Consider the following 144,179-nt stretch of genomic DNA (forward strand, 5'->3'; position numbering starts at 1 on the left):
TCAGAAAGCTTTTGAGGAGCTGAAGCAGGCCATGTGCTCTGCACCTGTCCTGAAAAGCCCTTGTTACTCTAAAAAATTCTATGTCCAAACTGATGCATCTGAATTAGGAGTAGGGGCAGTCCTATCACAACTTAATTCTGAGGGCCAGGATCAACCTGTTGCTTTTATTAGTAGAAGGTTGACCCCTAGAGAAAAGCGTTGGTCTGCCATTGAGAGGGAGGCCTTTGCTGTGGTCTGGGCTCTGAAGAAGTTGAGGCCATACCTGTTTGGCACTCATTTAATTGTTCAGACAGACCACAAACCTCTACTTTGGCTAAAACAAATGAAAGGTGAAAACCCTAAATTGGTGAGGTGGTCCATATCCCTACAGGGAATGGACTATACAGTGGAACATAGACCTGGGAGTAGCCACTCCAATGCAGATGGACTCTCCAGATATTTCCACTTAGACAATGAAGACTCATCAGGTCATGGCTAGTCTTATTGTCCTTCGTTTGGGGGGGGGGTTGTGTAGGAAAGTACCATCTTGCCTGGCATGTTACCCCCATTTTTCACTGTATATATGTTGTTTTAGTTGTATGTGTCACTGGGACCCTGGTAACCCAGGGCCCCAGTGCTCATAAGTGTGCCTGAATGTGTTACCTGTGTAGTGACTAACTGTCTCACTGAGGCTCTGCTAATCAGAACCTCAGTGGTTATGCTCTCTCATTTCTTTCCAAATTGTCACTAACAGGCTAGTGACCATTTTTACCAATTTACATTGGCTTACTGGAACACCGTTATAATTCCCTAGTATATGGTACTGAGGTACCCAGGGTATTGGGGTTCCAGGAGATCCCTATGGGCTGCAGCATTTCTTTTGCCACCCATAGGGAGCTCTGACAATTCTTACACAGGCCTGCCACTGCAGCCTGAGTGAAATAACGTCCACGTTATTTCACAGCCATTTTACACTGCACTTAAGTAACTTATAAGTCACCTATATGTCTAACCTTTACCTGGTAAAGGTTAGGTGCAAAGTTACTTAGTGTGAGGGCACCCTGGCACTAGCCAAGGTGCCCCCACATTGTTCAGAGCCAATTCCCTGAACTTTGTGAGTGCGGGGACACCATTACACGCGTGCACTACACATAGGTCACTACCTATATGTAGCTTCACAATGGTAACTCCGAATATGGCCATGTAACATGTCTATGATCATGGAATTGCCCCCTCTATGCCATCCTGGCATTGTTGGTACAATTCCATGATCCCAGTGGTCTGTAGCACAGACCCTGGTACTGCCAGACTGCCCTTCCTGGGGTTTCACTGCAGCTGCTGCTGCTGCCAACCCCTCAGACAGGCATCTGCCCTCCTGGGGTCCAGCCAGGCCTGGCCCAGGATGGCAGAACAAAGAACTTCCTCTGAGAGAGGGTGTGACACCCTCTCCCTTTGGAAAATGGTGTGAAGGCAGGGGAGGAGTAGCCTCCCCCAGCCTCTGGAAATGCTTTGTGGGGCACAGATGTGCCCAATTCTGCATAAGCCAGTCTACACCGGTTCAGGGATCCCTTAGCCCCTGCTCTGGCGCGAAACTGGACAAAGGAAAGGGGAGTGACCACTCCCCTGACCTGCACCTCCCCTGGGAGGTGTCCAGAGCTCCTCCAGTGTGCTCCAGACCTCTGCCATCTTGGAAACAGAGGTGCTGCTGGCACACTGGACTGCTCTGAGTGGCCAGTGCCACCAGGTGACGTCAGAGACTCCTGCTGATAGGCTCCTTCAGGTGTTAGTAGCCTTTCCTCTCTCCTAGGTAGCCAAACCCTCTTTTCTGGCTATTTAGGGTCTCTGTCTCTGGGGAAACTTTAGATAACGAATGCACGAGCTCAGCCGAGTTCTTCTGCATCTCCCTCTTCACCTTCTGATAAGGAAACGACCGCTGACCGCGCTGGAAGCCTGCAAACCTGCAACATAGTAGCAAAGACGACTACTGCAACTCTGTAACGCTAATCCTGCCGCCTTCTCGACTGTTTTCCTGCTTGTGCATGCTGTGGGGGTAGCCTGCCTCCTCTCTGCACCAGAAGCTCCGAAGAAATCTCCCGTGGGTCGACGGAATCTTCCCCCTGCAACCGCAGGCACCAAAAAGCTGCATTACTGGTCCCTTGGGTCTCCTCTCAGCACGATGAGCGAGGTCCCTCGAATCCAGCGACGCTGTCCAAGTGACCCCCACAGTCCAGTGACTCTTCAGTCCAAGTTTGGTGGAGGTAAGTCCTTGCCTCACCTCGCTGGGCTGCATTGCTGGGAACCGCGACTTTGCAAGCTACTCCGGCCCCTGTGCACTTCCGGTGGAAATCCTCTGTGCACAGCCAAGCCTGGGTCCACGGCACTCTAACCTGCATTGCACGACTTTCTAAGTTGGTCTCCGGCGACGTGGGAATCCTTTGTGCAACTTCGGCGAGCACCGTTTCACGCATCCTCGTAGTGCCTGTTTCTGGCACTTCTCTGGGTGCTACCTGCTTCAGTGAGGGCTCTTTTTCTTGCTCGACGTCCCCTCTCTCTTCAGGTCCAATTTGCGACCTCCTGGTCCCTCCTGGGCCCCAGCAGCGTCCAAAAACGCCAAACGCACGATTTGCGCCTAGCAAGGCTTGTTGGCGTCCTTCCGGCGGGAAAACACTTCTGCACGACTCTCCAAGGCGAGAGGGATCCGTCCATCAAAGGGGAAGTCTCTAGCCCTTTTCGTTCCTGCAGAAACCTCAGCTTCTTCTGTCCAGTCGAAGCTTCTTTGCACCCGCAGCTGGCATTTCCTGGGCATCTGCCCATCTCCGACTTGCTTGTGACTTTTGGACTTGGTCCCCTTGTTCCACAGGTACCCTAGATTGGAAATCCACAGTTGTTGCATTGCTGGTTTGTGTCTTTCCTGCATTTTTCCTCTAACACGACTACTTTGTCCTTAGGGGAACTTTAGTGCACTTTGCACTCACTTTTCAGGGTCTTGGGGAGGGTTATTTTGCTAACTCTCACTATTTTCTAATAGTCCCAGCGACCCTCTACAAGGTCACATAGGTTTGGGGTCCATTCGTGGTTCGCATTCCACTTTTGGAGTATATGGTTTGTGTTGCCCCTATCCCTATGTTTCCCCATTGCATCCTATTGTAACTATACATTGTTTGCACTGTTTTCTAAGACTATACTGCATATTTTTGCTATTGTGTATATATATCTTGTGTATATTTCCTATCCTCTCACTGAGGGTACACTCTAAGATACTTTGGCATATTGTCATAAAAATAAAGTACCTTTATTTTTAGTATAACTGTGTATTGTGTTTTCTTATGATATTGTGCATATGACACTAAGTGGTACTGTAGTAGCTTCACACGTCTCCTAGTTCAGCCTAAGCTGCTCTGCTAAGCTACCATTATCTATCAGCCTAAGCTGCTAGACACCCTGTACACTAATAAGGGATAACTGGGCCTGGTGCAAGGTGCAAGTACCCCTTGGTACTCACTACAAGCCAGTCCAGCCTCCTACAATACCTTTTTAGGCATCTTCTTGGAAGTGAGGTCATTAAGAGGGGCTGCAATGGAGCCATAGTTCTTAATGAACCTCCTGTAATACCCTGTGAGGCCTAGGAAGGCTCTCACCTGAGTCTGAGTAGTAGGGGGAACCCAATCAATAATTGTTTGGATTTTCCCCTGAAGTGGTGCAATCTGTTCCCCACCTACAAGGTGTCCCAGATAAACCACCTTACCCTGCCCTATCTGGCACTTTGAAGCCTTGATAGTGAGGCCTGCCTTTTGCAGGGCCTCTAAAACTTTCCATAGGTGGACCAGGTGCTCGTCCCAGCTGGAGCTAAAGACAGCTATATCGTCCAGATATGCTGCACTGAAAGCTTCCAGCCCTTGCAGGACTGTGTTCACCAACCTCTGAAAAGTGGCAGGTGCATTTTTCAAACCAAAAGGCATTACAGTGAACTGGTAATGTCCTCCAATGGTTGAAAATGCAGTTTTAGGTTTTGCATCTTCTGACAATTTGATCTGCCAATACCCTGCAGTCAAGTCAAAAGTGCTTAGATACTTGGCAGATGCCAGTGTATCTATGAGCTCATCTGCCCTGGGTATAGGGTGAGCATCAGTTTTGGTTACCAAGTTGAGACCTCTGTAGTCTACACAAAACCGCATTTCCTTCTTTCCATCTTTCCATCTTTGGAATGGGGTTTTGGTACAAGTACCACAGGAGAAGCCCATGGACTTTCAGAGTGCTCAACCACTCCTAGTTCTAACATTTTCTGGACCTCTTGCTTTATGCAGTCCCTGACATGGTCAGGCTGCCTATAGATCTTACTTTTGACAGGCAAGCTGTCTCCAGTATCTATAGTGTGCTCACACCAAGAAGTGGTACCTGGCACAGTAGAGAAGAGTTCAGAGAATTGATCTAGGAGATTTATGCAATTATCTTTCTGCTCAGCAGTAAGACAATCAGCCAAAACTACACCTTCCACAAGAGCATCTTGTTCTGTGGAAGAGAAGAGATCAGGTAGAGGATCACTGTCTTCTTCCTGTCCCTCATCAGTTGCCATGAGCAGGGTGAGATCAGCCCTGTCATAGTAGGGTTTCAGGCGGTTTACAGAGAGTACCCTAAGGGGACTCCTTGCAGTGCCTAAGTCAACCAAATAGGTGACTTCACCCTTTTTCTCAACAATTGTGTGGGGACCACTCCATTTATCTTGGAGTGCTCTTGGGGCCACAGGCTCCAAGACCCACACTTTCTGCCCTGGTTGGTACTGAACCAAAACAGCCTTCTGATCATGCCATTGCTTCTGGAGCTCTTGGCTGGCCTGAAGGTTCTTACTGGCCTTTTTCATATACTCAGCCATCCTTGATCTGAGGCCAAGTACATAATCCACAATATCCTGCTTAGGAGCTTTTAAAGGTTGTTCCCAACCCTCCTTCACAAGTGTTAGTGGACCCCTAACAGGGTGTCCAAAAAGAAGTTCAAAGGGGCTGAAGCCCACTCCTTTCTGGGGTACCTCCCTGTAGGCAAAAAGGAGGCATGGTAGAAGGATATCCCATCTCCTGCGGAGATTTCAGGGAGACCCATAATCATGCCTTTGAGAGTTTTGTTAAATCTCTCCACCATTTGTTTGTGGATGATAGGGTGTTGTGAACTTATAAGTTACACCACACTCCTTCCACATGGCCTTTAAGTATGCAGACATGAAATTGCTTCCCCTGTCTGATACTACTTCCTTTGGGAAGCCCACCCTGGAAAATATTCCCAGGAGGGCCTTTGCCACTGCAGGAGCTGTAGTGGTCCTTAAAGGAATAGCTTCAGGATATCTTGTGGCATGGTCCACTACCACCAAGATAAACCTATTGCCTGAAGCAGTAGGAGGGTCAAGGGGGCCAACTATGTCAACCCCTACCCTTTCAAAGGGAACCCCAACCACAGGCAGTGGAATAAGGGGTGCCTTTGGAGTGCCACCTGTCTTGCCACTGGCTTGACAGGTTTCACAGAACTTACAAAATTCCTTTGTGTCCTCAGACATTCTAGGCCAATGAAACAAGGGAACAAGCCTGTCCCAAGTTTTCATTTGTCCTAGATGCCCAGCTAGGGGAATGTCGTATGCTAGAGTTAGGAGGAACTTTCTGTACTCCTGAGGAATCACTAATCTCCTGGCAGCTCCAGGTTTAGGATCCCTATGCTCAGTGTACAAGAGGTTGTCCTCCTAGTAAACTCTGTGAGAGTCACTGACATCCCCATTAGCCTGTTTGACAGCTTGCTGTCTCAGACCCTCTAATGTGGGACAGGTTTGCTGTGCCACACTCAGCTCCTCTCTGGCAGGCCCCCCTTCACCCAAAAGCTCAGCAGTATCTGCTTCAAGCTCCTCTGGTGTAGGTTCTGCACAGGGAGGGAATTCTTCTTCCTCAGAAGTTGAATCCACTGTAGAGGGAGGGATAGTAGGAAGTTGTTTGCTTCTACTAGCCCTAGCTTTAGGGAGCACTTGGTCCATTGTTCCAGGATCCAAGCTTCCCTGTCCTTTTTGCTTTTTGGCCTGAGCCCTTGTCAAAGCAAAAATATGCCCTGGGATGCCCAGCATTGCTGCATGGGCCTCCAACTCCACATCTGACCAAGCTGATGTCTCCAAATCATTCCCTAATAGACAGTCTACAGGTAAATCTGAAGCTACCACAACTTTCTTTGGACCAGTTACCCCCCCCCAGTTGAGATTTACAACAGCCATGGGGTGGCTTTGTGTTATGTTGTGAGCATCGGTTACTTGGTACTGGTGTCCAAGTATGTGTTGTTCAGGGTGCACCAGTTTCTCAATCACCATTGTGACACTGGCACCTGTGTCCCTGTAGGCCTGGACCTCAACACCATTTATTAGGGTTAGTTGCTTGTACTTCTCCAAGTTATGGGGGCAAGCAACCAAAGTGGCTAAATCAATAGCCCCTTCAGAGACTAAAGTAGCCTCTGTGGTCTCCCTAATCAGACCAACCCCAACTAAATTACCAAAAGTGAGCCCAGCTACTCCCTTGGATTGGCTATTAGTAGGTTTGCTCCCACCACCACTGCTATTAGTAGGGACACTAGGTGTAGCAGTAGGGGTTGTAGTGGTAGGAGGCTTGGTGCTTTTCTTTGGACAACTGGAATCTGTTGCCCAATGGCCTTTTACTTTACAAAAATAGCACCATGGTTTATTTTCCTTGTTCTGATTAAAGGAGGATTTGGACCCACCACCCCCACCAGAGTGTTTTTCTGGGCCTGATGAAGACTCATTCTTAGATTTGTCCCCACCCTTGTCTGAAGACTTACCATCCTTCTTTTTGTTGCCATCTTTGTCACCCCCTGTATGAACTTTTCTGTTCACTCTTGTTCTGACCCATTTGTCTGCCTTCTTTCCCAATTCTTGGGGAGAGGTCAGATCAGAGTCCACCAAGTACTGGTGCAACAAATCAGACACACAATTATTAAGAATATGCTCTCTCAGGATCAAGTTATACAGGCTTTCAAAGTCAGTAACCTTACTGCCATTTAACCACCCCTCCAAGGCCTTCACTGAATGGTCAATGAAATCAACCCAGTCTTGTGAAGACTCCTTTTTGGTCTCTCTGAAATTTATCCTGTATTGTTCAGTGGTTAAGCCATAACCATCCAGGAGTGCATTCTTAAGAACTTGGAAATTATTGGCATCACTTTCTTTCACAGTAAGGAGCCTATCCCTACCTTTTCCACTAAATGATAGCCATAGGATAGCAGCCCACTGCCTTTCAGGGACATCCTGTACAACACAGGCCCTCTCAAGTGCAGCAAACCACTTGTTAATGTCATCCCCCTCCTTATAAGGGGGAACTATCTTGTGCAGATTCCTGGAATCATGCTCTTTTACAGGATGACTATGGGGAATACTGCTGCTGCCACCATGGGTTTCAAAACCCAATTTCTGTCTTTCCTTCTCTACTTCTAAGGATTGTCTATCTAAATCCAGCTGTTGCTGTTTAAGCTTCAGTCTGGATTGCTCCACTCTCAATCTATTGAGCTCCCTTTCTAACATTCTGTCATCAGGGTGGGTGGGAGGGACATTCCTAGACACAGAAGTATGGTGAGAATGGACAGAAGGAGACCTGTCCCTTACAGAGGGCACCCCAACAGCTTGGCTGACAGTGTAATGTGAGAGCACATCATCTGTATGATGTGACTCCACCTCAGTACCAACTATGCTAGACTGTCTTGAAATGGGAAGGCTAAGAAGTTTCTTTCCTGAACCTTTACCTGGGGGTGTCCCTGGATCAGATTGAGAACCATTAGCTACTTTTTCAACAGATGGGGCACTTTTAGCCTTATCCTGTTCTCTAAGCATGTTAAGTAACAGTTCCAAGGAAGGATTCTTCCCTACACTCAAACCTCTCTCTATGCAGAGACTCCTTGCTCCTTTCCAGCTAAGGTGATCATATGCAATCTTAGACAGGTCAACATTTTGGCCTGTGCCAGACATTTTTAGAGAGAGTTAAAGTGATAGAAAAAGAGAAAAAAGTTTTCTGAACTTTTTAGAAAGACAGAAAAAAAACTTTTTAAACTTTTAAGAACTTTTTGTAAGTTTAGAAGTACTTTTCAGCACTTTAGAAAAGAGTGAAAAGAGGAAATGCAAAACTTTTTAGCAATGTGTACACACACTGAACTTGTTTTGTATATTTTTCTCTTATGAAAAGTACAATGACAAGAGTGGTAAGTAGTCTCAAAGCACTTATCCCACCGCTGCACAACCAATGTAGGAGGCTGGACTGGCTTGTAGTGACTACCAAGGGGTACTTGCACCTTGCACCAGGCCCAGTTATCCCTTATTAGTGTATAGGGTGTCTAGCAGCTTAGGCTGATAGATAATGGTAGCTTAGCAGAGCAGCTTAGGCTGAACTAGGAGACGTGTGAAGCTACTACAGTACCACTAGTGTCACTTGCACAATATCATAAGAAAACACAATACACAGTTATACTAAAAATAAAGGTACTTTATTTTTATGACAATATGCCAAAGTATCTTAGAGTGTACCCTCAGTATGAGGATAGCAAATATACACAAGTTATATGTACACAATACCAAAAATATGCAGTACAGTCTTAGAAAACAGTGCAAACAATGTATAGTTACAATAGGATGCAATGGGGACACATAGGGATAGGGGCAACACAAACCATATACTCCAAAAGTGGAATGTGAACCACGAATGGACCCCAAACCTATGTGACCTTGTAGAGGGTCGCTGGGACTATTAGAAAATAGTGAGAGTTAGAAAAATAGCCCTCCCCAAGACCCTGAAAAGTGAGTGCAAAGTGCACTGAAGTTCCCCAAAAGACAAAGAAGTCGTGATAGAGGAATAATGCAGGAAAGACACAAACCAACAATGCAACAACTGTGGATTTCCAATCTAGGGTACCTGTGGAACAAGGGGACCAAGTCCAAAAGTCACAAGCAAGTCGGAGATGGGCAAATGCCCAGGAAATGCCACCTGTGGGTGCAAAGAAGCTTCTACTGGACAGAAGAAGCTGAGGTTTATGCAGGAACGAAAAGGGCTAGAGACTTCCCCTTTGGTGGACGGATTCCTCTCGCCGTGGAGACTCGTGCAGATGGGTTTTCCCGCCAAAAGAATGCCAACAAGCCTTGCTAGCTGCAAATCGTTCTGTTGCCGTTTTTGGACGCTGCTGTGGCCCAGGAGGAACCAGGAGGTCGCAAATTGGACCAGGAGAGAGAAGGGACGTCAAGCACGACAAGAAGCCCTCTCAGCAGCAGGTAGCACCCGGAGAAGTGCCAGAAACAGGCACTACAAGGATGCGTGAAACGGTGCTCGCCGAACTTGCACAAAGGAGACCCACGTCGCCGGAGACCAACTTAGAAAGTCGTGCAATGCAGGTTAGAGTGCTGTGGACCCAGGCTTGGATGTGCACAAAGGGTTTCCGCCGGAAGTGCACGGGAGCCGGAGTAGTTACAAAAGACGCGGTTTCCAACAATGCAGTCTGGCGTGGGGAGGCAAGGACTTACCTCCACCAAACTTGGACTGAAGAGTCACTGGACTGTGGGAGTCACTTGGACAGAGTTGCTGGATTCAAGGGACCTCGCTCGGTGTGCTGAGAGGAGACCCAAGGGACCGGTAATGCAGCTTTTTGGTGCCTGCGGTAGCAGGGGGAAGATTCCGTCGACCCACGGGAGATTTCTTCGGAGCTTCTAGTGCAGAGAGGAGGCAGACTACCCCCACAGCATGCACCACCAGGAAAACAGTCGAGAAGGCGGCAGGATCAGCGTTACAGAGTTGCAGTAGTCGTCTTTGCTACTATGTTGCAGTTTTGCAGGCTTCCAGCGCGGTCAGCAGTCAATTCCTTGGCAGAAGGTGAAGAGAGAGATGCAGAGGAACTCTGATGAGCTCTTGCATTCGTTATCTAAAGTTTCCCCAGAGACAGAGACCCTAAATAGCCATAAAAGAGGGTTTGGCTACCTAGGAGAGAGGATAGGCTAGCAACACCTGAAGGAGCCTATCAGAAGGAGTCTCTGACGTCACCTGGTGGCACTGGCCACTCAGAGCATTCTAGTGTGCCAGCAGCATCTCTGTTTCCAAGATGGCAGAGGTCTGGAGCACACTGGAGGAGCTCTGGACACCTCCCAGGGGAGGTGCAGGTCAGGGGAGTGGTCACTCCCCTTTCCTTTGTCCAGTTTCGCACCAGAGCAGGGCTAAGGGGTCCCCTGAACCGGTGTAGACTGGCTTATGCAGAATTGGGCACATCTGTGCCCATGAAAGCATTTCCAGAGGCTGGGGGAGGCTACTCCTCCCCTGCCTTCACACCATTTTCCAAAGGGAGAGGGTGTAACACCCTCTCTCAGAGGAAGTCCTTTGTTCTGCCATCCTGGGAAAAGCCTGGCTTGACCCCAGGGGGGCAGAAACCTGTCTTAGGGGTTGGCAGCAGCTGCAGTGAAACCCCAGAAAAGGCATTTTGGCAGTACCAGGGTCTGTGCTACAGACCACTGGGATCATGGAATTGTGCCAACAATGCCAGGATGGCATAGAGGGGGCAATTCCATGATCTTAGACATGTTACATGGCCATATTCGGAGTTACCATTGTGAAGCTACATATAGGTAGTGACCTATATGTAGTGCACGCGTGTAATGGTGTCCCCGCACTCACAAAGTTCAGGGAATTGGCCCTGAACAATGTGGGGGCACCTTGGCTAGTGCCAGGGTGCCCTCACACTAAGTAACCTTGCGCCTAACCTTTACCAGGTAAAGGTTAGACATATAGGTGACTTATAAGTTACTTAAGTGCAGTGTAAAATGGCTGTGAAATAACGTGGATGTTATTTCACTCAGGCTGCAGTGGCAGGCCTGTGTAAGAATTGTCAGAGCTCCCTCTGGGTGGCAAAAGAAATGCTGCAGCCCATAGGGATCTCCTGGAACCCCAATACCCTGGGTACCTCAGTACCATATACTAGGGAATTATAAGGGTGTTCCAGTAAGCGAATGTAAATTGGTAAAATTGGTCACTAGCCTGTTAGTGACAATTTGGAAAGAAATGAGAGAGCATAACCACTGAGGTTCTGGTTAGCAGAGCCTCAGTGAGACAGTTAGGCACCACACAGGGAACACATACTTATAGGCCACAAACTTATGAGCACTGGGGTCCTGACTAGCAGGGTCCCAGTGACACATAACAAACATACTGAAAACATAGGGTTTTCACTATGAGCACCGGGCCCTGGCTAGCAGGATCCCAGTGAGACAGTGAAAACACCCTGACATACACTCACAAACAGGCCAAAAGTGGGGGTAACAAGGCTAGAAAGAGGCTACTTTCTCACAGGCAGGACTAAAGCTTGTAATTTAACAAGCACTGGCAAAGCCAACAGCTCTAGATTTTTTCATTTGTAAGCCAGACCTACAAGTTTTGCAAAAAATACAAACTAAATTTAAATTAAGGTGACGTGTTGTAGTCCCCAACCATTTTCCCTTTTACAGTCCATCTGTCCTTCACCACACTTTAAAGTCCACCCTCCTTTACCCCTGAATATATGTTACAGTCTCCCACCCCGCCCTTGTGCGTGGATAGTGAAGACAGTGTCATACTGAGCCTAAAATGTGCACCTCTTGTCATTTCCCAAATGCCTGCGAGGCACAACTAATGGGCTCCTCTTTGCAGGACACAAAAGTATTTGAGACACTTAAGGCCACACTTGCGAGCACAACCACAGGTCAGGGTGACGCGGTGAGTCCTCAAGGAAACTCTAAAATATATTCAGTTCTCCGTTGGGAATGTGGGCAACCACTGAAGAGGAGAGAACACATACACATCACGTAACACATAACATGTAACAGAACAGAATTGAACCCCTTTTATTTGTAAACCATTTAAATTTGGGTCCTGGCCATTTCTGGGCACTGCTGTCTTTGGTTTACCCAGGATCACACATTGAGGTTAAATGGAAATGCTGCAACTGGTCTGTAGATCTAGTGATCCACATAGGAAGAGCTGTCACAGATGGCATTTCCTCACTCTCTGTGTGGTACTTCAGGGGCCTCTTAAACCCTGTTGATGTTTTGTGAAGCTTCACACATGTAGGGGTATTTAATGAACACAAGGAATCTTGGCCACTGGGATCCAATATGGAGTATTTCCAGTTGGCCTCTGTGCCCACTCAGTGCTTTTACTGTTGCGTCTCTGATAGGAGTCCTGCTAATGTTATAGTTTGACACAACTATGGCCAATAATAGGTTTTCTTTCAAATGTGCTAACTTAGCAATGACCTGGAGAGCCCTTCTCATACTCAGTGATGTCCAGTTTATCGAACATAGAGGCCTGATGTGCACATACACACAGTACTCCTCAGCAGATGCAGGGTTAAGAGTTCCCTCGTAGGGTGCAGTAATAACACTCTGGGGTCCAATGGAGATTTCTTCAGCATTTTTTGAGGCAGCTCTGGACCCGCGTCCCTGAGGCAGCCGGGTTTTAACTGACTCCAGGAACCAGAGGAATTCATGCCATGTCTTTCTATCAGCTGACATTCTGGGTCAGACTAAAGATACAACGCAGAGCACTGATAGCCTCCATTTCACCTCTGGTGCTCTTGTCGATTCCAAAAGTATTACAGGGGAACAAATTGATGTGTTACATCTTCGAGAGACTACAGAATGGATTCATACGCGCCTCTACAGACCCGTCTCTGAAGGGACCACTACTCAGACACAAAATGTGGATTAAAGTGCTTAAAATAAACAATTTTGCCAATATCTCTTTATATTCGTGAAACCCTTTATATTTCTAGCTTTAAAAAGTTAGCTTGTCTCTTAGTGACAGCAGTGAGACTACAGCTGTGTTTTTTAATGAAAGTATGCTAGTGCCATGCTGTGCCCTGGGCACTGTGTGTTACTACAGGGCACAAAGGATGGATGCCCCCTGATGGGCATTATCACGCAGCAGGTGATGGGTGTTTACAGGTATAATGATTGCATTCTGCCAGCTGAGTAGTGGATGCCTGAGGTGAAGCCCCAGTGGGGTTGTGCCAGTCCACATGTGCCGTGTGCAGGGACCAAGGTGTTTATAATGATTCCCACCCATTTGTCTGACAATAATAATTTCATCTAGCAACGAAAAGGTAGCAATGGCAAAATGAATGCACCTCCCATAAGTGTCCAGCAGTGCCTAGGTAGATTACACTTATTTCAGAGTGTCTACCAAGGGTGCTATATGGTTGTGTACCCCGCAACCCACAGGTAGAAATATGTATGATTAATACATAATACATTCAAACATTGCAACCAAAGCGCTCTCTTTGTTCAAACGTGTAGCACAGTCCATCGCATAAGTCCGTCCTGTGTTGCAAGATTTTCTTTTATTGTGAAAGTTCAATTCAATTCATATTCCCGTACAGTTCTTCATCACAGTTCTTCATGCTTGACAGCTAACACGTGTTTCATCACAAAGTGACTTTCTCACGGCTGTGGGGTATAGAAATGAACATATGCACCTGAACCAAGTGTCCATGGTGAGCACTGGCTGTTGTGTAAAGTGACTTCCCAACAAAAGGCAGTGACGTGCTGCACCAAGTGTCGTATGGAAATGTGTATAAAGATAGTGCAGCGTGTGCATCCAGTGCGTGTGTAGAAATCCTAATGTGAGATGCAGTTCATACAAAGGCAGATATAGGTAATCAGAGGTCAGGACAGAGAATACCTTAAGTGTCCATAAAAGGGAATGATTGAAAGAGAATAATCAATGAGTCCACCATGAATAGTTTTTAGTGCTATTAGTGCCTGTACTGACCCCCTCCATAGCCCCTCCCCCTGCAGCTCCTACACCAGCCTCAGCTCTGCTCCTGGGGCGGGGGGGGGGCTCCTACACCAGCCTCAGCTCTGCTCCTGGGGCGGGGGGGGGGGGGGACCCCTACACCATCCTCAGCTCTGCTCCTGGGGCGGGGGGGGGGGGGGGGCTCCTACACCATCCTCAGCTCTGCTCCTGGGGCGGGGGGGGGGGGCTCCTACACCATCCTCAGCTCTGCTCCTGGGGCGGGGGGGGGGCTCCTACACCAGCCTCAGCTCTGCTCCTGGGGCGGGGGGGGGGCTCCTACACCAGCCTCAGCTCTGCTCCTGGGGCGGGGGGGGGACCCCTACACCATCCTCAGCTCTGCTCCTGGGGCGGGGGGGGGGGGGCTCCTACACCAGCCTCAGCTCTGCTCCTGGGGCGGGGGGGGGGCTCCTACACCAGCCTCAGCTCTGCTCCGGGGGGGGGGGGGGGGGCTGCAGCTCCTACACCAGCCTCAGCTCTGCTCCTGGGGTGGGGGGGGGGCTCCTACACCATCCTCAGCTCTGCTCCTGGGGCGGGGGGGGGGGACCCCTACACCATCCTCAGCTCTGCTCCTCCCCTCCAAAAACAGAAGAAGGGGAAGAGTCTGCAACTGAAGGGGGTCTGGGGGAAAGCGTAGAGAAGCTCCATGGAGTCCGCATTGTAAAGGGACAACCGCCCCCCCTCGTAGTCCAGATACACCCCCAGGTTCAGGGGCTCGTCACGAGAGGACAGGGGGGTCAGAGGGGAGGTGAGAGCCGTGTATTCACCATAAAACCCACTCACAGCCCAGACCCCCCCCTCAGGTGACCATGTGATCCCTCTCTTCCTTTCCACAGACTCTGCTGCGACACCCACTCCCCATTCTCCCGGCTCCCCCAGCACCTCCACCTCCCAGTAATATCTGCCTGAGGTGAACCCCTCATTCCCCAGCACACAGGGATCACGAAAGGTGAATCTCTTGGGGGTGTCCACCAGGATCTGTTCTGTCCATGTCCCTCTCACACGTCTCCCTCCCTCAGACAGGCGGAGCTCAGGATGTGCTGTGTCTGGATCCAGAGTCACCATCACTGAAGAGAAGAGACTCAAAGTTAGAGATTTAAAGCTATATACATTTTATTTATACCATATATTCAGGTTCACAGGAGGCAAAACTATACAGCACCTCTCTAGAAGGAGCACTCACTGCACAATACACTGCACTACACAGCAACTACCTGGAAGGAGCTCACAATACAATACACTGCACTATACAGCACCTACCTCGAAGAAGCACACAGTACAATATACTGCACTATAGAAGGAGCACACCTCACAATACACTGCACTACACAGCACCTACCTGGGAGGAGCACACAGTGATTTACACTGCACTACACAGCATCTACCTGGAAGGAGCACACTGTACTGTGTAATACACTGCACTAAAGGCACCTACCTGGAAGGAGCCCACTGTACTGAACAATACACTGCACTACACATCACCTACCTGGAAGTAGCACTTAGTACAATAAACTGCACCTACCTTTAAAGAGCACACTCTAATACGCTGCACTACACTGCACCTGCATGGAAGGAGCACACTGCACTACACAGCACCTACCTGCAAGGAGCACACAGTACAATACCCTGCATTGCACAGCGCCTACCTGGAAGGAGCATACTGTACAGTACAATACATTACACTAACAGCACCTACCTGGAAGGAGCACACTGTACTGTATAATACACTGCACTAGCAGAACCTACCTCTAAACAGCAAACTTCCAATACACTGCACACCACAGCACCTACCTGGAAGGAGCACACTATACTGTACAATACACTGCACTACACAACACCTACCTGTAAGGAGCACACTGTAATGTACAAAACACTGCACTACACTGCACCTACCTAAAAGGAGAACACTGTACTGTACAATGCACTGCACTACACCTACCTGGAAGGAGGACACTGTATAATACACTGCACTATAGAAGGAGAACACTGTCCTCTAGAATACACTGCACTACACAGCACCTACCTGGAAGGAGCAGACTGTACTGCACAATACACTGCACTACACAGTACCTACATTGAAGGAGCACACAGTACAATACAGTGCACTACACAGAACCTACCTGTAAGGGGCGCATTGTACTCTACAATATATTGCACTACACAGCACCCACTTGGAAGGAGCACACTGAACTATACAATACACTGCACTACACAGTACCTACTGTAAGGAGCCCACTACTGTACAATACACCGCACTACACAGCATGTACCTGTAAAGAACACACTGTACAATTCACTACACTACACAGCACATACTTGGAAGGAGCCATTGAACTGTACAATACACTGTACTGCGCTACACCTACCTGGAAGGAGCACACCGTACTGCACAATGCACTGGCCTAACCGCACCTATGTGGTTAGGAGCACACTGTACAGTACAATACACTGTACTAAAAAGCACCTACCTGGTAGGAACACACTGTACTGTACAATACACGGCAATACAACACACCTACTGGGAAGGAGCACACAGTGATTTACACTGCACTACACAGCATCTACCTGGAAGGAGCACACTGTACTGTGTAATACAATGCACTACACATCACCTACCTGGAAGTAGCACATAGTACAATAAACTGCACCTACCTTTAAAAAGCACACTCTAATACGCTGCGCTGCACCTGCATGGAATGAGCAGACTGTACTGTAGAATAAAATGCACTACACAGCACCGACCTGGAAGAAGCACAATGCACTGTACAATAGACTGCACTAACATCACCTACCCGGCAGGAGCACACTGTATTGTACAGTACAATGCACAAGCAGCAGCTACTTGCAAAGAGCACCATGTACACTACATTGCACTAGACAGCACTTACCTGGAAGGAGCACACTGTACTGTACAATACACTGCACTACACAGCACATACCTGGAAGGGGCACACAGTACTGTACAATACACTGCACCTACCTGGAAGAGGCACACTGTACTGTGCAATACACTGCACTACACATCATCTACCTGGAAGGAGCACACTGTAAAATACACTGCACTACACCACACCTACCTGGAAGGAGCACAAACAACAACACACTGCACTACACAGCACCTACGTGGAAGGAGCACACTGTACTGTACAATACATTACACAACATACCACCTACCTGGAAAGAGCACACTTTACTGTACAAAACATTGCACTACACAACACCTACCTGGAGGAACCACACTAGAAAACACTGTACTACACACTGAACTTACTGCACAATACACTGCACCACAAAAGACCTACCTGGCAGGAGCACACTGTATTGTACAGTACACTGCACAAGCAGCAGCTACCTGCAAATAGCACCCTGTACAATACACTGCACTACACAGCACATACCTGGAAGGAACACATAGTAGAATACACTGCACTATACTGCATCTACCTGGAACAACCACAATGTGCAATAAACTGCACTGCACAGCACCTACTTGGAAGGAGCACATTGTACTGTACAATACACTGCACTACACAGCACCTACATGGAAGGAGCATACTGTACTGGACAATACACTGCACTACACAGCACCTACCTGGAAGAAGCACACTGACCTGTACAATACACTGCACTAACAGAGCCTACCTGCACTACACAGCACCTACCTGGAAGGAGCACACTGTACAATACACTGCACTACACCGCACATATCTGGAAGTAGAACACAGTACACTATACTGCACGACACAGCATGTGCCTGCAAGGAGCAGACTATACAATACACTGCACTACACATAACTTACCTGGAAGGAGCACAGTGTACTGTACAATACACTGCACTACACAGCAGCTACCTAGAACGGGCACACTGTACTGTACAATACACTACACTACAGAGCACCTACCTGGAAAACCCACACTGTAGAATAAACTGCACTACACAGCACCTACCTGGAAAACCCACACTGTAGAATAAACTGCACTACACAGCACCTACCTGGAAGGAGCACACTGTATTTTACAATACACTGCACTAACCAGCACCAACCTGGAAGGAGCACACTGTACTGTACAATACACTCCACTAACAGCACCTACCTGGAAGGAGCACACTGTACTGTACAATACACCGCACTAGCAGCACCTATCCTGTAAAGAGCACTCTGTAGAATACACTGCAGTACACAGCACATACCTGGAAGGAGCACACTGTACTGTACTATACACTGTACTACACCGCACCTACCTGGAAGGAGCACATTGTACTGTACAATACACTGCACTACATCACACCTTCCCTGAACGGAGTACACTGTACTGTACAATGCACTTCACTACACAGCACCTACCTGGAAGGAGCACACTGTACTGTATACTACACTGGCCTAACAGCACCTACCAGATTAGGAGCACACTGTACCGTACAATACACTGCACTACACAGCACCTACCTGGAAGGAGCACGCTGTACTGAACAATACACTCCACTACACAGCACCTACTGGGAAGGAGCAGTGATTTACACTGCACTACACAGCGTCTACCTGAAAGGAGGAGACAATACAATACACTGCACTACACAGCACCTACCTGGAAGGAGCACACTGTACTGTAGAAAACACTGGACTACACAGCACCTACCTGGAAGGAGCACACTGTACTTACTGCAAAATACACTGCACACCACAGCACCTATCTGGAAGGAGCACACTGTACTGTACAATACATTGCACTACACAGCACCTACCTAAAAGGAGCACACTGTACTGTACAATCCACTGCACTACACCTACCTGGAAGGAGGACACTGTATAATACACTGCACTATAGAAGGAGAACACTGTCCTCTAGAATACACTGCACTACACAGCACCTACCTGGAAGGAGCAGACTGTACTGCACAATACACTGCACTACACAGTACCTACCTTGAAGGAGCACACAGTACAATACAGTGCACTATACAGAACCTACCTGTAAGGGGTGCATTGTACTGTACAATATATTGCACTATATAGCACCTATCTGGATGGAGCACACTGTACTGTACAATATACTGCACTACACAGCACCTACTTGGAAGGAGCACAGTGTACTATACAATACACTGCACTACACAGTACCTACTGTATGGAGCCCACTACTGTACAATGCACCGCACTACACAGCATGTACCTGTAAAGAGCACACTGTACAATTCACTGCACTACACAGCACATACTTGGAAGGAGCCATTGAACTGTACAATGCACTGTACTACACTACACCTACCTGGAAGGAGCACATTGTACTGCACAATACACTGGCCTAACCGCACCTATGTGGTTAGGAGCACACTGTACAGTACAATACACTGTACTAAAAAGAACCTACCTGGAAGGAACACACTGTACTGTACAATACACGGCAATACAACACACCTACTGGGAAGGAGCACACAGTGATTTACACTGCACTTCACAGCATCTACCTGGAAGGAGCACACTGTACTGTGTAATGCACTGCAGTAACAGCACCTACCTGGAAGGAGCACACTGTACTGAACAATACACTGCACTATACAGCACCTACCTGGAAGGAGCACATAGTACAATAAACTGCACCTACCTTTAAAGAGCACACTGCAATACTCTGCACTACACTGCACCTGCATGGAAGGAGCAGACTGTACTACACAGCACCTACCTGGAAGGAGCAGACTGTACTGTAGAACAAAATGCACTACACAGCACGGACCTGGAAGAAGCACACTGCACTGTACAATAGACTGCACTAACATCACCTACCTGGCAGGAGCACACTGTATTGTTCAGTACAATGCACAAGCAGCAGCTACTTACAAAGAGCACCATGTACACTACATTGCACTAGACAGCACTTACCTGGAAGGAGCACACTGTACTGTACAATACACTGCACTACACAGCACATACCTGGAAGGGGCACACAGTACTGTACAATACACTCGACCTACCTGGAAGAAGCACACTATACTGTGCAATACACTGCACTACACATCATCTACCTGGAAGGAGCACACTGTAAAATACACTGCACTACACCACGCCTACCTGGAAGGAGCACACACTACAACACACTGCACTACACAGCACCTACGTGGAAGGAGCACACTGTACTGTACAATACATTACACAACATACCACCTACCTGGAAAGAGCACACTTTACTGTACAAAACATTGCACTACACAACACCTACCTGGAAGAACCACACTAGAAAACACTGTACTACACACTGAACTTACTGCACAATACACTGCACCAGACAAGACCTACCTGGCAGGAGCACACTGTATTGTACAGTACACTGCAAAAGCAGCAGCTACCTGCAAATAGCACCCTGTACAATACACTGCACTACACAGCACATACCTGGAAGGAACACATAGTAGAATACACTGCACTATACTGCATCTACCTGGAACAACCACAATGTGCAATAAATTGCACTCCACAGCACCTACCTGGAAGGAGCACACTGTACTGTACAATACACTGCACTAACAGAACCTACCTGCACTACACAGCACCTACCTGGGAGTCGCACACTGTACAATACACTGCACTACACCGCACATACCTGGAAGTAGAACACAGTACAATATACTGCACTACACAGCATGTACCTGCAAGGAGCAGACTATACAATTCACTGCACTACACAGAACTTACCTGGAAGGAGCACAGTGTACTGTACAATACAATGCACTACACCGCAGCTACCTAGAACAAGCACACTGTACTGTACTGTACAATACACTGCACTACAGAGCACCTACCTGGAAAACATGCACTGTAGAATAAACTGCACTGCACAGCACCTACCTGGAAAACCCACACTGTAGAATAAACTGCACTACACAGCACCTACCTGGAAGGAGCACACTGTATTTTACAATACACTGCACTAACCAGCACCTACCTGGAAGGAGCACACTGTACTGTACAATACACTCCACTAACAGCACCTACCTGGAAGGAGCACACTGTACTGTACAATACACTGCACTAACAGAACCTACCTGCACTACACAGCACCTACCAAGAAGGAGCACACTGTACTGTACAATACACTGCACTACACAGCAGCTACCTAGAACAAGCACACTGTACTGTACAATACACTGCACTACATAGCACCTACCTGGAAAACCCACACTGTAGAATAAACTGCACTACACAGCACCTACCTGGAAGGAGCACACTGTACTTTACAATACACTGCACTAACCAGCACCTACCTGGAAGGAGCACACTGTACAATACACTCCACCAACAGAACATACCTGCACTACACAGCAGCTACCTAGAACAAGCACACTGTACTGTACAATACACTGCACTACACAGCACCTACCTGGAAACCCGCACTGTAGAATAAACTGCACTACACAGCACCTACCTGGAAGGAACACACTGTACTTTACAATACACTGCACTAACCAGCACCTACCTGGAAGGAGCGGACTGTACTGTACAATACACTGCACTAACAGAACCTACCTGCACTACACAGCACCTACCAAGAAGGAGCACACTGTATTGTTCTATACACTGCACTACACAGCACCTACCTGGAAGTAGCACACTGTACAATACACTGCACTACACCACACATACCTGGAAGGAGAACACAGTACAATACACTGCACTACACAGCATGTACCTGGAAGGAGCAGACTATACAATACACTGCACTACACAGAACTTACCTGGAAGCAGCACAGTGTACTGTACAATACACTGCACTACACAGCAGCTACCTAGAAGGAGCACACTGTACTGTACAATACACTGCACTACACAGCACCTACCTGGAAGGGGCACACTGTACTATACAATACACAGCACCTACCTGGAAGGAGCACACTGTACAGTGCAATGCACTGCACTCCACCACACCTACATGGAAGGAGCACACAGTACGACACACTGCACTACACAGCATCTACCTGGAAGGAGCACACTTTACTATACACTGCACTACACTACACCTACCTGGAAGGAGCAAACTGTACTGTACAATACACTACACAACAAACCATCTACCTGGAAGAAGCACACTTTACTGTACAAAACACTGCACTACACAACACCTACCTGGAAGGGCTACACTAGAAAACACTGTACTACACATCACCTACCTGGAAGGGGCACACTGTACTTACTGCACAATACACTGCACTACACAAGACCTACCTGGCAGGAGCACACTGTATTGTACAGTACACTGCACAAGCAGCAGCTACCTGCAAAGAGCCCCCTTTATATCACAACACTTACCTGGATGGAGCACACTGTACTATACAAAACACTGCACTATACAGCACCTACCTGGAAGGACCATACTAGAAAACACTGTACTACATATCACCTACCTGGAAGGAGCACACTGTACTGCACAATACAATGCACTACACAGCACCTACATGGAAGGAGCACACTGTACTGTGCAATACACTGCACCACACAGCACAGTTGGAAGCAGAATACTGTACAATACACTGCACTACACCGCACATACCTGGAAGGAGAACACAGTACAATATACTGCACTACACAGCATGTACCTGGAAGGAGCAGACTATACAATACACTGCACCAAACTTACCTGGAAGGAGCACAGAGTACTGTACAATACACTGCACTACACAGCAGCTACCTAGAACGAGCACACTGTACTGTACAATACACTGCACTACAAAGCACCTACCTGGAAAACCCACACTGTAGAATAAACTGCACTACATAGCACCTACCTGGAAGGAGCACACTGTACTGTACAATACACTGCACTAACCAGAACCTACCTGGAATGAACACACTGTAATGTACAATACACTGCACTACACAACACCTACCTGGAAGGAACACACTGTACTGTACAATAAACCACACTAGCAGCACCTATCCTATAAAGAGCACTCTGTAAAATACACTGCACTACACAGCACATACCTGGAATGAGCACACACTACTGTACTATACACTGTACTACACTGCAGCTACCTGGAAGGAGACCATTGTACTGTACAATACACTGCACTACATAACACCTTCCCTGAATGGAGCACACTGTACTATACAATGCACTGCACTACACAGCTCCTACCCGGAAGGAGCACACTGGACTGTATAATACATAGGCCCAACAGCAGCTACCAGGTTAGGAGCACACTGTCCTGTACAATACAGTGCACCTACCTGGAAGGAGCACAGTGTACTGTACAATACACTGCACTACACAGCACCTACTGGGAAGGAGCACACAGTGACTTACACTGCACTACACAGCATCTACCTAAAAGGAGCAGACTATACATACACTGCACTACACCGCACATATCTGGAAGGAGAACACAGTACAATATACTGCACTACACAGCATGTACCTGGAAGGAGCAGACTATACAATACACTGCACCAAACTTACCTGGAAGGAGCACAGTGTACTGTACAATACACTGCACTACACAGCAGCTACCTAGAACTAACACACTGTACAATACACTGCACTACAAAGCACCTACCTGGAAAACCCACACTGTAGAATAAACTGCACTACATAGCACCTACCTGGAAGGAGCACACTGTACTGTACAATACACTGCACTAACCAGAACCTACCTGGAATGAACACACTGTAATGCACAATACACTGCACTACACAACACCTACCTGGAAGGAACACACTGTACTGTATAATACACCACACTAGCAGCACCTATCCTGTAAAGAGCACTCTGTAAAATACACTGCACTACACAGCACATACCTGGAAGGAGCACACACTACTGTACTATACACTGTACTACACTGCAGCTACCTGGAAGGAGACCATTGTACTGTACAATACACTGCACTACATCACACCTTCCCTGAATGGAGCACACTGTACTATACAATGCACTGCACTACACAGCACCTACCTGGAAGGAGCACACTGGACTGTATAATACACAGGCCCAACAGCAGCTACCAGGTTAGGAGCACACTGTCCTGTACAATACAGTGCACCTACCTGGAAGGAGCAAAGTGTACTGTACAATACACTGCACTACACAGCACCTACTGGGAAGGAGCACACAGTGACTTACACTGCACTACACAGCATCTACCTGAAAGGAGCAGACAATACAGTACACTGCACTACACAGCACCTACCTGGAAGGAGCACACTGTACATACTGCACAATACACTGCACTACACAGCACCTACTTGGCGGGAGCAAACTGTATTGTACAGTACACTGCACAAGCAGCAGCTACCTGCAAAGAGCACCCTGCACATAGCATTGCACTACATAGCACTTACCTGGAAGGAGCTCACTGTACTGTGCAATACACTGCACTACACAGCACCTACCTTGAAGGGGCACACTGTACTGTGCAATACACTGCAATACACAGCACCTACCTGGAAGGTGCACACTGTACTGTGCAATACACTACACTACACAGCACCTAACTGGAAGGAGTACACTGTACAATACACTGCCCTGCACCGCACCTACCTGGAAGGAGCACACAGTACAACACATTGTACTCCATAGCATCTAGCCGGAAGGAGCAGACTACAATACACTGCACTTTACAGCACCTACGTGGAAGGAGCAAACTATACTGTACAATACACTGCACTGCATCACACCTTCCCTGAATGGAGCACACTGTACTATACAATGCACTACACAGCACCTACCTGGAAGGAGCACACTGGCCTGTATAATACACAGGCCCAACAGCAGCTACCAGGTTAGGAGCACACTGTTCTGTACAATACAGTGCACCTACCTGGAAGGAGCACAGTGTACTGTACAATACACTGCACTACACAGCACCTACCTGGCGGGAGCACACTGTATTGTACAGTACACTGCACAAGCAGCAGCTACTTGCAAAGAGCACCCTGCACATAGCATTGCACTACACAGCACTTACCTGGAAGGAGGTCACTGTACTGTGCAATACACTGCACTACACAGCACCTACCTGGAAGGGGCACACTGTACGGTGCAATACACTGCAATACTCAGCACCTACCTGGAAGGAGCACACTGTACTGAGCAGACTATACAATACAATGCACTTTACAGCACCTACGTGGAAGGAGCAAACTATACTGTACAATACATTACACAACACCACCTACCTCGAAGGAGCACACTGTACTGTACAAAACACTGCACTATACAGCACCTACCTGGAAGGACCATACTAGAAAACACTGCACTACATATCACCTACCTGAAAGGAACACACTGTACTGCACAATACAATGCACTACAAAGCACCTACCTGGAAGGAACACATAGTAAAATAAACTGTCCCCATCTACTTGGAAGGACCACAATGTGCAATAAACTACACTCCACAGCACCTACCTGGAAGGAGCACAGTGTAATGTACAATACACTGCACTACACAGCACCTACTGGGAAGGAGCACACAGTGACTTACACTGCACTACACAGCATCTACCTGAAAGAAGCAGACTATACAATACACTGCACAACACATCACCTACCGAGAAGGAGCACACTGTACTTACTGCACAATATACTGCACTACACAGCACCTACCTGGTGGGAGCCCACTGTATTGCACAGTACACTGCACAAGCAGCAGCTACCTGCAAAGAGCACCCTGTACACTGCATTGCACTACACAGCACTTACCTGGAAGGAGCGTACTGTACTGCGCAATACACTGCACTACACAGCACCTACCTGGAAGGGGCACACTGTACTGTGCAATACACTGCAATACACAGCACCTACCTGGAAGGAGCACACTGTACTGTGCAATACACTACACTACACAGCACCTAACTGGAAGGATCACACTGTACAATAGTCTGCACTGCACCGCACCTACCTGGAAGGAGCACACACTACAACACACTGTACTACACTGCATCTACCTGGAAGGAGTAGACTATACAATACACTGCACTTTACAGCACCTACGTGGAAGGAGCAAACTGTACTGTACAATACACTACACAACACCACCTACCTCGAAGGAGCACACTGTACTGTACAAAACACTGCACTATACAGCACCTACCTGGAAGGACCATACTAGAAAACACTAGTATTTTCACTGCACCTGGAAGGAGCACACTGAACTGCACAAAACAATACACTACTGTAGGAAAGTACCATCTTGCCTGGCATGTTACCCCCATTTTTCACTGTATATATGTTGTTTTAGTTGTATGTGTCACTGGGACCCTGCCAGCCAGGGCCCCAGTGCTCATAAGTGTGCCTGACTGTGTTACCTGTGTTATGACTAACTGTCTCACTGAGGCTCTGCTATACAGAACCTCAGTGGTTATGCTCTCTCATTACTTTCCAAATTGTCACTAACAGGCTAGTGACCAATTTTACCAATTCACATTGGCATACTGGAACACCCTTATAATTCCCTAGTATATGGTACTGAGGTACCCAGGGTATAGGGTTCCAGGAGATCCCTATGGGCTGCAGCATTTCTTTTGCCACCCATAGGGAGCTCTGACAATTCTTACACAGGCCTGCCACTGCAGCCTGAGTGAAATAATGCACACATTCTTTCACAGCCATTTTCACTGCACTTAAGTAACTTATAAGTCACCTATATGTCTACCCTTTACTTAGTAAAGGTTGGGTGCTAAGTTACTTAGTGTGTGGGCACCCTGGCACTAGCCAGAGTGCTCCCACATCGTTCAGGGCAAATTCCCCGGACTTTGTGAGTGCGGGGACACCATTACACGCGTGCACTACACATTGGTCACTACCTATGTGTAGCTTCCAAATGGTAACTTCAAATATGGCCATGTACCATGTCTAAGTTCATGGAATTGCCCCCTCTATGCCATCCTGGCATTGTTGGCACAATCCCATGATCCCACGGGTCTGTAGCTCAGACCTGGGTACTGCCAAACTGCCTTTTCAGGGGTTTCACTGCAGCTGCTGCTGCTGCCAACCCCTCAGACAGGTTTCTGCCCTCCTGGGGTCCAGCCAGGCTTGGCCCAGGAAGGCAGAACAAAGGACTTCCTCAGAGAGAGGGTATTACACCCTCTCCCTTTGGAAAAAGGTGTGAAGGCAGGGGAGGAGTAGCCTCACCTAGCCTCTGGAAATGCTTTCATGGGCACAGATGGTGCCCATTTCTGCATAAGCCAGTCTACACCGGTTCAGGGACCCCTCAGCCCTGCTCTGGCGCGAAACTGGACAAAGGAAAGGGGAGTGACTACTCCCCTGACCTGCACCTCCCAGGGGAGGTGCCCAGAGCTCCTCCAGTGTGCTCCAGACCTCTGCCATCTTGGAAACAGAGGTGCTGCTGGCACACTGGAATGCTCTGAGTGGCCAGGGCCAGCAGGTGACGTCAGAGACTCCTTCTGATAGGCTCCTTCAGGTGTTGCTAGCCTATCCTCTCTCCTAAGTAGCCAAACCCTCTTTTCTGGCTGTAGGAGGCTGGACTGGCTTGTAGTGAGTACCAAGGGGTACTTGCACCTTGCACCAGGCCCAGTTATCCCTTATTAGTGTATAGGGTGTCTAGCAGCTTAGGCTGATAGATAATGGTAGCTTAGCAGAGCAGCTTAGGCTGAACTAGGAGACGTGTGAAGCTACTACAGTACCACTTAGTGTCATATGCACAATATCATAAGAAAACACAATACACAGTTATACTAAAAATAAAGGTACTTTATTTTTATGACAATATGCCAAAGTATCTTAGTGTGTACCCTCAGTGAGAGGATAGGAAATATACACAAGATATATATACACAATAGCAAAAATATGCAGTATAGTCTTAGAAAACAGTGCAAACAATGTATAGTTACAATAGGATGCAATGGGGAAACATAGGGATAGGGGCAACACAAACCATATACTCCAGAAGTGGAATGCGAACCACGAATGGACCCCAAACCTATGTGACCTTGTAGAGGGTCGCTGGGACTATTAGAAAATAGTGAGAGTTAGCAAAATAACCCTCCCCAAGACCCTGAAAAGTGAGTGCAAAGTGCACTAAAGTTCCCCTAAGGACAAAATAGTCGTGTTAGAGGGAAAATGCAAGGAAAACACAAATCAGCAATGCAACAACGATGGATTCCTCACTGAGGGTACCTGTGGAACAAGGGGACCAAGTCCAAAAGTCACAAGCAACTCGGAGATGGGCAGATGCCCAAGAAATGCCAGCGGTTGGTGCAAAGAAGCTCTTACTAGGCTGAAGAACTGTGAATACTGCAGGAACGACAAGGGCTAGAGACTTCCCCTTTGGAGGATGGATCCCCCACGCCTTGGAGAGTCGTGCAGAAGTGTTTTCCCGCCGGATGGACGCCAACAAGCCTTGCTACACGCAAATCGTGCGTTTGGCGTTTTTGGACGCTGCTGGGGCCCAGGAGGTCGCAAATTGGACCTGCAGAGAGAGGGGACGTCGAGCAAGACAAAGAGCCCTCACTGAAGCAGGTAGCACCCGGAGAAGTGCCAGAAACAGGCACTACGAGGATGCGTGAAACGGTGCTCGCCGAAGTTGCACAAAGGAGTCCCACGTCGCCGGAGACCAACTTAGAAAGTCGTGCAATGCAGGTTAGAGTGCCGTGGACCCAGGCTTGGCTGTGCACGAAGGATTTCCGCCGGAAGTGCACAGGGGCCGGAGTAGCTTGCAAAGTCGGGGTTCCCAGCAATGCAGCCCAGCGAGGTGAGGCAAGGACTTACCTCCACCAAACTTGGGCTGAAGAGTCACTGGACTGTGGGGGTCACTTGGACGGTGTCGCTGGATTCGAGGGACCTCGCTCGTCGTGCTGAGAGGAGACCCAAGGGACCGGTAATGCAGCTTTTTGGTGCCTGCGGTTGCAGGGGGAAGATTCCGTCGACCCACGGGAGATTTCTTCGGAGCTTCTGGTGCAGAGAGGAGGCAGACTACCCCCACAGCATGCACAAGCAGGAAAACAGTCGAGAAGGCGGCAGGATCAGCGTTACAGAGTTGCAGTAGTCGTCTTTGCTACTATGTTGCAGGTTTGCAGGCTTCCAGCGCGGTCAGCGGTCGATTCCTTATCAGAAGGTGAAGAGAGAGATGCAGAGGAACTCGGCTGAGCTCATGCATTCGTTATCTAAAGTTTCCCCAGAGACAGAGACCCTAAATAGCCAGAAAAGAGGGTTTGGCTACCTAGGAGAGAGGAAAGGCTACTAACACCTGAAGGAGCCTATCACAAGGAGTCTCTGACGTCACCTGGTGGCACTGGCCACTCAGAGCAGTCCAGTGTGCCAGCAGCACCTCTGTTTCCAAGATGGCAGAGGTCTGGAGCACACTGGAGGAGCTCTGGACACCTCCCAGGGGAGGTGCAGGTCAGGGGAGTGGTCACTCCCCTTTCCTTTGTCCAGTTTCGCGCCAGAGAAGGGGCTAAGGGGTCCCTGAACCGGTGTAGACTGGCTTATGCAGAATTGGGCACATCTGTGCCCAACAAAGCATTTCCAGAGGCTGGGGGAGGCTACTCCTCCCCTGCCTTCACACCATTTTCCAAAGGGAGAGGGTGTCACACCCTCTCTCAGAGGAAGTTCTTTGTTCTGCCATCCTGGGCCAGGCCTAGCTGGACCCCAGGAGGGCAGCTGCCTGTCTGAGGGGTTGGCAGCAGCAGCAGCTGCAGAGAAACCCCAGGAAGGGCAGTCTGGCAGTACCAGGGTCTGTGCTACAGACCACTGGGATCATGGAATTGTACCAACAATGCCAGGATGGCATAGAGGGGGCAATTCCATGATCATAGACATGTTACATGGCCATATTCGGAGTTACCATGGTGAAGCTACATATAGGTAGTGACCTATATGTAGTGCACGCGTGTAATGGTGTCCCCGCACTCACAAAGTTCACTGAATTGGCTCTGAACAATGTGGGGGCACCTTGGCTAGTGCCAGGGTGCCCTCACACTAAGTAACTTTGCACCTAACCTTTACCAGGTAAAGGTTAGACATATAGGTGACTTATAAGTTACTTAAGTGCAGTGTAAAATGGCTGTGAAATAACGTGGACGTTATTTCACTCAGGCTGCAGTGGCAGGCCTGTGTAAGATTTGTCAGAGCTCCCTATGGGTGGCAAAAGAAATGCTGCAGCCCATAGGGATCTCCTGGAACCCCAATACCCTGGGTACCTCAGTACCATATACTAGGGAATTATAAGGGTGTTCCAGTAAGCCAATGTAAATTGGTAAAAATGGTCACTAGCCTGTTAGTGACAATTTTGAAAGAAATGAGAGAGCATAACCACTGAGGTTCTGATTAGCAGAGCCTCAGTGAGACAGTTACTCACTACACAGGTAACACATTCAGGCACACTTATGAGCACTGGGGCCCTGGGTTACCAGGGTCCCAGTGACACATACAACTAAAACAACATATATACAGTGAAAAATGGGGGTAACATGCCAGGCAAGATGGTACTTTCCTACACTGGCTATTTAGGGTCTCTGCTTTGGGGAATTCCTTAGATAACGAATGCAAGAGCTCATCAGAGTTCCTCTGCATCTCACTCTTCACCTTCTGCTAAGGAATCGACTGCTGCCCGCGCTGGAAGCCTGCAAAACTGCAACAAAGTAGCAAAGACGACTACTGCAACTCTGTAACGCTGATCCTGCCGCCTTCTCGACTGTTTTCCTGGTGGTGCATGCTGTGGGGGTAGTCTGCCTCCTCTCTGCACTAGAAGCTCCGAAGAAATCTCCCGTGGGTCGACGGAATCTTCCCCCTGCAACCGCAGGCACCAAAGAACTGCATTACCGGTACTCTGGGTCTCCTCTCAGCACGACGAGCGAGGTCCCTTGATTCCAGCAACTCTGTCCAAGTGACTCCCACAGTCCAGTGACTCTTCAGTCCAAGTTTTGTGAAGGTAAGTCCTTGCCTCCCCACGCCAGACTGCATTGCTGGGAACCGCATCTTTTGCAGCTACTCCGGCCTCTGTGCACTTCCAGCGGAAATCCTTTGGGCACAGCCAAGCCTGGGTCCACGGCACTCTAACCTGCATTGCACGACTTTCTAAGTTGTCCTCCGGCGGCGTGGGACTCCTTTGTGCAACTTCGGGTGAGCACCGTTTCACTCCTCTTCGTAGTGCCTGTTCCGGCACTAAGCTGCTCTGCTAAGCTACCATTATCTATCAGCCTAAGCTGCTAGACACTCTATACACTAATAAGGGATACCTGGGCCTGGTGCAAGGTGTAAGTACCCCTTGGTACTCACTACAAGCCAGTCCAGCCTCCTACAACTACATAGCACCTACCTGGAAGGAGCGCATAGTAGAATAAACTGCACTATACTGCATCTACCTGGAAGGACCACAACGTCCAATAAACTGTATTCCACAGCACCTTCCTGGAAGGAGCACAGTGTACTGTACAATACACTACACTACACAGCACCTACCTGGAAAGAGCATACTAAACTGGACAATACACTGCACTACACAGCACCTACCTGGAAGCAGCATACTGTACTGTACAATACACTGCACTAACATAACCTACCTGCACTACACAGCACCTACGAGGAAGGAGAACACTGTACAATACACTGCACTACACAGCACCTTCCTGGAAGGAGCACAGTGTACTGTACAGTACACTGCACTACACAGCAGCTACCAAGAACGAGCACACTGTACTGTACAATACACTGCACTACACAGCACCTATCTGGAAGGAGCACACTGTACTGTACAATACACTGCACTAACCAGCACCTACCTGGAAGGAACGCATAGTACAATAAACTGCACTATACTGCACAAACCTGTAAAGAACACACAGGACAATACACTTCACTACACAGCACCTAACTGGAAGGAGCACACTCTACTGTACAATAGATTGTACTACACAGCACCTATCTGGAAGAAACACAGTGTACTGCACAATGCACTACACTGCACCGCACCTACCTGGAAGAAGAACATTGTACTGTACAATGCCCTGCACTACACGGCAGAAATCTGGAAGGAGCACACTGCACAATACACTGCACTATAGAAGGAGTACACTGTACTGTAGAATGCACTGTCCCACACAGCATCTACCTGGAAGGAGCAGACAGTACTGTACAATACACTGCACTACACAGAACGTACCTGGAAGGAGCACAGTGTACTGTACAATACACTGCACTACACAGCAGCTACCTAAAACGCGCACACTGTACTGTACAATACACTGCACTAACCAGCACCTAGCTGAAAAACCCACACTGTAGAATAAACTGCACTACACAGCACATACCTGGAAGAAGAACACTGTACTTTACAATACACTGCACTAACCAGCACCTACCTGGAAGGAGCACACTGTACTGTACAATACACTCCACTAACAGAACCTACATGGAAGGAGCACACTGTACTGTAAAATACCCTGCACTAGCAGCACCTATCCTGTAAAGAGCACTCTGTAGAATACACTGTAGTACACAGCACATACCTGGAAGGAGCACACTGTAGTGTAGTATACACTGTACTACACCGCATCTACCGGGAAGGAGCCCTACTGTACAATACACTGCACTACATCACACCTTTCCTGAATGGAGCACACTGTACTGTACAATGCACTTCGCTACACAGCACCTACCTGGAAGGAGCACACTGTACTGTATAATACACAGGCCTAACAGCACCTACCAGGTTAGAGGCACACTGTACTGTACAATACAGTGCACCTACCTGGAAGGAGCACGCTGTACTGAACAATACGCTGCACTACACAGCACCTACTGGGAAGGAGCACACAGTGATTTACACTGCACTACACAGCATCTACCTGAATGGAGCAGACTATACAATACACTGCACAACACAGCACCTATCGGGAAGGAGCACACTGTACTGTAGAAAACACTGCACTACACAGCACCTACTTGGAAGGAGCACACTGTACTTACTGCACAATACACTGCACTACACAGCACCTACCTGGCGGGAGCACACTGTATTGCACAGTACACTGCACAAGCAGCAGCTACCTGCAAAGAGCACCCTGTACACTGCATTGCACTACACAGCACTTACCTGGAAGGAGCGTACTGTACTGTGCAATACACTGCACTACATAGCACCTACCTGGAAGGGGCACACTGTATTTTGCAATACACTGCAATACACAGCACCTACCTGGAAGGAGCACACTGTACTGTGCAATACACTACACAGCACCTAACTGGAAGGATCACACTGTACAATAGTCTGCACTGCACCGCACCTACCAGGAAGGAGCACACAGTACAACACACTGTACTACATAGCATCTACCTGGAAGGAGTAGACTATACAATACACTGCACTTTACAGCACCTACGTGGAAGGAGCAAACTGTACTGTACAATACACTACACAACACCACCTACCTCGAAGGAGCACACTGTACTGTACAAAACACTGCACTATACAGCACCTACCTGGAAGGACCATACTAGAAAACACTGCACTACATATCACCTACCTGGAAGGAGCACACTGAACTGCACAATACAATGCACTACACAGCACCTACCTGGAAGGAGCACATAGTAGAATAAACTGCACTATACTGCATCTACCTGGAAGGACCACAACGTCCAATAAACTGTATTCCACAGCACCTTCCTGGAAGGAGCACAGTGTACTGTACAATACACTACACTACACAGCACCTACCTGGAAATAGCATACTAAACAGGACAATACACTGCACTACACAGCACCTACCTGGAAGCAGCATACTGTACTGTACAATACACTGCACTAACATAACCTACCAGCACTACACAGCACCTACGAGGAAGGAGAACACTGTACAATACACTGCACTACACAGCACCTTCCTGGAAGGAGCACAGTGTACTGTACAGTACACTGCACTACACAGCAGCTACCAAGAACGAGCACACTCTACAATACACTGCACTACACAGCACCTATCTGGAAGGAGCACACTGTAGTGTACAATACACTGCACTAACCAGCACCTACCTGGAAGGAACGCATAGTACAATAAACTGCACAAACCTGTAAAGAACACACAGGACAATACACTGCACTACACAGCACCTAACTGGAAGGAGCACACTCTACTGTACAATAGATTGTACTACACAGCACTTACCTGGAAGGAACACAGTGTACTGCACAATGCACTACACTGCACCGCGCCTACCTGGAAGAAGAACATTGTACTGTACAATGCCCTGCACTACACGGCAGAAATCTGGAAGGAGCACACTGCACAATACACTGCACTATAGAAGGAGTACACTGTACTGTAGAATGCACTGTACCACACAGCACCTACCTGGAAGGAGCAGACAGTACTGTACAATACACTGCACTACACAGAACTTACCTGGAAGGAGCACAGTGTACTGTACAATACACTGCACTACACAGCAGCTACCTAAAACACGCACACTGTACTGTTCAATACGCTGCACTAACCAGCTCCTACCTGAAAGGAGCACACTGTACTGTACAATACACTCCACTAACAGCACCTACATGGAAGGAGCACACTGTACTGTAAAATACACTGCACTAGCAGCACCTATCCTGTAAAGAGCACTCTGTAGAATACACTGCAGTACACAGCACATAACTGGAAGGAGCACACTGTAGTGTACTATACACTGTACTACACCGCACCTACCTGGAAGGAGCCCATTGTACTGTACAATACACTACACTACATCACACCTTCCCTGAACGGAGCACACTGTACTGTACAATGCACTTCACTATACAGCACCTACCTGGAAGGAGCACACACTACTGTACCTAACTGGAAGAACCAAACTGTAGAATAGACTGCACTACACGGGACCTACCTGGAAGGAGCACACTCTACTGTACCTAACTGGAAGAAGCAAACTGTAGAATAAACTGCACTACACGGTACCTACCTGGTAGGAGCACACTGTATTGTACAATACACTGCACTAACCAGCACCTACCTGGAAGGAACGCATAGTACAATAAACTGCACTATACTGCACATACGTGTAAAGAACACACAGGACAATGCACTGCACTACACAGTACCTAACTGGAAGGAGAACACTCTACTGTACAATAGATTGTACTACACAACAACTACCTGGAAGGAACACAGTGTACTGTACAATACAATGCACTGCACCTACCTGGAAGAACAGCATTGTACTGTACAATGCCCTGCACTACACAGCAGAAATCTGGAAGGAGCACACTGCACAATACACAGCACTATAGAAAGAGTACACTGTACTGTAGAATACACTGTACCACACAGCACCTACCTGGAAGGAGCACACTGTACTGTACAATACACCGCACTAGCAGATCCTATCCAGTAAAGATCACTCTGTAAAACACACTGCACTACACAGCACATACCTGGAAGGAGCACACTGTACTGTACTATACACTGTACTACACCGCACCTACCTGGAAGGAGCCCATTGTACTGTACAATACACTGCACTACACAGAACTTACCTGGAAGGAGCACAGTGTACTGTACAATACACTGCACTACACAGCAGCTACCTAGAACGAGCACACTGTACTGTACAATACACTGCACTACACAGCACCTACCTGGAAAACCCACACTGAAGAATAAACTGCACTACACAGCACCTGCCTGGAAGGAGCACACTGTACTTTACAATACACTGCACTAACCAGCACCTACCTGGAAGGAGCACACTGTACTGTACAATACACCGCACTAGCAGATCCTATCCAGTAAAGATCACTCTGTAAAACACACTGCACTACACAGCACATACCTGGAAGGAGCACACTGTACTGTACTATACACTGTACTACACCGCACCTACCTGGAAGGAGCACACAGTGATTTACCCTGCACTACACAGCATCTACCTGAAAGGAGGAGACTATACAATACACTGCACTACACAGCACCTACCTGGAAGGAGCCCACTGTACTGTAGAAAACACTGCACTACACAGCACCTCCCTGGAAGGAGCACACCGTACTGTATAATACACTGCACTGCACAGCAGCTACCTGGCAGGAGCACACTGTATTGTACAGTACACTGCACAAGAAGCAGCTACCTGCAAAGATCACCCTTTACACTACATTGCACTACACAGCACTTACCTGGAAGGAGCACAATGTACTGTGCAATACACTGCACTACACAGCATCTACCTGAAGGAGCACACTGTACTGCACAATGCACTGAAACAACAGCACCTACCTGGAAGGAGCACAATGTACTGTGCAATACACTGCACTACACAGCACATACCTGGAAGGAACACATAGTAGAATAAACTGCACTATACTGCATCTACCTGGAAGGACCACAATGTGAAATAAACTGCACTCCACAGTACCTACCTGGAAGGAGCACAGTGTACTGTACAATACACTGCATTACACAGCACCTACCTGGAAGGAGCACACTGTATTGTACTATACACTGTACTACACAGCACCTACCTGGAAGGAGCACACTGTACAATACACTGCACTACACCGCACATACCTGGAAGGAGAACACAGTACAATACACTGCACTACACAGCATGCACCTGGAAGGAGCAGACTATACACTACACAGATTTTACCTGGACGTAGCACAGTGTACTGTACAATACACTGCACGACACAGCAGCTATCTAGAAGGAGCACACTGTACTGTACAATACACTGCACTATACAGCACCTACCTGGAAAACCCACACTGTAGAATAAACTGCACTACACAGCACCTACCTGGAAAACCCACACTGTAGAATAAACTGCACTACATAGCACCTACCTGGAAGGAGCACACTGTACTGTACAATACACTGCACTAACCAGAACCTACCTGGAAGGAACACACTGTAATGTACAATACACTGCACTACACAGCACCTACCTGGAAGGAGCACACTGTACTTACTGCACAATACACTGCACTACACAGCACCTACCTGGCGGGAGCACACTGTATTGTACAGTACACTGCACAAGCAGCAGCTACCTGCAAAGAGCACCCAGTACACTGCATTGCACTACACAGCACTTACCTGGAAGGAGCTCACTGTACTGTGCAATACACTGCACTACACAGCACCTACCTGGAAGGGGCACACTGTACTGTGCAATACACTGCAATACACAACACCTACCTTGAAGGAACACACTGTACTGTGCAATACACTACACTACACAGCACCTAACTGGAAGGAGCACACTGTACAATACACTGCACTGCACCTACCTGGAAGGAGCACACAGTACAACACACTCTACTACACAGCATCTACCTGGAAGGAGCAAACTACACAATACACTGCACTTTACAGCACCTACGTGGAAGGAGCAAAATGTACTGTACAATACACTTGTAAGGAAATGACTCCTTGGCATGGTTACCCCCTGACTTTTTTGCCTTTGCTGATGCCAAGTTATGATTTGAAAGTGTGCTGAGGCCTGCTAACCAGGCCCAAGAACCAGTGTTCCTTCCCTAACCTGTACCATTGTCTCCACAATTGGCACACCCTGGCATCCAGGTAAGTCACTCGTAACTGGTACCAAGGGCCCTGATGCCAGGGAAGGTCTCAAAGGGCTGCAGCATGTCTTATGCCACCCTGGGGACCCCTCACTCAGCACATGCACACTGCTTGCCAGATTGTGTGTGCTGGTGGGGAGAAAATTACTAAGTCGAAAAGGCACTCCCCTCAGGGTGCCATGCCAACCTCACACTGCCTATGGCATAGATAAGTCAACCCTCTAGCAGACCTTGTAGCCCTAGGGCAGGGTGCACTATAACACAGGTGAGGGCATAGGTGCATGAGCACTATGCCCCTACAGTGTCTAAGCAAAACCTTAGACATTGTAAGTGCAGTGTAGTCATAAGAGTATATGGTCTGGGAGTCTGTCATACACGAACTCCACAGTTCCATAATGGCTACACTGAAAACTGGGAAGTTTGGTATCAAACTTCTCAGCACAATAAATGCACACTGATGCCAGTGTACATTTTATTGTGAAATACACCCAGAGGGCATCTTAGAGATGCCCCCTGAAAACATACCCGACTTCCAGTGTAGGCTGACTAGTTTTTGCCAGCCTGCCACACACCAGACATGTTGCTGGCCACATGGGGAAAGTGCCTTTATCACTCTGTGGCCAGTAACAAAGCCTGTACTGGGTGGAGGTGCTTCTCACCTCCCCCTGCAGGAACTGTAACGCCTGGCAGTGAGCCTCAAAGGCTCACCCCTTTTGTTACTGCACCTACCTGTAAAGAGCACACAGTATAATACACTACACAGCACCTAACTGGAAGGAGCACACCTCCTGCATGTCATGAGTGCTGCTTTTTCTTGGTGACACTCCCAGTTAGTGAGCTCTTTCCTTTGGGGTGGGGAGCCTCCGAGCTCACAGAAGGGCAGCGCTCATTAGCGTAGAACCTACAGAAGGGGCACCAGGAACCTGAATAAAATGATATTTTTAAAGCCAGGATTATGCCTGTTAATTAAATTGCTTCTTATGGCAGCTGCTAACTATCTCTGTTTTGGAAAACCTCCCACCATTTTCAGTCGACCCTCTATAAAAACCAGGACATGAGCTAAATTGCCTGAAATGTGCTGGGACAGCTGGTGAAAAACCAGGACTGTCCCGGCAAATCTGCCAGGATGGACAGGGGGCTCCAGCAAGGCATAGCGCCGTGACACAGGTACACTTATGCTTCCTGCACTCGAGGCGCTCCAGGGAAAGGCCTGCCATCTGGGGCATGGTCCTGGCCAGACTGTGCCCAGTCAGAGCGGACTATGTGCCTGGCGTGGTTACTGGTGCCACGCCTCCACTGCGGAATTAAAATCATGACCCACTGCACTGAGGACTCACAAGAGAAGCTTGTTCCAGACCTTTCATCCTGCAGCAAAGAAAGTCCTCAGCTCTCCTTCTGCAGAGTCAACCGTGGTCTGTCTGTGGTGCAGAGGCAGGGCCATCTGAGGACAGCTGGAGATTGGTCTCACTAGACTGGTACTTCAGCCACCATTCTTTATTAGCGCAAAGGGTTAATATCCGTGCTCGATGGCATGCACATTCTGTATGTTGAGGTGTGTTTAGCCAGTGCTAAAGTGCATATGCTCTCTTTGTAAATTGTATTGTTGATTGGCTTATCCATGATTGGTTTATTAGTAAGTCCCTAGTAAAGTGCACTAGAAGTGCCCAGGGCCTGTAAATCAAATGCTACTAGTGGGCCTGCAGCACCGGTTGTGCCACCCACATGAGTAGCCCTGTAAACATGGCTCAGATCTGCCACTACAGCGTCTATGAGTGCAGGTTAAACTGCCAGTTCGACTTGGCAAGTGTACCCATGGGCAGGGTGCAGTGTATGCTAAAGGTGGGACATATACTAGTGTGTTTTATATGTCCTAACCGTGAAATACTGCCAAATTCATTTTTCACTGTTGCAAGGCCTATCTCTTTCATAGGTTAACATGGGGGCTGCCTTTAAATATTATTAAATCGCAGATTTCCTTTGGGAGCAGACAGACATCTGGAGTTTGGGATCTCTGAACTTACAATTTAAAAATACATCTATTAGTGAAGTTGTTTTTTTAGACTGTGTGTTTGAAAATGCCACTTATAGAAAGTAGGCATTTTCTTGCTAAAACCATTCTGTGACTCTGCCTGTTTGTGGGTTCCTTGTCTCGGTCAGACTGACAGTTGGGCTGTTTGTGCATCTCCACTAGACAGTGACACAAATGGTGCTGGGGTGTAACCTGCATATCCTGATGGGCTATCTGTGCTAGAGTGGAGGGAGGAGTGGTCACTCACACCTAAAAGGGCTGTGCCTGCCCTCACACAAAGCAGGCTCCACCCCCCTGGTGTGTGTCTGGAGGCAGGCCTGGGCAAGACAGGATCCTGTAAACAACAGAGACTTTTCTTTGAAGTTGGGAAACTTCAAAGGCAGAAAGGGGTATAAGTATTGGACCCAAAACACCAGACTGTTAGACTTTTCTGCACTAGATGGTCCTCAGTGATGCACGGTACACCGTGGTATACAGCTCTAAGCACACTGCACTAGATGTTCTTCAGTGATACACAGTACACCGTAGTATACAGCTCAAAGCACACTGCACTAGATGGTCCTCAGCGATACACGGTACACCGTGGTACAAAGCTCAAAGCACACTGCACTAGATGGTCCTCAGTGATACAGGGTGCACTGCATGTAGGAGGCTGGACTGGCTTGTAGTGAGTACCAAGGGGTACTTGCACCTTGCACCAGGCCCAGTTATCCCTTATTAGTGTATAGGGTGTCTAGCAGCTTAGGCTGATAGATAATGGTAGCTTAGCAGAGCAGCTTAGGCTGAACTAGGAGACGTGTGAAGCTACTACAGTACCACAAGTGTCACTTGCACAATATCATAAGAAAACACAATACACAGATATACTAAAAATAAAGGTACTTTATTTTTATGACAATATGCCAAAGTATCTCAGTGAGTACCCTCAGTATGAGGATAGCAATTATACACAAGTTATATGTACACAATACCAAAAATATGCAGTATAGTCTTAGAAAACAGTGCAAACAATGTATAGTTACAATAGGATGCAATGGGGACACATAGGGATAGGGACAACACAAACCATATACTCCAAAAGTGGAATGTGAACCACGAATGGACCCCAAACCTATGTGACCTTGTAGAGGGTCGCTGGGACTATTAGAAAATAGTGAGAGTTAGAAAATTAGCCCTCCCCAAGACCCTGAAAAGTGAGTGCAAAGTGCACTAAAGTTCCCCAAAATACAAAGAAGTCGTGATAGAGGAATAATGCAGGAAAGACACAAACCAACAATGCAACAACTGTGGATTTCCAATCTAGGGTACCTGTGGAACAAGGGGACCAAGTCCAAAAGTCACAAGCAAGTCGGAGATGGGCAGATGCCCAGGAAATGCCAGCTGTGGGTGCAAAGAAGCTTCTACTGGACAGAAGAAGCTGCGGTTTCTGCAAGAACGAAAAGGGCTAGAGACTTCCCCTTTGGTGGACGGATCCCTCTCGCCGCGGAGAGTCATGCAGAAGTGTTTTCCCGCCGAAAGAACGCCAACAAGCCTTGCTAGCTGCAAATCGTGCAGTTAGCGTTTTTGGAAGCTGCTGCGGCCCAGGAGGGACCAGGAGATCGCAAATTGGACCAAGAGAGAGAAGGGACGTCGAGCAAGACAAGGAGCCCTCTCAGCAGCAGGTAGCACCCGGAGAAGTGCCAGAAACAGGCACTACGAGGATGCGTGAAACGGTGCTCGCCGAAGTTGCACAAAGGAGTCCCACGTCGCCGGAGACCAACTTAGAAAGTCGTGCAATGCAGGTTAGAGTGCCGTGGACCCAGGCTTGGCTGTGCACGAAGGATTTCCGCCGGAAGTGCACGGAAGCCGGAGTATTTGCAAAAGACGCGGTTTCCAACAATGCAGTCTGGCGTGGGGAGGCAAGGACTTACCTCCTCCAAACTTGGACTGAAGAGTCACTGGACTGTGGGAGTCACTTGGACAGAGTTGCTGGATTCGAGGGACCTCGCTCGTCGTGCTGAGAGGAGACCCAAGGGACCGGTCATGCAGCATTTTGGTGCCTGCGGTAGCAGGGGGAAGATTCCGTCGACCCACGGGAGATTTCTTCGGAGCTTCTAGTGCAGAGAGGAGGCAGACTACCCCCACAGCATGCACCACCAGGAAAACAGTCGAGAAGGCGGCAGGATCAGCGTTACAGAGTTGCAGTAGTCGTCTTAGCTACTATGTTGCAGTTTTGCAGGCTTCCAGCGCGGTCAGCACTCGATTCTTTGGCAGAAGGTGAAGAGAGAGATGCAGAGGAACTCTGATGAGCTCTTGCATTCGTTATCTAAAGTTTCCCCACAGACAGAGACCCTAAATAGCCAGAAAAGAGGGTTTGGCTACCTAGGAGAGAGGATAGGCTAGCAACACCTGAAGGAGCCTATCAGAAGGAGTCTCTGACGTCACCTGGTGGCACTGGCCACTCAGAGCAGTCCAGTGTGCTGGCAGCACCTCTGTTTCCAAGATGGCAGAGGTCTGGAGCACACTGGAGGAGCTCTGGACACCTCCCAGGGGAGGTGCAGGTCAGGGGAGTGGTCACTCCCCTTTCCTTTGTCCAGTTTCGCGCCAGAGCAGGGCTAAGGGGTCCCCTGAACCGGTGTAGACTGGCTTATGCAGAATTGGGCACATCTGTGCCCATGAAAGCATTTCCAGAGGCTGGGGGAGGCTACCCCTCCCCTGCCTTCACACCATTTTCCAAAGGGAGAGGGTGTAACACCCTCTCTCAGAGGAAGTCCTTTGTTCTGCCATCCTGGGACAAGCCTGGCTTGACCCCAGGGGGGCAGAAACCTGTCTGAGGGGTTGGCAGCAGCAGCAGCTGCAGTGAAACCCCAGGAAAGGCAGTTTGGCAGTACCAGTGTCTGTGCTACAGACCACTGGGATCATGGAATTGTGCCAACAATGCCAGGATGGCATAGAGGGGGCAATTCCATGATCTTAGACATGTTACATGGCCATATTCGGAGTTACCATTGTGAAGCTACATATAGGTAGTGACTTATATGTAGTGCACACGTGTAATGGTGTCCCCGCACTCACAAAGTTCAGGGAATTGGCTCTGAACAATGTGGGGGCACCTTGGCTAGTGCCAGGGTGCCCTCACACTAAGTAACTTTGCACCTAACCTTTACCAGGTAAAGGTTAGACATATAGGTGACTTATAAGTTACTTAAGTGCAGTGAAAATGGCTGTGAAATAATGTGTACATTATTTCACTCAGGCTGCAGTGGCAGGCCTGTGTAAGAATTGTCAGAGCTCCCTATGGGTGGCAAAAGAAATGCTGCAGCCCATAGGGATCTCCTGGAACCCCAATACCCTGGGTACCTCAGTACCATATACTAGGGAATTATAAGGGTGTTCCAGTAAGCCAATGTAAATTGGTAAAATTGGTCACTTGCCTGTTAGTGACAATTTGAAAGAAATGAGAGAGCATAACCACTGAGGTTCTGGTTAGCAGAGCCTCAGTGAGACAGTTAGGCATCACACAGGGAACACATACATATAGGCCACAAACTTATGAGCACTGGGGTCCTGACTAGCAGGGTCCCAGTGACACATACCAAACATACTGAAAACATAGGGTTTTCACTATGAGCACTGGGCCCTGGCTAGCAGGATCCCAGTGAGACAGTGAAAACACCCTGACATACACTCACAAACAGGCCAAAAGTGGGGGTAACAAGGCTAGAAAGAGGCTACTTTCTCACACTGCAGTACACAGCTCAAAACACACTGCACTAGACAGCACAACCTATTAGATGGTGCACAGCTCTAGACAGCACATAACAAAAGACCACTGTACTTGATGTTAAGCTGCACAATATATCATAACGATAAAGAAAGCACACTGTACGAAACAACACAGCATTGTATAATTCAGTACAGGGAACACTTTGCACTCTGCTCTAGACAACACACAATGAAAGGCAGCACACTGCACTACATGGGAATCTGAACTTAACATTACAGTGCGGTAGAGAGCACACAGTCCTAGATGCACACTGCACTATTAAGAATACTACACTAGGCCACACTTCATTCAACTGAAGCCTAAAATAGTGCAATGTACCAAACAGTACACTGCCCCAGTTAGCACACTGCATGAGACTGTCCACTGCAATAGGCAGCCCAAAGCGCTACACAATGCACTATGAACGGCACTAGAACTAACACTATATTAGACAGCACTAGTGTAGGAAGCTGGCTCTGTATATACTATATCAAAATGAGATATAGTGTGCACAGAGCCCAGGGGTTCCCCAGATGCTTAACAGAGGCTAAAGTAGATAATACTAATGCTCCCTTTTGTGGTAGTGTGGTCGAGCAGTTACGCTTATCAGAGGGTAGTGCAAAGCATTTGTTGTACACACACAGACAATAAGCTAATGTAGGAAAGTACCATCTTGCCTGGCATGTTACCCCCACTTTTACATATATGTCAGTTTGTTTTTGCCTGTGTCACTGGGATCCTGCTAGCCAGGACCCCAGTGCTCATAATTGTGGCCTGAATGTGTGTTCCCTGTGTGGTGCCTAACTGTATCACTGAGGCTCTGCTAACCAGAACCTCAGTGTTTATGCTCTCTCTGCTTTTAAAATTGTCACTGCAGGCTAGTGACCATTTTCACCAATTCTAATTGGCACACTGGAACACCGTTATAATTCCCTAGTATATGGTACCTAGGTACCCAGGGTATTGGGGTTCCAAGAGATCCCTATGGGCTGCAGCATTTCTTTTGCCACCCATAGGGAGCTCAGACAAACCTTTACAAAGGCTGCCACTGCAGCCTGAGTGAAATAACGCACACGTTATTTCACAGTCATTTTACACTGCACTTAAGTAACTTATAAGTCACCTATATGTCTAGCCTTCACTTAGTAAAGGTTAGGTGCAAAGTTACTAAGTGTGAGGGCGCACTAGCCAAGATGCCTCCACATAGTTCAGGGCAATTTCTCCGGACTTTGTGAGTGCGGGGACACCATTACACGCATTCACTACATATAGGTTAATACCTATATGTAGCTTCACAATGGTAACTCCGAATATGGCCATGTAACATGTCTAGGATCATGGAATTGTCCCCCCATGCCAAATATGGTATTGGGGTGCCAATCCCATGCATCCCCGGGGCTCCAGCATGGACCCCGGGTACTGCCAAACCAGCTCTCTGGGGTTTTCTCTGCAGCTACCGCTGCTGCCAACCCACAGACAGGTTTCTGCCCTCCTGAGGTCTGGGCAGCCCAGTCCCAGGAAGGCAGAACAAATAATTTCCTCTGAGAGGGTGTTACTCCCTCTCCCTTTGGAAATAGGTGTGAAGGGCTGGGGAGCAGCAGCCTCCCCCAGCCTCTTTAAATGCTTTGAAGGCACAGATGGTGCCCTCCTTGCATAAGCCAGTCTACACCGGTTCAGGGATCCCCCAGCCCCTGCTCTGGCACGAAACTGGACAAAGGAAAGGGGAGTGACCACTCCCCTGTCCAGCACCTCCCCAGGGGTGGTGCCCAGAGCTCCTCCAGTGTGTCCCAGACCTCTGCCATCTTGAATGCAGAGGTGTGAGGGCACAATGAAGACCTCTGAGTGGCCAGTGCCAGCAGGTGACGTCAGAGACCCCTCCTAATAGGTGCTTACCTCTCTTGGTAGCCAATCCTCCTCTGAGGGCTACTTAGTGTCTCTCCTGTGGGCTTCTCTTCAGATAACGACCTGCAAGAATTCACCAGAGTTCCTCTGCATCTCCCTCTTCGACTTCAGCCAAGGATCGACCGCTGACTGCTCCAGGACGCCTGCAAAACTGCAATAAAGTAGCAATAAGACTACCAGCGACATTGTAGTGCCTAATCCTGCCGGCTTTCTCAACTGTTTCCTGGTGGTGCATGCTCTGGGGGCTGTCTGCCTTCACCCTGCACTGGAAGCCAAGAAGAAATCTCCCGTGGGTTGACGGAGTCTTCCCCCTGCTAGCGCAGACACCAAACTTCTGCTTCACCGGTCCTCTGGGTCCCCTTTCATCTTGACGAGCGTGGTCCCTGGAACACAGGAGCTGGATCCAAGTGACCCCGACAGTCCAGTGGTCCTTCTGCCCAAATTTGGTGGAGGTAAGTCCTTGCCTCCCCACGCCAGACAGTAATCCTGTGTACTGTGTGAACTGCAGCTGCTAAGGCTTCTGTGCACTCTTGCAAGGATTCTTTCGTGCACAGCACAGCCCAGGTCCCCAGCACTCCGTCCTGTATTGCTCAACTCGCTGAGTTTACTTTCGGCTTCGTGGGACCCTCCTTTGTAGTGCTGAGACGACTGCTGTGCTCAGATTTCTTAAACCCCTGTTCAAGTGCTTCTGCGGGTGCTGCCTGCTTCTGCGTGGGCTGTCTGTTTTGCTGAGCGCCCCTTCTGTCTCCTCATCCAAGTGGTGACCTCCTGGTCCTTTACTGGGCCCGGGCAGCACCCATTTTCTTCAACCGTGACTCTTGCAGCTAGCAAGGCTTGTTTGTGGTCTTTCTGCGTGGAAACAACTCTGCATCCTCGGCACGCCGTGAGACATCTTCTGACCAAAGGAGAAGTTCCTAGCGCTGGTCCTGCAGGATGCGTCACCTTCTTTTAGCAGGGCTTTAGAAGCTGGAGACAGGCCAGTAGGGCTGGGGCCAAGTCAGTTTGCGGCCTCAGTCTTTTCTGCTGGGGGTCAGGTTAGCAGTCCTTCTTATTTCTTCTTGTGAGGTCAGCAGGAATCGGACGAGCTCGGTTCAGGGGAGCACTTCAATCATGGATTGAGGGGCGTTACAGGGGTCAGAGGGCAGAAGCCAGTGGCTACTGTCCCTGAGGATGACTACACCCTTCTGGTGTCCACTCCCTTTGGGGAGGGAGGCACAGACCTAACCCTGTTGGTCCCTTTCCTCCAAACCAAGATGGAGGATTCTGCAGGGAGGGGGTCACTTCAGCTCTGGGCACCTTAGGGGTGGTCCCAGCTGAAGTGGTCACTCCTTGTTTTTCCTAAGTTTCCTGCCTATCTTGCCGCCAAAAGTGGTGCTTTCTCCAGGAGCGGGCATTGTAACTGGATGCCCGAGCCTTTGAGGCTCACTGGAAAGTGTTACAGTTTCTGCAGGGGGTGGGGGGGGGGGGGACTGTGAAGCACCTCCACTCAGTGCAGGCTTTGTTTCTGGCCTCAGAAAGCAGAAAAGGCCCTCACCCCATGGGGTCAGAAACATGTCTCTTAGTGGCAGGCTGGCACAGACCAGTCAGTCCTGTACTAAAGAATTGGGTAAAATACCAGGGGCATCTCTAAGATGCCCACTGGGTGCATTTTTCAATAAATCCAACACTGGCATCAGTATGGATTTATTGTGCTGAGAGGTTTGATACCAAACTTCCCAGTACTCAGTGAAGCCATTATGGAGCTGTGGAGTTTGTAATGACAAACCCCCCGTCCATATACTCAGTATGGCCACACTGCACTTACAATGTCTAAAATGGACTTAGACACTGTAGGGACACATTGCTCCTACACCTATGCCCTCACCTGTGGGATAGTGCACCCTGCCTTTGGGCTGTGAGGTCTGCTAGGGGGGTGACTTACCTATACTACAGGCAGTGGTTTGTGGGCATGGCATCCTGAGGGGGATGTCATGTCAACTTTACCTTTTTCTCCCCACCAGCACACACAAGTTCCATTGGCAGTGCGCATGTGTTTGGTGAGGGGTCCATTAGGGTGGCACAATATATGCTGCAGCCCTTAGGGACCCTCCCTGATCACAGAGCACTTGGTACCACTGATACCTTTTACAAGGGACTTAGCTGTGGGCCAGGGGTGTCTCAATTGTAGAACAATGGTACAGATTAGCAGGATCCCAGCACACACTTAGTCAAGTTGGCATCCGATATCAGGCAAAAAAAGTGTGTGTGGGGGGGGGGGGGGGGTGAGGGGGGGGGGGCAAGTATTGCAAACTAGGGGCCAATTTCCTACAACTGGAGAATACACCACAGCACATGGGTCTAGGCAGGATTACGCACTAGAGAGCACAACAGAATAGACACTTCACTATTTCACAAAATGCTGCACCAGACTGTACACTGTACTACATGCCACAATGTACCAGATGGCTTGTTGCACAAGAGAGCACACTGCATTACACAGTACACTATACTACACTGTCCACAGTGCTGCACTAGACAGTATACTGTAGTAAATGGTACAACTGCAGCATCATCTCTATTCCCAACCAAATCCTTTCATCTTTTAAACACAGCTCAAGACTTTTCTGCTCATGCACAACTTTAATCTTGGCTAGCCTCGACTTTTGTCGCCCCCCCCGCTCCCCCCCCCGGCTTGGTTACCTCACCAGCGCAGACACTTCCTTCTGAAGCAGCTGATTGCACTTTTACAAATGGTCTCAAGCAATGCACCACCCTCTCTAAAGCTGCTCCACCGCTGGTAGTGGTATCAGGGGAGCCTTGGGTTTGCCTCCTCCTTTTCCACTGGCTTGGCAGGTCACACAAGAGCGACAAAACTCCTTGACCTTCTCTGACATCTGGGACCAGTAGAAGTGGTTGACCAGCCTCTCGCAGGTCTCAGTCACCCCCAGATGCCCAGCCAAGGGGACATCATGGACAATGTTAAGGAGGACCCCCCTGTACTGCTGAGGGACCACCAGCACGGCTCAGGAGTTAGCACAGCTGAGGGGGTCAGTGTGTAACCTGCACTCGCCAAATGTTCGACCAGGTCTTCCACAGTAAAAGCTGCAGCTGTAGCTGGTGGAGGCCAAAGGTCTCAGTGTGGGCACCAACAGAAAATTACATTCAGCACAACTCTATTTACCTTTATATTTCTTCATCTCCTCTTCAGGTTTCAGAGTTATCATAACCTCTTTTTCCTTTTTCTTCATCTCACTCTCTGGACCCTGAAACTTCTTACACCTGAAGGACACACAAATCATTTTAGTATTAGAGAAGACTCGGAGGCTACAGGATCTGAAAAGGAACAGCACAAACACCCTGTAATTGGAAATAGAATACTGTAATCAGAGGAGCTCCTGCAGGACACACACACACCCCTCCCTACAGCCCTGAGGGGCATCCACAAGTGTCACACATTATCTCTTCTACTATGCAAACCCCTCTGCTCAGAACCTTGCATGGATTAGCACATGATAATACAAGCTTCAGGATCTCAGGGGAAACAGTGAAAGACTCATCAACTAACAAACATGGCCACTCTCTCTCTCCACCTCCCTGTCTATTTATCTGATTACCTGTATAACTCTTTCTTCTTCTCTCACATCACTTAGTGTTCCTCGCTCTCTCTCTGGTCCTCTCTTTCAGAAAGCTCCAGATATTGCAAAGGTATCTGTGCACATTGATTGTTACTACAAACACAAACACTCACACAGACTCTATGCTGCACTGTCTCGACTTTATTTCATCCTCCCACCTCCTCCCTCTTTCCTTCTCTCTCTGCGACTCTAACAGCACAAACATAATTGTGCACAATTGCTGTTACTACCCTCACATTCTCTATCTCTGTCTCAGCATCTCTCGGCCCCTCTTTGCTTCTCTGTAACTGAATAAAGCTTGTCACACACACTTTGTTTCTTTTTTCTCTCTCTTTCGTATTGACTCTCTTGGTTTGTTTGTCTCGCTGACAGATCTTCAGATCTCAAAAGCAGATGTGAATATTCACACACTATCTCTTTCATTCCCTCCCTCACTCTCTACATATGCCTCTTGATCTTCTACGCACTCTTGTGATCTCCTGTGTCTGTCAGGCTCACTCTCTCTTTTTTTCTCTCGCTCTCTTGCTTTCTTCCTCTTCTCCTGTAAAATCTCAGAAGTGCTGAGTATGACTATCTGTGAGATCCTGCATCCTGCACACTGTCTGTGAAAGCTTTCAACCTGGAATTACTAAATCTCCTGCATCATCGAATCATTGTGCTCCTCCACCTTGGGATCGTTGAAATCCTACACAGTGGAATCTTTGGAGTCATGGTCCTTGGAATCTCTGCATTTCTGTACCTTGGAATCTCTGGATCCCTGTACCTTGGGATCTCTGGATCCCTGTACCTTGGGATCTCTGGATCCATGTTGCTTGGGATCTCTGGATCCCTGTATACAGTGATCACATTGTATGACCCGCCTGGAAGCTGGCTGCATAGTGATAATAATTATATAGCTGTATTAAAAGTAGTAACATAGAACGGGATGAAAGGCAAACAAAGCATCTCCCTTCCTCCCTCCCTCGCACTGGGAGCACATTTACCCATTAATACAGCAACAATGAGAGAAAACACTAGTGGTTAAACCCCTACATGGTCCTGTTCACTGTATCATGGCTGGTGTGTTGTGAAGCCTCAGGAGCCGGATATATCTGGGAAATATCAATTCTGTACACTCTGTAGAAAGGCCCCATAACTCTCGGAAAGAGTGTGCTTGGCTCGTCAATGTCAGAGTAATATTCTCCATGCCTAAGATGTGCCACAGGCGGTGTATCCATCCCAGGTGCATGGGAAGAGTATCAGTACCCCAGTGAGAGAGTATGTTTTGAGTAGCCGAACCCAATGCCAACCCTATTAGACACCCCCTATGGTCGCAGATTCTACGCTTGCCATATTTGTAGCTGTGTGACGTGCCCTGTAGTATATGTCTTCCCATTCCCTATGTGTGAGAGATCTACTGATTTCGACCTCCCATTGTCGTTGTCCTGGGGATTTCTGTGTATCGGGGGCCTTTTGTAGGAAATTGTACAGGTCAGTGATTAATCTTTTATCTGAGGTCTTCTTCAACAGCCATTTCTCAACATCAGTAAGGGATCTCTGTGCCTGGTCTCGTATCCCAGGATGCATGGCCCAATGCCGAATTTGTAAGTAGCGCATCTGCTCTACCTCAGGGAGTGCATGTTCGGATTTCAGAGTGTCAAAAGATGGCCAACAGAGTGACACTCCGGTTGCAACCACTTGCTGTAGGCCAAGGTGTTCATACCAGGAGTAAAGGATGAATTGCCAGCAATTGGTGTCAAGGGCGAGGAAAATGTAGTCAAGTTTTTCCCTGTTGCAACCCGGTGCCACGTTCTCGTAAGTGAGATTGTGATTGGAGAAGAATATAAACCCCAGGGATGTTGTGGGCGGGATAGGAAGGGGATCTTCCACAGGGATGTGCCTGCGAGCACCCTATACATATACAGCCACCTCTTTTCGAACTCGTCTCTCAACCACTCTACTAAATAGTGGAGTTGGGTGGCTTGAAAACAGTGCAGTAGGTTAGGCACCCCTAGCCCCCCTTGTGCTGGCAATTGATAGCATAGGGTGTGGCTCACGTGAGGCCACCTCCCTGCTCAAATGAAATTGTAAAAATCTTTCTGTAAAGATTCAAGCATTCCCGGGAGAGGCTCTACTGGTAGGGCCGCATGAGGGACCATGATATTAAGGCCTTGGGATTTCTGAACATTTACGCGTAAGCCGGAGATCTTCCCAAACTCCTCTATCTCCTGCAGAAGAGCCAGAAGGGCCCCCTTGGGATTATCTAAGAAGACTAAAACGCCATCCACGTATAAAGCCAAGGTGTGCACTTCGCCTCCAAATAACACACCCGTTATATTTGGATTTGATCGTACACTCTGTGCAAACCGCTCCAATAGTAGGAGTGACAAAGGGCAACCCTGTCTGGTGCCTCCGCATTGGGGAATTGATTGGGAGGAATGTCTGTTCACCCACACCGTTGCCAACGGTTTGCTATAGGTGGTATGGATCCATGTGAGAAACGGAGGGCCGAAACCAAAGTGGGTTAATGTTGCGGTCAGGTATCGCCAATGCACTCTGTTGAAGGACTTCTCCACGTCCAGGGTTAAAAGAATAATGTCCCTACGAGCACAACCTGCCTCATCTATTAAGTGAAGAATGCGTTTTGTGTGTCCCCACATTGGGGGTGCATCACAAATCCATTTTGGTCTGGGTCAATCAGACCTGGTAGAAGCGGGTAGCTAGAATACTGGTTAGCAGCTTAGTGTCCGTATTAAGTAGTGAGTTGGTCGGTAGGACCCGCATGATTGAGGGTCCTTCCCAGGCTTAGGAAGAACCACAATGGATGCCATCAGCATTGAGGGTGGAATGGAATCAGGGGCTGTTATGGCCTTAAATAGGCGTGTCAACATGGGCGCCAGTTGGAAGCAGAAAGCTTTATAAAATACAGAAGGGAACCCATCCGAGTCAGGGGATTTATGAAGCTTGGTTTTAGCTATCGTCGCTGTTGAACCTGGCCCTTGTGGCAGGTTCATCCCCTGACTTTTTGCCTCCTTCCTCCTATTTTTTCTGACCTCTCGCTGTTGGCTCTAGGACTCTGAGCACTTTATCACTGCTGATCAGTGCTAAAGTGCAAGTGCTCTCCCTTCTAAAGTTGTTATGATTGGCTTATATCTAATTGGCATATTTAATTTACCTGTAAGTCCCTTGTACAGTGGTATCTCTATACCCAGGGCCTGTAAAATAAATGCTACTAGTGGGCCTGCAGCCCTGACTGTGCCACCCACTGAAGTAGCCTTTCAAACCTGCCTCAGGCCTGCTAGCGCAGGGCCTGTGTGCACAGTTTTCTGCCACAGGGACCTGGCATCTAAATTTACTTGCCAGGCCCAGAACTTTTACTACATGTAAGTCACCCATAAGGTAGGCCCTAACTAGCCCTATGGGTAGGGTACTATGTATGTAGAAGGCAGGACATGTGCCAGGTAGCGTGGCCTGTCCTGGTAGCGACAAACAGCCTATTTGGTTTCTCACTGCTGTGAGTGCTGCCTTCTCATAGGATTGCATTGGAAATGCCCTGCCTCATGTCTAGAGGGTATTGTCTGATTTATGAGGGGTAGCGTAGGCATGTTTGGTATGGTTTTAATGGTGATGAGAAATGCTGCTTACTGGTGTAAGTGGATTTTTTATTACTATTACAGAAATGCCACTTCTAGAAAGTGAGCATTTATCTGTGCTTATGACTCTGGTGTTTTGCAGCTTGACTCCAATCCACGTCTGGGCAGACTGACAGTTGGGGCTTTGTGCATACTTTTCAGACAGCCTGTACAGAGGGAGGGTGGAGGTGTCACCGAGGTGCATCTGCATACTGAATAGTCTTCCTGGGCTGAGAGAAGGGAGAGGTGGAGCACACCTGCATTTGTAAAGGCTGTGCCCTGGCCTCACACAATAGGGTTGTTTACCCCCAATGATGTTTGGAGCCTGTGCTGGAGGAGAGAGGGGGCACTCCCAGAACCAGTTGTAACTGGTTGGAACCTCCTCTCCCCTTTCTTTGTAAACACACTGTAAAACTGAGTATAAGTACAGGGGTGTTTTCCCCACAATGTGGAGACACTGGAGACATCTTGGAACTGGACACAGAGGCAGTCATTATGAACACGGCGGTAAACACCGCGGCGGCGGCGGTGAATGGAAAACCGCCATATAATGAACGAAAATCCCAACCCCGCAAAAAATCACCAGACCAGCACTCCCGCTATGACTGTCAGCGGGAATCCCGGAGCTCCCCACCCCGCCACCGCCAAGCACACTCACATCCCGCCCTCCAAATAATGATGCACAAATTACCTCGGTGGACAGTGGAGGCCGGACGACCATTGGCGGCTGTGACCGCCACGGGCGGCAAGTGGACTCAACAGCAAAAAGTGCACACATTGGATAGGCATCTGACACACATCCAGAACCCCATAAAACACCCCCAGACACACCCCACAATCCCTTGCAATGAAAGCAGGACAAGAAGACGGAGAGCACCAGAGGCAGACAGCGAATGCCAGCATACAGGACACACACACCGACCCACAGAAGAGCACCCTTACCTCGTTCCCAGCCCCGACACCATTCCCCACACTCACCATGTGTCCCCCCAAACGTCCACGCTTCACAGAGAGGGAGTTAAGGACCATGGTAGATGAAATCCTGAAGGTGGAGCCACAAATATTCGGGGCGGAGGTGCAGCACACACCCATCGCAAGGAAAATGGAGCTGTGGCAGACCATTGTGAACAGGGTCAATGCAGTGGGACACCATCCACGCACCAGGGACGACATCCGGAAGAGATGGAACGACCTGTGGGGGAAGGTCTGGGACATGGCATCAAGGCACCACATCGCAGTGCAGAAGACTGGGGGAGGACCGCCACAACACCACCCGACTACACTGACTGGGAGGAAAAGGTACTGGCCATCCTGCAACCAGAGGGACTCACTGGACTCACTGGAGGAATAGACTCGGGTAAGTGATCTACATTTACCCCATATACACCACACCTGTAATGCATGCACCACCCCACCCCACCAGGACCTGCACCCCACACAGGCATCAGCTACTACATCCATCCCCCTGCATGACCACAAACCCACTAACAGGCCCACATCCCTCCCGCTGTGCACAGTCACCCACCCCTGCACGTACCCACAATGGATCGACACCCCCCACCACAATGCAACCCCACACTGGCGCAAAATGCAATGTCAACCTCACAAATGCACCCTGGAAGGCCACTGAAAGTACAACCAGCACTAAATAGCCCACTCCTGTTCACCTCAAACGTTCAAGCAGATGTAACAGACATGTCTATGTCCCCCAACAGGCACCACCACCCATGCTACCCTAATGGAGGGGACAAGGAGTGCCAGTGTCCCCCAGGGAGACAGAGGCACCTCACAGGACACTGGTGAAGGATCCCTGGACACAGATGAGCAGGCAGGCCCGCAATCTGTCCCAGACATTGGGGGTCTACAACCGGCGGAGCACCCACTGTAGAAAGAGGTGGGAGGACCTGCGGTGCTGAGCGCGAAAGATCAGTGAAGCCCAGCTGGGGAAGTCCTCCCAACGTGGAAGGGGTGCCCGTCGGGCACTGACCCCCACTCATGCGACGGATCCTGGCGGTGGCGTACCCAGACCTGGATGGGCGCTTGAAGGCTGCACAGCAGTCACAAGGGGGTGAGTACTCATTTCACATACTTCAGTCTGGAAGGATGTCTGGGTGTGCATTAGGGTTCATGCTGCTTAGAGGCAGGGACTTTGACTGGTGTCCATCTACTTTATGGTCCCCAAAAGGTGTAGGGGTGTCTTTGTCAGGTCTCCCATACGTCGCCTCCTTAGGTAGTCCAGGGGATGGGTGTAGATCAGTATTCTGGTCAGTAGTCAGGGGCATGGCCATGGGCATAGTGAAAGGTGCTGCCTGTTGGGTGTGTCTTCTGGGTGGGTGTAAGTCTGGCCATTATGTATCTGCAGTCAGCTATTTTCAAGTGTCTCTCCTGTTTTGTCTCCCCATCCCTGTTCTCTTGCGTTGGTTTGGTACAGCAGCAACTTCAGACGAGGGAGCTGAGGCACCGGCAAGTGGGGAGGCGGCGGTCCACGGATCCTCCGAGGCAGAGACATCTGACGCCCAGGGGACCAGTGGGTGGGAGGGCAAGGGGAGTTCCACGGGGGAGGCTACTACCATAGGAGGTAGTGACTCAGACTTCCTCCGATGGGGGCTCCCCAGCAGTGGCAGACCCTAGTGCACACACCACTACCGTTATATCTTCCGCCACCCCCATTCCATCACCGCCCTCCCTTCTGCTCCCCAACGAGTTGCCTGTGCCCGACCACCCAGAAAGGTGGGCGTCTCCTTCGCCCCAGGCACCTCCTCCCCTGCCCCAGTCGGCTCTGCTGCCCTCAGAGGAGGCTATTGACCTCCTGAGAACCATCTCTGTAGGGCAGACAACCATCGTCAATGCCATCCAGGGGCTAGCATCAGAGGTGCAGCAGACTAATGCTTATCTGGATGGCTTTCACGGTGCCGTGTCTGCCCTACAGAGATCTTTTCAGGCTCTGACCTCCTCCTGGACGGCAGCCAGTTTCCCTGGCCATTCCGTCCCCCCTCCTATTTCCTCTACCCCTTTCAGCACCCCACTCCCTTCACCCGTCCAAGGCACACATTCAGACACCCAGTCAAGCACATCAACACACAAGAAACACACTTCAAAACACAAGCACCACTCCTCCCACCACAAGCATTCACACAGCCAATAGACACCTGCACACACAACAACATCCACTTCCCCCAGTGTGCCCACCTTTTCCGCCTCCCTGTCTGTCCCCTCTACTTCCAAACCCTCATACACTGCACATTCACTCACTGTTGCTGCTCCTCTTCCTGCACTCACCACAATAGCAGACAGCCATACATGCACCCCATACACCACACCTGCACTCACCACCACTACGGTAGTTGACACATGCAGCACACTCACCAGACTTGCAGACACCCACACAACATACATCCACAATAGCCGTCTGTCTTCTCCCTCTGTGTCCACCCCCCTCCTCCCAAAACACCCAAACGCACCAAGACACCCACCCATCAGACATCCACCATACCACAGCATACTGAGTAGTCACCTGCACCCACTACACGCATCCCTACACCACATACATCCACACCCTCTGCCTCCACTCCCACGCCCTCATCCACGCCCTCTCCAATTGCTCCAAAGAAACTTTTTCTCTCCCGTGCTGACCTCTTTCAACCCACTGGCCCACCCCGTCTTGTCCCCAAAAGTGCTCACCTCCTTGCCATGTCCACTCCTTCACCATCACAGCCCAGCCCGCCCTTCACGTTCCCGTGCCCCTTCCCCAGATAAGAAAAAGGCCCGGACTGAGCCTAGGTCATCTAGCTCCACCCGATCCAAACAGCCCCCACCCCTGTCAAAGGCCCACCCCGTCGTAAATCGACACCCCCCACCACCCCCTGTCCCCCTTCTGTGAGGTGCCTGGATGCCCATATGGTGCCCCATGATGTGGAGTACCATGCACTTGTGGGAGTCAGGTTGGGCCCGTTGTGGCCCATGACAATTGTCGGCATAAGGACTGGCCAATGGCCCTGTTTTTAAGACTGTTTGGCTCAGTGAGCTTCATAATAAAGTTTCTGTGTGGCCTGTGTTTGGGCTGCATGCCGTTGAACCCTGGTCTTTAGTTTCCTTTGTGATGGGTATGGGCATTTGTATGTACTATGGTCATGTTGGATTTGCCTTGTGTCGGTAAAGTACCTCTTGCTGTGAGGGGTATGGGTTATATGCTGCTGTGAAGGGTTGGGGGGCATTGCAGGATGGGTGGAGTGGGTGGGTATGTAACTGTGCCCTTTCTTCCCTTGTTTCATAGGTTGCAGTACTTACCGTCGTCGTCTTCGTCGGCGGTCTCGGTCGTGGGGGTATATGCCAAGGAGCAGGGCTGGCATGATCTGCAGCTCTCTATCCATGTTTGCCGAGGCGCGTTCTGTGGGACTCCAGTGAGTGTTTCCTTATATTTGGTTCCTTTCCACCTGGCTTTGTGTGGTGGTGGGTCCCACCCTGGAACTGGCGGCGGAATGGTGGTTCATAATTTGATGGGCGGGTTGGGCCTTTCTGACGGCCTGTGGACGGACTCTGCCGTCGTCATCGGCACTCCTCTACTGGCGGTGGGTGGTTCGCGGGATGCCTGACTTTCGGTTGGTTCATTATTTGGCGGTCCAGCCCGCTCCTCTGTTGGCGGTTTCTACAGCCACCGGCGGCGCGGAACAGACCGCCATGTTCATAATGAGGGCCAGAATGCTGGAAGGACTCACCAGGAACCGCCAATGGACTGCTGTTGCTGTGCTGACCTGCGACCTGCTGGGTCACTGTAAGGAACTGCCACTTGCTTGCATTCATCTTGTGCTGGCCTTCTGCTGGGTCCTGCCGCCCTGTGCTCCTTGAGTACCTTGTCCCCCAGGGGCAGGGTGCTGTGGCCCCTGAACCCTGTAACAACCAGAAGCGCATGAGGAGCACTTCTTCATCCTGAACCTAGCGCCTGGAGGAGCGCTCATCTATTGGTTTGTAAAGTGCTCTGAAAGCGCATTATGGTGGCTGAGGAAACTGCCCCCAGCGCCTGGAGAGCGCTCTGTTTTCTCTTGCTGAGCGCTCTGGGAGGTGCTTCATCTAATTGCCGCCAAGATCACTGCTGCAGCCCGGGCGGGCTGGTTATGTGAAGCGCAAGTGAATTGCAATGTTTGAGGCCCCCAGGGCACGAGGAGAACACGAAGAAAAGGAAACCGGAGCAAGTGTGCTCCTATCGGTGCCCCAGGGTATGGTCCGCTCCGAGGAGCACCCCCGGGGCATCAGACGGCCCTAACTTAGGGCCGATAACGGTCGCTGCCTCGGCGAGCCCCTTTCTGCGGCTGGAGACGATCAGGCGGCGAAGGAAGCCTCATCGGAGGCTCCCCGCCTGCCGAAGCCCCTGTGTGTGTGGTGCATGGGCAGGGGGGGAAGGAAGCCTAATCAGAGGCTCCCCCTGCCCCTTTGAAGCCCTGACTATTCTTGGCAGAGACTGCGGGTGGGGGGAAGCCTCGCCGCAGGCCCCCGCACTGCAGGTCTCCTTGTGTGGCCCCACTTGTTCTTTTGGGGCATTGTTGTGGAAGGCCAGTGGAGGCCGGGGGGGCCCCCCCAGAGATCGCAGGCCCCAGGAGGGGCCAGTTATAAAACTGGAGGGGGTGCATGTCGCCCCCCACCCCTGGAATTACCGCAAGGCCCCTGCTTAGCATGACGGAGCGCCAGGGGCCCCCTTTGTTTGCTTCTATCAATCAATCAATCAATCAGTGAATTTATAAAGCGCACTACAGGGAGTGCAGAATTATTAGGCAAATTAGTATTTTGACCACATCATCCTCTTTATGCATGTTGTCTTACTCCAAGCTGTATAGGCTCGAAAGCCTACTACCAATTAAGCATATTAGGTGATGTGCATCTCTGTAATGAGAAGGGGTGTGGTCTAATGACATCACCACCCTATATCAGGTGTGCATAATTATTAGGCAACTTCCTTTCCTTTGGCAAAATGGGTCAAAAGAAGGACTTGACAGGCTCAGAAAAGTCAAAAATAGTGAGATATCTTGCAGAGGGATGCAGCACTCTTAAAATTGCAAAGCTTCTGAAGCGTGATCATCGAACAATCAAGCGTTTCATTCAAAATAGTCAACAGGGTCGCAAGAAGCGTGTGGAAAAACCAAGGCGCAAAATAACTGCCCATGAACTGAGAAAAGTCAAGCGTGCAGCTGCCACAATGCCACTTGCCACCAGTTTGGCCATATTTCAGAGCTGCAACATCACTGGAGTGCCCAAAAGCACAAGGTGTGCAATACTCAGAGACATGGCCAAGGTAAGAAAGGGCGAAAGACGACCACCACTGAACAAGACACACAAGCTGAAACGTCAAGACTGGGCCAAGAAATATCTCAAGACTGATTTTCTAAGGTTTTATGGACTGATGAAATGAGAGTGAGTCTTGATGGGCCAGATGGATGGGCCCGTGGCTGGATTGGTAAAGGGCAGAGAGCTCCAGTCCGACTCAGAAGCCAGCAAGGTGGAGGTGGAGTACTGGTTTGGGCTGGTATCATCAAAGATGAGCTTGTGGGGCCTTTTCGGGTTGAGGATGGAGTCAAGCTCAACTCCCAGTCCTACTGCCAGTTCCTGGTAGACACCTTCTTCAAGCAGTGGTACAGGAAGAAGTCTGCATCCTTCAAGAAAAACATGATTTTCATGCAGGACAATGCTCCATCACACGCGTCCAAGTACTCCACAGCGTGGCTGGCAAGAAAGGGTATAAAAGAAGGAAATCTAATGACATGGCCTCCTTGTTCACCTGATCTGAACCCCATTGAGAACCTGTGGTCCATCATCAAATGTGAGATTTACAAGGAGGGAAAACAGTACACCTCTCTGAACAGTGTCTGGGAGGCTGTGGTTGCTGCTGCACGCAATGTTGATGGTGAACAGATCAAAACACTGACAGAATCCATGGATGGCAGGCTTTTGAGTGTCCTTGCAAAGAAAGGTGGCTATATTGTTCACAGATTTGTTTTTGTTTTGTTTTTGAATGTCAGACATGTATATTTGTGAATGTTGAGATGTTATATTGGTTTCACTGGTAATAATAAATAATTGAAATGGGTATATATTTGTTTTTTGTTAAGTTGCCTAATAATTATGCACAGTAATAGTCACCTGCACACACAGATATCCCCCTAACATAGCTAAAACTAAAAACAAACTAAAAACTACTTCCAAAAATATTCAGCTTTGATATTAATGAGTTTTTTGGGTTCATTGAGAACATGGTTGTTGTTCAATAATAAAATTAATCCTCAAAAATACAACTTGCCTAATAATTCTGCACTCCCTGTATGTACCCGTAAGGGTTTCGAGGCGCTGGGGGGGGGGGTCCTGCTAGCTTTCGAAGAGCCATGTCTTGAGGAGTCTCCTGAAGGTGAGGAGGTCCTGGGTCTGGCGTAGTGAGGTGGGGAGAGAGTTCCAGGTCTTGGCGGCGAGGAAGGAGAAGGATCTGCCGCCAGAGGTCTTGCGCTAGATTCGGGGGACGATGGCGAGGGCGAGGTAGGCAGAGCGGAGTTGACGTGTGGGGGCATAGAAGTTGAGTCTGGAGTTGAGGTAGGTGGGTCAGGTGTTGTGTAGAGCCTTGTGAGCGTGGGTGACGAGTTTGAAGGTGATCCTTTTTTCCACGGGAGCCAGTGGAGGTCCTTCAGGTGGGGGGAGATGTGACATCGGCGGGGTATGTCGAGGATCAGGCAGGCGGATGCGTTCTGGATGCGCTGGAGACGTTTGATGTCTTTTGTTGGGATGCCTGTGTAGAGTGCGTTGCCGTAGTCAAGTCTGCTACTGACGAGGGCTTGAGTCACCGTCTTTCTGGTTCCTGTTGGAATCCACTTGAAGATTCTGCGGAGCATGCGGAGGGTGTTGAAACAAGAAGAGGAGACGGCGTTAACCTGTTTGGACATGGTGAGAGCGGAGTCGAGGATGAAGCCGAGGTTTCTTGCGTGGCTGGCAGGGGTGGGTGGGGGTCCGAGGGCTGTGGGCCACCAGTAGTCGTTCCAGGCCGAAGGGGTGCGTCCGAGGATGAGGACTTCGGTCTTGTCGGAGTTGAGCTTCAGGCGGCTGTTGTTCATCCACTCGGCGATGAATTTCAGTCCCTCGTGGAGGTTGGTTTTGGCGGTGAGCGGATCTTTGGTCAGGGAGAGGACGAGCTGGGTGTCGTCGGCGTAGGAGATGATGCTGAGGTTGTGTTGACGGGCCAGTTGTGCGAGGGGGGCCATGTAGACATTGAACAATGTTGGGCTAAGAGAGGAGCCTTGGGGGACGCCTCAGATGAGGTTGGTGGCTTTGGAGCGGAAGGGTGAGAGTCGGACTCTCTGGGTTCTGTCGGAGAGGAAGGATGAGATCCAGTTGAAGGCTTTGTCTTGGATGCCGGCTTCGTGGAGACGGGTTAGCAGGGTGCGGTGGCAGACTGTGTCAAAAGCGGCTGATAGGTCGAGGAGGATGAGGGCTGAGGTTTCACCGTTGTCCATTTGTTGTCTGATGTCATCTGTGGCGGCGAGGAGTGCGGTCTCAGTGCTGTGGTTTCGTCTGAATCCCGATTGAGAGGGGTCTAGGATGGAGTTTTCTTCTAGGAAGTGGGCGGGCTGTGCGTTGACGATCTTCTCAATGACTTTCGCTGGAAAAGGGAGGAGAGAGATCGGTCGGAAGTTTTTGAGATCGTTGGGGTCAGCCTTGGGTTTCTTGAGGAGGGGTTGGATTTCTGCGTGCTTCCAGCTGCCCGGGAAGGTGGCGGTGTTGAAGGAGAGGTTGATGATCTTGCGAAGTTTGGGGGCGATGGTGGCGTCGGCTTTGTTGAATACGTGATGTGGGCAAGGGTCCGTGGGAGAGCCTGAGTGGATGGAATTCATGGTTGTTAGGGTTTCGGCGTCGTCTACTTGGGTCCAGGCGGTGAGGTGGAAGGTGTGGGAGGAGTCGTCGGGGGTAGGGACTGGCGGAGGTGTGGTGTTGAAGCTGTCGTGGATGGCTGTGATTTTCTGGTGGAAGAAGGTGGAGAGGTCGTCGCAGAGTTTCTGGGAGGGAGGGACGTCGTTGATGTTGGCGTTAGGGTTGGAGAGTTCCTTCAAGATGCCGAAGAGTTCTTTGCAGTCGTGGGTGTTGTTGTTGAGGCGTTCTGTGAAGTGGGCGCGCTTGGCGAGTCGGATCCGTTGGTGGTGTTCGCGGTTGGCGTCCTTGAGGGTAGCAAGGTTGTCGGGTGTGCGCTCAAGGATCCATTTCTTCTTGAGTTTTTGGCAGGTGCGTTTGGAGGTGGTCAGTTCGTCTGTGAACCAGGCTGGTTTTTTCTTTTCTTGGTTGGCGGTGGGTTTCTTGAGTGGAGCTACGGTGTTGGCGCAGTCGAGGATCCATTGATGGAGGTTGATGGCGGCGGCGCTCGGGTCGGTGGGGTCGGGTGGTGGGTTTTGATGAGGGTGCTGGTAAGTTGGTCTTCGGTGACTTTTCCCCAGCGGCGGTGAGGCGGTAGCGGGATGCGGTGGTGTTCGGTGTTTTCTTGAAGGTAAAATGGACGCAGTGATGGTCGGTCCAGTGGAGTTCGGAGGTGTGGCTGAAAGAGATGTGGTTGCTTGAGGTGAAGAGGGGGTCAAGTGTGTGTCCGGCGATGTGTGTGGGAGTGTTGACCAGTTGACGGAGTCCGAGGTTGAGGAGGTTGGTGGTCAGTGATGCGGTGTTGGCGTCATGTTGTTTTCCAGGTGGAAGCTTAGATCTCCCAGGAGGATGTAGTCTGGAGAGGCGAGGGCGTGGGTGCTTGCGAGGTCGGAGACGGTGTCGCTGAAGGGGGCTCTTGGTCCTGGAGGGCGGTATAGGAGGGTTCCTCTGAGGGTAGTGTTGGGGTCCGTGTGAATCTGGAAGTGGAGGTGTTCGGCTGTCTTGAGGGTGTCGTCCGTGTGGGTGTGAATCTTGAGGGTAGATTTGTGGGCGATGGCTATCCCTCCACCGATTCCGTTGGTGCGATCTCTTCTGGTGATCTTGTATCCGTCGGGTGTGGCGATGGCGATGTCCGGGGCCGAAGAGTCGTTCCACCAGGTTTCGGTCAGGAAGGCCATGTCTGGGGCGGTGGTGTTGAGCAAGTCCCAGAGCTCGATGGCGTGTTTTCGTGCGGAGCGTGTGTTGAGGAGGATGCAGTGCAGGTGGTTTGTGTTGGTTGTTGCTGGCTTCGTTGTTCTGTTGCAGGAGAAGTTGCAGGTGTGGCAGGAAAAAGGTCCTTTGGTGTGCTTCGGGGTGGCCAGGAAGCACTCTGTTGAGGGGCCAGGGTTGAGTGCGCGGAGTTCGTTGGCTGAGTAGCGGAGGCAGGAGTAGCGGGGGGCGTGAGGACCAGGGGGGGTGGCACTGGGCACGGTCCAGGCGCGGACGGGCACAGACGGGCTTGCCCAGACTAGAGTGGGTAGGTTCTGCATGGCTTAGGTGCATACCCTAGGCAACCAGAAACCCCATTTCTAACAGTCGCAATATCTTCTTTTGTTTTAAATGGGCCCTCCAGCTGTGCCACCTGATCCAGTATCAGCCGAGCAGTGGGAGCATCCCGAGATAGGTCCCCGAACCATCCCCCACCGAGTTGCCAACAGCGTACATGGTTTCATAGAACTGACAGAAGGCCAAAGCTATGGGACTGTTACCTCTAATCATGTGTCCCCTCAGACGATCGGAAAGACTCCACTCCCGTGGACTGTCGAAGGGCGCGGAGGGGGTTACCCAGCAGCCAGCACGTACGGTTGCCTCCCACATAGAAATAATGGTGCATCCGCAGGAGTCCATATTCCACTCTGTCTTGGCCTAGGCCTGCCAATTGTTTACGAGCTGCCTCCAATCGCCTCCAGATCCTTGGCGCCCCAGTACGCTTATGGATCTGTTCTAGATCTAGCACCTGTTTGGTCATCATTTCCCTTTCTCTTTCCTAATCTTGTTATCCGTAGCTGTAATTGCTATGAGCTCTCCTCTAATGACCGCCTTTAGAGCTTCCCACAGAACGGGAAACAGAGCAGCCTGCCTGGAACTTCGTTGAGTGCCAAATATCTGGAAATAGCGTGTTTTATCTGTCTAATGAATGGTGGGCGCTGCAAAACAGCTTTGTTCGGTTCGCCATGGGCAAACCTGTCTTTGGAGAGGAGGAAGCTCCAGAGTCAAAGACACTGTCGAGTGGCCCAAAAAGCAGCTGGGTTGTATAGCAATGGTTGGCAGTAAGGATTTTATACCTGTAGTTCTAAAAAATAGTCTAGTCTTGCATATGTTTTATGGGCATGTGAGTAGAAGGTGTAATCTCTAGACTAAAGATAGGACTCTCGCCATAGATCTCGGAGTCCCAACTCCCCCACCCGCCTAACCCCTTCTGCTGATAACGTTCCCACTCCCCCTGTGCGTGAAGCCGATCTGTCCATCTCATTGTGGAAGACTAGGTTCAGATCTCCTCCCAATAAAAAACAATTTGTCTGGAATGGCTGTCAGCTCCACCACCAGTTTGTTGGATAAATTGTTCTTGACCCTCATTTGGTGCATAAATGGATCCCACCACAATAGTGTAGTTATCAAAGTGTATCCCATAAGCCAGAAACCTCCCCTTGACCTCCAGAACCTTATCTCCCACCTTACCCTGTAAGGAGCGGGAAACTAATATGGCAACCCCGGATGTCTATTTATCTACTGAAGAGAGATACTGGTGAGTAATCTATGGCAGTCCCTGGCTAAGAAACGTGTCTCCTGTATAAGGCATATGTCACCTTTCAAATGCTCTACGTGTGAGAGGACCGCCATACGTTTGACCGGAGTGTTAAGACCCCTAACATTAAGGGTCAATGCAGTTAACTTATCGTGAAGAGCGGTAGATCCTGACGATGTAGTAGTGTAGCCCCTGGAGAGTGATAGGAAGTCCCACCACCTGTTCTCCTATGATCGTGTCCCTCATAGGTTGATGGCTGTTTACCTGTTACTGTGAATGTGCACCCTCCCCTCTCAGAATAAAAAATCCCCAACCCTGAAAGTACAACATAAACATAGTTCAACAACTCTGGACTAACCCAGAATAGTCTCTGTGGGCAGTCCTATAAATGAAGGTCTAATCCCACTGAGTCCACTGTCTGCTTCCATTGGTCCCTCCATCCCCCACCCATTTCCTCTCTGTGTCTGGCCTTCACATAGCCAGAACTGTGTTGTGGTCCAAGGATCTTCACCACTCCGCATCCCCCAATAGGGACTCCAGCACCGCCCTCCTCTTCTAGTCTCTGGATCAGGCATGTTGGGGTCCTCCTTTGTTGTCAACCAAGTCGGCTCATGGGGGGGTACTCCAATCGCAGGGCCTTGCAAGCTGCCTCCAGTGAGTGATGCTGGTGCACGGGTCCATCCAACCAGAAGATAAGCCGAAATGGAGGAGACCGTCGCCCAGCTCTGATACCTTGAGTCGGACCTCTCTTAGATCCTGGCAGAGATCTTGTTTCACCACCTGAAGGTACTTCTTAAGAGACTAGAAAAGGGCCTCCAAGAACGAGCCCGTTACCTGTTCCTCTCATCCATTGCCCTCTGGGGTGCGATCGCGATCCCCCGTGGTCTACATGGTGTGGAGAGCATCTCCCTCAGTGTGCATTCCTTTTTAGAACGGGCTGCTGTCATGCTGATCTAGGTGACAAGGTGTATCCAGACACCGTCGCTATGAATCCCGATGGCGGGGTCACAACGGAATCCATGCTCTATGTTGGGGGGTGTCTCAAAGGCTCTCGTGCTTTCTCATACATCCCACTCCTGTCGATCTAATGGGTGGCGAGTAGTGGGGGCCCACCAGGGGGGTCGCTCACTGGTATATCCTGCCAGGCCCGCTGGTTCCAAGTAGGAGCCCACGCCCCAGAGAAGGCCCTGTGTGCACCACTCCATCGAGGTGATGTCCCGGGGGCAATCTCTTGGACCCCCAAAGTAAGTAGGCACCCCCAATTATGGCCAAAGAAGAGACCCGCAGTGGGCCCCGCTCCCCTGCTGGTGGCGTCTGGGGGGTGGTTCATGCTATAGTGTCGGCCCCACCTTCGACCCGGGCCACGCCATCACCCCCCGGGCCCGCTGATGTCCTGGTGTGGACGAGGCCTCCCCAGCAGAATGCGATGGGAGCTGCCGCGGCCTTTGTGCCAGGCCGGGCCTCCACGCTGGGAGATGATCAGGTTTCACATCCCCTCCACACCCGCCCCATCCCCCCCCGGGTCTGATGTCCCCCATTTCACCGCCGTGGCCACAGGTGTGATTAGGCCTCATTCACCTCTCCCCAGGCCGGCCTGGCCGGAGAAGGTGGCCTGCACTGCGACCGCCACGACGATCAGCGCCCGCCCCACGTGGTATCCGCCAAGTGGTCCAGCTCATGGCTGCATCATGCTGTGCTGGGGGGGTGTACATGGCTGGATTCTCCCCAGCACCGCCTTGGAATGTGTGGCAGGCACGGAGGGACCAAACCATGCATCCTATCTGTCCGCCATCTTGACTCCCAAGTCCTGCATTTTAGAGTCTCTGGAGGCTTTGAACTACAGGACCATGGACTCTCTTAGCTCCTGCACCATGGAGACTCTAATGTCCTGCACCCTGAAGTCCTGCATCCTGAGGCCGTTGAGGTCCTGCACTTTGGAGACTCTGAAGTCCAGCACCTCGGGGACTCTGATGTCCTGCAACTTGGAGTCCCTGAGGTGCTGCGACTTAGAGTATCTAAGGTCCTGACCTGGTTGCAAATTCAGTTTGTGGACATCTCACTTCAAGGCTATGACCTTTGGTTTGACAACTTCTAAACGGCTTCTTCTAACACCTTTCTAGAAGGATCAGTGACTTTTTTTCTATTTCTTGGTGTTGTGAACTGCTCCCAGGTGCCTCTCACTCAAGTGTCAAAGGATTAGCCCCTCTGTTAGGACCCAGACTGCTTTCAGATTACTGTAAACCACATGCACAGGATATTCACTCCAGTGTATCTTAAAAGTGAAATGGTTCCTGCCTGTGTCTCACTCGGCATTCTGCACTTCTCTCTGTATTTCTCCCTCCTCCTCATTCCCTTCCCCTTCAACTGCCTTCTCTCTTCTTCTACATTTCTTGCTCTTTTCACCTTTTTTCTTTCTGAATATTATAGTCTCCATCTCTCCCTCTCTCTGCTCTGATGCCAGGAGTGAGGGTTCTGGACACTTTCAGAGGTTTGATGATTGACTGGATGCTGACCCCTGAAGATGCTGTGGACTGAAGAGAAGTCGTGAGGGATGTAGAAAGCTTTCTTACCACCATAAGCAGATCTGAGGAACAGAGTTGGGTTTAGGAGGACTGGGGGAGCCCTTTGAGGACTGGAGCAATTTCACAAAAGAATGAGTAAAAATAAAAGTAGGCAAAAATTGAAAAAGTATTCAGAAGAATTAATATCCACATTAAAGGAACTAAATCTGACAATCAGTGGAAGAGTGCAGAAACTATAGAGCTGTAGTTTTTTTAGAATGGCCTTTGGACTTATTTATACCTGTATTTTGGACAATTACATGACATTGTGACTCAAGACAGGAACGAGCCCCTCTCACTGCACAGTGTTCCAGTACACGTCGGCCATCTTAATTGAACTGCGATTTTCACTTGAGCAGAGCATTATCTTCAAGTAACATTCCTTCATGTACATCTTTTTGACACTGAATGCACATTTCATGGTGTCTCTTGTTTTTAACAAGCGCTCCACGTCACACATTTCTCATTTTTAAGAACTTTTCTTTTTTAATGCTCTCACTGAGGACTGACGTGCAGTGCATTACCCTTGCTTTAGACAAGGATATCACTACAAAAGTGGGAGTATGCTTTAAATTTTAATAACTGTTCTAAAGCCATTCCCTTGGGAAAGCTATTGTGTTAATCACAAGTGGGTGAAAAGTGTTTCTGCAGAGCCTTCTGAACATGAAGCATCCATGTGGAATGTACTATTCTGCATAAACCTCTGAATGTGGAATACTATGCCGAATAACAAATGTATTGTAATATTGTAACTCAGCAACTGCATAACTTTGTCTCAGTTTGAACAAGTGAAGTACTCGTCTCTCTACTCTACCCATCTTTAGAAGATTGGGATGTTGGGAGCTCCCTTGAAGACAGTAGAATAGCTCCGGACTTATAATGGCTGGAATAAGCCAAAGCTCCAACATTCCAATGCTTGTCTTCATGTTTCTCCTTTTTTACCACTAAGAGCAGAATGTTTTAGGAGACTTATAGCCCTTCTGCCACGGGCTATACCGGTTGTTAAAGGCCCTCCCCTTTCTTCTAGGCCCTCACCTATGGCTCGCTCCTCTCAGAATTATTTGCTTTCATTTAGCTGCTAATTCCCAATTAAAGCTTTGAAAATTGCGCCCACTTTCAGTTTTAGTAGTAACTAAATTGTTAGTAATATGGCCACTCACAGTCAGATAGGCACAAGCAATACCTTAAACTAGGGCATAAAACTAGGTTTGTAGCCCTTTAGCGCCCTACACAGACTCCTTAATAAAAGATGAGGCAGGTTTGTGAGATGATGTGGTTTTTAGACAATTCCAATGATGTTTCAAAGCACTAGAGGGACATTTGAGGATTGGCAGTGGGGTCAGAAGGTATTGAAGGAGGTTTTGAGTATTCTGTGATTGTGGAAAACTTGAGGTAGTTTCTGTGGACAAAAGTGATTTTAGTGGACACGAGCACGTTTCCCTGGGTTTGGGGGTATTTTCATAAGACTCTGAGTTTAAGGAGTCTGAAGGAAGCTTTTAAAGACAGTGGATGTTTTAAGGATAAGCTGAGGGGCCTCAACACTGTTTGGAAGACAGGAGAGTAGCTACGAGGTGGTCTACATATAATAATTGTATGAGGTAGTACCGCTCGGGCAGCAGAGTTGATTTGTGTGAGCTCAGTACTGACATTTCCACACTGCAGCAGATCTGCTCCTTACACACTGAGAGGAGAACAATAAATCAACCTTACCTGTCCAGGGCGCTTCTAACATCCTGCAAAACAGAAGAACAGGCAGAAGGACATCAGTTCCCACAACAGATTTTAAATTCTGGCAGAATTTTAGGTACAATATAAGTTGTGAAATTCAAGTTCAGTTACACACATGGGAGTATGTTCTGAATAGGGTTACATGACACAGCACAACGTGTGATATCACAAATGGTCCCACAAGACAGCAGAACTTTGAAATTCTGAATGAGGGCAGATGACAGTACAATCTGATATATTCTGAATGCATCATGTATTATAGTCTAAGGTTCCTGAGATCAGATGCCAGACCTGTTATAACTCCTGCATCACTTGAGAAACAACTAGTGTCTATACTCAAAGTATACCACGCCACAAATACTTCTAACGCACTTGTATGGCATTAAATGTAAATGAACAAGGACTTTGGATCAAGCACGGGATAAGATCCTTAGGCCTCTTGTTTCTGTTACAAAATGTCTATTTACACAAACTGCAGCATAGAACTGGGTATAACCAGTACTCAGGAAGAAGCCCTTGTGTCTATATACTGTGGTGTTTTCATTTAAAACAGGCAGCTCCAAATGCTCTCTGAGAACTGATCACACTTGAACTGGAACAGTCTCAGTCGACAAATTATGTTCTATGTATAAAACTGGACTTCCCTCTGAATTGTTTTAATTTGAAGAACAAATTATGAAATGAATGGACAGAAGTAATTCTATGTCATGACCGGAGGGGAGAATTATGATTATACTTTTCTTTCTTCGCTTTAATCAATATGATAAACTACAAATCCCAAGAACCTTTGGGAATGGCACAGGCAAAACATCCAATCAAACATAGGCATTAGTCCATGACCAATCAGGCCCCAGCAGAGACCCATACAATCCATTATCCATGTTGTCCCAGCCTCTTTCTTCGCTGCTCACAATTCTTGTTTCCTTTTTGGAGAAATAGGTGTGCATGTCATTTCTTATTAATACTGGCAGTTTGCTTGGCAAGAGTTTTGGGTATTGAAATTGAGCACAGGAACATTCTACGCTCCTATCACGGCAGTCTGCTTGGTTCAGCTCCTCATCGAGGTGCAGGCTTCTGCCCCTAGGTCTTGCCTAGATAAGGCCTGGTTAGTGGCTGTGATGCGTGAGTTTTGACTTCTCCTGCCAGTGAAGTCGGAGTCAGGCCCTGCGTCGCCTGGAGCCTTCGGAACGGGGAGAGAGACACCTCACAGAGCTTGGGGTCTGTAAACTGCTTCTATCTTGCTTGATGCCCTGTTTAATAATGCTCGGTAGTGCAAGGACTTATGCCCCCCCACGAGGTAAATATTGACAGCGGCTGCACCGCAGATTGCTTTCTGTGATATGGACACGTTCCCAGGCTGCCTTTCCCTCGCGATCTTGTCTGCACCTGTGTCCCTGGGCTTAGAGCCCTCACATTGAAACACCTTGGCTGGACCTCCAGCCCCACGATACCATGTTGCAGAACTTATGACTCCTCTGGGGTCATAAATTCAGCTGCGCTTGCCTACGCTCACCTCTAATGCCCAATCAGCACTTTAAAGTACTTTGGCTGTTTTCTGGTGCTCACTTGTAAACTAGCGCAGCGCCGCCTCATTCCCCACTTGCACTTAATTTTAGCATACATGGAGGTTTCCGGGGATCAGCGGTCAAAACGGGACCCCTCAAAATTCCTGCCCTGGGACGATGAATTTTAAGAGGCGGCTTAATTTACCAGGCGGTTGCTGGGGCCATGGGCCCCTTGGAACAGCACCTGGTGGATCAAGTTGCGAGTGCCTGCACCCATATCTCTAATCCCAGGAAGGAGCCCACTGCACCCTCTTGGATCTTAGGCGCTTTCCATTCTGCTCCAAATCCAGACCCTGTCCCTGCCAAGCTTCCTCGCAAGGATGGCGTTGACCATGATGCTTTCGCTCACCTTAAGCAAGTCTTCTTGTCTACCCAGCCGAACCCCAATCCCAGGTCCTACTGAACCAGCCTTGGAATCCCTATGCCCTGTTTCCCCAGACCCTCAAAATGATGTGGCCCCTGTGGACTCAGATGATGAGGCAGGGTCCTCCAGACCTTGGAGCCCATCCATCCCTTACTCTGCAAACCCAGAGGCCCAGGGCTTGGACAAGCTTGACCCCAATGACATCCTCCACCCTTGGTCCTCTGAGTGGGCCCCGGCAGAAAAGGTAGCCAGCTATGTGGCGGGTCAACTTAGGAAGTCCCTGGAGAAAGAAGCCTGCAGCTGCCTTCGGGTCGAATCTCACTGCCCTGGCTTGGAGGGTAAAGTTGTCCTGACCCCGACATTGACTCCAGAATGGCCGCTTCCCTGGCAAAATTCATAAAAGAGCCAAAAAGGGCATATTCCATTCCTGGAGGGCTTGTCAGGATAGGCTTTTGAGTACTACTGGCCCCTTACCAAGATCCCTGATATGGCTGAAGACGCCAAGGCCAGAAGAGCCCTTATTTCACCGAAGGTCCTTTCAGGGTGGGCACAGCACGCTATCATCTTCTTAGGTAACGCCAATTGCATGCCATCCACAAAGTGCTGCTGCTCCCTGTTGATTAAGGTGGACCCTAAGCACCGGGACAATGCAACCTCGGAGGCGGGGCTTATCGCCCAAGGGGACCCTTTATCAAAGAGTTGGGCAAGTTTGTGACCACCTTCATTTACCTAGACTAGGCCAGGTCCTCCATAAAGAAAGTCTTGAGCCCTCAGGTTTTCCAAGGGGCTGGTCATAGCAGAGGCCGCTCGGTCGGCCATGCACTTTCCCAATACCCTTCAAGCGGGCAATGCTCCAGACAAGGCTCCTTTCAGGACAACACCAGATTCACCAACTTCCACCCCACCAGGGGGCAATGCATCCAGGACAGAGGATTCAAAGGGAGCTCCGCTTCCTCCAGTTTTGGTGAGTGCTCATCCTTCCTCTCTTATAAAAGTGGGGTCAGACAGGTGGTTTTCCTCCAGGCCTGGAGATCCATTACAGCAGATGCTTGGGTTTTACCAATGTTCCAAGAGTTCCAAATAGAATTCTATGGTGTCCCTCATCAGGAACCATGGCCTCTTCCCCTTTAATTCCCCCCCCCGAGAGGCAGCCCTCATGGACAAGGATGTCTCTTCCCTACTGGACAAAGGGGCTATTCCCTGGATGGCCCCACATCCCCATGGGTTCATCAGCAACATCTGTCTGGTGGACAAAGGCAATGAAAGACAACACCCAGTCATCAACTAATGAGAATTCAACAAATGGCTTGTCTACTGCAATTTCAAGATGGAGGAGAGCCACCTCCTCAAAGACGTGTTACGTCCCTCCAACTGGATGGTCCACTTCTACCTCAAAAACACGTACCTATTGTTTCCAATTTTTCACTTACATTGAAGGTTCTCCCAGTTTGTTTGGTGTCAACAAATGTTCAAATTTTCCACTCTATCTTCTATGCCCCTAGTGCTTCACGAAGGTTCTCAAACCGGTTGCGAAATACTTAAGGGCACAGGGGACACACCTTATCATCTACCTCAATGACATGCTGATAATGGATCAATGTCCATGTCGTCTCTCTCTCCAAATTCAAACAGTCATTAATCTCCTGGAGGGGCTAGGCTTTGTGATAAACGAGAAAAAGTCACTCATGGTTCTTTCTCAGAGAGCAACTTTCCAGGGCTTGGTCATAGACTCTACTACAACTGTCCACAGCCTTCCATCCCGGAAAGTGGCGAAGATTCGACACACGTTGAGGAAGACCCTAGCCAAACCTTACACCTCCCTGAGGCAGATCACTCACCTCGTGGGCTGCCTGTCATCATCCATCTCGGCCATTTATCCGGGGCCCCTCCATAAGGGAGCCTTGCGGAGGGTAAATGTAGGAAAGTACCATCTTGCCTGGCATGTTACCCCCATTTTTCACTGTATATATGTTGTTTTAGTTATATGTGTCACTGGGACCCTGGTAACCCAGGGCCCCAGTGCTCATAAGTGTGCCTGAATGTGTTACCTGTGTAGTGACTAACTGTCTCACTGAGGCTCTGCTAATCAGAACCTCAGTGGTTATGCTCTCTCATTTCTTTCCAAATTGTCACTAACAGGCTAGTGACCATTTTTACCAATTTACATTGGCTTACTGGAACACCCTTATAATTCCCTAGTATATGGTACTGAGGTACCCAGGGTATTGGGGTTCCAGGAGATCCCTATGGGCTGCAGCATTTCTTTTGCCACCCATAGGGAGCTCTGACAATTCTTACACAGGCCTGCCACTGCAGCCTGAGTGAAATAACGTCCACGTTATTTCACAGCCATTTTACACTGCACTTAAGTAACTTATAAGTCACCTATATGTCTAACCTTTACCTGGTAAAGGTTAGGTGCAAAGTTACTTAGTGTGAGGGCACCCTGGCACTAGCCAAGGTGCCCCCACATTGTTCAGAGCCAATTCCCTGAACTTTGTGAGTGCGGGGACACCATTACACGCGTGCACTACATATAGGTCACTACCTATATGTAGCTTCACAATGGTAACTCCGAATATGGCCATGTAACATGTCTATGATCATGGAATTGCCCCCTCTATGCCATCCTGGCATAGTTGGCACAATCCCATGATCCCAGTGGTCTGTAGCACAGACCCTGGTACTGCCAAACTGCCCTTCCTGGGGTTTCACTGCAGCTGCTGCTGCTGCCAACCCCTCAGACAGGCATCTGCCCTCCTGGGGTCCAGCCAGGCCTGGCCCAGGATGGCAGAACAAAGAACTTCCTCTGAGAGAGGGTGTGACACCCTCTCCCTTTGGAAAATGGTGTGAAGGCAGGGGAGGAGTAGCCTCCCCCAGCCTCTGGAAATGCTTTCTTGGGCACAGATGTGCCCAATTCTGCATAAGCCAGTCTACACCGGTTCAGGGACCCCTTAGCCCCTGCTCTGGCGCGAAACTGGACAAAGGAAAGGGGAGTGACCACTCCCCTGACCTGCACCTCCCCTGGGAGGTGTCCAGAGCTCCTCCAGTGTGCTCCAGACCTCTGCCATCTTGGAAACAGAGGTGCTGCTGGCACACTGGACTGCTCTGAGTGGCCAGTGCCACCAGGTGACGTCAGAGACTCCTGCTGCTAGGCTCCTTCAGGTGTTAGTAGCCTATCCTCTCTCCTAGGTAGCCAAACCCTCTTTTCTGGCTATTTAGGGTCTCTGTCTCTGGGGAAACTTTAGATAACGAATGCAAGAGCTCATCCGAGTTCCTCTGCATCTCTCTCTTCACCTTCTGATAAGGAATCGACTGCTGACCGCGCTGGAAGCCTGCAAACCTGCAACATAGTAGCAAAGACGACTACTGCAACTCTGTAACGCTGATCCTGCCGCCTTCTCGACTGTTTTCCTGCTTGTGCATGCTGTGGGGGTAGTCTGCCTCCTCTCTGCACCAGAAGCTCTGAAGAAATCTCCCGTGGGTCGACGGAATCTTCCCCCTGCAACCGCAGGCACCAAAAAGTTGCATTACCGGTCCCTTGGGTCTCCTCTCAGCACGACGAGCGAGGTCCCTCGAATCCAGCGACTCTGTCCAAGTGACCCCCACAGTCCAGTGACTCTTCAGCCCAAGTTTGGTGGAGGTAAGTCCTTGCCTCACCTCGCTGGGCTGCATTGCTGGGAACCGCGACTTTGCAGCTACTCCGGCCCCTGTGCACTTCCGGCGGAAATCCTTTGTGCACAGCCAAGCCTGGGTCCACGGCACTCTAACCTGCATTGCACAACTTTCTAAGTTGGTCTCCGGCGACGTGGGACTCCTTTGTGCAACTTCGGCAAGCACCGTTTCACGCATCCTCGTAGTGCCTGTTTCTGGCACTTCTCTGGGTGCTACCTGCTTCAGTGAGGGCTCTTTGTCTTGCTCGACGTCCCCTCTCTCTTCAGGTCCAATTTGCGACCTCCTGGTCCCTCCTGGGCCCCAGCAGCGTCCAAAAACGCCAAACGCACGATTTGCAGCTAGCAAGGCTTGTTGGCATTCTTTCAGCGGGAAAACACTTCTGCACGACTCTCCAAGGCGAGAGGGATCCGTCCACCAAAGGGGAAGTCTCTAGCCCTTTTTGTTCTTGCAGAAACCTCAGCTTCTTCTGTCCAGTAGAAGCTTCTTTGCACCCGCAGCTGGCATTTCCTGGGCATCTGCCCATCTCCGACTTGCTTGTGACTTTTGGACTTGGTCCCCTTGTTTCACAGGTACCCTAGATTGGAAATCCACAGTTGTTGCATTGCTGGTTTGTGTCTTTCCTGCATTATTCCTCTAACACGACTTCTTTGTCCTTAGGGGAACTTTAGTGCACTTTGCACTCACTTTTCAGGGTCTTGGGGAGGGTTATTTTTCTAACTCTCACTATTTTCTAATAGTCCCAGCGACCCTCTACAAGGTCACATAGGTTTGGGGTCCATTCGTGGTTCGCATTCCACTTTTGGAGTATATGGTTTGTGTTGCCCCTATCCCTATGTTTCCCCATTGCATCCTATTGTAACTATACATTGTTTGCACTGTTTTCTAAGACTATACTGCATATTTTTGCTATTGTGTATATATATCTTGTGTATATTTCCTATCCTCTCACTGAGGGTACACTCTAAGATACTTTGGCATATTGTCATAAAAATAAAGTACCTTTATTTTTAGTATAACTGTGTATTGTGTTTTCTTATGATATTGTGCATATGACACTAAGTGGTACTGTAGTAGCTTCACACGTCTCCTAGTTCAGCCTAAGCTGCTCTGCTAAGCTACCATTATCTATCAGCCTAAGCTGCTAGACACCCTATACACTAATAAGGGATAACTGGGCCTGGTGCAAGGTGCAAGTACCCCTTGGTACTCACTACAAGCCAATCCACCCTCCTACAGTAAAGACTTCTCATCTGAAGAAAGGACTAACTTACTCCCAACTGGTGTCTCTCTCAGATGAGGCGCAGGAAGAAATCGGCTGGTGGCTGTCCCTCAAGGTAGCATGGAATGGGAGAGTGATTTTCAGTTTGGCCCCAGACCTCATTATAGAATTGGATGCCTGCATGTCAGGTTGGGGCACCAGATGCAGAGAGTTTTCTACAGGGCTCTCCTAAAGAACAGAAATTATATATCAACTGGTTGAAGCTTCTAGCCGGCTCTTTCATGGTACGATTTCGGACAAAGAACAAGATTCAGTTGCGTGTCCTCCTCAAGATGAACAATGGGTTAGCGGTCCGATATATCAACCATTTGGGGGGCGCTCACTCCAAGGCTCTCTCCAAGCTCGCAACTAATTTTTGGCAGCACTGTCTGGACCATCAAATCTCAGTCATGGCTGAATATCTCCCCGGGCAAGCGAAGCAAATAGGCACTCCCTTAATCTTTGGGATTCCAGCCTGTGGAAACTGCATCCGGAAGTTTTTGCTAAGCTTCAGGAACGCCGGGTACCTTTCTCTGTAAACCTTTGGTGTACTGGCTGGACCACCAACTACCCCGCTTCTTCAGTAAGAGACCGGACCCGTTGGTGGCAGCGACAGATGACTCCTTCAGGATTGGAGTCAGGACAAGGGTTACGCATTCCCTTCATTTGCAATGATCACCCGGTCTTCCGCTTAAATTAGGAGGCAACATGCAGAAGTAGTGTTGATCACACCTTTTTGGAGATCCCAAGTCTGGTTTCCAGCTCTTCTGAAACTTTCCTGGGATTGGTTAGCACCAGGTCCTGATCGCCTTGCAGAAACCGCACAGAGTGGTCTCTTCCCCTACTACAGAACGGTGATTGCGGTGGGTCATGCAGGAGGCTGCCATTGATCTCAAAGTTTTTGGAGCGCATTCTGCTTGAGGGCCAATGGCTTCAAAGGCTTTTAGCCTGGGTGCCCATCTGGAGGATATTATGAATTCAGAACGCGGGTCTTTGGACTCTACTTTTAAGAGGCTGGTGCTGGATATGGTTCATTTAGTCATGAGCAAACTTTGAACCAGCATAATCCTCAACATAAGGTCAAGGATTATCCCACCTGGCGAGAATCTTGATCCCGAACCCTCACGTGACTGGTAGGTAATCATTTTTTCTATTATGTTATTATCTGCTGTATGATGCAGTGCTGTAATACAGCATTATGACCAAGATCTTAACAAAGTTGTTTTGCTAAGGTTTCTCCGACATGGCACCTGGTATTGATGCTTCTCTTTCTTCCTAGGGACTGAGACTGGGAAACAGGACTCGATGGATGTGCGGTGGCTGATCTCGAGCGAAGACAGAGGCTGGGACAACAAGGACAATGGACTTTATGGGTCTCTGCTGGGGCATGATTGGTCATGGACTAATGCCTATCTTTGTTTGGATGTTTTGTCTGTTCCATTCCCAAAGGTTCTTGGGATTTGTAGTTTACATGAAGTTTGAATATGGCTGCTATTGATTACAGCGAAGGAAGAAAAGCATACTCCTCGCCTCCGTGTCCTTAATAGAAAAAAAACTTTCCATTACGATAGCAGGTGAAAAAGCATGAAACTGTTGTTGATACTGCTACACCAAAGTACGCAACCATAATTCACAACGTGACCATTCTACGAGAAACTTCTTTCTTAATCTGCACACTCACGGTTTGCCATTAAATGTAAATAATGGAAGGTGGGACGTGCTAGTGGGATTGACCCAAACTACACACACTGTAGTAGTTATATTCAGTCTCAACCAGTTAATGAATGTAACCAGTACTTACTCTATTTGTTAAAGTTCCTTCGATAATTAGGAATGTACAAATGTGTCAATATTAGGATATTTCAGTTTAGGAATAGAACTGAAATATATTTATATTTTATTGAGTAAGCTGACAACAGAAAAACCAGAAGACTACCGCACATTCCTATATTTTAGAGTGTTGTTGGGGTGCTCAAACATTCAAAACATGTCCGTTGTCAAGCATGTGTATTGGAACAAGAAACCTTGTACCAGCAAGTTGGTTCTATTTAAAGAAAGAATGGAGCACACAGATAGTAATGTTATTCTATGAGTGATGTTCAGATGGTTATGGCTCATTGAGTATGTGAAAGAAACATGGTGTACAATGCCATCAAGGTGGTATCAATGTGATGAATGTACATTTAAAAATTGCAGAAGAGAATCATAGTTAAGTAACTGAATAGTTCATAAATGTAGAATTTAATGTGGACATAGAAAATTGTCATACAATGATTTCTAAAAAAGTATCGAACAAGATCACTCTAATTCCATAACACAAAGCCTATTTGTAAATAAAGTAGATGCACCAACACAAATAAATGTCACATCAACCATCGGGTGATTCATCCCCTAAAAAGAGAACATATACAGTCCCATAGATTGATGGAATGAATGAAATTGTCCACTTGGAAGGTTGAAGAACTGAAAGATAATGTCTTCATCCAATTGATATTTATATTTTACATTGTTTTAAGAATGTTTATTTTTGAAATTCGTAGGAAATTTGTAACAATAAAAATTAATTTGTAAACACATTCTGAATGAGGTGACGCAGCACAGTGTGATATTCTGAACGGGGTCATGTGATGAAGTACAGCTTGTGAGTTTCTGAATGGGATCACATGACAGTCTGTGATATGCTGAGTGGGATCAAATGATGCAGGAAAATAGGTTAAATAATGCAGCCCAGCCTGCAATAATTCAAAAAGGGCCGTGTGACAGGGCACAATCCGTGATATTCTGAATACTGGCTCATGGCACAGCACAATCTGTGACACTTTGAATCTGGCCACACAACAAGGTACAGAGTCTGATATTTTGCACAAGGTCACAGGATAGCACAGCTTTATTCTGAAAGCGGTGAAATGGCACAGCGGAAAATTAAAAATAGTCTGATATTCTGAATGGAGTCACATGACCCAGCCCAGTCTGTGATATTCCTAAAGAGGTCACATGAAATACAAGAGTCTGATATTCTGAATGGAGTCACATGACCCAGCCTATCTTATTCTTTATACAGTGTCGGAGTGTCAGTATATAAGGAGTTTACTCTATACTGGACCTGCCTGTACATTGCGCTGGGCTGTCAGAACAGAAGCATCTGCAGTTAGTTTAACTTGTCTGTATATTATATTGGGTTTAACTAAATACAAGGAGGGGGAGGGACCGGGAGGTTTATAAGGTCCAGTGTACAGTCTCCCACTTTAAGTAATTTAAACAAAGGTACACTGTTCTAACGTACTATAACATACTAGGAGACCTGATGTCTCAGGAGCAAGAGCCCTCAAGCATCACAATGGATGACTGGCATCATCATCGGGAACGCTCCACACCAGGCCGGTGCTGCAACGCCTGGCGGGCTCCCCGGTAGGGGGCTCTAAGCCGTGTTGATCTGATAATGACTGGTGGGTTCAAACTATACAGACCAAACATTAGTGGAGAGAGCAAAAAATAAGAAATTTAAAACTGGTTATTCATCCAACAAGATACATCATAATTTTAATCAGTTCAAAATAGGATGAAGACCAAGATTAAAAACAACCAGGAAAGTAACAGATTGAGTTATAATGCTCAATTACTTTCAAAGAGCAAAAAAACACAGAGGACTACAACTATTATGGTGCCTCTAAACTAGGGTCAACATGTTTCGCGTCTGCGGTCCAGCAGGATCCATTGACGATTCATCAGGACCAAAAATAAACACGTCTTCTCCAAATAATATAGAAATTTAGGAATGAAAGAACCTAATTTAGTATAGTGAGGCCGTCACTTATGTCAAGCAAACTGGCTAAGTCAAAGGAAGGTCACCCTAGAAGGCAAAAAGTAAAAACACCATAGATACACAAGTTGTGGTTACAAGGGTGCATTAGTGAAATACATATGTGATGGGTCACTGGAATGTAACTCATCAGTGCAGATGGGAGTAGTGCCCAGCTGAAGATGTATGCACCCTTCTAGAACACTATGGTATACATACGAGTGTGCGGCATCCCCAGTGTTTTTTTTTTTTACATGTTCGGAGTTAAATAGGCAAACGTTTTAAATGGACATTCTTTGTTTTCAAACATCATGATATGTTATGTATATTGTAAAGTCTTGATACCTTGTAAGGTAACACAATATATTCAAAAATGTTAACAGGCTTCGGATAAGCGACATTAAAGCTTTGTAAGATTTAACCCGATGCAACATGTTATACTATGGAAAATTAATAAAATAGGTTTAAAAACAGATGTGTGTAGAAAAGCATTCTATAATCTATATTTTCAAAAATATTTAACATTTCAATGGCATTTAATAATTATTAAATAAGAAACTATATGTTATATTAATTTATTGCATTAGCATTACTTTGAAACACTATACTTTTTCAGTAGATTTTATTTGTTAATTTTAATGTTACTTTACAAATCTATAATAATGCATTGGAAGATATTTTGGCACCAGATATTACTACAGTTTCTTTTTTATTTACACAATGTTTTGGTCATTTTTATATTAAGTTTAGAACTTCAATAATATAGTAGTAGATATTTTGACATCGATGTCTGGAACATAGATATTTTTGTAATCGATATTTACGACTACAACTCGCTCATCCCAGGGAAGCATTCACTGTAATGCCTGGTTACGGCTGCCTCCATGGGAGCACATCACGACAATTCTACTGGCTGCTACCCCCACACAGGCAGCACTGGCTGCTACCCCCATACAGGCAGCACTAGCTGCTACCCTCTACAGGCAGCACTGGATGCTACCCTCTACAGGCAGCACTGGATGCTACCCTCTACAGGCAGCACTGGATGCTACCCCCACAGGCGGCACTGCCTGCTACCCCCACATGCGGCACTGGCTGCTACCCCCACACAGGCAGCACTGGCTGCTACCCCCACACAGGCAATACTGGCTGCTTCTCCCACACAGGCAGCACTGGCTGCTACCCCCATACAGGCAGCACTAACTGCTACTCCCACAGGCAGCACTGGCTGCTACTCCACACAGGCAGCACAGGCTGCTCCCCCACAGGCAGCACTGGCTGCTACCCCCACAGGCAGCACTGGCTGCTACCCCCATACAGGCAGCACTGGCTGCTACCCCCATACAGGCAGCACTGGCTGCTACCCCCATACAGGCAGCACTGGCTGCTACCACTAGAGGCAGCACCCACAAGCAGCACTGGCTGCTACTCCCACAGGCAGCACTGGCTGCTCGCCCTACACAGGCAGCACTAACTGCTACCCTCTACAGACAGCAGTGGGAGCTACCCCCACAGGCAGCACTGACTGCTCCCCCTACACAGGCAGCGCTGGCTGCTCCCTCTACACAGGCAGCACTGGCTGCTCCCTCTACACAGGCAGCACTGGCTGCTACCCCCATACAGGCAGCACTAGCTGCTACTCCCACAGGCAGCACTGGCTGCTCCCCCACACAGGCAGCACTGGCTGCTCGCCCTACACAGGCAGCACTAACTGCTACCCTCTACAAGCAGCACTGGATGCTACCCCCACAGGCAGCACTGCCTGCTACCCCCACACAGGCAGCACTGCCTGCTACCCCCAGACAGACAGCACTGGCTGCTACCCCCAGACAGACAGCACTGGCTGCTACCCTGTAGGAGGCTGGACTGGCTTGTAGTGAGTACCAAGGGGTACTTGCACCTTGCACCAGGCCCAGTTATCCCTTATTAGTGTATAGGGTGTCTAGCAGCTTAGGCTGATAGATAATGGTAGCTTAGCAGAGCAGCTTAGGCTGAACTAGGAGACGTGTGAAGCTACTACAGTACCACTTAGTGTCATATGCACAATATCATAAGAAAACACAATACACAGTTATACTAAAAATAAAGGTACTTTATTTTTATGACAATATGCCAAAGTATCTTAGAGTGTACCCTCAGTGAGAGGATAGGAAATATACACAAGATATATATACACAATAGCAAAAATATGCAGTATAGTCTTAGAAAACAGTGCAAACAATGTATAGTTACAATAGGATGCAATGGGGAAACATAGGGATAGGGGCAACACAAACCATATACTCCAAAAGTGGAATGCGAACCACGAATGGACCCCAAACCTATGTGACCTTGTAGAGGGTCGCTGGGACTATTAGAAAATAGTGAGAGTTAGAAAAATAACCCTCCCCAAGACCCTGAAAAGTGAGTGCAAAGTGCACTAAAGTTCCCCTAAGGACAAAAGAGTCGTGTTAGAGGAATAATGCAGGAAAGACACAAACCAGCAATGCAACAACTGTGGATTTCCAATCTAGGGTACCTGTGGAACAAGGGGACCAAGTCCAAAAGTCACAAGCAAGTCGGAGATGGGCAGATGCCCAGGAAATGCCAGCTGCGGGTGCAAAGAAGCTTCGACTGGACAGAAGAAGCTGAGGTTTCTGCAGGAACGAAAAGGGCTAGAGACTTCCCCTTTGGTGGACGGATCCCTCTCGCCTTGGAGAGTCGTGCAGAAGTGTTTTCCCGCCGGAAGGATGCCAACAAGCCTTGCTACACGCAAATCGTGCGTTTGGCGTTTTTGGACGCTGCTGGGGCCCAGGAGGGACCAGGAGGTCGCAAATTGGACCTGCAGAGAGAGGGGACGTCGAGCAAGACAAAGAGCCCTCACTGAAGCAGGTAGCACCCGGAGAAGTGCCAGAAACAGGCACTACGAGGATGCGTGAAACGGTGCTCGCCGAAGTTGCACAAAGGAGTCCCACGTCGCCGGAGACCAACTTAGAAAGTCGTGCAATGCAGGTTAGAGTGCCGTGGACCCAGGCTTGGCTGTGCACGAAGGATTGCCGCCGGAAGTGCACAGGGGCCGGAGTAGCTGCCAAGTCGCGGTTCCCAGCAATGCAGCCCAGCGAGGTGAGGCAAGGACTTACCTCCACCAAACTTGGGCTGAAGAGTCACTGGACTGTGGGGGTCACTTGGACAGCGTCGCTGGATTCGAGGGACCTCGCTCGTCGTGCTGAGAGGAGACCCAAGGGACCGGTAATGCAGCTTTTTGGTGCCTGCGGTTGCAGGGGGAAGATTCCGTCGACCCACGGGAGATTTCTTCGGAGCTTCTGGTGCAGAGAGGAGGCAGACTACCCCCACAGCATGCACAAGCAGGAAAACAGTCGAGAAGGCGGCAGGATCAGCGTTACAGAGTTGCAGTAGTCGTCTTTGCTACTATGTTGCAGGTTTGCAGGCTTCCAGCGCGGTCAGCGGTCGATTCCTTATCAGAAGGTGAAGAGAGAGATGCAGAGGAACTCGGCTGAGCTCATGCATTCGTTATCTAAAGTTTCCCCAGAGACAGAGACCCTAAATAGCCAGAAAAGAGGGTTTGGCTACCTAGGAGAGAGGAAAGGCTACTAACACCTGAAGGAGCCTATCACAAGGAGTCTCTGACGTCACCTGGTGGCACTGGCCACTCAGAGCAGTCCAGTGTGCCAGCAGCACCTCTGTTTCCAAGATGGCAGAGGTCTGGAGCACACTGGAGGAGCTCTGGACACCTCCCAGGGGAGGTGCAGGTCAGGGGAGTGGTCACTCCCCTTTCCTTTGTCCAGTTTCGCGCCAGAGCAGGGGCTAAGGGGTCCCTGAACCGGTGTAGACTGGCTTATGCAGAATTGGGCACATCTGTGCCCAACAAAGCATTTCCAGAGGCTGGGGGAGGCTACTCCTCCCCTGCCTTCACACCATTTTCCAAAGGGAGAGGGTGTCACACCCTCTCTCAGAGGAAGTTCTTTGTTCTGCCATCCTGGGCCAGGCCTGGCTGGACCCCAGGAGGGCAGCTGCCTGTCTGAGGGGTTGGCAGCAGCAGCAGCTGCAGAGAAACCCCAGGAAGGGCAGTCTGGCAGTACCAGGGTCTGTGCTACAGACCACTGGGATCATGGAATTGTACCAACAATGCCAGGATGGCATAGAGGGGGCAATCCCATGATCATAGACATGTTACATGGCCATATTCGGAGTTACCATGGTGAAGCTACATATAGGTAGTGACCTATATGTAGTGCACGCGTGTAATGGTGTCCCCGCACTCACAAAGTTCAGTGAATTGGTTCTGAACAATGTGGGGGCACCTTGGCTAGTGCCAGGGTGCCCTCACACTAAGTAACTTTGCACCTAACCTTTACCAGGTAAAGGTTAGACATATAGGTGACTTATAAGTTACTTAAGTGCAGTGTAAAATGGCTGTGAAATAACGTGGACGTTATTTCACTCAGGCTGCTGTGGCAGGCCTGTGTAAGATTTGTCAGAGCTCCCTATGGGTGGCAAAAGAAATGCTGCAGCCCATAGGGATCTCCTGGAACCCCAATACCCTGGGTACCTCAGTACCATATACTAGGGAATTATAAGGGTGTTCCAGTAAGCCAATGTAAATTGGTAAAAATGGTCACTAGCCTGTCAGTGACAATTTGGAAAGAAATGAGAGAGCATAACCACTGAGGTTCTGATTAGCAGAGCCTCAGTGAGACAGTTAGTCACTACACAGGTAACACATTCAGGCACACTTATGAGCACTGGGGCCCTGGGTTACCAGGGTCCCAGTGACACATACAACTAAAACATATATACAGTGAAAAATGGGGGTAACATGCCAGGCAAGATGGTACTTTCCTACATACCCCCATACAGGCAGCACTGGCTGCTACCCCCATACAGACAGCTACCCCCGCAGGCAGGAATGGCTGCTACCCCCACAGGCAGGAATGGCTGCTACCCCCACAGGCAGGAATGGCTGCTACCCCCACAGGCAGCACTTACTGCTACCACCACAGGCAGCACTAGCTGCTACCCCCACCGGACCACTGCCTGCTACCCCCACAGGCAGCACTGGCTGCTACCCATTGAGGCAGCACTGGCTGCTACCCCAACAGGCAGCACCGGCTGCTACCCCCACAGGCAGCACTGGCTGCTATTACTGTTCAGGTGCTTCCAGGTGTAGGAGGCTGGCCTGGCTTGTAGTGGGTACCAAGGGGTACTTACACTCTGTGCCAGGTCCAGTTATCCCTTATTAGTGTAGAAGAGGTGTTTCTAGCAGTTTAGGCTGATAGAAGGTAGCTATAGCAGAGCAGCTTAGGCTGAACTAGGAGACATGCAAAGCCCCTACTATACCACTGGTGTCATATGCACAATATCATAAGAAAACACAATACACAGATATACTAAAAATAAAAGGTACTTTATTTTTATGACAATATGCCAAAAGTATCTCAGTGAGTACCCTCAGTATGAGGATGCCAAATATACACAAGATATATGTACACAATACCAAAAATATGCAGTAATAGCAAAAGGAAGTAATGCAAGCAATGTAGAATTACAGTAGATTGCAATAGGAGCACAGAGGTATAGGGGCATCACAAACCATATACTCTAGAAGTGGAATGCGAACCACGAATGGACCCCAAACCTATGTGAGCTTGTAGAGGGTCGCTGGGACTGTAAGAAAACAGTGAGGGTTAGAAAAATAGCCCACCCCAAGACCCTGAAAAGTAGGTGTAAAGTGCACCTATAGTCCCCAGAGAGCACAGAAGTCGTGATAGGGGAATTCTGCAAGGAAGACCAACACCAGCAATGCAACCAAAGTGGATTTCCGGACGAGAGTACCTGTGGAACAAGGGGACCAAGTCCAAGAGTCGCGACAAAGTCGAGATTGGGCAGATGCCCAGGAAATGCCAGCTGAGGGTGCAAAGAAGCTGCCACCGGATGGTAGAAGCTGTGGATTCTGCAAGAACGAAGAGGACTAGGAACTTCCCCCTTTGGAGGATGGATGTCCCACGTCGTGAAGAAGCTTGCAGAGGTGTTCCCATGCAGAAAGACTGCAAACAAGCCTTGCTAGCTGCAAGGGTCACAGTTAGGGTTTTTGGATGCTGCTGTGGCCCAGGAGGGACCAGGATGTCGCCAATTGCGTGAGGAGACAGAGGGGGTGCCCAACAAGACAGGGACCCCTCACAGAAGCAGGCAGCGCCCGCAGAAGTGCCGGAACAGGCACGACGAAGAGGAGTGAACCGGAGCTCACCCGAAGTCACAAAAGGAGATCCCACGACGCCGGAGGACAACTCAGGAGGTTGTGCACTGCAGGTTAGAGTGTCGGGGACCCAGGCTTGGCTGTGCACAAACGAAATCCTGGAAGAGTGCACAGGAGCTGGAGCAGCTGCAAATCACGCGGTACCCAGTAATGCAGTCTAGCGTGGGGAAGCAAGGACTTACCTCCACCAAACTTGGACTGAAGAGTCACTGGACTGTGGGAGTCACTTGGACAGGGTTGCTGAGTTCCAGGGACCACGTTCGTCGTGCTGAGAGGGGACCCAGAGGACCGGTGATGCAGTTCTTTTGGTGCCTGCGGTTGCAGGGGGAGGATTCCGTCGTCCCACAGGAGATTTCTTCGGAGCTTCTAGTGCAGAGAGGAGGCAGACGACCCCCACAGCATGCACCACCAGGAAAACAGTCGAGAAGGTGGCAGGATCAGCGATACAATGTTGCAGTAGTCGTCTTTGCTACTTTGTTGCGGTTTTGCAGGCGTCCTGGGCAGTCAGCGGTCGATTCCTTGGCAGAAGGTGAAGAGAGAGATGCAGAGGAACTCTGATGAGCTCTTGCATTTGTTATCTAAAGAATTCCCCAAAGCAGAGACCCTAAATAGCCAGAAAAGGAGGTTTGGCTACTTAGCAAGGAGGATAGGCTAGCAACACAGGTAAGAGCCTATCAGGAGGAGTCTCTGATGTCACCTGCTGGCACTGGCCACTCAGAGCAGTCCAGTGTGCCAGCAGCACCTCTGTTTCCAAGATGCCAGAGGTCTGGAGCACACTGGAGGAGCTCTGGGCACCTCCCCTGAGAGGTGCAGGTCAGGGGAGTGCTCACTCCCCTTTCCTTTGTCCAGTTTCGCGCCAGAGCAGGGCTGGGGGATCCCTGAACCGGTGTAGACTGGCTTATGCAGAGATGGGCACCACCTGTGCCCATCAAAGCATTTCCAGAGGCTGGGGGAGGCTACTCCTCCCCAGCCCTGACATATTTTTCCAAAGGGAGAGGGTGTAACACCCTCTCTCTGAGGAAGTCCTTTGTTCTGCCTTCCTGGGCCAAGCCTGGCTGGACCCCAGGAGGGCAGAAACCTGTCTGAGGGGTTGGCAGCAGCAGCAGCAGCAGCTGCAGTGAAACCCCGGGAAAGGTAGTTTGGCAGTACCCGGGTCTGTGCTAGAGACTCGGGGGATCATGGAATTGTCTCCCCAATGCAGAATGGCATTGGGGTGACAATTCCATGATCTTAGACATGTTACATGGCCATGTTCGGAGTTACCATTGTGACGCTGTACATAGGTAGTGACCTATGTATAGTGCACGCATGTAATGGTGTCCCCGCACTCACTAAGTCTGGGGAATTTGCCCTGAACAATGTGGGGGCACCTTGGCTAGTGCCAGGGTGCCCACACACTAAGTAACTTAGCACCCAACCTTTACCAGGTAAAGGTTAGCCATATAGGTGACTTATAAGTTACTTAAGTGCAGTGGTAAATGGCTCTGAAATAACGTGGACGTTATTTCACTCAGGCTGCACTGGCAGGCCTGTGTAAGAATTGTCAGAGCTCCCTATGGGTGGCAAAAGAAATGCTGCAGCCCATAGGGATCTCCTGGAACCCCAATACCCTGGGTGCCTCAGTACCATATACTAGGGAATTATAAGGGTGTTCCAGTATGCCAATGTGAATTGGTGAAATTGGTCACTAGCCTGTTAGTGACAATTTGTAAAGAGAGAGCATAACCACTGAGGTTCTGGTTAGCAGAGCCTCAGTGAGACAGTTAGGCATCACACAGGGAACACATACATATAGGTCACAAACTTATGAGCACTGGGGTCCTGGCTAGCAGGATCCCAGTGACACATAACAAACATACTGAAAACATAGGGTTTTCACTATGAGCACTGGGCCCTGGCTAGCAGGATCCCAGTGAGACAGTGAAAACACCCTGACATATACTCACAAACAGGCCAAAAGTGGGGGTAACAAGGCTATAAAGAGGCTACTTTCTCACACAACCCCCCCCCCCCAAACGAAAGACAATAAGGCTAACCTTGGCCAGTTGAGACTTTATTGTCTAAGTGGTGATAAGTAGAGAGTAGCTCTGCAATAGACTGGTTACTCCCTTTATCATCCACTATATGGTTACTTCCCTGTGGGGATGTAAACCACCCTGTTTGAAGTTTTTTGTTTTTTAGCTAAGCAACAATGTGAAGATATATTTTCAGAGTTTCTATCAGTAAGTTTTAGTTTAGAACAGTGGGAATTGTCCACTGGACCTATTTCTAGTGATGAGAATGCCAGACAGGGATGCTGTCTCAGTAAAGCCATAGCTGGGCAAAAACTTTGTCCATATGGCTGGAAGAGAGAACAGGGATGCTGTTTCTCTTGATTTGGAGCAGGGCAGGGATGCTGTCCTATGAGCTCCACACTAGGGCAGGGTTGCTGTCCTAAGTGTTGAGATGCAGTGCAGGGTTTCTGCACTAAAGTTTCTCTGGGAGGGTTGAAGGGATGCTCCATGTTAACTAAAATGGTGCTCTTTTTCTCACCAATATGAGTTATCCCACAGAGAGGTACTTCCACCTCAGGGAGTACAGCTATGCCAGCTGATGGTTCCCTTGGAACATGTGCCACCCCAGGAGAGGTTTCTCCCACCACAGGAATGGTATCCTGAATGGTAGGGTGGTGAGGGGATACTGTGATACCCTTTTGCCCTATTGTTGGAGAGGGATCCTGAGTTTTCCGGCCTTCTCTCCTTTGCTTTTTCATTTCAGTAGAAATGAGAGGGAACAATTCCTCAGGGATACCCAGCATGGCTGCATGGGTATAAAACTCTACCTCACCCCAACCTGAGGCCTCTAGGTCATTACCTAAGAGACAGTCTACAGGTAAGCTAGGATACTACCACCTGCTTAGGGCCAGTCACTCCACCCCAACTAAGCTGAACTATAGCTAAGGGAAGAAACTTAGTGGAGTTATGGACATCAATAATCTTGTACTGTTGTCCAATGATATGTTGTTCAGGGGCCACCAGGTTTTCAGTCACCAAAGTGATACTGGCACCTGTGTCCCTGTAGGCCTGGACCTCAACACCATTTATTGAAACTGTCTGCCTGTACTTATCCATTGTAAGGGGACAAGCAGCCAGTGTGGCAAGGCCAATGCCACTAGGTGTGACAGAAACTGTCTTGGGACTGACTACCCCAGTTTCTATGATGGACCCATAAGTGAACCCAACTACACCCTTAGCTTGACTGTTGCCAGCAGTCCCACCACTAGTACCACTACTGCTAGAGCCACTAGAGCTTGATGTATTAGTGGTGGTAGGCTCAGGGGGTTTACCTGGACAGGACTTATCCCCTGGCCTATGGCCTCTATTTTTACACACAAAGCACCAAGGCTTTTTAATGTGTGTAGGTTGTGAAGAAGAAGATGAAGAATTTGTTTTATTCCCACACCCTGAAGAGTGTTTAGGATTTGAAGAAGGATCTTTGGTTTTACCCTTATCCCCATGCTTCTCCTGAGATTTCTCACCATCTTTCTTCTTGCCATCCTTGTCACCACCTGTATGAACTTTTCTGTTCACTCTTGTTCTGACCCATTTGTCTGCCTTCTTTCCCAATTCTTGGGGAGTGGTCAGATCTGAATCCACTAGATATTGGTGTAACAAATCAGACGTACAGTTATTCAGAATATGCTCTCTCAGGATCAGATTATACAGGCTTTCATAGTCAGCAACTTTACTACCATGTAACCACCCCTCCAAGGCCTTCACTGAATAGTCAACAAAGTCTACCCAGTCTTGTGAGGACTCTTTTCTGGTTTCTCTGAACTTAATCCTGTATTGTTCAGTGGTTAAGCCAAATCCATCCAAGAGTGCATGCTTCAAAACTGTAAAATTATTGGCATCACTTTCCTTCACAGTAAGGAGCCTATCCCTACCCTTTTCACTGAAAGATAGCCATAGGATAGCAGCCCACTGCCTTTGAGGGACCCCATGTACAACACAGGCCCTCTCAAGTGCAGCAAACCACTTGTTAATGTCATCCCCCTCCTTGTAAGGGGGAACTATCTTATGCAGATTCCTAGAATCATGCTCTTTTACAGGATTACTATCTGTAATACTGCTGCTGCCACCATGGGGTCCAAACCCCAACTTCTGCCTTTCTTTTTCTAAGTCTAAACATTCCCTGTCTAGAGCCAGCTGTTGCTGTTTAATCTTCAGCCTGAACTCTTCCACTCTCAATCTATTGATCTCCCTTTCTAACATTCTGTCATCAGGGTGGGTGGGTTGGGCATGCTTTGACACAGAAGAATGATGTGAATGAAGAGAACGAGACCTTTCCCTAACAACTGGCACCATAACAACCTGGCCTAAAGGAATTACATCCCTACTGTGATGAGAGCTCACATTAGTACCAGTTATGCTAGGAGGTCAGCTAAGGGGCAGGTTGGGAAGGATACCATCTAACATTCTTATTGGGGGTGCCCCAGAGTCAGAATGTGAACCATCACCTAACTTCTCAACAGATGTGCCAGCTAAGGCCTTATCATTCTCAATGAGCATGTTAATTCAACAATTCTCTAGAGGGATTCTTCCCTACCCCTAAACCTCTTTCAATTCAGAGACTCCTCAAACCTTTCCAGCTAAGGAGATCATAAGCTGTGCTGGCCAGATCAAGAGTAGGACCTGTACCAGACATGATAGAAAAGGGTTTAAGGACAGAAAAGAGAATGAAAAGGTTTCAGGACTTTTTAAGGAAACAGAAAAAAAACTTGTTCAACTTTTTAGAAACTTTTTGAATGTTTAGAGGTACTTTTCAGCACTTAGCAACAGAGTAAGAGAAGAAAAGCAAAACATTTTGGTTAGGTGTACATACACTGAACTTCTTTTGTATATTATTCTCTTATGAAAAGTACAAAATGACAAAGTGGTAAGTAGTTGCAAGTACTTATCCCACCGCTGCACAACCAATGTAGGAGGCTGGCCTGGCTTGTAGTGGGTACTAAGGGGTACTTACACTCTGTACCAGGTCCAGTTATCCCTTATTAGTGTAGAAGAGGTGTTTCTAGCAGCTTAGACTGAACTGGTAGAAGGTAGCTATAGCAGAGCAGCTTAGGCTGAACTAGGAGACATGCAAAGCTCCTACTATACCACTGGTGTCATATGCACAATATCATAAGAAAACACAATACACAGATATACTAAAAATAAAGGTACTTTATTTTTATGACAATATGCCAAAAGTATCTCAGTGAGTACCCTCAGTATGAGGATGCCAAATATACACAAGAAATATGTACACAATACCAAAAATATGCAGTAATAGCAAAATGAAGTAATGCAAGCAATGTAGAATTACAGTAGATTGCAATAGGAGCACATAGGTACAGGGGCATCACAAACCATATACTCTAGAAGTGGAATGCGAACCACGAATGGACCCCAAACCTATGTGAGCTTGTAGAGGGTCGCTGGGACTGTAAGAAAACAGTGAGGGTTAGAAAAATAGCCCACCCCAAGACCCTGAAAAGTAGGTGTAAAGTGCACCTATAGTCCCCAGAGAGCACAGAAGTCGTGATAGGGGAATTCTGCAAGGAAGACCAACACCAGCAATGCAACCAAAGTGGATTTCCGGACGAGAGTACCTGTGGAACAAGGGGACCAAGTCCAAGAGTCGCGACAAAGTCGAGATTGGGCAGATGCCCAGGAAATGCCAGCTGAGGGTGCAAAGAAGCTGCAACCGGATGGTAGAAGCTGTGGATTCTGCAAGAACGAAGAGGACTAGGAACTTCCCCTTTGGAGGATGGATGTCCCACGTCGTGAAGAAGCTTGCAGAGGTGTTCCTACACAGAAAGACTGCAAACAAGCCTTGCTAGCTGCAAGGGTCGTGGTTAGGATTTTTGGATGCTACTGTGGCCCAGGAGGGACCAGGATGTCGCCAATTGCGTGAGGAGACAGAGGGGGCGCCCAGCAAGACAGGGAGCCCTCACAGAAGCAGGCAGCACCCGCAGAAGTGCCGGAACAAGCACTACGAAGAGGAGTGAACCGGAGCTCACCCGAAGACACAAAAGGAGATCCCACGACGCCGGAGGACAACTCAGGAGGTTGTGCTCTGCAGGTTAGAGTGTCGGGGACTCAGGCTTGGCTGTGCACAAAGGAAATCCTGGAAGAGTGCACAGGAGCTGGTCCGGGGAATTTGCCCTGAACAATGTGGGGCACCTTGGCTAGTGCCAGGGTGCCCACACACTAAGTAACTTAGCACCCAACCTTTACCAGGTAAAGGTTAGACATATAGGTGACTTATAAGTTACTTAAGTGCAGTGGTGAATGGCTGTGAAATAACGTGGACGTTATTTCACTCAGGCTGCAGTGGCAGGCCTGTGTAAGAATTGTCAGAGCTCCCTATGGGTGGCAAAAGAAATGCTGCAGCCCATAGGGATCTCCTTGAACCCCAATACCCTCGGTACCTCAGTACCATATACTAGGGAATTATAAGGGTGTTCCAGTATGCCAATGTGAATTGGTGAAATTGGTCACTAGCCTGTTAGTGACAATTTGTAAAGAGAGCATAACCACTGAGGTTCTGGTTAGCAGAGCCTCAGTGAGACAGTTAGGCATCACACAGGGAACACATACATATAGGTCACAAACTTATGAGCACTGGGGTCCTGGCTAGCAGGATCCCAGTGACACATAACAAACATACTGAAAACATAAGGTTTTCACTATGAGCACTGGGCCCTGGCTAGCAGGATCCCAGTGAGACAGTGAAAACACCCTGACATATACTCACAAACGGACCAAAAGTGGGGGTAACAAGGCTAGAAAGAGGCTACTTTCTCACACCAGGGCCACACAGACAACTATGGCCTGTTACTGATGCTCTCGGGGCATGATCACTGTTGTGGTTGGTCCCTTGAGGACAAAGATGCTGCTATTGCTCATCACTTCTTGTTAAGATACATTTTTCTTTTATGTCATGTTTGTGGGACCAGTAGGAGTAATATCATAATATCCTTTGGGCGTCTGTATCTCTCTGCATTTCTCTCTGGGCTCCTTCAGTGTTGTCCTTTCCTAATGCTCCTTTTCACGTGAGTTGTTCTCTTAAGTATGTTGCACCACAGCCTCATGTTTAAAACCTTTAGCTTTTTTCAAGAGGTCTGGCTTGAAGGTCATGGTGTGATCTGTGCCTGTACTTTGGTGGTTGGGGTTGATGAGGTTCACGCCTGTGTACAGTGACTGAACTGTGTGTGTCCTCGCCCACTGCCACTCGGTGGTAGATCAATAAATCTAATATCTGTTGGAAATCCACTTTTTAAGTGTGTACCTCTTTAAATTTTGATCTTGTTTTTAACACTTTGATTAATCGTTGGGATGGGAATGTCACCTGCATGATGTACAGTCTTGCCCCTTCCCTGCGTGCCAGGCCTACATATACATGTGATCCTGTTTTTTGTTTTTTTTTGGTCAAGCCACACACTGATCCCGTGTGCATGTGGTGACCTAGGCCTGGTCTGTGACAATGATCGATTCTGAGACTTGTTCTAAATTGCACATTCTCATAGTGACGGAGTACTGTTTGTGCTGTGGGTTTCATGCATGGAGCATGTAGTACCCGCGTACCACGGATGATGAATTATAGTGACTGGGCTTTTTACCTGTGAGACATGAATAGGCGCTTACATGACCATTCATCTCAGTTCTGCGGCACACGATGAACTACGAATCCTCAACGATGACATCCCCGGTGTTGTACACGTGATGTGCTTGTGTGCTAGGATGGATAGTGTGCCGCGCACAAGTGATACAGGCCTGCGGGATCCATTTTGGAAGTACCACAGCCTGGACCACAGTACAAGATGGAGGTTGCTTTCTGTAGACCTCATATGTGTATTTTTGCCATCTCCTAGATGGCAGGCGAAGCACCAGGCACTATAATAAGGAAAGAGGAGACTGGCTTTCTTTAGAAGTTCCAGGGCCCTTCCTGATACATTGGGGGGTAAATGACTCTGACTGCAGCTTCTGGTAGGAGACGGCAAGGGATGCAGGGTGAGGCCTGCAGTGTCTGTTGATAAGGAAAGGAGTCCTTTGAAGAGGCACAGATTCTCATCTCTCCTAAAGATCTGTGTGTGTGTGTGTGTGTGTATATGTGCACATTTATGTGTGTGTGTGGAGATATATATATATATATATATATATATATCTTTAAAAATGTTATTTAATTTTTAATTTGTATATTTGATTTTAACTTTTAAATAACATTATGTTGTATATGTTTGTGTAAATATTTACTTTAGGCAATATTTTTTGTTTTTAAATTAAATTATTTGAACTAAACATTTTAAAATAATTGTATTTGAAAAATAAATAAAAATTGTGTGTGTGGTTATACATAAAGGTAGTATGAAATAATTAGCAAAAACATTGTTTAAATTTCATTACATTTATATATTGTAATATTTAAAGTATATTACTTTGAAGTTTCCATGTAAATAAAATAAAAAAAACATTTATACCTATTTTTGAATGATATTGTCTTGTCATTTCTATTTCAATATAGGAACATAATATTGTGCTGAATAATATTTTTGACATGGTATTTTTGTCAACGATATTTTTTTACCACAATATTGGGTCAGTGAACCCAAAGCAGCATTAGAATCGTTCCTCCCTCATACAGTGGATACTGCTTGTAAAGCAGCATTACAAGGCTTCCTTCATCGCACAACAGGCACAGCAGCATGACAAGCCTGCCTCCTTTACACAACAGGCACAGCAGCATGACAAGCTTCACTCATTACACAACAGGTACAGCAGCATTACAAGCGTCCCTCCCTTAAAAAGACACATAAAACCCAAGAGAGCAGTCTGGAGCGGCGCGGGTGTCTAGGGCTGGGCTTCCTGTGGATGGGCTAGATTGGTCGTTCCTAGACAGTCAGGGAGGGTCATGGAAGGGGCCATCAGCGAAAGTTTGGATTTGGGGGTGGCTGATCCAGGGAGGTAGACAACACTATTGCCTATTTAAATAGAAGGTTTCAGGACCCAGCCAGTGGGTGCTGTGCGGTGCCTTTAGCTGACACACATCCCCACTTGAATACGATGTGTCCTGTCTCCACACAAAAAGGTTGCTATTCCCGACGTTAGTTTGGAGCCAGGGAAGGTCAGGGCATCTGTGGATGTCAAAGGACTGTCTCTAGAAGCTTCTCCCACTTCATAGGCACAACTGGGTATGTACACTGGACCTCAGACACCACCACTTAATTTCACTTCTGGTCTGTGGATACTCTGCCAGGAAGAAGGACTGCTGTGCTGCTGAAAGGACTGCTATTCTGCTAGGCTGCTGCTCTGAGGGACTGTCACCCTGCTCTGCTGATTGGCTGCCTGCTGCCCTCTTTTCTGGGTGAGAATGATTGGACCTGCATCTCTTGAACATGGAACCCCAGAGTGACTTCAAGAGCTAGTTGCCTGACCTCCTGGTGTGAAGCCTCAGGGACACAACAGGCTTCCAACAAACTTGCACCTGAACCTAGACGCTGCCATATGTAAGTCTACCCTGCCAAGAGCAGTCAGGTACCCTTGGAAGTGGGTTTAAGGTGCTCTGCCTGCCTCTGTGGACACAGCAGAACCAACGCATATAGTCGGCTGCGAGGTGCAAACCCGAGCAGAAACGACACATCGCCACTGCTTCATGGATTAGACCCATTGTAAAGACCTGCAGCGCTGCTTCAGCCCCATCGGAACCACCACTGTGCAACACATCCTTGGCACAGGCCCTCTCATCCACATCGCAGCCTCGCAGCTCTTCGGAACCGATACATCACCCCGACTATGCACTTCACCCTGGACGGTGGACTTCGCATCACAAGCCCGTTTGATGAGATCCTCGACCACGACGCAGGCTTTCTCATCGCAGCCTTGCCACATCTTGGAACTGATGTATCACGTTGGCTGCGTTACGCATCTGTGACAAGGATCCTCGCAACACTCCAGAAAGAAGGTTTTAAGGTACTCTGTCCAATGGGTCTGAGCGGGTCCCTATACCCGGTCCGATCTGTTCGCAGATGGCGTGAACTTGTGACTTTGTGCTGGTCCGGCGCATCCAGAAATCCACAACTGGAGATTCATGCTTTTTGGAGCTGTGAGAAAGTAGCCTCTTTCTAGCCTGGTTACCCCCACTTTTGGCCTGTTTGTGAGTGTATGTCAGGGTGTTTTCACTGTCTCACTGGGATCCTGCTAGCCAGGGCCCAGTGCTCATAGTGAAAACTCTATGTTTTCAGTATGTTTGTTATGTGTCACTGGGACCCTGCTAGTCAGGACCCCAGTGCTCATAAGTTTGTGGCCTATATGTGTGTGTTCCCTGTGTGGTGCCTAACTGTCTCACTGAGGCTCTGCTAACCAGAACCTCAGTGGTTATGCTCTCTCATTTCTTTCAAATTGTCACTAACAGGCTAGTGACCAATTTTACCAATTTACATTGGCTTACTGGAACACCCTTATAATTCCCTAGTATATGGTACTGAGGTACCCAGGGTATTGGGGTTCCAGGAGATCCCTATGGGCTGCAGCATTTCTTTTGCCTCCCATAGGGAGCTCTGACAATTCTTATAAAGGCCTGCCACTGCAGCCTGAGTGAAATAACGTCCACGTTATTTCACAGCCATTTTACACTGCACTTAAGTAACTTATAAGTCACCTATATGTCTAACCTTTACCTGGTAAAGGTTAGGTGCAAAGTTACTTAGTGTGAGGGCACCCTGGCACTAGCCAAGGTGCCCCCACATTGTTCAGGGCCAATTCCCTGAACTTTGTGAGTGCGTGGACACCATTACACGTGTGCACTACACATAGGTCACTACCTATGTGTAGCTTCACAATGGTAACTCCGAATATGGCCATGTAACATGTCTATGATCATAGAATTGCCCCCTCTATGCCATCCTAGCATAGTTGGTACAATTCCATGATCCCAGTGGTCTGTAGCACAGACCCTGGTACTGCCAAACTGCCTTTCCTGGGGTTTCACTGCAGCTGCTGCTGCTCCCAACCCCTCAGACAGGTTTCTGCCCCCCTGGGGTCAAGCCAGGCTTGTCCCAGGATGGCAGAACAAAGGACTTCCTCTGAGAGAGGGTGTTACACCCTCTCCCTTTGGAAAATGGTGTGAAGGCAGGGGAGGAGTAGCCTCCCCCAGCCTCTGGAAATGCTTTCTTGGGCACAGATGTGCCCAATTCTGCATAAGCCAGTCTACACCGGTCCAGGGACCCCTTAGCCCCTGCTCTGGCGCGAAACTGGACAAAGGAAAGGGGAGTGACCACTCCCCTGAACTGCACCTCCCCTGGGAGGTGTCCAGAGCTCCTCCAGTGTGCTCCAGACCTCTACCATCTTGGAAACAGAGGTGCTGCCAGCACACTGGACTGCTCTGAGTGGCCAGTGCCGCCAGGTGACGTCAGAGACTCCTTCTGATAGGCTCCTTCAGGTGTTAGTAGCCTATCCTCTCTCCTAAGTAGCCAAACCCTCTTTTCTGGCTATTTAGGGTCTCTGTCTCTGGGGAAACTTTAGATAACGATTGCAAGAGCTCATCAGAGTTCCTCTGCATCTCTCTCTTCACCTTCTGCCAAGGAATCGACTGCTGACCGCGCTGGAAGCCTGCAAAACTGCAACATAGTAGCTAAGACGACTACTGCAACTCTGTAACGCTGATCCTGCCGCCTTCTCAACTGTTTTCCTGGTGGTGCATGCTGTGGGGGTAGTCTGCCTCCTCTCTGCACTAGAAGCTCCGAAGAAATCTCCCGTGGGTCGACGGAATCTTCCCCCTGCTACCGCAGGCACCAAAAAGCTGCATTACCGGTCCCTTGGGTCTCCTCTCAGCACGACGACCGAGGTCCCTCGAATCCAGCAACTCTGTCCAAGTGGCTCCCACAGTCCAGTGACTCTTCAGTCCAAGTTTGGTGGAGGTAAGTCCTTGCCTCCCCACGCCAGACTGCATTGTTGGAAACCGCGTCTTTTGCAACTACTCCGGCTTCCGTGCACTTCCGGCGGAAATCCTTTGTGCACAGCCAAGCCTGGGTCCACGGCACTCTAACCTGCATTGCACGACTTTCTAAGTTGGTCTCCGGCGACATGGGACTCCTTTGTGAACTTCGGCGAGCACCGTTTCACGCATCCTCGTAGTGCCTGTTTCTGGCACTTCTCCGGGTGCTACCTGCTGCTGAGAGGGCTCCTTGTCTTGCTCGACGTCCCTTCTCTCTCCTGGTCCAATTTGCGACCTCCTGGTCCCTCCTGGGCCGCAGCAGCGTCCAAAAACGCTAACCGCACGATTTGCAGCTAGCAAGGCTTGTTGGCGTTCTTTCGGCGGGAAAACACTTCTGCACGACTCTCCAAGGCGAGCGGGATCCGTCCACTAAAGGGGAAGTCTCTAGCCCTTTTCGTTCCTGCAGAAACCGCAGCTTCTTCTGTCCAGTAAAAGCTTCTTTGCACCCACAGCTGGCATTTCCTGGGCATCTGCCCATCTCCGACTTGCTTGTGACTTTTGGACTTGGTCCCCTTGTTCCACAGGTACCCTAGATTGGAAATCCACAGTTGTTGCATTGTTGGTTTGTGTCTTTCCTGCATTATTCCTCTATCACGACTTCTTTGTCTTTTGGGGAACTTCAGTGCACTTTGCACTCACTTTTCAGGGTCTTGGGGAGGGCTAATTTTCTAACTCTCACTATTTTCTAATAGTCCCAGCGACCCTCTACAAGGTCACCTAGGTTTGGGGTCCATTCGTGGTTCACATTCCACTTTTGGAGTATATGGTTTGTGTTGCCCCTATCCCTATGTGTCCCCATTGCATCCTATTGTAGCTATACATTGTTTGCACTGTTTTCTAAGACTATACTGCATATTTTTGGTATTGTGTACATATAACTTGTTTATATTTGCTATCCTCTTACTGAGGGTACACTCTAAGATACTTTGGCATATTGTCATAAAAATAAAGTACCTTTATTTTTAGTATAACTGTGTATTGTGTTTTCTTATGATATTGTGCAAGTGACACTTGTGGTACTGTAGTAGCTTCACACGTCTCCTAGTTCAGCCTAAGCTGCTCTGCTAAGCTACCATTATCTATCAGCCTAAGCTGCTAGACACCCTATACACTAATAAGGGATAACTGGGCCTGGTGCAAGGTGCAAGTACCCCTTGGTACTCACTACAAGCCAGTCCAGCCTCCTACAGGAGCTATTTTCACGGAAATCTTTAAACCTGAATATCGCCTGTTCTACTGATTGGATTGTTGCCATTTTGGTCTTGTTTTGTGTATTTAGGAATGCTCTATTTCTCTAACGTAGTGTGGGAACATTTTGGTGTAGGTGTTTACACTTTACTAGTGTTTGAAGTGTTGCGCAAATACTTTGCAACTTGCCTCTACGTGATGCCTGACTGCTCGATGCAAAGCTACCCGAGGGTTGAACACAGGTCAATTTAGGGTTGGCTGATGTCTCAACCTGAGAAAGATTGTGGAAGCTCCTTCTGCAGGGCTCACACCTCTGTCGATTAACAAACCAATTTCTTACAGTAGGTGTCTACTGAGGGGGGGCAATGAGAGGTGAGTAGAGGGAGAGAAGTAGGGCGTTGAGTAGGTATGTGCTGAGAGGGACCGATGAGAGGTGAGAAGAGGGAGCAGAGCAGGGTGATGAGTAGGCATCTACTCAGAGGCGGTGATGAGAGGTGAGTACAGGAAGAGTAGGGTGATGGGTAGGTATGTACTGGGGAGTAATGAGAGGCGAGTAGAAGGAGCAGAGCAGGGTGATGAGTAGGTATGTACTGGGGAGTGATGAGAGGCGAGTAGAAGGAGCAGAGCAGGGTGACGAGTAGGCATCTACTCAGAGGCGGTGATGAGAGGTGAGTACAGGAAGAGTAGGGTGATGGGTAGGTATGTGCTGAGGAGTGATGAGAGGTGAGTAGACGAAGAAGAATGGGTTATGAGTAGACATGTACTGAGAGGACCCAATCACAAAAAGGGGGAGGGAGCACACTGGCTCTTATGCTATCACACAATTCATCCAGATGCATTGTGGTAAATGCAGTGCATAATAACACACTTTAATTGACATTCTCTAGTGTTCACCGTTATTGGTGCAGCCAGTGCTGTGTCCCTCTAGACACGTTTCAGGATATTTGTCCTTCTTCAGTAGAAAGAAAGAACCAAGTTACATTTGAAGATGCTGGCAATGCTGCCCATCGTCTTCTCAGGTTTCATTACCACAGAGCACAGGTGCATCTCAGACCTCGGCAGACAAACACTGTTGAGGAGCCAAACACAAAAACAGGGGAGAGAGAACACTGCCTGCCATACCAGCACACAATTTACCCAGATGCATTGTGGTAAAAGCAGGGCATAATTACACTTTCTCGACAAGGAGAGGACAGGCTAAATTGTGACTCACATTTGCGATTGACAGGCGTGTGTCCCTTTGAAGCTCGACATCTGCAGGCATAAACTCCCCTGGTCATCCTGTCAGGAGGAGGCCACACCTCCTCCCACCAACAGACCCTTTGTTCTCCTCCTGGGAGGAATTCACACCTCCTGGACGCAGGACAACAGGCTGTCTCAGGTGACAATAGCTGGGTTTCATCAGAAACGGCTACTAGAAACTTAGAGTAAGAAAATGCCAACATTCTAAAAGTGACATTTGCAAAATAGTAATTTAAAATTTGACTTTACCATCAGGTTGGATTTTAAATTCATATTAGTTTGAGAATTTGAACCATTGTTCTAGCTAATCCCAAACTGCAGTTAGGCATTATAAGGTGGAATATTCTAACCCGGTGCTTTCCAATGGGAAAGCCAGCCTTGTTACAGTGAAAGATTGTGACTTTGCACTGGCAGGATATGTAAAACATAAAATTGACATATCCTTCATTTTAATATCATGCTCCATCTTATGGGAGGTTAAGGCCTACTTTAGGGCGACTTATAAATATTAAAAAGGAAGGTTTAGGCTTTGCAGAAGGGTTATTTTGCCAAGACAACTTAGCAGTTTAAAAGCTGGCACCCTAGGCTGCAGTGGCAGGACTTGAGTCATGCTTTCACTTTGTCACTTTAGTGGTTGCACAATCAGTGCTGATGTGCAATAGTGACATTTAACGTTCAGGCCCTGGATACACAGAGAACCATATACTAGGAACTTTTAAATAAGTTAACTATACCAATCAAGTGTTAGATAATTACACATATACTTTAGGGGTCAGATCACAGGCACTGGGGCCTGGTCAGCAGAGCTCAGAGCACTTCAGAGCCATTAAACCGGCACTTACTCCAGCAAAACGTGGGGGCGATCCTGTAAAAAGGGCATTCTCTCACACTTAGCTGCAGACGGAACAAGGGAGACGGGCGGTACCTAGAATTATTGGAGGGATCCAGAGGAAGTTTCCTTAGGAGAGGGGGGTGAAGGAGGTGGGCCACACTAGAGAGTATTAGAGGGATCCACTAGAGAGGGAGATAGAGGGAGGTGAGAAAGTACTTGTGAGTATTGGAAGGACACATAGGAGTCTTCTTCAGGAGGAGATGGACAAGGGAGTTGGGGATGTACTTGAGAGTATTGGAGGGATCTACAGGAGTATTCTTCAGGAGAGGAATGACGAGGGAGGTAGGGTGGTACTTGAGAGTATTGGAGGGATCCACAGGCGGTTTCTCCAGGACAGGGAGTTCTATACCAGCGTCAAAAAGACCTGATCTGCTGACAGAAGACCCAGCAGAGTTCAAGATGACTGTTGAAGGATTAACCAAGATATTTTTCATCAGTGGGAGGAAGCTCACTGGAATCAGGCCCAACAGATTACCCGCGGTAGAGATCCAATAACACAAATTATCAAAGTCAATCAAATTAATGCCAGACCATAAGTGGCAGGTGCTGGTGGGAGGGCAGGAGAAGAGGAAGTAAGGCCAAATTCCAAAGCAACGTTTTCTCTGATGATTGTGCTTTTTGTGAAATAAACGCTAGCTGCACAAAATATTTAGGAGGCAAAATTATACCAAACAGAAACAGAAGTTAACACAGTGATAATTTAAAAAAATATCTTATTTGTTGTTAGCAGTAAGAATTGTGATGAAGCAATATTGATGCCACGCCTCTCTAATGGGGGATTCGTATTTGAAGAGCACAACTTTGTACTCTGATTTTTATTGGAGCCTTAACTGCATCTCCAGATGTGTTCATCACATTCTATTTTTTGTTTTATCTCAGCTAACCCCTCCTTAAACCACACTGACCACTTAGGGGCTGATTTAGAGTTTGGCAGAGGGTACATCATCGTGATGGACTGAAGGTCCACCTGCCAGATTTATAGTCGGCTGGGCCTCAAGTATTTAATTGGCAGCACAGCTCCAGCTCCGTTGCTGGCGTTGTGGAGCACAGGCCGTCGGAGGTTCACATATAACACACTCTGCCTGACTCAGAGTTGATGCTGTTATGTATTTTTGTTGTTTTTCTGTTCATCAACACCAGAGGGACAGGGAAACAATTACCACCACAACATGGGAGGCAACTCACTGGGGGTAGGGGGATTATTAGTTTTACTTTTTCCAAAAATGAAAGCCCGCTGTGAATGTTTGTTATTGGATAAAGTAAAATGTTGCAGAAGTTTGACAGGAGGCTGTCATGTTTGATGGAGCCGTCCATCAAACGTTTACAACATTGGCAGGAGCCACCAAGAACAACCTCAACAGCGGTTCCGGCCAATGCTTAGAGCTGTCCGCAGGGCTGCAGAAAACTCTAAATTTAGCGGGCGCAGTTTCCTTGGCACGGCGGGAGTAAAGTAAAGTTCTCTGCCAAGATGTAAATCAGCACCTTGCTTTTTACTCACCTGCGTCTATTGATGACATTAGATAACGCATTGTTAGACCTGACAGCCTTAGGGTGGTCACCCCTAACTTTTTGCCTGCCTCTCTCTACTTTTTGGACACTGTCTTTGCTGGTTTTAGGACTCTGCACACTTTACCACTGCTAACCAGTGCTAAAGTGCATATGCTCTCTCCCTTAAAACATGGTGACATTGGTTCATACCCAATTGGCTTATTAATCTACTTGTAAGTCCACATTAAAGTGCACTACATGTGCCCAGGGCCTGTATATTAAATGCTACTAGTGAGCCTGCAGCACTGATTGTGTCACCCACCTAAGTAGCCCCTTAGCCATGCCTCAGGCCTGCCATTGCAAGGCCTGCGTGTGCAGTTTCACTGCCACTTCGATTTGGCATTTAAAAGTACGTGCCAAGCCTTAAACTCCCCTTTTTCTACATGTAAGTCACCCCTAAGGTAGGACGTCAGTAACCCTTAGGGCAGGGTGCTATGTAGGTAAAAGGCAGGACACGTACCTGTGCAGTTTATATGTCCTAGTAGTGTAAAACTCCTACAATCGTTGTTACACTGCTGTGAGGCCTGCTCCTCTCATAGGCTAACATTAGGGCTACCCTCATATACTGTTTGAGTGGTAGATTCTGATCTGAAAGGAGTAACAGGGTCATATTTAGAATGGCCATAATGGTAATACAAAATCCTGCTGACTGGCAAAGTTGGATTTAATATTACTATTTTAGAAATGCCACTTTTTGGAAGTGAGTATTTCTCTGCACTTAAATCCTTATATGCCTTACAATCCATGTCTGGCTAGGTTACTTGGCAGCTCCCTTGTGCATTTCACTCAGACAACCCCAAACACAAGATGCTCAGTCACACCTGCCCACATCAGCATGCTTAATGGGTCTTCCTGGGCTGGGAGGGTGGAGGGCCTGACACTTACATGTGAAAGGACAGTGGCCTCCCCTCATAGAATGGACTGCCAGACCCCCTACTGGGACCCTGGCAGACAGGGTGGAACTGAAATGGGACCTGGTGCACTTCTAAGCCACTCTTTGAAGTCTCCCCACTTCAAAGGCACATTTGGATATTTAAACAGGGCCTCTGACCCTACCAACTCAGAAACTTGTGGACAAGATACCGCTGGTGAAGAAACTCTGAACCAGAACCTGCAACCTGCCAAGAGGAACTGCCTGGCTGCCCAAAGGACTCAGCTGACTGCTTTTCTGCAAAGGGCCTCTGCCCTGCTATTGCCCTGCTGCCTGGCTGCACTCTGGCTCGGCTGAGAAGTGCTCTCCAAGGACTTTGGTAGAGCTTGCCTCCTGTTCCTTGAAGTCTCAGGACCAAAAAGACTTCATCCTGCAAAGAACTCCTTGTGCTGTGAAAATTCGACGCACAGCCTGCCATAAACGACGCACAACCTGCATCGCGGTGAGAAAATCACTGCACGCCGAACCGGAACGATGCAGCCCAGCTCCCCGAGAGGAGATCGACACAGCACCAGCGTTGCAACCGGAACTTTGATGCCCGGCCCACTGGATCTACGCAAAGCCGAGCCGGAATGACGCAGCCAGACTTCGTGCGAGAAGAATCGACGCAGCACCTGCTGTGCGACAGAAATTTCCAAGCATCACCCACCGGATCGACGCAGCTCCTGTGACTTCGTCCTGCACGCCCAGGATATCTCTGCATCGTCCCGGGGCGTCTGAAAACCAGTGCTTAATTTGTGCTTGTTGTTTCCGGTGCTGAGCACCGGCACTTGTTTTTGAGGGACGGCACTTATTCTTCTGCCTCAAGCATTTGCTGCGAGCAAAAGACACATATGGGAAAGACGGAGGAAGAGAAAAACAAAAAAGCGTCACAAAGGGAGATAGTAGAAAGCTGCCAGAGTGAGCTGAAGGGGTAGGGAGTGGCTTTATATGGATTTAAGAGGCCTGCGAAGGCTTCAGGATTATGCCACTAGAGACTTTTCTTTTTCATTCTCTAAACTGATATTTTAACCAGATAAATATTATATATTTTTCTAAGCACTGTGTGGTGTATTTTTGTGGGGCTATGCTGTGTTATTGCATGATTTGTTGCAAAAATACTTTACACATTGCCTTCTAAGTTAAGCCTGACTGCTCAGTGCCAAGCGACCAGAGGGTGGGCGCAGGATAATTTGGATTGTATATGACTTACCATGACTAGAGTGAGGGTCCTTGCTTGGACAGAGGGTAACCTGACTACCAACCAAAGACCCCATTTCTAACATGCATGCAGTACTGTAGCGGCAGCAGCAGAACATGCATCATATGTAGTATGTGGACAGCTGTGCGTGGAGACAGAGCTCAGCGCACCAGGTCAGAGACCAGATATCCTCCCTTCACTTGATCGAAGACCGACTGCCAGATCTCCGCAGGTAGATCACTGCAGTTACATCTGAGCCGCTGCGGCGCCGATGAAGACTGGCAGATCTCCTCCAAGCAGATCACTGTGGTTACATCTGAGCCGCTGCGGCGCCGATGAAGACTGGCAGGTCTCCGCAGGCAGATCACTGCGGTTACATCTGAGCCACTGCGGCGCCGCTGAAGACTGCCAGATCTCCTCCTGGCAGATCACTGTGGTTACATCTGAGCCGCTGCGGCGCCGCTGAAGACTGGCAGCTTTGCTTAGCAGGCGCTGTGTTTAATGAGTCAGCTCAGTAAAGTTTTTTTCCCCAAAAACAAACTACATATTTTGATATAGAAAAAGGAAAAGCAACTAAGAGTTTTCTACCATTGCAGGGGGGGAGGCAGGGAAATTTATTTGGTTTGCTGTGTGAGACCGCTAGGAGCTTCCTGGTGAGCCCAGTTAGGTCAACTGGACTCTAAGAGCCACTTCTATCTCTGGTATAGTGACCGAGGGCCCAGCGGCAGATGGGCGTAGAAAGGGTTTCTGCTGATGGAGCCCAGGGAGGCTCTGCTGTTGGAAACAAGGCACTTCTCCTGACACTAAACCGAGCGGTGAGCTGCGGGTTAGGCCGACAAGACAACCGCTGCTTTCTGGTGGATCCCTGCGCCTGCCAAACCCTGATGAGGCCCATACTCAGTCATTCCTGGCAGCGTTCTCTGTGGCTCCTCGAGAATGTCATGAATAATCCCTGCTTCCCTACTCCCTAGACTAGGGGTCAAGTGTGCGACCTGTAATCCCAGGGCTGTGACAGATGCACCATGTGCTCTTCTGCGGCCTCCTCTCTGGAGCTAACTTGTCCAAAGTGGGATTCAAAGGCTGCGACCCACACACCCTGTGCTCCTCGGCAGCCACTTCTGTAGCACTGGCACTTTGTGACTGGTGATCCCTGGACGGCACCTGCCACACCTTGTGCTCTGCTGCACATGGGGCTCACGGTATGAGATCTGTGATCCCGGGACAGACACAGACATAAGTTGTATTCCTGGCCCTCTCTCCGTATAAAGCCCACAGAACTATCTGAGATCCCAGAACATATTATGCATACACTTGGATCTCTTTCACTACAGCGCCCACGGTGCTGGAGATCCCTGAACACATACAGACATACTGTGTACACTTCTGCAGCATCTTCTGTGGGGCTCAAGGTCAGGGACATGTGACCACAGGGCTGTGACAGACATGCAGTCCCTTGTTCTCTTCTGAAGCCCGTTCTATGGGCTTCACACCTTGTGCTCTTGTGCAGAATTCTCTATGGAGACCTTGCAGTGCAATGAGTGATCTCTGAATTCCTCCAGACCAACTCTGTGCTCCTGGGCGGAATTCTCCATGAAGCCTTTAGTAAGCAATAACTTAAGCCTACATTGATACAGGGCTTGTACGCCTGCAGCCCCTTCTTAGGGGCTCAGTGTAGGGTTGTGATCCCAGGGCTGTGACATACCTTTATGCCCTTGGATAGGCCTGGGTGGAACTCCGCGAAGTGACCAAAAGACTCCACCGCTCTATGTGGAGTTCTGCAAGCAGCGGAGTGCATTAGGTTGTGTCGTTGGTGCTGATTTTTAGCGCTGGGTGTTTGTCCCGCGCTGAAAAATCAGTACGAACGGCACCACGCGCAGCGCATGAGGGTGCTGCTTCTTTTCTGCTGCTCAAGTAGATTTTCAACTTGAGCAGTAGCTTCCTCAACGTGAACGGAAGGTTTCTCAATGCGTGAGGTAGCGACCATCCGCGACCGCCCAAGTTGACAAATGTCGCTGGAAGGAGGTCTGGAGTAAGATCGTTCTCGCTCACCAACTTAACGTTGGCGATCGCAAACGAGGAAAAAAACTCTGCTCCACTACGCAGAGTTTTTTGGAACCCCGCGCTCTAACGGGAGTGGGAGAAACTCTGCAAACTCTGCGAGCGGAGTTCACCGCCCACCCCTACCCTTGGACAGCTTTCTCAATGTAGTCTTAAGTACGCAATCAGTGCTCGGTGACCATTAAGGATAAAACAACAAACGCTGGATTTCCAGATCTAAGTGGCCTTGGGTGGGCCGGGGCACTTCCTTGGGTGGGACGGGCCCACCTGGCTTAACCTCTAGATCTGGGCCTGCTTCCCTATAACTCTCAAGCAGTGACTTCACTTGTGATCCCATCACACCTACACACATTCCTTGTACTCCTCTGCAGCCTTCCCTATAATTCTCAGGGAGTGACTTCACTTGTGATCCCATCACACCTACACACATTCCTTGTACTCCTCTGCAGCCTTCCCTATAATTCTCAGGGAGTGACTTCACTTGTGATCCCATCACTCCTACACACATACCTTGTACTCTTCTGCAGCCTTCCCTATAATTCTCAAGGAGTGACTCCCCTTGTGATCCCATCACACCTACACACATACCTTGTACTCTCGGGCAGCCTTCCCTATAATTCACAGGGAGTGACTTCACTTGTGACCCCATCACACCTACACACATACCTTGTACTCTTGGGCAGCCTTCCCTATAATTCTCAGGGAGTGACTTCACTTGTGATCCCATCACACCCACACACATACCATGTACTCCTCTGCAGTCTTCCCTATAATTGTCAAGGAGTGGCTTCACTTGTGATCCCATCACACCTACACACATACCTTGTACTCCTCTGCAGCCTCCTCGATGGGACTCACTGAGTGGGATTTATGGTCCTTGGACTCCCGGCAGACCACACATATCATCCTCTGATCCTCTTCACAGAACAGCCGGAGTTTCTCCTCGTGTTTCTCGCACAGATTCCCCTCCGGGGGCTTCACGGGGGGCAGGTGAAGCTGTTTTACCATTTCCACCATGTTTCCCAGTTGCCTGATGGGTCGGAGGCTTCTCCCAGGAGATATCTCTCTGCACTGCGGACAGGGGGAGTTTCCATCTCTCCCCTCCCAGCTCTGAGTGATGCAGGAGCGGCAGAAGACGTGTCCACAGTCCGTGGACACCGGGTCCGTGAAATATTCCAAACAGATGGAACAAGTGGCCTCATCTCTGAGACCCGTGAACTGAGCTGCGGCCATGATCGCGGAAATGCAGGGAGGGAGGGAAGTTTCGTTTCTCTGTTTGTAAAGTGGGAGCGTCTGTGTATATGGAGAGGGAGTGTCTGTGTATAAAGTGGGGGGAGTCTGTGTCCCCCCTCGTCTCGTGTGTACTGTGTGGCTTTACAATCGAGGCCACTGAAGAAGGCCTTTCTAATTGTATTTTTAGTGCGTGTATACAGCGCTTACTACCCCGGACGAGACATCGCAGCGCTAATGTGCAAGTTCAGCTCTGACTGCAGCAGCCCCGGCCCCAGAGGCGGTAAATAACCCCCGACTGGGACCCGGGGGGTTTATTTCTGGGGAGAAGAGTGAGGCGGAGGGTGAGAGAAAATACAGGGAATTAAAAGTGACCCCAAGACTTTCAGTCTGAGACCACAAGAGAAATGGGCGGGGGAGGGAGGAATATCCGGGTGTGAACGAATCATAGGGAAGAGAGGGAAATACGGACATAAAGGTAGATAGAGGAGGAAAGACTGTCAGAGGAGAAAAGGCAACAGAGGTGGAGAAACGAAAAGGACGAGGAATAGAAAACGCTTCATCTTTTTTCAGAATTGAAAGTTTCACAAAGTTCCATTAATTGACCCTAAACCGGTCCAGCACCACTGAAGACTCCTTTAATGCACATATGGCTGCTCTGTGCCTCTATTTTAGCGCATAGTGCATTCTGGGACTTGTAGTTTGTCTTTATAGATTGAGTATTCTCTCAAACCTCATGGCCAGTAAGAGCTCTTAGCTAACAGGCCAGGAGTGCTTGGAGGTGTCAGACACGCAGAGGGTGATGGGAGGAGTGAGTGCACTTTGTCTAACCCAATCCATGCTCCTTTGCTCTGATGCCTCCTCAGTTTGGCTCCAGCCGTGTGCACATCAGCCATGAGCCTGTTCAGGTAGGAAGAGTCCAGCCCGAGCTGCCAGGCCAGGTCCTCCCTGAACCAGAACACAAGTGACCAGGGCCGGTCCCGCACCGACGGGGGTCTTCAGTCGGGTACAGCTTGGTTCCAGTGGCACAGAGCACAAAAGAAGGGTGGGTTGGGGTGCGACCCGAGCGATTGCTGGTGGTTAGACACATTACAAGCATTCGTCCCATCACCTTTGGTCTGCTTGGAGGTGTCACCCATGGCATGGACCCCTGGCAGGTGTGGGGGAGTATGGACAACAGCTGTGCAAGCTACCCTCACTCACACGGGGTGGGCACAGCACAGACTGCAACAGCACAAACACCGCTCATGCGCAGAACAATTACTGTCATGGGTCACAGGTGCCATAAAGCAAAGAAGGCAGCCGCCTAGGGTGCCCAGGTACGCCACATACCAACCCGAAGGGAAAGAAATAAAATTACTAAATCAAAGCTCCGCCTAGATCTATATGTATGTGTGTGGTCTTTGTACAGCACTCACCTGGGCGGACTGTACCACCGAGCTGTACAGGTCAAAGACACAGTTACCATCAGTGGAGGGGCCGCTGGGCTCTGAGAGCTTCAGTGGTCTTTATTACATCATAATGTAGTGTAGTGTTCTTTTAAAAGGTTGTGTCTTCAGCTTTAAGTGTCTATTTATCCAGCACCAGGCAAATAGTACATAATCTCCACTATTTACACAGCAGCCAGCAAAACAGTTCATACTCTCTGCTGTTTACGCTGCAGCCAGCAAAATAGTACATAATCTCTGCTGTTTACTCTGCAGCCAGCAAAACAGTTCATACTCTCTGCTGTTTACACTGCAGCCAGCAAAATAGTACATAATCTCTGCTGTTTACACTGCAGCCAGCAAAACAGTTCATACTCTCTGCTGTTTACTCTGCAGCCAGCAAAATAGTACATAATCTCTGCTATTTACCCAGCGCCCAGGAAAATAGTACATAATCTCTGCTATTTACCCAGCGGCCTGCAAAATAGTACATAATCTCTACTATTTACCCAGCGGCCTGCAAAATAGTACATAATCTCTGCTATTTACCCAGCGGCCTGCAAAATAGTACATAATCTCCACTATTTACACAGCGCCCAGCAAAATAGTACATAATCTCTACTATTTACCCAGCGGCCTGCAAAATAGTACATAATCTCTGCTATTTACACAGCGGCCAGCAAAATAGTACATAATCTCTGCTATTTACCCAGCGGCCCCCTAAATATCTGAAGTTTCACTGTTTATCCGGCTGCAGACTAAATAGTAGTGATGATGTACTATTGACCAGCTGTTGGATAAATAGTGTGAAGGAGCTCTTTATTTAGCTGGACATGGTGGTAAAAGGGACTCCAGGCGAGGGCGGGGGCCATCTTGTAATGGAAGTGCAGGAAAGTGAGAGACGGATTAGAAAGTAAGTGTATACACACATGTGCAAAAGTATGTCCAAAGGAAAGTGCATGAACTACGATTGTTTACAGATCAAAAACAGTACGATCAGTTTGGATTAAAAATATTTATTCTATTTTAATATTAAAATAAGCAAAGTAGGAATCAAGACTTCAGGATATGGCGCACAGACATTCTGTGCTGCAGTCTCGGAGTATTTGGCTGTCTGCAAAGAATAATGAGTATTGTGTTAGAGCAGGTTACGTAAAGGTTGTATTCACTCATGAAAATACATGTTTTAATGTTCATGCGCTTCCTGTTGATGATTTTTGATGGCGGGCTCATTGTGGGCTTCTTGTAAAAGCCTTGCACTAGTTTTAGGCTTCTTTTTGAGGCGGATTTGGACCTGGCGAGACAGCAGCAGTCGACGAGCAGCAGCAAAGAGGGACTGCTGAGAGACAGTCAGTGTCTGGGCCACAGAGGGAGCAGCCCTGCCGAGCGCCACACATCAGGGGGTAGGAGCGGCCAGAAACACCCCCCCTTAAATCTCATCCAAAACCAATGTGGTAGAGAGAAGTGAGCGCGCTCGAGTCTGTCTAGGGAACTTTGGGGTGGAGGGGTTGGAGGATCTCCCACTAATATGTGTCTTAAAAGCTGGAGCAGTTGCTGCATTTTACAGTACAATCTTCAACAAATGTGGACAGCAGCTCATTTTTCCCAGCATTTCTTAAAGGGCCATCAGCAAATAATCCAAAAACAAGGTCCAGTTTACTGATCTTCAGCATGGATTTTGGGAGGTTTTAAACCAGGAACAATATTTCCCTGTACAATTTCCTGGGAAGCTGGTTAAGTGACATTGGTTTGCAGTTTGATACAGGTTCCTGCCACTTCTTTCAGTGATAAAAGTGTTTTTGTTTACTATTACCCGTCGCATCCTTTCACAACTCACCGTAGTAACAGTTACAGACATACAATGCTGGTGTTCTCTGTCAGCATGGATTACTACTGGGTGTGTGACCCGATGCCCTGGCGTATCATCAGCCCAGTAACAACCCCACCCCCGCTGACGAAGCAGGGGATCGTGACACCCCTTTCTAGATCTACTAGATGATCCCCTATCAGTGTATCCATTTTATCTACACGATAACAAGTCCCTGCCTAATTTGCTGGCAACTTAAAATGAGCGTTCCGTCCATATACAAACTAAACTCCAGGAATCACCGGATCTTCTCCTGTAAGAGTTTGAGCAGGGCCACCTAAAATCTCAAACTTATTCAAACTATTTCACACTCACTTCCTCCCATTAGTGTATTCCTGGTTGCACGTTTTCATTTATTTATGTACAAAGAATGTCCACTTTTGCAGCCAGTTCAGTTTCATATTAGGGTGTCCTCCCTTTTCCCTATACTCATCTTCCTCCTCTTTCCACGTTCTTCAAAGCATCCTCTCCTCCCATGGATGGGTGGTATAGGAGGCTGGCCTGGCTTGTGGTGGGTACCAGAGGTACTTGCACCTTGTGCCAGGTCCAGTTATCCCTTATTAGTGTAGAAGAGGTGTTTCTAGCAGCTTAGGCTGATAGAAGGTAGCTGTGGCAATGCAGCTTAGGCTGAACTAGGAGACATGTAAAGCTCCTACTATACCACTGGTGTCATATGCACAATATCATAAGAAAACACAATACACAGAAGTACTAAAAATAAAGGTACTTTATTTTTATGACAATATGCCAAAAGTATCTCAGTGAGTACCCTCAGTATGAGCATCAGTTGTACACACAAGATATATGTACACAAACCAAAATTAGGTAAGTAATAGCAAGAAAAGTAATGCAAGCAGTGTAAAGTTACAGTAGATTGCAATAGGAGCACATAGGTATAGGGGCAACACAAACCATATACTCCAAAAGTGGAATGCGAACCACGAATGGACCTCAAACCTATTTGAGCTTGTAGAGGGTCGCTGGGACTGTAAGAAAACAGTGAGGGTTAGAAAAATAGCCCACCCAAGACCCTGAAAGGTAGGTGTAAAGTGCACCTACTACCCCCAGAGAGCACAGAAGTCGTGATCGGGGGATTCTGCAGGAAGAAAAAAACACCAGCAATGCAACAACAGTGGATTACTGGACCTGAGTACCTGTAAGACAAGGGGACCAAGTCCAATAATCGCGACAGTGTCGAGAGTGGGCAGGAGCCCAGGAAATGCCAGCTGATGGTGCAAGGAAGCTGCCACCAGATGGAAGAAGCTTGGAGTTCTGCAAGAAAGAAGAGAGCTAGGGACTTCTCCTTTGGAAGACTGATGTCCCACGTCGCGATGAAGCTTGCAGAGGTGTTCCCACACAGAAAGACCACAAACAAGCCTTGCTAGCTGCAAGGGTCGCAGTAAAGGTTTTTGGGTGCTGCTGTGGCCCAGGAGGGACCAGGATGTCGCCACTTGGAGGAGGAAACAGAGGGAGCGCCCAGCAACGTAGGGAGCCCTCACAGAAGCAGGCAGCACCCGCAAAAATACCTGAACAGGCACTTAGAAGAAAAGTGAACCAGAGTCCACCCGAAGTCACAAAAGGGAGTCCCACGACGCCGGAGGACAACTCAGAAGGTTGTGCACTGCAGGAAGGAGTGTCGGAGACCCAGGCTTGGCTGTGCACGAAGGAAATCCAGGAAGAGTGCACAGGAGCCAGAGCAGCTGCAAATCACGCAGTACCCAGCAATGCAGTCTAGCGTGGGGAGGCAAGGACTTACCTCCACCAAACTTGGACTGAAGAGTCACTGGACTGTGGGAGTCACTTGGACAGAGTTGCTGAGTTCCAGGGACCACGCTCGTCGTGCTGAGAGGGGACCCAGAGGACCAGTGATGCAGTCTTTTGGTGCCTGCGGTTGCAGTGGGAAGATTCCGTCAACCCACAGGAGATTTCTTCAGAGCTCCTGGTGCAGAGAGGAGGCAGGCTACCCCCAGAGCATGCACCACGTGGAAACAGTCGAGAAAGCCGGCAGAATGAAGCGATACAAGGTTGCTAGTAGTCATCTTGCTACTTTGTTGCGGTTTTGCAGGCATCCTGAGCAGTCAGCGGTCGATCCTTTGGCAGAAGGTGAAGAGGGAGATGCAGAGGAACTCTGATGAGCGCTTGCATTCGTTATCTGGTGAGATCCCCAAAGCAGAGACCCTAAATAGCCAGAAAAGGAGGTTTGGCTACCTAGGAAGGAGGATTGGCTACCACGAGAGGTAAGAGCCTATCAAAAGGAGCCTCTGACGTCACCTGTTGGCACTGGCCACTCAGAGCAGTCCAGTGTGCCACAGACACCTCTGTTTCCAAGATGGCAGAGGTCTGGGACACACTGGAGGAGCTCTGGGCACCTCCCCTGGGAGGTGCAGGTCAGGGGAGTGGTCACTCCCCTTTCCTTTGTCCAGTTTTGCGCCAGAACAGGGCTGGGGGATCCCTAAACCGGTGTAGACTGGCTTATGCAGAGATGGGCACCATCTGTGCCCATCAAAGCATTTCCAGAGGCTGGGGGAGGCTACTCCTCCCCAGCCTTCACACCTATTTCCAAAGGGAGAAGGTGTTACACCCTCTCTCAGAGGAAATCCTTTGTTCTGCCTTCCTGGGCCAGGGCTGCTTGGACCCCAGGAGGGCAGAAACCTGTCTGAGGGGTTGGCAGCAGCAGCAGCTGCAGTGGAGACCCCGAGAAGGCAGTTTGGCAGTACCCGAGTTCTGTGCTAGAGACCCGGGGGATAATGGAATTGTCACCCCAATGCCAGAATGGCATTGGGGTGACAATTCCATGATCTTAGACATGTTACATGGCCATGTTCAGAGTTACCATTCTGACGCTGTACCTAGGTAGTGACCTATGTACAGTGCACGCGTGTAATGGTGTCCCCGCACTCACAACGTCCGGGAAATTTGCCCTGAACGATGTGGGGGCACCTTGGCTAGTGCCAGGGTGTCCACACACTAAGTAACTTTGCACCCAACCTTCACCAGGGGAAGGTTAGACATATAGGTGACTTATAAGTTACTTAAGTGCAGTGGTAAATGGCTGTGAAATAACGGGGAAGTTATTTAACGCAGGCTGCAGTGGCAGGCCTGTGTAAGAATTGTCAGAGCACCCTATGGGTGGCAAAAGAAATGCTGCAGCCCATAGGGATCTCCTGGAACACCAATACCCTGGGTACCTCAGTACCATATACTAGGGAATTATATGGGTGTACCAGTATGCCAATGTGAATTGGTAAATTCAGTCACTAGCCTGTTAGTGACCAATTTGGAAGGCAGAGAGAGCATAACCACTGAGATTCTGGTTAGCAGAGCCTCAGTGAGACAGTTAGGCATCACACAGGGAACACATACAGTTCACATACTTATGAGCACTGGGGCCCTGCCTGGCAGGGTCCCAGTGACACATAGACTAAAACAACATATATACAGTGAAATATGGGGGTAACATGCCAGGAAAGATGGTATTTTCCTACACAACCACCCCCCCACACACACAAAGGACAATAAGACTAGCCATGACCTGATGAGTCTTCATTGTCTAAGTGGAAATATCTGGAGAGTCCATCTGCATTGGAGTGGGTACTCCCAGGTCTATGTTCCACTGTATAGTCCATTCCCTGTAGAGATGTGGACCACCTCAACAATTTAGGGTTTTCACCTTTCATTTGTTTTATCCAAAGTAGAGGTTTGTGGTCTGTCTGAACAATGAAGTGAGTGCCAAACAGGTATGGGCTCAATTTCTTCAGTGCCCAGACCACAGCAAAGGCCTCCCTCTCTATGGCAGACCAACGCTTTTCTCTAGGGGTCAACCTTCTGCTGATAAAAGCAACTGGTTGATCCTGGCCCTCAGAATTCAGTTGTGATAAGACTGCCTCTACCCCTAATTCAGATGCATCAGTTTGAACAATGAATTTTTTGGAGTAACATGGGCTTTTTAGGACAGGTGCAGAGCACATGGCCTGTTTGAGCTCCTCAAATGCTTTCTGACAGCTAGCTGTCCATAATACCTTTTTAGGCATCTTTTTACTTGTGAGATCATTAAGAGGGGCTGCTATGGAGCCATAGTTTTTAATGAATCTCCTGTAATACCCAGTGAGGCCTAAGAAGGCTCTCACCTGGGTCTGTGTTATAGGGGGAATCCAATCCATGATTGTCTGGATTTTCCCCTGCAGTGGTGCAATCTGTTATCCACCTACCAGGTGTCCCAGATAAACCACCTTTCCCTGCTGTATCTGGCACTTTGAGGCCTTGATAGTGAGGCCTGCCTTTTGCAGGGCCTCCAAAACTTTCCAAAGGTGGACCAGGTGCTCATCCCAGGTGGAGCTAAAGACAGCTATATCATCTATATATGCTACACTAAAAGCCTCCAACCCTTGCAGGACTGTGTTCACCAACCTTTGAAAAGTGGCAGGTGCATTTTTCAAACCAAAGGGCATCACTGTAAATTGGTAGTGCCCTCCTATAGTTGAAAATGCAGTTTTAGGTTTAGCATCCTCAGCCAATTTGATCTGCCAATACCCTGCAGTCAAATCAAAGGTGCTTAGATACTTGGCAGATGCCAGTGTATCTATGAGCTCATCTGCCCTGGGTATAGGGTGAGCATCAGTTTTTGTTACCTGATTGAGACCTCTGTAGTCTACACAAAACCTCATCTCCCTTTTTCCATCTTTTGAGTGGGGCTTTGGTACAAGCACCACAGGACTCGCCCATGGGCTTTCAGAAGGTTCAACCACTCCTAGATCAAGTATTTTCTGAACCTTATGTTTTATGCAGTCCCTGACATGGTCAGGCTGCCTATAGATTTTACTTTTGACAGGCATGCTGTCTCCAGTATCAATTGTGTGTTCACACCAAGATGTGGTGCCTGGCACAGTTGAAAAGAGTTCAGAAAATTGTCCAAGGAGATTTATGCAGTTGTCTTTCTGTTCTGCAGTCAGACAATCTGCTAAAACTACTCCCTCCACTAGAGCATCCTCTTCAGTGGAGGAGAAGAGATCAGGGAGAGGGTCACTTTCTTCTTCCTGTCCCTCATCTGTTGCCATGAGCAGGGTGAGATCAGCCCTGTCATAGTAGGGTTTTAGGCGGTTGACATGAATCACCCTAAGGGGACTCCTGGCAGTGCCCAGGTCTACCAGATAGGTAACCTCACCCTTTTTCTCAACAATTAGATGGGGTCCACTCCATTTATCCTGGAGTGCTCTTGGGGCCACAGGCTCCAATACCCACACCTTCTGTCCTGGTTGCTACTGAATCAGAACAGCCTTCTGGTCATGCCATTGCTTCTGGAGCTCTTGGCTGGCCTGAAGGTTTTCACTGGCCTTTTTCATGTACTCTGCCATTCTGGATCTTAGGCCAAGTAGATAATCCACTATGTCCTGTTTGGGAGCTTTTAAAAGTTGTTCCCAACCCTCCTTCACAAGTGTTAGTGGACCTCTTACAGGGTGCCCAAAGAGGAGTTCAAAGGGGCTGAAGCCCACTCCTTTCTGGGGTACCTCCTGTAAGCAAAAAGGAGGCAAGGTAACAGGACATCCCATTTCCTCCTGAGTTTTCAGGGAGTCCCATTATCATAAAGTTGCTACCCCTGTCTGATACAACCTCTTTTGGAAAACCCACCCTGGAAAAGATTCCCAGGAGGGCTTTTGCCACTGCAGGTGCTGTAGTGGTCGTACAGGAATTGTTTCAGGATATCTTGTGGCATGGTCCACAACCACCAAGATAAACCTATTACCTGAAGCAGTAGGAGGGTCAAGGGGGCCAACTATGTCAACCCCGACCCTTTCAAAGGGGACCCCAACCACAGGTAGTGGAATAAGGGGAGCCTTTGGTGTGCCACCAGTCTTGCCACTAGCTTGGCAGGTCACACAAGACTTGCAAAAATCTTTTGTGTCCTCTGACAACCTAGGCCAGTGAAACAGGGGGACAAGCCTTTCCCATGTTTTGATCTGGCCCAAATGTCCAGCTAAAGGAATGTCATGTGCCTGAGTTAGGAGGAACTCTCTGTACTGCAGGGGAATGACCAATCTCGTGGCTGCTCCAGGTTTTGGGTCCCTTGCCTCGGTGTACAAGAGGTTGTCCTCCCAGTAAACTCTATGTGAGTCACTGACATCCCCATTTTGCTGTTTGACAGCTTGCTGTCTGAGACCCTCTAATGTGGGACAGGTTTGCTGTACCACACTCAGCTCTTCCCTGGCAGGCCCCCCTCCACCCAAAAGCTCAGCAGTATCTGCTGCCAGCTCATCTGGTGAAGGTTCTGCACAGGGAGGAAATTCTTCTTCCTCAGAAGGAGAATCATCTGTAGAGGGAGGGATAGTGGGTAGGGATTTACCCTTGCTACCCCTAGCTTTTGGGAGCACTTGGTCCTTTGTTCCAGGATCCAAGTTACCCTGTCCTTTTTGCATTTTGGCCTGAGCCCCTGTCAAAGCAAAAATATGCCCAGGAATGCCCATCATTGCTGCATGAGCCTCCAACTCCACTTCTGCCCAAGCTGATGTCTCTAAATCGTTCCCTATTAGACAGTCTACAGGTAAATCTGAGGCAACCACAACTTTCTTTGGACCAGTAAACCCCCCCCCCTCAGTTGAGATTTACAACAGACATGGGGTGGCTAAGAGTGTTGTTATGAGCGTCTGTCACGTGGTACTGCTGACCAAGTAGGTGTTGTTCAGGGTGTACCAGTTTCTCTATTCCCATGGTAACACTGGCACCTGTGTCCCTGTAGGCCTGAACCTCAACACCATTTATTAGGGGAAGTTGCTTGTACTTATCCATATAAAGGGGACAAGCAACCAAGGTGGCCAAATCAATGGCACCTTCAGAGACTAACACAGCCTCTGTGGTCTCCCTAACAAGACCAACCCCAACTAAATTACCAAAAGTGAGCCCAGCTACTCCCTTGGATTGGCTATTAGTAGGTTTGCTCCCACCACCACTGCTATTACTAGGGGCTCTAGAATTTGCAGTAGGGGTTGTGGTAGTGGGAGGTTTGGTGTTTTTCTTTGGAAAACTAGCATCAGTTGCCCAATGGCCTTTGACTTTACACAAATAACACCATGGCTTTTTAGGTTGATTTGAAGAGGATTTGGACCCACCACCCCCACCTGAGGATTTTTGTGGGCCTGATGAAGACTAGTTTTACTTTGGTCCCCACCCTTGTCAGAAGACTTACCATCCTTCTTCTTGCCATCCTTGTCACCCCCGTAATAACTTTTCTGTTCACTCTTGTTCTGTCCCATTTGTCTGCCTTCTTTATCAATTCTTGGGGAGAGGTCAGATCTGAGTCCACTAGATATTGGTGTAACAAGTCAGACACACAGTTATTCAAAATATGCTCTCTCAGAATAAGATTATACAGGCTTTCATAGTCAGAAACTTTATTGCCATGTAACCACCCCTCCAAGGCCTTCACTGAACAGTCAACAAAGTCTATCCAGTCTTGTGACGACTCTTTTCTGGTGTCTCTGAACTTAATCCTGTATTGTTCAGTGGTTAAGCCAAATCCATCCAAGAGTGCATCCTTCAAAACTGCAAAATTGTTAGCATCACTTTCTCTAACAGTAAGGAGCCTATCCCTACCCTTTCCAGTGAAAGATAGCCACAATATAGCAGCCCACTGCCTTTGAGGGACCCCCTGTACCATACAGGCCCTCTCAAGTGCAGCAAACCACTTGTTGATGTCACCCCCCTCCTTGTAAGGGGGGACTATCTTGTGCAGATTCCTGGAATCGTGCTCTCTAACAGGATTACTATCAGGAATACTGCTATTGCTGCCACCATGGGGTCCTTATCCCAATCTCTGTCTCTCATTCTCTAGGTCTAAGGATTCCCTATCTAAGACCAGCTGTTGCTGTTTAAGCTTCAGTCTGGTCTCTTCAACTCACAACTTTTTGAGTTCCCTTTCTAACATATTGTCTTCAGGGTGGGTGGGTTGGGAATACTTGGACACAGAAGATAAATTGGAAACAACAGAGGGAGATCTGTCCCTAACTGACTGAACCCTAGCAACTTGGCCTCTAGGAATAAAGACTTCCCTACTATGATGGGAACCTCCATTACTACCAACATTACTAGGTGTCCTGGTAGGGTGCAGATTTGGAACAGAACCCTCCCCACCTCCCTCAAGGAGATCCCCTGAGTCAGAATGGGAGCCTTCTATTAACCTCTCATTTGAAGTGCCTGCTTGGGACTCATCATTCACAATAAGCATGTTAAATAAAAACGCTTTTGTAGGGTTCTTTCCTATCACTAAACCTCTATCTAAGAAGAGACTCCTGAGGCTCTTGTAATTTAAATTGTCATAAGTAGTATTGACCATTTTAAGAGCAGACTCTACATCAGACATGATAGTAAAACATTTAGAAATAGTGAGAAGGAAGAACATTTTTCAGAACTTTTTTAAGAACAGAGAAAAAAAACTTTTTCTTACTTTTTTGAAACTTTTAGAAGTTTTAGAATACTTTTCAGCACTTAGTAGAAAGTGTAAGAGGAGAAAAGCAAAACTTTTTGGTTAGGTGTACATACACTGAACTTGTTTTGTATATTATTCTCTTATGAAAAGTACACAATGACAAAGTGGTAAGTAGTTACAAGTACTTATCCCACCGCTGCACAACCAATGTAGGAGGCTGACCTGGCTTGTGGTAGGTACCAGAGGTACTTGCACCTTGTGCCACGTCCAGTTATCCCTTATTAGTGTAGAAGAGGTGTTTCTAGCAGCTTAGGCTGATAGAAGGTAGCTATGGCAAAGCAGCTTAGGCTGAACTAGGAGACATGTAAAGCTCCTACTATACCACTGGTGTCATATGCACAATATCATAAGAAAACACAATACACAGAAGTACTAAAAATAAGGGTACTTTATTTTTATGACAATATGCCAAAAGTATCTCAGTGAGTACCCTCAGTATGAGGATCAGTTATATACACAAGATATATGTACACAAACCAACATTAGGTAAGTAATAGCAAGAAAAGTAATGCAAGCAGTGTAAAGTTACAGTAGATTGCAATAGGAGCACATAGGTATAGGGGCAACACAAACCATATACTCCAAAAGTGGAATGCGAACCACGAATTGACCCCAAACCTATGTGAGCTTGTAGAGGGTCGCTGGGACTGTAAGAAAACAGTGAGGTTTAGATAAATAGCCCACCCCAAGACCCTGAAAGGTAGGTGTAAAGTGCACCTACTACCCCCAGAGAGGACACAAGTCGTGATAGGGGGATTCTGCAGGAAGAACAAACACCAGCAATGCAACAACAGTGGATTTCCGGACCTGAGTACCTGTAAGACAAGGGGACCAAGTCCAATAATTGCGACAGTGTTGAGAGTGGGCAGGAGCCCAGGAAATGCCAGCTGAGGGTGCAAGGAAGCTGCCACCGGATGAAAGAAGCTTGGAGTTCTGCAAGAAAGAAGAGAGCTAGGGACTTCTCCTTTGGAAGACGGATGTCCCTCGTCGCGATGAAGGTTGCAGAGGTGTTCCCACGCAGAAAGACTGCAAACAAGCCTTGCTAGCTGCAAGGGTCGCGGTAGAGGTTTTTGGGTGCTGCTGTGGCCCAGGAGGGACCAGGATGTCGCCACTTGGAGGAGGAGACAGAGGGGGCGCCCAGCAACATAGGGAGCCCTCACAGAAGCAGGCAGCACCTGCAGAAGTACCTGAACAGGCACTTAGAAGAAAATTGAACCGGAGTCCACCCGAAGTCACAAAAGGGTGTCCCATGACACCAGAGGACAACTCAGAAGGTTGTGCCCTGCAGGAAGGAGTGTCGGGACCCAGGCTTGGCTGTGCACAAAGGAAATCGTGGAAGAGTGCACAGGAGCCAGAGCAGCTGCAAATCACGCTGTACCCAGCAATGCAGTCTAGCGTTGGGAGGCAAGGACTTACCTCCACCAAACTTGGACTGAAGAGTCACTGGACTGTGGGAGTCACTTGGACAGAGTTTCTGAGTTCCAGGGACCATGCTCGTCGTGCTGAGAGGGGACCCAGAGGACCAGTGATGCAGTCTTTTGGTGCCTGCGGTTGCAGGGGGAAGATTCCGTCGACCCATGGGAGATTTCTTCAGAGCTCCTAGTGCAGAGAAAGGTTTAGACAATGTCTCTGGTCGCATATGTAAGTGGATAGTTGGCCTACAAGACTATCATTTTTACGTGAAGTATGTACCAGGATGTGAGAACAGGACTGCAGATTGCTTATCCAGGTTGGAGAAAGAAGGATTGGATGAGTGTGAAGATGATGATTCTTGGTGGGCCGATGAGGAAGTGAAAGTTTGTGTTATCACGAGTGGTTGTATTACTGAGGAAGAGTGGAAACAGGAATTGAATAATGATGTAGATTTGTCACGAATCAAGGACTTGCTGTCTCTGGGGTGTCTCCAGGTCATGCTGAGAATTTTGGTGAGCAATATAAAAAAATCTGGCATGAACTTTCTATTCAAAATGGAGTGGTTATAAGGGGGAGTAGGTTGATTCCTCCAAGCAAATTGCGTAAGCACATAATAGATCTTGCTCATAGTGGGCATCATGGCATTTGCAAAACTAAGGAAAGGTTGAGAGGGGTGTATTGGTGGCCCGGTATGGATATAGCAGTTGAAAGGAAAGTGCGGGATTGCGTGGAATGCAAAGTGGCGGACAAGACGTTAAAAGTTAGAACGCAACCCATGATGTTAAAAGAAGTTCCAGAAGAAGTGTGGGAAGTGGTTTCGATTGACATTTTGGGCCCGATAAATCGTGGCACACACTCAAAATATGTGGTAGTCCTCATGGATGAGTTATCTAGGTGGCCAGAAGTTATGATCACTTCTGAGGTATCTTCTTTGAGAGTAGTAAAATCTTTGACGGAAATGTTTGGTAGAGAGGACAATCCAAGATACATATTGTCTGATAATGGAGTTCAATTCACATCCAAGTTAATGTGTGAGTTTTTGAGAGAAAAAGGGATTGTACACAAAAATGTGCTTTCTACCATCCAGAAACGAATGGGATGGTGGAACTTTTCAACAGAACATTGAAAGAAACTATGCAGTTGGCAAATCAGATGCGTTGTGATTGGGAGGAGATGATCAAATGTAAGGTTGAAGACTACAGGTTTACGCCTCACTCCAGTACTGCTCAATCACCTTTTGTTATGTTCAGAAAACTCATTCCTTACACAATAATAGATCCACCGTGGATTAAAGGCTACACTAAAGAATAATTTGACTATGAGAAACTGAAGAATTTTGCGGTGATCCCCATCAACCCACCACCTCACACATACCCCACTATCACAACCCTCCCATCCCAATACCAAGCCCTGCATGCCACAACAATCCATGAATCCCCATCACAGACCTGCATGGACACCCATCACCACAGCATGCCCATTAGAGAGAATCACCTAACCCACAAAGCACCACGCACACAAGGCAAAGCTGACAGGACAATCAACAACCATACAGGGAAACACACCCATGCAAAACATGGCACACGCAGATACAATAACACTGCACTTGCATCCCCACAGGACCCTTACTCAACATCACCGGAGAGGAGTTGCCAGCAACATCCAGCCCCCCCGAAGAGGCCCACAGTGATGACATCAGCTCTGCACGCCTGGATCACGATCACCAACCTGGCCCATCAGGGACCTCTGGACAGTCGGTTACCCTGCCACAGTCCCAGCCCACTACAGAGCCTCCCCCCTCAGGAAACACCACCACAGCACCCACCCAGCAGGCCCATACCACTGTCCCCAGGACACGTCAATCAGCAGTGTGTCCACCACTACAAATCCAGGACGATCAGGGACCTGGGGTCAGTGGGCACCCAGCTCAGGGGTCAGAGGTACAGGACAACAGGAAAGCTGGGAGGACTGCTGTGTGACAGGGGGAGGACAGGCCCACGGAACCGACTCTCCAGGAGGCACTCACCAACATCCTGGGAGCATACCACCATTCCCAAAGACGATGGCCCAGATACTGGCCAAGTTGCAGGAGACCCAGCGGCTGCAGGAGGGACAGTACCTGGGGACCAGGGAAGACCTCAAACACACCTACACCATCCTGGTCACCATTGCAGAGGTGCTGGCTGACATGGCCAACACCATGAGGGAGGCAGTGGCACACCAACAGGCCCCTGACACTAGCCACACCGAAGAACAGCCCTCCACCTCCGCCTGTGCTAGTGGACAGGAGGCCCTGCCACAGGAACAGGCCACCAGCACCCTACCCCCTGCAGATGGGGAACCACCCCGCAAACGGTCCCTGCGATCCAGGCAGAAGCCAGAGAACATTGCCAAGACCCCCGCCAGGAAATAACTCTCCCGATTGTCACCCTTGTGTCCCACTCTGTCACCCTGTCCACCTTGAACTGCCATTACTCCCCTTCCTATGCCCCATTGGACAATGCACCTGAGATACCAAGAGACTGGACTCTAACTGGACATTCCTCCACCATCAATCCAGCCCATTGCACATCCCCCTCTACTTATGAGCACTTAAATAAACACCCTTGGAACAAATACAACTCTGGAGTCTTTCAAATGATTCAAATTTGTATTAGTACAACATTATGTAAACATTGCAAGTCATACGTACAGTTATATTTACATTGGAATGACCTTTAGTGGGCAGCAGTAAACATACCAGGAGCCAGAGTGGGCCACAGAGATCTGAAAATAGAGATGCCAAAGGGTACAGTAAGTGATCATAGACCTAGGAAAATCAGGCTGCCATGTACAATGTCCAACAGAAAACTGAAAAGTTGAGTGAAGTTACAGTGTCTTACCTGTGTGTCACTGAAAGTACTGCTGTATAACATTACTTCTTTGGTCCACATCTTCTTCCTCTGCCTCCTCTTCCTCACTGTCCACAGGCTCCACCGCTGCCACAAGACCATCTCCAGGCTCCCCCTCCTTGGCGTCTCAAGGCCAGGTTGTGCAACATGCAACATGCAACAATGATCAAGCACACCTTCTTGGGTGAGTAGTACAGGGATCCACCTGTCAGATGGAGGCACCGGAACCTTGCCTTCAGGAGGCCAAAGCTTCTTTCAATTATTCTCCTTGTTCGCCCATGTGCCTCATTGTAACGTTCCTCTGCCCTTGTCCTGGCATTCCTCACTGGGGTCAGTAGCCATGAGAGGTTGGGGTAACCAGAGTCACCTCAAAACATTGAGGGACAACTGTTAGACACACACTAACCCTTAGGGACAACCCCATACCCATACACCAACTTATACTGGGTGGGGACCTTGGGCTCACCTATTAGCCACACCTGGTGCATCTGGAGTTGGCCCATCACATATGGGATGCTGCTATTCATCAAGATAAATGCGTCATGCACAGAGCCAGGATACATGGCATTCACGTGGGAGATGTACTGGTCCGCCAAACACACCATCTGCACATTCATAGAGTGATAGCTTTTTCTATTCCTGAACACTTGTTCATTTCTCCGGGGGGGGCAGGGGGGACACAAATGCTACATGTGTACCATCAATGGCACCAATGATGTTGGGGATATGTCCCAGGGCATAAAAGTCAGCTTTCGCTTTGGCCAAATCCTCCACCTGTGGGAATACAATGTAGCTGTGCATGTGTTTCAGCAGGGCTGACAACACTCTGGTCAACACGTTGGAGAACATTGGCTGAGGCATCCCTGATGCCATGGCCACTGTTGTTTGGAAGGAACCACTTGCCAGGAAATGGAGCACAGACAGGACCTGCACTAGAGGGCGGATACCTGTGGGCTGGCAAATAGCTGACATCAGGTCTGGCTCCAATTGGGCACACAGTTCTTGGATTGTGGCCCGATCAAGTCTGTATGTAAGGATAATGTGTCTGTCCTCCATTGTCGTAAGGTCCATCAGCAGTCTGTACACAGGAGGATGTCTCCATCTCGTATTCATCCTCAGCAGTTGAAGCCTATGGAGGGAAACGGTAAGCAGAGGGTCATATTCATACATCAATTGAAATAATGATGCATCTTTTCCTTTACAGAACCAGTAGGTGAATCCGAGAGTCAGTTGATGTGCCAATGTCTGCTGTGACGCAGTAAGGTGCCATGGCCTGTGTGCCACCTGAAATGGCGGCTGTCTGACCTGTGAGGAGGGACAAGTGGAAATGAGGTAATTCCGCTGGCGTTGTGCGCCGTTGCGGTAGGCGGTCGATGACCGCCTCGCAACTTCGCATTGGTTATCATTGGGCCCTATGGCTTCCAGGAGCCAATAGCGATGTACGTCGACGGTGACGGTACGCACCGCCGTGGACAAGACCGCCATCTTCTGATCTATTCACTCACTTGCTACCCGACCTTCAACAGGAGAGGACCTACACTGCAAGTGCTGCTGTGACCTGTGTCTGGAAGCGACAATGGCTCATGTGTCTGAGGAAAGGGCCCCTGCCTTCACTGCGGAGGAGTTGGAGAGACTGGTGAATGGGGTCCTACCCCAGTACACGTTACTCTACGATCCACCAGACAAACAGGTGAGTACACTGTGTGCATGATGCGTGGGCCATGAATGTATGGAGTGCTGTGTGTGTAAGCCACATGTAGGGGTGGCTGAGGCGTCCTGGGCAGAGTGCTGCATGTATAGTGGTCAATGTATGTGCTGCGGATGGGAGGGATCTGTTGGGCCATCAGTGTGACGGTCCGGACGGTTAACTAATTCCCTTTTCTGCTGTCTTTTTTCCTGCAGGTCAGCGCCCATCAGAAAAAGGGTATTTTGCGTGCCATCGCCAAAGATGTGCGGACCCTGGGGGTCTTTGACAGGCGGAGCACCCACTGCCACAAACAGTGGGAGGACCTGTGCCGCTGGGCAAGAAAGAGGGCAAAGGCCCAGCTGGGGCTGGCCTCCCAATGAGGAAGGGGTGCCCGTCGTACCCTGATGTTCCGCATCCTGGCGGTGGCCTATCCGGAGTTGGAAGGTCGCATGAGGGCATCACAGCAGCCACAAGGGGGTGAGTACAAATTCAGATTCATTATTTTGCGCGCATTAAGGGTTGACCTGGGTGGGGATGTGGACTGTGGATGCCCCTAAGCCAGGGCGAACATGGCAGGGTAGGTCCCTTGTTGGGCAGACTCTGAAGCACTCCAACCCCAATAGTGTTAGTGGGCATCTACTACTGGTCAGGGCCCTGTTTGTTTCAGGTGTGCAGCTGATAGCGTTAGGCACTATACCCCATGTGCTGGTGACTAGCATTCTAACTGGTAGTGCATGGAATAGTCCATAGGGCTGTTCCCTGTGAGTTGTGTACGCCAACTGTAGTGTTGTTGCTGGCATTGATCAAGTGTATCCTCTGTCACCCCCCCTTTTTGTTTTGTCACCTTGTACTTGTGTGCACTAGCATCATCTGGCGGAGGAGCAGAGGCACAGGCAATGGAGGGAGCTGCATCCCACATGGGCCTGGAGTCCGAATCCACCGATGGTGAGGGCACCAGTGGGACGGAGGGTAAGGGGAGCACCACGACGGGGACAGGTACAGCCGCCACCTCCCCTACTAGCACCGCCCTCCCAGCAGCCCCTCAGCGTGTTCCCCCTGCCCGCTCACCCAGGAGGGTGGGCATCTCCTTCGCCCCAGGCACCTCAGGCCCTGCCCCAGTCAGCCCTGCTGCCCTCAGTGAGGAAGCTATTGACCTCCTGAGATCCCTCACTGTTGGGCAGTCAACCATTCTGAATGGCATCCAGGGTGTCGAGAGGCATTTGCAACAAATAAATGCATACCTGGAGGGCATTCACTCTGGCATGGCGGCCCAACAGAGAGCATTTTAGGCTCTGGCCTCCGCACTGATGGCAGCCATTGTCCCTGTCTCTAGCCTCCCCCTCCAACTTCCTCTACCCAGACCCAATCCCCTCAATTCCAGCCTATCCCAAGCACACCTTCAGACCAGCATTCACCCAAATCAACACACCGAAGTGGCTCAGGCAAACACAAGCACCTCGCTTCATCTCCCAGGCACTCACACAAGCGCCATCCCCATACAGACACACCAACATCCACTGCCTCCACTGTGTCCCCCTCCTCCTCCTCATCCACCTCTTTCCCAGTAGTGTCTCCACTCACACCTACATGCACTACATCCTCATCCACTACCTCCATCACCAGCATGCCCATCACTACAAACCCCTCACTGGCAGTCACCACCCCCACATCCATGCACACGTCCCCTGTGTCCTCTCCCACTGTGTCTGTCACCCCCCTCCCAAATTACACAAAGGCAGGCACCCACCAGCCATCCACCTCACAACAGCATCGAGCCCATGCATCTGCACCCAAACTCAGCAGACAGACACCTCCTACAACCACTCCCTCTTCCACCAATCCCAAACCTTCTCCCTCTTCCCGCCCCAGTGTCCCTAAGAAGCTTTTACTCGCAAACATTGACCTCTTCCCTACCCCTCCCCCGTCCTTCCCTCGGGCCAGGGTGGCCAAAACCCAGCCCAGCACCTCAGCCACCAAGTCTACGTCTGCTGTGGTTCCTGCAGCTGTCAGAGGCTCAAAGGGGGCACCCGTCAGCTCAGCCAGTGTGCCACCAACCCCTGCCAAGGCCAAAACCATTCCGCCACCTGGCGAGGTGAAGACAGGGACAGCATCCAGCAAGGGGAAGGAGCCACAACCACCCCGCAAGGCCACCTCAAAGACTCCAGGTGCCAGACCCAATGTGACACCACCATCTGCCAAGGTGAGAGAGGGGCACAAAACTCCAGGCAAGGCACTTCACCCATCCCAGGCTGCAGGTGAAGGCCTGGTGGTTACCAGCACAACCGTCAGCACCGCCACCTGCACCGCGGCCATCATCGCGGCCAGCAGCAGCCCCGCCGCAAGCACTGCCGCAAGCCCCGCTTCTAGCACCGCCGCAAGCACAACCACCTGCATCGCCACCTGGACCGCCGCTAGCACCACTACTGTTAGCAGCAGCCGCCCCAGTGGGCAGCCATCTGAGGCTGCAGGAGAAGGGCTGGAGCCTCCCCCACCACTGGCAGCACCGGCACCTGCACCGCTGCTAACACCGCTGCAGGCACCGCCGCAAGCACCGCCACCTGCACTGCTGACAGTAGCACCACTACGAGCAGCAGCAGCCCCAGCGGGCAGCCATCTGAGGCTGCAGGAGAGGGGCTGGCACCTCCCTCCACCACTGGCAGCATCTCTACCAGCACCGGCACTACCACCAGTTTGCAGCTGTAGCCGTAGCCGCCGGATGGACTCTAGCCCTGCCTCCATGGACTATCATGCATCCTGTTCCATGCAAATCTCGTGCCTCAGACACCCAGGTGAGGGACCGTGAACTGACACACCCCAAGTGTTGCATCACTGGGCACAAAGCCCCCTCCCGAACCAGTGGAGATATGCATCCACTCACCCTATCCTTGGCAGGATGAAGCATACTGGGCACAAATCCCCCTCCAGAACCTGTGGAGAAATGCATCCACTCAGCCCCTCCTTGCCATGATGAAGCACACTGGGCACAAAGCCCCCTCCAGAACCAGTGGAGAAATGCATCCACTCAGCCCCTCCTTGACAGGATGAAGCACACTGGGCAAAAAGCCCCCTCCAGAACAAGTGGAGATATGCATCCACTCACCCTATCCTTGCCAGGATGAAGCACACTGGGTACAAAGCACCTCCAGAGCCAGTGGAAAAGGCACCCATTCTCCCTATCCTTGGCAGGATGAAGCACAATGGGCACAAAGCCCCCTCCAGAACCAGTGGAGAAATGCATCCACTCAGCCCTTCCTTGCCAGGATGAAGCACACTGGGCACAAAGCCCCCTTCAGAACCAGTCGAGAAATGCATCCACTCAGCCCTCCTTGCCAGGATGAAGCACACTGGGCAAAAAGCCCCCTCCAGAACCAGTGGAGATATGCATCCAGTCACCCTATCCTTGCCAGGATGAAGCACACTGGGTACAAAGCCCCCTCCATAACCAGTGGAAAAAGGCATCCACTCACCCTATCCTTGGCAGGATGAAGCACACTGGGCACAAAGCCCCCTCCAGAACCAGTGGAGAAATGCATACACTCATCCCCTCCTTGCCAGGATGAAGCACACTGGGCACAAAGCCCCCTCCAGAACCAGTGGAAAAAGGCATCCATTCAGCCCCTCCTTGCCAGGATGAAGCACACTGGACACAAGGCCCCCTCCAGAACCAGTGGAAGAAGAAATCCACTAGAGAGTCTGTGGCTTTGCACTCCCCAGGACCAAGCAGTGGGCAACCCACCCACTTGAGAGACTGTGGCTTTGCACTCCCCAGGACCAAGAAGTGGGCAACCCACCCACTTGAGAGACTGTGGCTTTGCACTCCCCAGGACCAAGAAGTGGGCAAACCACCCACTTGAGAGACTTGAGAGACTGTGGCTTTGCACTCCCCAGGACCAAGCAGTGGGCAACCCACCCAAGTGAGAGACTTGAGAGACTGTGGCCTTGCACTCCCCAGGACATCGATGTGGGCATGGAGCCCTCTCGAGGAGCAGTGACGTTGTCCCATCTTCTGCCTGAGGTACCCCCCCCAATTTCCCTTCCCCCTGAGGTGCCTGTGTTTTTTCGACCTGATGCCCCTGCAGTGTTCTCTCCGTATTGGGGCAGAAGCCAAGTGTGGGCTTGGCCTATGAGTTTTGGCCCAGTGGCCCACGGACATTTTGAGTGGACAATGTACCGCCTTATGGACATATTGTATATTTATTACGTATATCTGACTTTTTCTAATATAGCACTAATTTGACTCAATTCCTTTTGTCATTACATTTACACCCCGTAACCCTCTGGAAGAATGCAATGTTGATGCATGTGTTTGTATGTATGGTGTTGTGGGTGAGGTTGGGGAAGGGGGTGTTGCGTGTTGCGTGGGTGTGTCACTCTCTTTTTCCCACCTCTCCCCTGTGTGCTAGATGCAGTACTCACCGTGGTCGTCGCCGCCGCCGTTCGTACTCCTGGTAGATGAGAAGATACACCAGCATGGGCAGGACGTGCAGGTCGGGCTCCATGGCGTCCTGGTTCTTCGTTGAGTGTCGAGAGGTGGGTGTTTCCCTTCTGTGTACTGTTTTCCGCTGTGCTTTTGATGGCGTTGGTACCGCCCCAGAAAAGCTGGCGGATGGGCGGGTTGTAATGGGGTGGGCGGTACATTGACTTCTGCCTGTCTGTTGGCAGTTACCGCCACGGTGTTTGTTGCTACCGCCGTGGCGGTCAGAGTGTTTTTTTTTTTTTTTAAATCTGTTTATTAAACACATCACACGAACAGCAGTACATGTCACCTGAATTAGTAAGAGAATAAAAAATTTTCCCTTTTCATGTGCCTCTGCACGTACTTGTAATTCCCATACAGTACGGTTACATTTTTAATGTACTGACATACAACTTAACTTGATACATTTTAAAACAATAGCAGTAGGCATATCCATAGTTTTACTTAAGTATATTTAATAGTATTCTAAGTGATTACGGTAACATTCAGCTATATAGGCATGAGATATGTTAGTGCTTGTTTGCATGTTATATGGTTTGTAATGGGGCGAGGGCAGGGGTAACAGAGCATCGGCATCTTCTGTCAATTTGTGTGTTCATGTCTGGGTGAAGTTGCACTTATTATCCAACTGTATATTTTCGGGCTGATATGACGAGGTTAGCTGGGGTACTACGTCAGGTGTGATATGTTTCTTGTCGTGGTTGCTAAGTATTTACTTGCAGGCCGTTTTGTTCATGTCACGTATTTCAAGGGGGGTATTCATCATCTCTAGACTCTATTTGTACTACAAAGTGGTCCCAGTGTTCGGCGCCCTCTTGTATCTGGCCTTTGAGTTGCAGCTGTCTTAGAGTGTGGGCCTCCGTTAGTGTGGAGCTGTGTAAGGCTGCAAGCCAGGCGTGATAGGGGGGGGCATTAGGGGCCTTCCAGTGTGTAGCGATCAATCGTTTGTATATTACAAACGCAAGATCTATAAACTTGTGAGTGTGTTTTTCATTCTTGCCCCGGCGACGTATGCCCAGCAAGCAGGATTCTGGTGTGGGAGTAAGCGTGTTTTCTATTATATCTGCAACCGTCTCGGTAATGCGGCACCAGCCAGTATGTATTGTGCGGCATTCCCAAACCATATGGTAGAAATTAGCAGCAGAGGTAGCACATCTAGGGCATTCTGGTTTAGAGTTTGGGTATATTTTGTTGATACGGGACGGAGATAGATATGCTTGATGGATGTAATTGAATTGAGTATATCTTAGTCTAACGTTACGGGATACAGTTTTAATCGTGGTGAGGGCAGCTTTCCAGGACTTCTGGTCGACTGGTCTGGGAAGGACCCCATCCCAGCAGCTTTTAACTTGGGTCAGAGCAGTACATGTATCTGTTAGGAGTATTTTATATAATTTAGTGATGCTGCCCTTTATATTTCCTATAGTGAGTAATGAGGTGAGTAGAGGGGATTCGTCGGGTTCATTTAGGTTGCACCCCCAAAAGTTTTGTAGAAGTTTGTTAATGGCATTAAATGTTAAGAAGGCCCCAGGTTGCATGATACCGGCAGAAACGAGCTCTGCAAAAGTGCTTGCTTTAGAGCTCGGGTACAGGTCCCCCATGTTCAATGTCTTGGTTACCCGTATATCATGGTGCTGGGAGAGAGCTTGGACACATGGTACCTGAGCCAAAGGTATTGCAGGCGAGTAAGGGGGAGTTGGGGTTTTGCCCTGGACATATCTCCGCCAGCAGTATCTGGCTGTTTCTACCAGGGGATTTCTGTTAGATGGGTAAGGAGGTTTGGACATAAGTGATGTCAATATCGTTTGTGGTGCCACACAAGACATTATCGCTGTACACTCTGGGGTGGGTGGTTCGTTAAGCCACGTGGTTACCCATTGGAGTTGGGCTGCTGCATAGTATAATTCAAAGTTCGGCATGCCGAGCCCGCCTTCCTCCTGTGGATATTGTGTAATGGCTAGGGCTACTCTCCGTCTGTCCCTGCCCCACAGCAAATCTGTTAGCAGGGAATGTAGTTTATGAAAGAATGAACGTGGTAGGAACAATGGGAGCACCAGGAAATACAGTAGTATAAAAATCTAGGTAATATTAACATTTTAGCTATGGCCGTACGACCCATGGGTGATAGTGGGAGGGAGCTCCAAAATGCCATAGATCCCCGAGTTGAGCGTAGCAGCCTATCGAGGTTGCCCTCACGTAGGTCTGTCATGGAGTGGTAGACCTGAATCCCCAGATATTTAATGGTCTGGTATGCCCATGTCAGTTGGTGTAGTGGTAATAACGTTTGCTGCTCAGTAGGTATACAGGTAAGCGGGAAAATACATGATTTCGCCCAATTAACGCATAGGCCAGAGGATAAAGTGAAGTTATCCAGGATTTGTATAACTTCTGTGAGGGAGGAGGTATAGTTACGCAAATATATTAGAGCATCATCCGCGTATAAGGAAATAATATGGTATATGTTGGATTCTCGAATGCCCCATCTGCTTGCCCAGCTGCGGAGTTTAATTGCCAATGGCTCCATAGCTATTGCAAATAATAAAGGGGATAGAGGGCATCCTTATCTGGGGCCTCTACCGATGGGGAACGCCTCTGATATCATTTGGCCCGTTTTGACGCAAGCTGTTGGTTTTGCGTATAGCGTGGCAATCCAGTTGATGAAACCGGTTTGAAAGCCGAACGCCTTCAGAGTGCGGAAGAGATATTCCCATCCGAGCGTGTCGAACACCTTCTCTATGTCCAATGCCACAGCCACTGCCTCAGTTTCTGTGGTACTGTGTAATATACGTATTAGGCGTCTTATATTTAGAAAAGTGTTCCTCCCTGGTACAAATCCAGATTGATCATGATGGATTAAGTCTGATAAATAAGGGACTAGCCTATTTGCTAGGATTTTCCCCAGGAGTTTACAGTCAGTGTTTAACAGGGAGAGTGGTCTATAGGATTTGACATCAAGTGGATCGCGTCCTGGTTTTGGTAGCACCACTATCAATGCTTCGCGCATGGAATCTGGCAACTGCTTTCTATTTCGTGTCTCATTAAATACCTCGATCAATGGCTGTAGGAGATGAGCGGATAATGAGCTATAATATTCCATTGGTAGTCCGTCTGAGCCAGGGGTTTTACCACGTGCCATTCGAGAGAGAGCTGAGCGTAGTTCTTCGCTAGTGATGGGACCATCCAGTGTGGCTGCGCTATCAATGATATTCATATTTTGGGGAATCAGTGAGAGGAGTTCAGAAAGTTGTTGCTCATTTGGAGGGTTAGTGGGCTGATATAGGGAACGATAATACATATGAAAGGACTTATTGATTCCGGCTTGAGTGTTAATCACTTCCCCTGTGTGTGTTCTAATCGCGCCTATAGGTGAGGACTGTAATGGTTGTCGGACCAACCATGCTAGTAGTTTGCCCGATCTGTCACCTTCTGCATGCTGCAGGGCTTTAAAATGTCCATAGTCATGTCTGCTGAGTCTGGCATCAGCTTCTTTGTAGTCAGATTTCAGCGAGTTTAGTGTTTCAAGCGAGGTCACGCTAGTGGTGGCCTCGGTCTCTACCTTGCGCATTTTAGATTCTATCTCTAGTAGTTCCCTGTTAAGCATTCTTTTGACCCCCAATGAGGCTGCAAGGCAGTGGCCGCGTATAACCACTTTGTGAGCGTCCCATTCCGTGGCGCGCGCTGTTGTTGTGTTTTTATTTAATGCAAAGTAATCCGATAAGCATTTAGCTAGTTCAGCATGATAAGGAGGATCTATGAGGGCATCTGGTTGTAAACGCCATGTGGGAATGCACGTGTGTGTGCGACCCATTCTCAGGGTAGCTTGAAGTGGATTATGATCAGATATTGTGCGAGCCAGGTAGCCTGATGTGGTTATTTTTGGAATTATGTAATTTGATGCGAATATCATATCTATTCTAGTGTATAATTTATGCACTGGGGAGTAGAAAGAGTATTTGCGGTGTGTGGTGTGGCCAGTTCTCCAAATTTCTCTTAGCCTGTTATTGGAGGCCCACTCTGCAAGTTCGAGTGAAGCACGGTTAACTAGGTTGTTATCCAACGGAGGGATAGAGCGGTCTCTGTGAATGTCTAATACGCAGTTAAAGTCACCGCCTCAAATGGTATCCATCTCCGGATCATTGAGTTTACTACTGTTAAGTGTCCGTAGAAATTCCAATTGATTTGAATTGGGGGTATATATTGATGCTAATGCCATGGGTTCCCCATCTAGGGCACCTTCCAAGAGGACACATCGGCCGTTTGGGTCACATTGTACGCGGGACGTAACGTAGGGGACCCCAGGGGCTATCCAGATTGCCACTCCCCTAGCATATGTTGAAAAGGTGGTGCCATATAATTGTCCTTTCCATTTTACTTTTGTATACTCCAAAGAGGACTTAGCCAGGTGTGTCTCCTGTAACATGGCGAAATGTATGTGATGTCTCCTAAGGTATGCGTGGATCTGTTGTCGCTTACGCGGGGATGCCATGCCCCTTACATTCCATGTGAGTATTTTATATTGCGGGTTATACTGTTGTCTTTGGGTTGCCATGGATCATTTGTACTTGTGTGTATAGACTTTGTGAGTTTGGTGGGCCGGCTCTTTTTGCATCTATAGTGTATTTCACGCCCATTGCGCCTAGCCAATTTATACTGCGGATACCTAGTGTGTGCTTGTTGTTAGCAAACAAATAACATTTACTTCGAATACTATAAGCTAAAATATGCCTCTTGGTTGTGACTCTGCTGATTAAAACAATATCATTAACTATACCTAACAGTAACTGTGGTTGTGGCAAGGGCTTTAACGATACAATACTTGCCAACCAGGTGGAACGGTCCATATGGTGCGGGGGTGTTTCAAATAAGTAAGTTCAAGTCAATGCTGGTCCCGACCCGTTATGTTCTTGTTGAAGTTGCTGCTTTCTGGGGCCAACCGTGAATCTTTTGCTGCGGTCAGGGGTAGCGGTGAAGTAGAGGCGGGGTCAGTGTGCAGCAGTAAATTTTAGCGGGCGATTAGTGGCTTCTTCTGTAGGATATCATGTACCGTTGTGTCCGAGACTGGTATACATTAGCAGATGTCATCTGCTGTTCGTGGAGTAAGATTGGGGACGCAGGTGGAATCTGTAGAGTCAGAAACTACCCCAAGCTCGGATTCTACTCCCGATTGCGTGGATACGGACCCCGGGGATCTATTGGCGAAGAGGGAAGTGGTTTGCAGTAGTAGTGAGCGTTCCACGCGAGACTGTTCAGGGGTAGGTTTAGTGTCTGGTTGCCTGCGGGGTTTGCGTTTGACACTAGGAGGGTGATTTTTGTCTTTGAGGTTTCTTGTATTTAACGGGTCAGCGAGTCCCTTTGCATGAAGCCAAGTCCATGCATCTTCTGGTGAGGTGAAAAAAAGAGTGCGGGTATCATCCTGTATTCGAAGTTTGGCCGGGAACAGCAGAGCGTATTTGATGTTGTGGTCTCTTAGTCGCTCTTTGACCCGGAAAAATTAGTTACGCTTTTTCTGTACCTCTGCTGTAAAGTCCGGGTAGGCCGATACGTCTGCCCCTTCGAAGCGCATTGGGCCTGTTTTACGAAACAGTTGCAATATGAGGTCCCTATCGCGGTAATTGAGGAGTCTTGTTATTAATGGACGAGGCTGAGAACCAGGTGGCGGGGGTTTTCCGGGAACCCTGTGGGCGCGTTCTATTGAAAAGAACTTCGGGACATCGTCCTTCAGTACTGTTTCTATTAGCCATTGTTCAATGAACAGTTCTGCGCAAGGGTCCTCAACACGCTCAGGAAAACCCACGAAGCGGATATTGTTACGTCTTCACCTTCCTTCTGCGTCTTCGGCTTTGCACCTCAGTGCCTCCAGTTCAGCTGTTACAGCCCCCATTTGCGATTGGAGTTTGGTTATCGCTGGTGAGAGGTGTGATGTATCTTTTTCCAAACCTGCGACCTTTTCAGCTAACCCATGTTGGTCTGCACGCAATATGTTAACATCTTCGATTACCGAGCCTATTTTTGCTTCCAGGGTAATTTTGGTGTCTAGTATGGCTTGTAAAATCTTTTCAAATTGCGTTGTGTGTGTTTGGAGTGTTATTTCCATCTTTTGTAGTGCTTGTTGTGTGTCCGAGGCCTCCGCAGTTGGGGGTGGGGCACCAGCATCCATATTCCCAGAAGGTGCGCGTGGGGTCTTTGGTTTGCCCATTGATTATTTACGTGGCGGTATTGCTGTTAACAATTGTCTTTTAAGTGACTTCGATTGGTTAGCGCTGCAAAGGTTTGTTCCTTTAAAGTGGAAATCTTGCTACTTGTCAGGTAGATAAGTTACTCCTCATTCGGGTACTAGAGCACCGTGTCCGCTAGAATTGCGTGTTGTTGCAGAGAAGTAGGGCCCTTAACTTGAGATCCAACAGTGCTGTTTGGAGTAGTGAGGGCTAGATAGTAGTACTTTGCATGTGTGGTGTACACACTTTATAGTGGAGAGCCTCAAGGCTTTTATGTCTGGTGAGAGCGCTGCTGGGAACTGTGAGAAAGTAGCCTCTTTCTAGCCTTGTTACCCCCACTTTTAGCCTGTTTGTGAGTGTATGTCAGGGTGTTTTCACTGTCTCACTGGGATCCTGCTAGCCAGGGCCCAGTACTCACAGTGAAAACCCTATGTTTTCAGTATGTTTGTTATGTGTCACTGGGACCCTGCTAGTCAGGACCCCAGTGCTCATAAGTTTGTGGCCTATATGTATGTGTTCCCTGTGTGGTGCCTAACTGTCTCACTGAGGCTCTGCTAACCAGAACCTCAGTGGTTATGCTCTCTCATTTCTTTCAAATTGTCACTAACAGGCTAGTGACCAATTTTACCAATTTACATTGGCTTACTGGAACACCCTTATAATTCCCTAGTATATGGTACTGAGGTACCCAGGGTATTGGGGTTCCAGGAGATCCCTATGGGCTGCAGCATTTCTTTTGCCACCCATAGGGAGCTCTGACAATTCTTACACAGGCCTACCACTGCAGCCTGAGTGAAATAACGTCCACGTTATTTCACAGCCATTTTACACTGCACTTAAGTAACTTATAAGTCACCTATATGTCTAACCTTTACCTGGTAAAGGTTAGGTGCAAAGTTACTTAGTGTGAGGGCACCCTGGCACTAGCCAGAGTGCCCCCACATCGTTCAGGGCAAATTCCCCGGACTTTGTGAGTGCGGGGACACCATTACACGCGTGCACTACACATAGGTCACTACCTATGTGTAGCTTCACAATGGTAACTCCGAATATGGCCATGTAACATGTCTATGATCATGGAATTGCCCCCTCTATGCCATCCTGGCATAGTTGGCACAATCCCATGATCCCAGTGGTCTGTAGCACAGACCCTGGTACTGCCAAACTGCCTTTCCTGGGGTTTCACTGCAGCTGCTGCTGCTGCCAACCCCTCAGACAGGTTTCTGCCCTCCTGGGGTCAAGCCAGGCTTGTCCCAGGATGGCAGAACAAAGGACTTCCTCTGAGAGAGGGTGTTACACCCTCTCCCTTTGGAAAATGGTGTGAAGGCAGGGGAGGAGTAGCCTCCCCCAGCCTCTGGAAATGCTTTCATGGGCACAGATGTGCCCAATTCTGCATAAGCCAGTCTACACCGGTTCAGGGGACCCCTTAGCCCTGCTCTGGCGCGAAACTGGACAAAGGAAAGGGGAGGGACCACTCCCCTGACCTGCACCTCCCCTGGGAGGTGTCCAGAGCTCCTCCAGTGTGCTCCAGACCTCTGCCATCTTGGAAACAGAGGTGCTGTTGGCACACTGGACTGCTCTGAGTGGCCAGTGCCACCAGGTGACGTCAGAGACTCCTTCTGATAGGCTCCTTCAGGTGTTGCTAGCCTATCCTCTCTCCTAAGTAGCCAAACCCTCTTTTCTGGCTATTTAGGGTCTCTGTCTGTGGGGAAACTTTAGATAACGAATGCAAGAGCTCATCAGAGTTCCTCTGCATCTCTCTCTTCACCTTCTGCCAAGGAATCGACTGCTGACCGCGCTTGAAGCCTGCAAAACTGCAACAAAGTAGCTAAGACGACTACTGCAACTCTGTAACGCTGATCCTGCCGCCTTCTCGACTGTTTTCCTGGTGGTGCATGCTGTGGGGGTAGTCTGCCTCCTCTCTGCACTAGAAGCTCCGAAGAAATCTCCCGTGGGTCGACGGAATCTTCCCCCTGCAACCGCAGGCACCAAAGAACTGCATTACCGGTCCCTTGGGTCTCCTCCCAGCACGACGAGCGAGGTCCCTTGAATCCAGCAACTCTGTCCAAGTGACTCGCACAGTCCAGTGACTCTTCAGTCCAAGTTTGGTGGAGGTAAGTCCTTGCCTCCCCACGCCAGACTGCATTGTTGGAAACCGCGTCTTTTGCAACTACTCCGGCTTCCGTGCACTTCCGGCAGAAATCCTTTGTGCACAGCCAAGCCTGGGTCCACGGCACTCTAACCTGCATTGCACAACTTTCTAAGTTGGTCTCCGGCGACGTGGGACTCCTTTGTGCAACTTCGGCGAGCACCGTTTCACGCATCCTTGTAGTGCCTGTTTCTGGCACTTCTCCGGGTGCTACCTGCTGCTGAGAGGGCTCCTTGTTTTTCTCGACGTCCCCTCTCTCTCCTGACGTAATTTGCGACATCCTGGTCCCTCCTGGGCCATAGCAGCATCCAAAAACGCTTACCGCACGATTTGCAGCTAGCAAGGCTTGTTGGCGGTCTTTTGGCGGGAAAACACTTTTGCACGACTTTCCAAGGCGAGAGGGATCCGTCCACCAAAGGGGAAGTCTCTAGCCCTTTTCGTTCCTGCAGAAACCTCAGCTTCTTCTGTCCAGTAGAAGCTTCTTTGCACCCACAGCTGGCATTTCCTGGGCATCTGCCCATCTCCGACTTGCTTGTGACTTTTGGACTTGGTCCCCTTGTTCAACAGGTACCCTAGATTGGAAATCCATCGTTGTTGCATTGCTGGTTTGTGTCTTTCCTGCATTATTCCCCTATCACGACTTCTTTGTCCTTTGGGGAACTTCAGTGCACTTTGCACTCACTTTTCAGGGTCTTGGGGAGGGCTATTTTTCTAACCCTCACTATTTTCTAATAGTCCCAGCGACCCTCTACAAGGTCACATAGGTTTGGGGTCCATTTGTGGTTCACATTCCACTTTTGGAGTATATGGTTTGTGTTGCCCCTATCCCTATGTGTCCCCATTGCATCCTATTGTAACTATACATTGTTTGCACTGTTTTCTAAGACTATACTGCATATTTTTGGTATTGTGTACATATAACTTGTGTATAATTGCTATCCTCATACTGAGGGTACTCACTGAGATACTTTGGCACATTGTCATAAAAATAAAGTACCTTTATTTTTAGTATATCTGTGTATTGTGTTTTCTTATGATATTGTGCAAGTGACACTAAGTGGTACTGTAGGAGCTTCACTCGTCTCCTATTTCAGCCTAAGCTGCTCTGCTAAGCTACCATTATCTATCAGCCTATGCCGCTAGACACCCTATACACTAATAAGGGATAACTGAGCCTTGTGCAAGGTGCAAGTACCCCTTGGTACTCACTACAAGCCAGTCCAGCCTCCTACATTGGTTGTGCAGCGGTGGGATAAGTGCTTTGAGACTACTTACCACTCTTGTCATTGTACTTTTCATAAGAGAAAAATATACAAAACAAGTTCAGTGTATGTACACATAACTAAAAAGTTTTGCGTTTCCTCTTTTCACTCTTTTCTAAAGTGCTGAAAAGTACTTCTAAACTTTCTAAAAAGTTCTAAAAAGTTTTTAAAGTTTTTTTTCTGTCTTTCTAAAAAGTTCTGAAAACTTTTTTCTCTTTTTCTATCACTTTAACTCTCTCTAAAAATGTCTGGCACAGGCCAAAATGTTGATCTGTCCAAGATTGCATATGATCACCTTAGCTGGAAAGGAGCAAGGAGTCTCTGCATAGAGAGAGGTTTGAGTGTAGGGAAGAATCCTTCCTTGGAATTGTTACTTAACATGCTTAGAGAACAAGATAAGGCTAAAAGTTCCCCATCTGTTGAAAAAGTAGCTAATGGTTCCCAATCTGATCCAGGGACTCCCCCAGGAAAAGGTTCAGGAAAGAAACTTCTTAGCCTGCCCATTACCAGACAGTCTAGCATAGTTGGTACTGAGGTGGAGTCACATAATACAGATGATGTGCTCTGACATTACACTGTCAGCCAAGCTGTTAGGGTGCCCTCTGTAAGGGACAGGTCTCCTTCTGTCCATTCTCATCATACTTCTGTGTCTAGGAATGTCCTTCCCACCAACTCTGATGACAGATTGTTAGAAAGGGAACTCAATAAGTTGAGGGTGGAACAAACCAGACTGAAGCTTAAGAAGCAACAGCTGGATTTGGATAGACAGTCTTTAGAATTAGAGAAGGAAAGACAGAAGTTGGGTTTTGAAACCCATGGTGGCAGCAGCAGTATTCCCCATAGTCATTCTGCAAAAGAGCATGATTCCAGGAATCTGCATAAGATAGTTCCCCCTTATAAGGAGGGGGATGACATTAACAAGTGGTTTGCTGCACTTGAGAGGGCCTGTGTTGTACAGGATGTCCCTCAAAGGCAGTGGGCTGCTATCCTATGGCTATCATTTAGTGGAAAAGGTAGGGATGGGCTCCTTACTGTGAAAGAAAGTGATGCCAATAATTTTACAGTTCTTAAGAATGCACTCCTGGATGGTTATGGCTTAACCACTGAACAATACAGGATAAAGTTCATTGAGACCAAAAAGGATTCTTCACAAGACTGGGTTGATTTCATTGACCATTCAGTGAAGGCCTTGGAGGGGTGGTTACATGGCAGTAAAGTTACTGATTATGACAGCCTGTATAACTTGATCCTGAGAGAGCATATTCTTAATAATTGTGTGTCCGATTTGTTGCACCAGTACTTGGTGGACTCTTATCTGACCTCTCCCCAAGAATTGGGAAAGAAGGCAGACAAATGGGTCAGAACAAGGGTGAACAGAAAAGTTCATACAGGGGGTGACAAAGAGAACAATAAGAAGAAAGATGGTGAAAAATCTCAAGATAAGCATGGGGATAAGGGTAAAACCAAAGATCCCACTTCAAATCTTAAACACTCTTCAGGGGGTGGGGATAAAACAAATTCTTCCTCTTCTTCTCAACCTACACAATTTAAAAAGCCTTGGTGCTTTGTGTGTAAAAATAGAGGCCAAAGGCCAGGGGATAAGTCCTGTCCAGGTAAACCCCCTGAGCCTACCACCACTAATACATCAAGCTCTAGTGCCCCTAGCAGTAGTGGTACTAGTGGTGGGACTGCTGGCAACAGTCAAGTTAAGGGTGTAGTTGGGTTCACTTATGGGTCCATAGTAGAAACTGGGGTAGTCACTCCCAAGACAGTTTCTGTCACACCTAGTGGCATTGGCCTTGCCACACTGGCTGCTTGTCCCCTTACAATGGATAAGTACAGGCAGACAGTTTCAATAAATGGTGTTGAGGCCTTGGCCTACAGGGACACAGGTGCCAGTATCACTTTGGTGACTGAAAACCTAGTGCACCCTGATCAACACATCATTGGACAACAGTATAAAATTATTGATGTCCATAACTCCACTAAGTTTCTTCCCTTAGCTATAATTCAGTTTAGTTGGGGTGGAGTTACTGGCCCTAAGCAGGTGGTGGTATCACCTAGCTTACCTGTAGACTGTCTCTTAGGTAATGACCTAGAGGCCTCAGGTTGGGCTGATGTAGAGTTTTATGCCCATGCAGCAATGCTGGGCATCCCTGAGGAATTGTTCCCTCTCATTTCTACTGAAATGAAAAAGCAAAGGAGAGAAGGCCTGAAAACTCAGGATCCCTCTCCATCAACAGGTAAAAAGGGTATCACAGTATCCCCTAACCACCCTACCATTCAGGATACCATTCCTGTGGTGGGAGAAACCTCTCCTGGGGTGGCACCTGTTCCAAGGGAATCATAAGCTGGCAAAGCTGTACTCCCTGAGGTAGAAGTACCTCTCTGTGGGATAACTAACATTGGTGAGAAAAAGAGCACCATTTTAGTTAACATGGAGCATCCCTCCAACCCTTCCAGAGAAACTTTAGTGCAGAAACCCTGCACTGCCTCACAACACTTAGGACAGCATCCCTGCCCTAGTGTGGAGCTCATAGGACAGCATCCCTGCCCTGCTCCAACTAAAGAGAAACAGCATCCCTGTTCTCTCTTCCAGCCATATGGACACAGTTTTTGCCCAGCTATGGCTTTTCTGAGACAGCATCCCTGTCTGGCATTTCCATCACTACAAATAGGTTCAGTGGACAATTCCCACTGCTCTAAACTAAAACTTACTGATAGAAACTCTGAAAATACATCTTCACATTGTTGCTTAGCTAAAAAACTTCAAACAGGGTGGTTTACATCCCCACAGGGAAGTAACCATATAGTGGATGATAAAGGGAGTAACCAGTCTAATGCAGAGCTACTCTCTACTTATCACCACTTAGACAATAAAGTCTCAACTGGCCATGGTTAGCCTTATTGTCCTTCGTTTGGGGGGGGGGGGGGTTGTGTGAGAAAGAAGCCTCTTTCTAGCCTTGTTACCCCCACTTTTAGCCTGTTTGTGAGTGTATGTCAGGGTGTTTTCACTGTCTCACTGGGATCCTGCTAGCCAGGGCCCAGTACTCACAGTGAAAACCCTATGTTTTCAGTATGTTTGTTATGTGTCACTGGGACCCTGCTAGTCAGGACCCCAGAGCTCATAAGTTTGTGGCCTATATGTATGTGTTCCCTGTGTGGTGCCTAACTGTCTCACTGAGGCTCTGCTAACCAGAACCTCAGTGGTTATGCTCTCTCATTTCTTTCAAATTGTCACTAACAGGCTAGTGACCAATTTTACCAATTTACATTGGCTTACTGGAACACCCTTATAATTCCCTAGTATATGGTACTGAGGTACCCAGGGTATTGGGGTTCCAGGAGATCCCTATGGGCTGCAGCATTTCTTTTGCCACCCATAGGGAGCTCTGACAATTCTTACACAGGCCTGCCACTGCAGCCTGAGTGAAATAACGTCCACGTTATTTCACAGCCATTTTACACTGCACTTAAGTAACTTATAAGTCACCTATATGTCTAACCTTTACCTGGTAAAGGTTAGGTGCAAAGTTACTTAGTGTGAGGGCACCCTGGCACTAGCCAGAGTGCCCCCACATCGTTCAGGGCAAATTCCCCGGACTTTGTGAGTGCGGGGACACCATTACACGCGTGCACTACACATAGGTCACTACCTATGTGTAGCTTCACAATGGTAACTCCGAATATGGCCATGTAACATGTCTATGATCATGGATTTGCCCCCTCTATACCATCCTGGCATAGTTGGCACAATCCCATGATCACAGTGGTCTGTAGCACAGACCCTGGTACTGCCAAACTGCCTTTCCTGGGGTTTCACTGCAGCTGCTGCTGCTGCCAACCCCTCAGACAGGTTTCTGCCCTCCTGGGGTCAAGCCAGGCTTGTCCCAGGATGGCAGAACAAAGGACTTCCTCTGAGAGAGGGTGTTCCACCCTCTCCCTTTGGAAAATGGTGTGAAGGCAGGGGAGGAGTAGCCTCCCCCCAGCCTCTGGAAATGCTTTCATGGGCACAGATGTGCCCAATTCTGCATAAGCCAGTCTACACCGGTTCAGAGGACCCCTTAGCCCTGCTCTGGCGCGAAACTGGACAAAGGAAAGGGGAGTGACCACTCCCCTGACCTGCACCTCCCCTGGGAGGTGTCCAGAGCTCCTCCAGTGTGCTCCAGGCCTCTGCCATCTTGGAAACAGAGGTGCTGCTGGCACACTGGACTGCTCTGAGTGGCCAGTGCCACCAGGTGACGTCAGAGACTCCTTCTGATAGGCTCCTTCAGGTGTTGCTAGCCTATCCTCTCTCCTAAGTAGCCAAACCCTCTTTTCTGGCTATTTAGGGTCTCTGTCTCTGGGGAAACTTTAGATAACGAATGCAAGAGCTCATCAGAGTTCCTCTGCATCTCTCTCTTCACCTTCTGCCAAGGAATCGACTGCTGACCGCGCTGGAAGCTTGCAAAACTGCAACAAAGTAGCTAAGAAGACTACTGCAACTCTGTAACGCTGATCCTGCCGCCTTCTCGACTGTTTTCCTGGTGGTGCATGCTGTGGGGGTAGTCTGCCTCCTCTCTGCACTAGAAGCTCAGAAGAAATCTCCCGTGGGTCGACGGAATCTTCCCCCTGCAACCGCAGGCACCAAAGAACTGCATTACCGGTCCCTTGGGTCTCCTCCCAGCACGACGAGCGAGGTCCCTTGAATCCAGCAACTCTGTCCAAGTGACTCCCACAGTCCAGTGACTCTTCAGTCCAAGTTTGGTGGAGGTAAGTCCTTGCCTCCCCACGCCAGACTGCATTGTTGGAAACCGCGTCTTTTGCAACTACTCCGGCTTCCGTGCACTTCTGGCGGAAATCCTTTGTGCACAGCCAAGCCTGGGTCCACGGCACTCTAACCTGCATTGCACAACTTTCTAAGTTGGTCTCCGGCGATGTGGGACTCCTTTGTGCAACTAAAGCG

At 48.8% G+C, this 144,179-nt stretch overlaps 1 protein-coding gene across 1 annotated transcript; it reads right to left on the reverse strand.

Moving 5' to 3' along the window:
* Positions 1-13,328: 13,328 nt before the first annotated feature.
* LOC138283020 (E3 ubiquitin-protein ligase TRIM39-like) lies at positions 13,329-107,440 on the reverse strand. Its single transcript, XM_069221134.1, has 4 exons — positions 106,963-107,440; positions 68,155-68,177; positions 48,160-48,257; positions 13,329-14,866 (listed from the first exon to the last, which is right to left on the reverse strand). The coding sequence occupies exons 1-4, from the start codon at positions 107,371-107,373 to the stop codon at positions 14,349-14,351; spliced, it is 1,050 nt and encodes a 349-aa protein (XP_069077235.1). The 5' UTR covers positions 107,374-107,440; the 3' UTR covers positions 13,329-14,348.
* Positions 107,441-144,179: the final 36,739 nt, after the last annotated feature.

This window comes from Pleurodeles waltl, chromosome 2_2 (assembly GCF_031143425.1).
Source record: "Pleurodeles waltl isolate 20211129_DDA chromosome 2_2, aPleWal1.hap1.20221129, whole genome shotgun sequence".
Taxonomy (NCBI): Eukaryota; Metazoa; Chordata; class Amphibia; order Caudata; family Salamandridae; genus Pleurodeles; species Pleurodeles waltl.

What these genes read in the sequence shown, in the direction of transcription:
- LOC138283020 (XM_069221134.1), bottom strand. Translation starts at nt 107,373, where the DNA reads ATGGCCGCAGCTCAGTTCACGGGTCTCAGAGATGAGGCCACTTGTTCC. An exon ending in AGGCTGCAGAGGAGTACAAG is followed by an intron (nt 68,178 to 106,962) that starts GTATGTGTGTAG and finishes TCTGTTTTGCAG; the next exon opens with GATGTTAGAAGCGCCCTGGA. An exon ending in GGAGATGAAGAAATATAAAG is followed by an intron (nt 14,867 to 48,159) that starts GTAAATAGAGTT and finishes TCTTCTCTTCAG; the next exon opens with TGATGGTGACTCTGGATCCA.